Source organism: Echeneis naucrates, chromosome 16 (assembly GCF_900963305.1).
Source record: "Echeneis naucrates chromosome 16, fEcheNa1.1, whole genome shotgun sequence".
Taxonomy (NCBI): domain Eukaryota; kingdom Metazoa; phylum Chordata; class Actinopteri; order Carangiformes; family Echeneidae; genus Echeneis; species Echeneis naucrates.
This window is the reverse complement of record NC_042526.1, coordinates 13,967,662-14,111,840: the sequence shown is the minus strand read 5'-3', so window position 1 is coordinate 14,111,840 and position 144,179 is coordinate 13,967,662. Positions and strand designations below refer to the sequence as shown.

Sequence of the window (144,179 nt, the reverse complement as noted above, 5' to 3'; positions counted from 1 at the left end):
CTCAATGCGACCAGTGTGACTGATATAAAAAGAAGTAATTTTGACAAATTTTCACCATCTTCATCTTTTACTAAAATATTGAATAATATATCTGACATTACTATTTGAAATATTTGAAATATTTTGGGAAAGTATTTGACATCCGGTCTTTTTGCTAGATAAATATTATGCTTATAATGACCTAACTACATCCATTATTCTATTAAAAATAATGATTAATGGATGTAGAATTCTCCACAACATGAGTGGTGAGGTACAGAGAGATGAAATAACTGAATTCTGACTGACACGGCTCTCGAGGGTGAAAGCACTGCAGATTACAACGTGGTTAAAATTTCCAAATTACTCAAACTATGGATGAGTGGCAATTTAAGGAGTCAAGGGCACTCAAGAAAGGTGCAGTGTGGGAAGATTTGCTTGCTGCATACACTGTGTATGAAGCCTAACCTGAACTACAGTGTAATTAGAAGTTGAAATTCAGGTTGCTGTATTTACTGAATATTGCATATCAAGGCTGCTTTTCTCCAACATACAAAATCATTTTAGTCTTCTTGTTTAAACTTTACAAAGCTTATCCTTTATCTCCTTTTAAGCTATAGTAATGCAGTGAGTGCATTGCTTTTGTACCATGAAATGCAGAAAGAGAAAATGGAACAGCCGAGGGGGAAGAAGTATAGTTAAATCTGTAATTGGAGGCAATTTGATTCATTTAGCTGTGTTGGAGACAAGGAGTCCAAGGAGACAGTGCCTGGGGCTGTGTTTTTGTCATCTTCTTTTTGTATCAGTCAGAGTAATTCATGTCCTTAGGGGCCGGCTGTCAGTAGCAAGGCTCCATGAACACATTCCTTCTGATCCAGCCCATTATCGGCCCATTCAGCAGCACTGGAGCCTACTTACATGGGCCTCTCTCTGGGCTGACCTCCTGGGCCCTCGCCGGGGCCTGACTCAACACTCCCACTAATCCACACCTCAAAGACTACAAACACAAACTAAGATTAAAGTCTGGAGTCACAACCAGCCACACGGACATCACACAAGTATGCCCATAATCTACAGTGCACACATGCGTAGGGCTGGGCAATAAATTAATTTAATCGAGTCATCGAATTTGTAGTTATATATATATATATATATTTTATTTTTATTTTTTTTTTATGAAAATTGTTTTTCTTTCCAACTTGTAGTTTAGAGAATTTGACGTGATTCGCACAAGTGTAGTCGTGCAGTTGGGTTCACCATCTTGTCCAGTTACATTTGGCAACCCCACTTGGCCAAAACTGGTGTCGGACTTTTTAGACTTTGCCATTTTAACCTAAGGGGGGAAATTTGGTTTAAATACCAAAAGGCCAAATCAAAATATTCTGCAACTATGTAGACAGCAAACATGTTATATCACATCTCATCATAATTCCCTTATCATAATAGATCAGTTGTGATGCCATTTATGAATTCAGTCAGCAGAGACTTGATCTGCATTTTTTTTCTATGATAAAAACAAGAGAAAATTTTACACACTTGAGAACATGATGAAATTGTCTTTATCAGTGGGTAAGGTGATTTCACCTAAACCACTGTTATGTTCCTCTTGGCTGCAAATTGGAGGCATTTCTAAGAGTAAAGGTAACAAGCGTTGTGGTGGGAGCCACACCCTGTCTCAGCCCAATAAAAACCCCCACCCTTCTTATTACTGTTTTGGAACATCTCTATGTGGTTGGGTGCTTTTATGCCAATATGAAACATAATCACCAACTGCCATATACAAGTAGAGCAAGAGGTTTTCTTGTATGGGCGCCATCTTGCCCCAAGGGTCCAAACTATCCACAGGGGACTTTCCTGTTGCAGGCTGCCTCTATCAAACCCACATTTAATAGCATACGCACTGAAATGCACACCACTGCTGATGTTGTGCATTTTTATATGCTACTTTGGTTTGCCTACAGTAGAGAGGCACTGTACAATCAACCAAATCAAAACTACCACATTATTATAATTGCCTGAATGTGCACTAATTAAATTTTAACTGTGTCAATGTACCCAATACAGTCATAAAAATAAAGATGGCCTGTCTGTCCCCTTCCATGCACACTACATAAAACTTTAAAAACTATTCCACAAGGGGGGCACTTGAGCACAAAAAGGATGGCAGTAAGCTGATTTTCAAACCTTAGGAAGATATTGTAAAGTTGCATTGGCATAATATTCACATGTGCATACACTTCCAACGTTTTCAGTCCATATACCATTACCATGTATTAGTTGCAACTTATTATTTCCATGTTTAAGATTTACAAAATGGAGCATGGTGTTTTGACAACAATAAGCTTCAATCTTGCTTGAAACACTGTCCAGTGGTATCAGTTTCTATTTTGAAAATTTCCTTCATATATCTGTTTTTACTGCTCTGCACCGATAGTGGCAGTATATTGCATGAATTTGGGAGGGGGCTGGGGAAACACCACAGAGCATAGGCACTTTCCCGAATGCTAGTAAATCTAACCCTCCTAAAATCCACAGTGAAACACTAAGCCAAGTATGACATCACCCCTGCACAGACTCGTTTTATGATTTTTAACTTCGTTTACAAAAACCAGGGCTGGGCAGGCCACAGAGTCCAGTTTAAAAGTTAGTCACCACACTTAACGGCAAAAACTGGAGTCATTCACTCCAGATTGACTGGCGAATGGAGGAGGTGGTGGAGATTAGTTTTATTTTCTCATCATAGTTTGATGGAACAATGCAAAACACATGCAAAACATCTGCCGGAGTTTCAGTGAGTTTCAGTTGTGGTGGAGTTTTACCATTTTTACTACTCACCCAGAGTCAGACAAACTCATGGGTGCCTTTCATCTGTGTAGAGTTTTGAAGTTATTCTTGACATTAATTGTTGGCCTAGCTTTGCTCCACTAAAAGTCTCTATCAAATCAAGTACTCACTCCTTTAAACGCAAAAAATATACAACAAACTAAATATCAACATTACTATCAAACGCAAATAAGTTCTCAAACTCCAAGTTGATGTCTTTGCATTTATGTATTGTTAGACAGTCTAAAACCCAAAGAGTTCAATTTACAGTGATATCTAATCAACAGCAAATCTTCACTTTTAAAAGACAGTTTTACATTTAAGTTTGACTTAATCAATAGATTAATAAATTAATTGATCTGTGGGTGGACTGATGGATGAATCCATCAAACTTTTCAACCCATTACGTGAATAAAAGATGAATAAAATGTTCAACAAAAGATATTTCACCAACAAAGCGACTGAAACAGACTTCTATAACAACAGACCTCATAAATACATAATAAATTCACACATTTCAAATATAGAATCACATATCATGCTGAAATAAAAATGGTGAGAGCTTCTTTTCCCACATGTGAAAGGAAATGCTTCAGACATCCTTTTTTCTCCACCTTGGAATAAAGGCAAGAACATGCACTATAATGTAACAGTTTCTCAACTCAGACATCATTAAAAATAAATAGTGCTTTTGTTCCTAAGGACAATGTTTATCTTTGACTTGCACAATGATTTAGATTTTCTCCTAGATGGTACATTTTGTGGAGTACTTCCTGTTCTGTCAGGACCGTCAATAATTGTGTTACTATGCTCTGTGAGCCCCCCACCCCCCATTTCCCTGTTCAAGGATGCTCATTAGAAGACCAACAAGCTAATCTGGTGTTAGGGTCCTGATAACTGCCTTGCTTGGCGTCACTCTAGTAAATTGCCATGACTCCCTGTTAAAAGCCGGCAGTTGATAGCAGTATCAGGAGACAGGGCGCATTGGGGAGACAGAGTGTCCAGCTCCAAATGACCTCCCAAAATAGACAAGTGCCTCAAGACCAGGGGCCACAGGCACCTCCAGCCAAAGCAAAGGAGCTCAGACAAGACCAGCTAAGGAAGGATATTTCATCAGAGCCATTGCTGTTAATGGCATGCAGATATTCATGGGAGACAGCAGACACTAAGTGACCCCAACCCTCAGTATTTAGTCCTCCCTCTGAGAAGAGTCTTGCCACACCACAGACAGGTCAGACATGGAGTCGCCTGTACAGAGTAGGAGCCACTCATTACCACAGAACTGATAATGGCCAATCACTATCACTAACGTGTAAGGCCTGCTCTGTCCCTTTGTCTGTGGTAAGAGGACAAACACACCATGTAGCTCTCAGACCTGAGATACAGAAGAACTGTGGAGCTTTAAGAGAAAAACGTCCTCAGATATTTCCATATAATCATTACATATACAGTCAAAGTACCAGTCAAAGTTTGGACACACTTTGCCATTCAAATGAATTGTAAAGTGTGTCCAAACTTTTGACTGGAACTGTATATATGCATCAACATGTAGCTGAAATATTTTGGTAAGCTTCTTCAAGCAAACTGTGCAAAGCTGAGTTAGCAGCCATGTCCAAAAGAACATGTTGTTTTCATTATGTATCCTGTAATGTCTCTCTTCATACAGGGACAGGGTGATTTAAGCTCTGCTGGTGCAGCGGGGTCAGCTTTGTGACCTTGTCTATCCCCGGTGATGATTTCATTGTGCACAGAGGGCACACTTTCCATTCTGCCCAAGTACTACCTTGGTCTACATTCTCCCTCAAGAGTCGCTACTAAGAACTACTTGTTGAATTCTACACAGTAAGGCTAATTACAGTCCTTGATGCTCCACATCCACAACTGGGCCCCACAAAGTAAATCGATAAGAGAGCAGAACGGGAGGCATTGAAACATGGACTGAAAACAAGGGCACAGAGTGACGCGGCATGAGGGCAGAAGAGAATGATCCATGTCAGTCCCTTAAGCCTGAGAAGGAACACGCTATTGAGAGAGCCAAGAGCAGGTTTGAAAATTCCTGATGTACCTGTGGCTCACTTTAGCTCACATTACAAATAAGCAAAATTTAATGTTCCATGGCAAATGACACCCACAGCAGATCCACCAAGATTAAACTTTGCAGTGATGTAATTCCAACAACAAAGGACATGAATCTAAATTGAAGAGTCAAAGATAATTTTTCAAGATTAGACAGGAAAGAGCTTGTTACTTCTTCCTCTGTTAACCACACAAAGTAACATCACTCAGTGTTCCCAACAAGACCAAAACACTTCATATTAGGTGAATTCACCACATCTTTTGTAACTGTGCCCATTATGTAAAAAATATTGTCTGAATGCTAATTACCCTGTAATCTGGATTTAATAGGTTCAGAAACATGAACCCATTTGATAGAGTATACACTACCAGGATGGGAATAACGTTACAAAATGTTCCAACTCTCCGTTGACTCACAAAGATTCTTAAACTGTTTGTTGCTATGTGCTAAATTATTAGATGGGAAAACAACAGAAAGAGGAAATGCAGATTCTAAAACCTACTTGGTGTGATAAATAGTTTTGTTTTTTTTTTGGGGGGGGTGGGTGGGTTTTGGAGTCTGTACTGGGAAAAACAAAGTGTGGATTGCAGTCCTTTGTCTCCTGAACAAATCAGAGCTGTTGTAATGAGATAAAATATGCATAATTAGTTTTTGTTTTTAGTCAAAAACCAAGATGATCTGATATGATCCTGTAGTTTGAGGGGGTCAGTGATGCAAATCTATAGAAAATTAACTACAATATATAAATATTCAATTGTAAATGTGTAAGTTTTCTGCTTTCAAGACTTCTATTTCAAAGTTAGGTAAGGTTTCAGCGCATGAAACCATGGACAAAGTTATAAATACTATAGCTATTTAACACATTGAAAGTGGCAGTAAAGCATGTTGGCATGTATGAGCAAGGACTTGTCACTTTTATCTACAGATTTTGTATCCAGCTCTACAGCGCTTGTCACAGGAGCAGAAAGTTTGTCCTGATCAGCAAGTTGTCATTACTAGTGGTTTGGGAGATGAATCTCGATGCGTCCATTCAAACAGGCTCCCCTGACGCTGCCAACGAATTAAAATCAATTGGTTTGTCTCTTGTCTTTATTGCCCTCGGCAGCCTGTGAAAAATGGATCCTCTTAAGAGGTAACACAGTATCCATGTGGGGCATAAGACCAGAACATGACTAATGGAGCTCCAGTCTATATGCTAATGCTACATAACACAACACTAATACTGGCTGCATTAAGTTAGCCATGATACCAGGATGATATCATGTTTGCTGAAAGGAGAGCCAGTCAATGAAAAACGGATGATAGAACAAAATACCATCTTCATAATGCTCCACATCTCAAGACACAGCTGTAAGCGGCTGGGAAAGGAGCAGTGGTCATTAGGATTCTTAAAGGGTAAAGACTTCTAACTCTGATTTACTTGATCTCCTATCTTGGAGGAAACCGTGGATCGCCTGCCAGTCTGGCGCTCACAGACTCCCTGTGTGACCTCAGCAAGTAAGCCAGTTCACAATAGGTGGCCGAGCGTGGCCCACGTCTCTGGCGCTTCAGTCAAAGTCAGCCTGGAGAAGGGAAGGAAATCCTTGCAGAGAGCATAGCCGGAAAGAGTGTGACCATTTCAGTTTTCAGGTCTATCCTTAGAGGTCAAACTGAGCTTTTCCCCAGGGGCCCCCACACTCTCTCCTTCCCCTTAGCCCCCTCCTCCTCAAAGACATTCCTTTCTTTAAACCTTGCCTTCAAAACAGTTCAGATCCATCAACACCTGAATACTTTCCCCATGTACGGCTGTAACTTACTTATTAAGTTCTTACACAACCACAGAAAGCATAATAGAAAATGTTATTTCCAAAAATGAGACAAACATACATGAAGTTTATGAGATCTTGTGAGATGAATTTTTCAACAGGAGATGTCCTTTTGAAACAAGCATGAAAACAAATTTGATAAGGTGAAAACACATGATTACAATCATATTCATGCATGCATGTTTGGTGGAAGACAAACGACAGCCTAGAAAATACTTGAAATGGGTAACTGGATTAATCAGCAGCAGATATACAACACACTAACTTCTCAGTGAGGCGCTGCAGTAAACTTCACATTTCAATGGTCTTCTTGAGGCCAAGTCTGGAGCCACAAACCAAGGGTTTTCCCAATGTGTCACCCACTCGAGGGATATTAGTGTTTGTGCTACAGTGTCTCTCTGTCCTATAAACAATGTGTCTCTTGTGACAGTGAATCAGACACGGCCTGTCAGCTAGCCTCTCCGGCATCAGGCCTGCTTGGCAGAGATTGGCTGGGAGACTGCTGCAGAGCCATGCCATTTGTCATGCCGTATATTTACAGGCTGTGTCAGCATAGGGCGGGTGGAGCGAGACGTCTCCGCTCTGTGCCTGACTCCATGGACGCCAGGCCCAAAACCTCCCCTCATTCATCTGTTTACTTTCTAAATAGGCCTCTGTTTGGACTTACATCAGTGGGGAGAGAATATCTAAGAAAACGAGGAAGGAAATCTGTGGAAAACAAAGGAAAAGGAAAGAAACTCTCTGTGATAGAGACTGCCCCTCGCTGTTCCTGATTACGGCAGAGTTGCAGAGCGCTTGGCGCCATCAAAATCGGCCATCCAGGCAGCCGGGCAGACCAGACAGGGAGAGGAAGACTGGTAGTGACGCTTGCAAATACCAAGTAGAGGACTGTTAGGGAGCTCCTTCACTGTTTGTGTATTTTAGATGGCAGTTTTTGATTTTGTTAAGCAGGAGAAGAAAGATAGATGTATCACCACAGTTACTAGACTTGTTTTGTTCACAAATTATGCAACATAAAGTTACTTTTTGGAATCACATCAAGCGTTATACTGTTAGACATAAGAACTCAACCCAAGACTCCAAATCTCAAAATAAAGTGTAGATTGTGTGAGCTCTTACGTACTTGAAACGACTCCTAGTTCATTACTATCAGAAAACCAGTCAAGGATCTTCCAACACAAACTTTTATTTTCAGTTTTACTCTTTTCTTTTATTTTAAACTATGTCATAACACAATAACCAACCTGTTATTTTCATTAATTTAAGTTACACATGTCAGCTCTGGTTCTCATGCAAATTAGGTAGGTAGGCATTCAGTAACTTTGTGGCCATTATTAATCAGAATCTGGCCACATACTTTGTATTTGCCAGCTCTCTTCTCCAATGATGCAATTTTAGTGTTACATGACAACCGATGGGGAAATTTAAAGTAAACACAAGCCCTTGCTGAAATGGCAGAGACTGGCTTCTCTTTATGTAAAATCAATAACTGCAGAGACCATTCACAATTTTACCAGGCCTAAAGTCAATTGCGCGTTACTGATGGCCATGAAACTTGCACAGCACTCCAGGGCACACACTGCATGTCTCACCACAGCTGAAATTTTCCCAGTGTAATGCAAGGATGTCTTCTGAAAAACTGATCTAGTGAGCAAAAAGTGTGTGTGTGTGTGTGTGTGTGTGTATGTACTCAGCGTCTAAAGATATGTTGCATAAAAACCCACCATTTGGGTTCTCCTGGTGACAAGGGAGCATGAATCAATCTGTCCTCTGCCTGTCTTATGTATTGCTCTTTACAGTATGTTCAGAGTTACTTACTTTTTGAACTTTGACCATACCATAATTTAGTTGTGCAGGCACACAGTTTTGAAATACAATGGAAAACTATGATGAACTTCTCAGGTTCATTCACCTCAATTTTCAATACAAAGATAACTGAGTCAAATTGGACTATAAAACCTCTCTCTTATCTATGATTGTTAAAGGGTGGAAAAAACTGTGTGGATATGGATCACTGCAGAGCTAAGCAATCAATCTGGTATATAAAACAACATGAACAATTACTAAAATTAATGAACACGAGAATAAGGTTCTCATTTTTTTTCTTTCTATCATTTTGAAGAATTTTTGCATGCCTTTTAAATAGCTTTTATAGGTATTACTGATAGTGAAAAGCACTTCGAAAATTAATCTGTTTTAGCAATTTTAATCTGTTTTGTAAAAGATTTTTTTTCAGTCTCAACATCATAAAAAGATATTTAAGGATTAATTGAAATAAAGCACTTCCTAAAACTGTCTAAAATCATATTTCTTTTATGTTCAGTCAAACCAACAATGTCCTGTCTCTTGTGTCGCCAGAGCAGCTCTATCTAATCTCCATTAAAAAGAACAAGAACACCAAAAAACAACAGGTCTGGTTGGGGCTGAGGCCAGAGTGAAGAGAAAATCAGCAGTAAAGATTTGAAACAGGAAGAGTGTGGCGTCAGTAGTGGCGGGAGATAAGAGCACGGCGCTCCATACACAAACACAGGGTTTCTGTGGCTGAGTGACTCCCAGCTCGCCGGGCACCCTAACAGTAGGTGTCCTCTCCCCCTGGCTGGCTCCGGACCACAGCCCGTTCACCCAGCCTTGCACACAGCAGATCGAGGGGCCTGATACACCCTCGGTGACTCCAGGGGATTTTAAGGGGATTTGTGAGAGTCCAAAGGACTGACGGCCCCCCTTACACAGGCATCCCTGGGAAAAAAGCATGGGACTTCTCTCCCATGCTGCAGTTCAACCACCTCTGGTGGTAAAACATCATTACAGCCCAACTAATTAACAGCAAACCCTTCCTATTCATTTGTTTTTTCCTTCTATGTCCAGTTGAGAGAAGTACAAAATGAATACTGAGAGTCAAGTTGACACAAAACCCTTTTTCTCTAACAACTCAGTTGCTACATGTCCTTTTGCTGCAGCCAAAATGAAGAACCGAAATCATCTTGGTAGCACCATAAACAAAACTTAGCACAGCTGTCAGAAACAGCTGCTGCATTTACATACAGAAGCTGGATCACACACTCTTTTACCACAAAACCACTATCTGCTGGAAGCATGCTTCAAATATCCTCCCCTAGAAATCTCAACTGGGCCATCATTCAGCAGGGTTGTGTGTGTTATGACAGGGAGGTAGAGAGAGAAAAAAAGACAAACAACAGAACAGTCAGATGAACTTCTGCATCAGATGGAAACAGCCAAAAAGTGTAGAAGGACTAAACCACATTCTGTCTCTTTCTCAATTAATCTTGCTTGTGAAAAGAATTGGTCTTGTAGACAGAGGAAAGTTTCTGACTCCATCAGAGACAGAACTAAACTGCTATAGGTTTCTAACTTAACATGACAAAGGTTTTAGTAGACAGATAGTGTGTATGTGTGCGTGGATGAGGAGTGAGGCGTGAGGAAGCCTTTTGGCACAGGGCTGAAGGCTGAGAATCCTAGCCGGGTTAATAAAAGTAGCCCGTGGGGCACTGTTTTTCCAGGCACTCTCTGTGATGTTTGAATGTGAACTCAAACAAGCCTTCATTATGTGGCCATAGCCCTGGAGCCCCTGGTGCTGGGAGAGAGGCCCTGCCACTGACAGCCATGGCCTGCTGGCAGATGCAGATGCCTATTCCTCTGCTATGTCTCATTCTCTATGTCTATTCCCTGCCTCTGATCCCTTTCTCCACACTCCTCTTAGCCTCTAATCCTGAATTGCCTCTCCCTTTCCTCTCTAGCGCAATGCTTCCATGTCATTCCTTATACCTCTCTCTCTACCCTACCTTTCTTCTGTTGCCTCTCAGATTTTCTCTTTCCACAAATTTTTTCCAATAATTTTTGTTGAAGGACAGCATTTAAATTGGCCCTTGTGGGACCTGGAAGCCTCTAATCCGCCATCTTTGCCTGTGATTTCTGGTATGAATGTAACTTTTTACCATACAATGACAGCTGCCAGACGTACATGGAGAGCTGCCTCTGGAGACACCTTTTCATGCTTGGTGGTCCATAAAATGATGACCAATACAGTAACAACCAATTTTTCATAACCTACACTTGTCCATCATAGTCCAGAGTGGTACCTCACAGTCTCAAATTGAAACTTGTGAAAACAGCCATTATCGCTTAAAAACTACATTATCATTGGCTTGATGTGCGGCCACAGATGTTGTTTCAATGCAGCTTGAAGCAGAGCTGCTGGACAGAACCAGAACTATCATCTTTGCTTCTTTTAGAGAGCGTAACTCTCCAGGATCAGGAGTACGCCTCACAGAGCTCCATAAAATGGTTATATTTTGTGCCTTTTCTCAAAATTAGCCAGACAACTAACAGAAAGAAAGGGGAGAGATTTGTTTTTTGTTTGTAATTAGAACAAACTTCTCACCAAGATGTTGCAGTACACTGTTTCCCAAACCAGTGGTAAAAATAAGCCCTGCTCCTCTCTACAGCTACATACCTGCTCTGTCACTCAAGTTACATTCAGGCAGACGTCATAATGAGCCTTGATAATTAAAATTCTCTTGAGTGAAAAAGGCCAAGAATACACGTGGGTAAGGTATGAAAAAAAAAAAAAAAAGACAAGACTGACGGTGTGCTTCAGATGGAAGATACTACACAATGTCTAGAGAAACTTCTGCACATTGATCATGTATACCCACTACACTGGCTGTTTACTTTCAATAAAAAGATTGGACGTACTTTCATGGGAAAGCGTGTCCAGCCCTGACTAGTAGTGCATGTTCTGTCTATCATATTTACAAGTCATTTCAAACACTCAACTTGTGTGCAGTCACTGTTAGTTCCCTTTTCCAGATGATTCAAGATCTTTGTCACATGTGGTGCACCCAGAGTGAAATGTAAATGCGTAAAAAATTATCAAATAAAGTGTACAGAAGAAATACAATATGAATAACTATGAATATAAAATATGGAATACAAAATATAAAAAGGTACAATTTACATAAGGGAGGAGTGAGAATGGTGTGTGTTTGGAGGGAGGGGGGAGCAGGGGGTGGCGGAGTGGTTATTCAGGATGTATACTGTGGCCAACTCGCCCAATTTTAAGACAGCTCAACCATCCTGTCATCATCCCTGAGGTTATGCCCAATACTTCCTGTCTTCAGCACCACAGTCCTTTAATGTCTGTCTAGCCAGAGGCAGGGAAGCGATTGGGGCCTAATTCTCCAAATACCTCCACAGTATTTTAATATCTCTTCAGATAGACACTGAACTAGATCGCCTTCCTCCATCATGGCCGCAAGGATGAAACAGAGCAGAACTTTTAATTTGCAGAAATGCTGGAGCTGTGTGAGCTTTGATACCTTTTGAAGTGATGAGGCTGACAGGCATGGAAACACCATACGCTCTCCAGGAATTCATCAAGTGGTGTTGATAAGTCAGCATATTCTATCACTGAGTATCCTGGGAGTATCAGTGTCAAAGAACTCCCGCTGTTTTGGGTCTTGCATTGGGCTATTATGAGGAATCTTGCTGATCACTCCTGTGGTGAGCACTTGCGACAGGTCAGCTAAAATGGACGGTGAGAACCACACCAGAGTCTGGGCAATGTTAAGTCAACACCACTGAACAATTTGGCCTGTTGAGAGGTCAGCCATCCTCACTTCCCCATGACCTCTGACCCCTGATTTCTTGCCTCCAGGAGTTTGCTGTCGCTCTGCTCTACCTATCTGTCTGTCTGTGTCAGTCTTAGTACCACAACATCAACACTATGACTCTGGTCTTACGCTTTGTAGATAAATGAGCCAGGACAGAGGCCACAACAAAGACCTTAACATGCTCAAAGAAATAAGTTTTATTCTAATAAAAAATATCCATGTTTTGATGGGTTTTTTTTTCCTCAAGGATTTTTACTGTGGCTATTCTCAAGTTGAATTAGCCATTCAAAATGTGTTTTTTTCCCTTAGGTCAGGGCCAGGATGTCTGAAGCAGATTTCATTTCTTCATGAGGAGTAGGTGATTTCCTTGTGTATACAGAGACATGGCCCAGTTAGATAGCACTGTCTGCACAGGCTGGAGTCAGGGCTCCTCAGTCCACAGATAAGAGAGGGATGGTTTTGTGTGTGCATGCTCGTGTATGAGAAGAGTGAGAGAGTACTTACAGATCTTACATATCTGAGCAGCCCTCTGGGCAGGCCCTAACTGGGTTTTGTGAGACTAATGGTGATTGAAAACACAGAATAAGAATCCAGTATATCTGCAGACTGAACCTAACTTAATGAAACTTTCCACAGCCAACTTTTCCTTCTTTAGCTGCTGACTACACTGGGTGCTAGGTCAGCCTTGTTAAATGTCTATAGTGCAAATTAGGTAAAATGTCAATGTTGGGGGACTCCTTGGGTAGGAGCATGTCCAAAAAAAAAAAAAAAAAAAAACGTTAAATGGAATAATAATGAATTATTAATCTCTTTGGAAAACAGGCTATAAGATTAAAATGAACTGATAGTCAGTACAGCACAGTTGTATCAGAAACTCTGGATCAGTAGTCTGATTACATTGTCAATTAAGCATCTTGCTGAAAGGGTGAGCAGTAATCAATCAGCTGGATTCATTTTGATGGAGCATAAATCCAGCTCATTCTTAAGCAATGCACCTCCAGTTCATAATACCTCAAAGTGTCCTAATTCAGGAATACATGTAAATGCACTTTGCTGAAAGTGGCTGAGAGAGGGTTTTGGGACAGGCTGGTTAGGAGAGGTGGGGCTGTTGGGTCGGCAGTGTTGGACAGAGCAAAGACACTGTCGCCTATTGATCTGTCCTCCTGGCACCTCTGTGCAGACTGTTTTTGAGAGCAGGTCTGCTGACCCTTTCTTTGCAGAGCCAGGCAGATTTGAGTGGTGCCGCAACCCAGCGGCTGGGATGTGCAGTGAATACAGTCTGCACAGATAAACAGTGCCTTGTTTAGCTGCTTCTTTGCTGCTGCTGAGCCAGCTGATAACAGTGGCGGGAGGGCGGGCGGCACTTGGCGGCAGTGGACAAGGCCTGGGGAGTCAGACACTCTGGCAGCAACAAGCTCCCTTCCCACAACCCTCACTCCCCCTCCCAGTCTGCCTAATCTCACCTCTTTTCTTTTCTGTCTCTTTTTACAACAAAGGACCAGCCAGTTAATTTCCAAGGGAGAGTGAAAACTCAGCACGGTGAACAGAGTGCAATGGGAATCCAGGAGCCAGTTAATATGTACTGACATATTCATGCACCTATGCACTACTTCACATGCATGTTAACAGCGCACATTCACGTACCATATCTTTCTGACTCTCAAAACAACTGTTGCCCATTCTGTAAAAGACACACTGCAATGTAAGGCAAGATTTTACTGGGTTCTAATGTTTTGAAACTAACTGATCTAACTAACAGATGGAATAACATTCATTTTGGATGCATAAAGCATCTACGTCAGTGTCCAAAAAACAAAAGTTATTGTGTAGAGAAATCTGCAGCAGGCCCACAGCACACATGAGAAACATGGGAGTTGAAATGCTTTCCCTCTCAACACCATGAGCTGTCCTCTCATTGTGATGGCCTGGAACCAGGCTCTGCAGTAATTGCAGCAGTGTGGCATTGTGGGGAATACTTTGCATTCCTACTTTCACAAGGAAGTTTTTCTTCTTTCCCTCCCTCACACTGTAACCTGCCACAGATCAAACATGTCTCAAACAGTGTTGTTTCCATTGTTGCTCTGAGACAATGCGGGTGTGTTTGTTGGCGACAGAAGACTGAGTATCTTACGACAACAATGAATTCTGTATAGTGAATGGTGGAGAAGGTGATGGGTGTGTGTATGGCTGAGGTTTGCAATGGTGATAGTGGGATTATTCGGAGTCATGAGTGAGTAATCCAGAGGTATTAAAATGGTGGGGTGTGGTACATAAAATCTGTCAATGTTTGGAAAGCTTGTTTATAGTCCTGGCCCAAAATTTCAATTGAGTAAGTTTAACATTAGTATCTATAAAAGTAAAAAGTATAGTATCTCTTGAAATTGTGGTTTCTATTCTCCTTTTCCCCATCTACAACTTTCCTCCTACTACAATTTATCATCTCAGCCCTTAGAACCCTGCTGATAGCCCAAACATACCAGAGGATCAGCAATCAATAATGTGGGAATGTTTTGCCCAGACCACCCCCCCCCCCAAAACCATACACACACACACACAGACAGACACACACACCTCCCCACCCACACACACACTCAAGTTCAGAGGCCACATCTGCTTTTGATATCCTTGTCTCTGTACTGCAGAGTAACACAATCATGATCAAGTCTGCTTTCTGAAAGGACTGACACTTACAAATACTCACAAACAAGGAGTCATGCCAAGACCAACATAAACACACACACACACACACACATATATGTATATATATATATATATATATATATATATATATATATATATATATATATATATATATATATATATATATATATATATATATATATATATATATATATATGGCACACCAATGGAATGAAGGACAAGATGTTACAGTGATCCCTAGGCTCTGTGGACGTGTGCATATGCCTCAAGGACATCATGGAATCAATAACCAAACTGAGAGAAGATGTTTTATTACCAAAATTTATAGAAACTTTTTTAATGTAGTAGCAGTAGGGGAATACACAATATTCAGGATTTATCCACGATATACGTGGCCATTTTATCTGCCATTGATTTGTTTCCATAGTAAATATCAAGGAAAGAGCAATGACCAGATTTTGAAAGAGCTACATTACAATCAACCTCCCCTAATCCTCCCACAGAGTATTCTCTGATTGTTAGCTGATCGTATTTTTTTAAGCTCCTCCTCCCTTTCCTCCTAAGTATGGCTGCCATTATGACTTCAGACCACCTTAAATTTCACTTCTCGAATGGCTCTGATCATTCTGCAGTCCCACTTAGAAGTTATGAGCACACAATTTTTTTAAAGAACTTGAGGGACGATGCTTTCTGAAAAAACGTTGATAAAGCCAAATTATTTATTATGAAAGCTCTAATATAAAGCAAAATCCCTGAGTAGCTGTATGATAAAAATTTGTGATATGTAATGTCTATATAAACAACAGACACTGGCAAAAAACAAAGCTTAAAGCCTAGCATTACTTCCTCATGGTTGTATGCCTTTGCCAACTAGACATGTTGGTGGAACTATGGTCAAAATCTCCCTTTCTTGAGTTACATTGTTGAATAATAGTCAGAAATGTTTTTTTGCTGAATATTATGTCAGAGTGAAGTTGACCTTTGACCATTTGGATATAAAATGTCATCACTTCATTTTATCCTGGCAGACATTTGAGTTTAATTATGTGTAAGAATTTGGGAGTTATGGCTGAAAAGGTGTTTTGTGAGGTCACAGTGACCTCGACCGTTTTCCACCAAAATCTAGTTCATTCATCTTAGAGTCCAAGTGAATGTTTGGGCCAAAATTGAAGAAATTTTGAGAAATTCCCTGAAAGGTGGTTACAAGAGCTCACAGTCAAGAGGCCAAAAACTGTGACTTCTGAGGTCTTAACTACTCCAATCCTAGTTTATTCTTGAATCCCTGTGACCTTTGCACCAAATTTAAAAACATTCCCTCAATGTGTTATCGTGTTTACAAGAAGAGGACAGACGGACAGATGGACTACATTTTGCTGAGGCTTAAAAATTTGCAAAATCTTTGCCATCTTTCCTTAAAGAGCATTAAGGTGACCTAACATTTATGAGTTTTCCTCTTTACTATTACAATCTCATGTTGGCAATCCTTGGCTCTTTTTACAACATTGCCAGCTCAGACTAGCTCAGCTCTGCCAAGCACAAACACAGCACTGTTAGTTTATGGCATTCTCTGATTCTGTACAGCAAGCATTCCATTATAATTATCAGTGCAATTAGCTGATTCACAACATTTTAACACTGTGCCTCAACAACAACATAATTCAGACATCTCATCAGTCACAGTTTAAAGCCCTCTGTCTCAAAGGGAAATTATTCAGCATACTTGTGAACACTCTCCAGTGCTGCACTGCTGCCGCTAAAAAGTCATAATCTAGAGACTCATAAATTAAAGTGACTGGGTGCGTCACAACTTTCCATATTTCACATGACCCATTGGATTGTGTTTGTTGGGACAGGAACATATGGATTGTCAGTCAAGGTTGCTGGCTTTAGTTGGAGACTAATGCATGAAGAGAATGAGGCAATGTTTACCTGAAATGATGAAAAAACCAAGTTAAGTGAACAACTAAGTGCAACTAAGAAAGTCAGCTGGCTATCGTCATGACACTGCCCCTCCACAATCGCCTTGCCCACACTCAGTTACACAATACTAAAAATTTACATGAGCACAGATACTACTTTTTCCTTTTTTAGGTCAATCAAATAAATCCTCTAGTTGTTAGCACCAGTACATTGACGATTCAGGAAAAAAAAAAAATCTGCTTTTTGTTTAAAGCCTATATGTCCACTACCAACCAGGGTACTGGCCACAATTTATCCCAAGACAAAGCAAACAATGACCTGACCTTGATGGTGGGGATAAAGTGAACATGTCACCAGAGGATGGGTGATAACATTTGTGACCTATGATTCAGGCCAGCTCTGTGCCTGGCTGGCGCTCTGTTGGTGCCATTCTGTCTTCTGCATACCAGCTGATTGAATGATTCTTGTCTTTTTCTCACAGCAGATTGCAAACTGTCTAGCCATCCTTGAATACCCGCCCCCCCCAACTCCACCCATATCGCCACGCACGGCTGCACACTGTGAAGCAGTGAACTCTCCCAGTTCTATCTGCTTCATCAGACCCTGATGATAGTGTGGAGACTGGCGTCTGAGTTGGCCGATTGCCGTCAGGCGCTCTATGTTCATAAATAGAGATGTGCAAGAATGGAAAATTATCATGAAGCAGTTCTATTCTTCCCATTCAATCTGTATTGCTCATCATCTAAATATCATTAGCGCACACACATATGCACACAAACGCACACACACACACACACACTTGACCGATAGCTAATCCTTTTGTCTTTTGTAAGAGGAGGGAAAAAAAAAACAAACAAAAAAAAAAAACGTCAGCCTGCAGGACTTCACCACTAATTTTGATGTTTCTCAACACACAATACGTGCAGGAGAACATGCCTCCGTACGTGAATCTCTCTTCCTTACTTTCTTGTCAGTTGAAAGGTGACGTGATTGCAGTTCAGGGGTTGAGTGCTGTTCTGCTGTGCTGCTACTTCCTGTCGGCTGTAAGTCTACTGGTAGTCTGGTGATGGGGTCACCACACAGGACTTTGTATTCATAGAGCAGAACAAACAGACTTGATCTTGAGGCTCTAAATCCTCCCCCACTCCTCAGTCTCCTTCCGAATATTAGCGTCTACAGACCTAGTGACAATGCTCATGTTCACATAAAACGTGTGTGGACAGCTGCTGGGAAAAAAATAGACACTTTATTCTAGGGCTGAAACAATTCCTCGATTAATTCGAGTACCTTTATTACAAAAAATGAAGGAATTTCCTCTGCCTCGAGGAATCGTTAAAATTTTTACAGAGCATGTTATTTCACCCAGACTACAGGTGTCTCCTGTCACTCTCCATGTGCCAGCAAACACAAACAAATGCCCCAAAGTTGCTGTGCAGTACGGTGCACTACTAACAAGGTAATGAACCCTGATCTAAGTTTTTAGAAGCTGCCGAACAGAAAAGAATTGCCTTCAAGACAAGAGAAGTGAATATTAACTTTACCCTGTTAGTAGATCATCCTACCACACAGAAGCTTTTGGGCATTTGTTTGTGTTTGCTGGCACACGGAGAGTGACAAGAGACCTTCACACAATACAAAGTCATTGGAGAGTTCTTGATTGTTTTCCCCTCTGGTGTGGGGGGCTTAAATGCACTCTGTCTCTATGAAGGAGAGACGTGTGATGATAAAGATAAATGTTGATTGTCTAAATAAGGAAACCTATTTTCATTATTGAATGAAATGTTTCATTTTCTCATGTATATTTATAATTGCTGTTTAACTAAACAAAAATATGTTTTATCCGATTACTCAATCAATGGAATCTTAAGTAGAATACTCAATTACTAAAATATTCGATAGCAACAGCCATACTTTGTTCTCAAAACAAGTTTCACTACCTAATGAAAAGAGAGCAAAACTTAATGTGGATTTGTTGTGAAATACATCCACAGCAACACTCCAAGGTGAATCCTTAGCTCTTCCAACTCTGCTGCTGCTCTGATTGTAGACATGCTAAGCGGGGTCAGTAGAGACTCGCAGTAAATGGCCGTGTCGCCAGTGCTCTCTGTTGCCGAGTCGACTGACGAAATAATGAACCGCACAGGCTTGTTTGATTTCCTCTGGAGACAGCTCAGCAGGAGTCTGATCCACATACAGCCCTGGCTCCCACTAACCCAATCTGCTTCACCCCGTTCTTTCTCTGTCTCTCACTGAGAGACAGCATGTACGCAAGCCTTTTTAGGGTACATCTATTCACTGTGATTTATTGTAAATTAAAAAAGCTGGGAGCTCAGTTGCACAGCTAAAATGCCCTCTCTGACTGCCTGGCCCTGCTCCATATTGTCTGAGCTGGATTCCATTTCCTCTCATGTCCATTTCGTTGCTATTGTAGCAGACCAATAATTCACATAAAATTGTGTGTTTCCAAGGAAAGGTTAATTTAGCCCTGCAGTTTGCGGTGCATACTGATCATGCTAAAATTAAACAGCTGGCATGTATGAATATTTCATATGCCACAATATTATGTAGTTGTGCATATAGACTCAACTGCATGTGAAAGAGAAAATGGAGATTCTGGACAGACAGTAGTGGACTATGGCAGTAACTTGATTATAGGTTCAAGCTATTACAGTGCAAAATCCAGAGAGTGGTAAAGTCAGTCATGGGGGAGCACACAAAATCCAGTATTTTTCTGGGAAGCAGGAGGCTACTCTCATGCAGGCAGTCAGTGGTGATGTGTCTTGGCAGGCACAGATAGGGGCAGTGTAGTCATGGACCCAGTCATCATCATCTGGCTTCACATTCCTACCCTATCTGTGCAGTAAACTGGATCTCCTTCTCCCTCTTATCAGCTGTCAGGAATTTTCTATCAGAGGCCCTCTTTCTCTCTCTCCCTCACTATCTCTTTTGCTCTGTTATTCTGACTCCCTTGCTCTTTTTTCTCTCTTCCTGTCCCTTCCTTGAAGTTGCAGAGCTGACACAGAGCAGAAGTGGTTAATGTTCATTAAGATAAGGAAGAGATGTGAGGTGGCTCCTTGGACATGCTGGAACCCAAACAGCTCTGGTGCCTACTGCGCTACTGCGTCACCACAGTAGGAGGCCCTTTGCCCCCGGAATAAACACATAAACACATAAACACACACACACACACCCACACACATACACGAGTATGGCTAAGATTTTTCCTACTTCAGCCTTAACTACAGTGGGATAGTGGCTTTGTGTGGAGACTGGATCGTTGGGGCCTTAGTAATATCTACCAGGGAGCCTGTAATTACTCAGACAGTAGTGCTGCCATCAGGCCACACCCCCAGCACTCTGCAGCCCTGGCAGCCTGTAAACGTGTCAGTGGTAGGATGCCTTTCCTCTTCTCTTATACACTTTCTTACATACAACAGGTCGACTCACTCAAATGTTACAAAAGTTGGGAAGTGATCTTCAATGTCTTCAATGTCTACCCATTTATACTAGTGAATGACCAAATTTACCATCCTTTCTCTGATATTACAATGCAAAAACACACATGTAAATTAGTATCACTAGTATCACAATAAATCGTTTTCTTGTTCTTTAATGTGTTAATGCTAGATTTGTACTAATTTGACCATGGCATCCAAGTCATGCCAAGTAATTTTTTTCATTAATTGATTAATGCCATTAATTGAAAGTCCTCACTAACCATCTCCATCAGCGATACAAATGACTGAGAAATTCTAAAGTCAAAAGCCTATCATAAAAGAAGAAAAAAGAGATAAGTGTTAAAGATAACAGTGCTATGTGGGCAATTATCTTCCACACTATTTGTGGAGCAAGCAACATGCACATGATCATACACAGACAAACAGGAATGCTTTTCTCCTAACTTGCACACAATCTTGAATGTTAGCTATCTTACCATCGGTGTGGAGACTGGCAGACAAAAGTCTTTGAAATGTGATCTTTGTCTGAGCCAAATTCTGCCTTTTTCATTCCATTTGGATGATTATATCCAGAGCAACATCATTTTAACTTTGAGTGATTCCTTTTGACTTGCTATTTGTATCCATAGTAAAGAGTTCACCAACTTCGCACTCCTATGATTGCCAGATTGTTTAACTGTGTTGTAGACCCATTTAAGTGGAAAGTGATGGACGGATTTGTGCTGCTGCTACTCAATGCTTTTCAGATAACCCATCAACTAGCTGCAGAAATTGTGAGGTAATTTTAGTTCAGTTCAATACAATACATGGTGACATTACTAGAGTGATGTTGCATCTATCAAAAACAAAAGGCAAATGAACGGTGACAGTGAAATATTAGTCCATCCTACTTAAAGTCAATGTGCAATGTAAAAGGATGTGTACTGCTTAGATCATTCTGGACAAAGTGCACTCCTTTTTCTTTACATGAGTTGGCTCTTTCGTGGTCTAGGGAGAATTCAGATTGCAAGCCCTTTTGGTTTCTGAAACATTCATTTGGAGGCTAGCTCAGAACTGGTAACAAAGAGAGGCTCCACTTGGCCTTGTCAGGGTTTCAGCTATTTCAGTGGTCATCCGTATATCAAAAAAATCCTAAAAACAGACAAAGCCTCTTGAATATTTGCTTAAACTTTCAATGCCCCATAATCATGCCAGTAATGATAGCGTGCTTGCTTTGTCAAACACCAGGGGCTCTGTTCAAAACACATAGACACACACACACACACACACACACACACACACACACACACACACACACACACACACACACACACACACACACACACACACACACACACACACACACACACACACACACACACAGAGATGATGATGGATGTGGAAAAATTATAGGCAAAGCGCACTAAATCGCCTCCTAGTCATTTAAATACATAAAATACATAAACACCACATGACTATTTTGAAATCGTATTCAATTTCTATTATAACAATTTATCAGTAAAAGCACACAACATGGACTGTGAGTTGCCTGGGGCCGGAAAGATTCTCAGTTTGACTCAGTCAAAGTCAACTAGACAGTACGGCTGAAGCATTCAACACACTAATTTCATCCTTTATTAGTGTTAGGTATGACATATTGGTGTTTTCCTGCAAGTCATCAAGTGACTTTATAAAAGTGTTGAGTATTCTTTGTAATAAGAAACACCTGAATGTTACACAATCCAGATAGGCAAACAAATTTGACTTAATGGCAATGTAGTCCTGAGTGATTTTGCTGTGAGACATTGAAGGCTTGAATAAAAAGTTAAAATATCAAAGGCTTTGGTAAAAAACATCTACCCAGAGGGGATAATTGTAAAATTACCTAGAATGTGCCAGGCTGCTTGCCAGCTGACAAGCAGGTCAAGGAAACTGAACATATGCAGCTGAGAGAACATAGTTACATAAGAAGTCCAATAGCATTGTGATTCTTCATTAAAAAAAAAAAAAAAAATGGGGGGGGGGGGGGGGGGGGGGGGTTTATTGTACCAACACATTCTTGCATCTGTGTATAGCCACATACAAGCAAATTTAAATGCATTCATGTTCATTTCTTTGTTGTTTACTAAAGTGCAACAGAATAAATTGCAGTAACAAAAAAATAATAATAGTAATAACAAAAATCATACATGTCAAATGCTGGATCAAATCCTGATGTATGCATTTCCCCATCACCTCTGGCTTGTATACTGCAAGAGTCTGTAAGAGTCTGACATGTGCCGAGGCACTAATATGACAGCAATCTAAAACTTTACTTTTACATGGATTTCTAATTAAAGCACATCCTGTCACTACACCAAATGAGTGCAAATGAGAAAATAGAAACTTCTTTCCTGAATGCTCCACGAAGGGAATTAGAACTAACTTGTTCAAAAGGTCAAGGTTTGCATCAGGGGTACGATTGCAGGACAGAAGTCACATGACCCCCTCACTCACAATGTGTGCCTTTGACAGGTGAGCAAACACTTCACTCTATATTCTTCACAACATGCTGCAGCTTCTTGGGAGCTGATGTATTATCACCTGCCACAGAGCTGAAGGTGTTGTTGCTTTCAGAGGAACATTTCTCTCAAATCCAAAACTATCTTAGTGGTTATCTGTCTAATTAAGATTTCTAAATCCAAGCCCCCATCCTGCTTTGTGTAAGCAAGATCACATTAAAAAAAACAAAACAAAACAAAAACAGCAAAACACTTGATGAGTCAAGTGTTTAGCAATAGATAACCCTGTTCTGAAGGAATGAAAAAGCATTCCACTTGCTGCATAATAGATGGTTATCCATAACCTAAACTGTTTCCCACGCTACACCTGCATTTTCTAGTCAAGACAAACACAAAAGCAATCACATTGTTCTTGTCCAATTAGTAGCATCCTGTGTCAACCAGTTTTTTGTTTAAGCTTAATTTGTCAATGTTACTTACTTAACAGTATTTTTCTTTTTATGTAAAAATATTTACATTTTCTTTGCATTGTACAAGAAAGGAAATTCGTGAAGGACAGCTAAAAATTAGAAGTCTATAAAAAGCTTCATAACAGCACTACAAGAGCATTTGGGTTTCAAAGATATTAGTCATGATATGGTCATTTTAAATGAAATGCTTACAAACATTAGTGAGAACTATCCTTTAAATTCTTCCAATTTTCAGTACAGCATTAAATGAACATGCTCTCTGCCTGGTGGTTGAGTAAGAATATATATTCTATGTTAGCACATATAATCTGGATGCATATATTTGCTGGCTTTAGGTGGAATTTCATTTGAATGTAACAATTAAATGCTGGCTCAAGAGGTACATGATGCATAGCAAAAAATAAATTGAATGACAGCATATATATACACTAAAGAAAGGTGTCTGAGGGCAAATGCTTTGAATAATTTTATGCTTTGATTCAACCGAAGCAATAAAAGCAGAATAGAGATTCAGAAAAGCACATTTTAGATCTCAAGCACAATAGACATAGTGGATGGAAGTCATTTAGAGACCAAGGAAGCAGTCTGAAAGTCTTGTACTACCAGTCATTACTGCCTTGTTTTGTCCACAACCTTCAGCTGGCCAGGTACTCCCCCCCCCCCCCATCCTCCAAACCATCAGTCTCACCCACAATGCACCTGGAGCAAGGCCAGGGCTGCTGTTAATTTGGCCTCATTATTAAGTTAAATGCAGCACGGGCTGTGGTGCTAGAGCTAATGAGCAGTGCAGAGCTGACTGTGCTGTTCCCAGCGTCCTGTCCCAGCCATTAAAAAAATTAGTGTGTGGAAAATGAGTCAAGGGTTGTGGAGGCCTTAATTGAAGTCTTGAATGAAACTGTCTCTGATCTGAGCAAACCATCCACTGACTAGAAGTATCTCATCCCTCACTTTGAAACCAGCATAGCTGGGAGCAGAGTGTGCATTTGTAACAACAAAATAATTACGATTTAGGATGAACACTCAATGAGTCTCTACATAATGTACACTAGGAGTGGGAATCTTTTACTACCTCACGATTCGATTCCAATTTTTGGAGCTACGATTCGATTCAAATTCGATTTTCAATTCAAAACAATTTGATTCATAATGATTTCTGCTTCAATCTATAGGTGTGCAAAGGATCTTCATGATCTACTCCATGATACTCCATGATCTACTTTCTCCCCCCTCCAAGAATAAAAAGGAACGTATCTGTTGGGAAAATTCTCTGAGGGGGTCACTAAAAATGCATACCCCCCCACCAGTGAAGCGGCTGTTTGAGTGCTCAGTGCTAAGTCACTCACTGAGCTCAACCTAAAGCGATTGACTATCAGTAATTGGGGATAGTAGAAATTAAAAAGTTTACAGTGGATTTGATATTTCCATCAAGAATGTGGGACGTATGCGTTACCAAGACCCCTAACGCTTGTGTTTATGAACATGATGCTATCTGAACTGTGTGGGTGGCAGAGTTTCTGCTCAGAGGGAGCTGTGTGCTGAAAAGGAGGAAGGAAAGGTCATTGAAAAAATACATATGTGAGAGATAAATGGGGTACTCAGCCTATCGAAAGATAGTTAAACTAAGTGCTTTTTAAGAGCGGAAAAAATGCTGATTTGTATGGCATTAACTACACAAAGCTGTCCACTGCTTTGGACTAGGATCCCTCTTAAGTCATCGCAGAGACTGTCTATCATCTAGCCACTCAGTGAAGACTGTGAGAGAGCAGGAACTTTAGGAGTCCTTCGAATTCCCTGTTTAGATTACTTTGAGGCTTTTTGCTCTGCAGCCTTGCTAAATTGTCCAAACATGACCACACTGGCATTTGTTTGCACTTCATCCCAACACAGCTTATCCTGACCACACAGTGACAATGTTTTTTCTGGGAGACATTGGGGAGATAGCTGACCAAATCTTTGAAGCCAAATCAGCAGCTTACAGAGATCAACGAGAGGCTCCATTTCAATATTAAAAGAGAGATCAGTTCCCTGTTTAGGTTTGGCTGAACTCTGCTGGGAGAGAATAGCGTGAGGTTGGAGGAACATGGGGAGGCTGATAATGATGACAGTACGTCTGTGTAGTTTGCCGGTGTTTCTGACATCTCTGCTTAGATCTGTTGCAGGAGTTAGAGAGTGTAGTTAGTGAGCGGCATTCTAGTGGGTCCTCCATCCCTGAGGGCCGTGTACTGCAAACTCCTGTCATAGTATTGTCCCCCTGCAAGCCTACTTCTGCTGGAGAGCACTTAGCCATGTTTATAGCCGTACAGGTTCAAAGTGAGGCCAGCAGCACAATGGAGCAGGGCAAGTTGGCTGGAGTAGCACTGTGTGGGAAACACCATCACACATTGAGGAATCAAAACAAAGACACAGAAAGGGGAAAAACTCTGCATGGATTGAGGAAATTGCCATATTTTCCAGATTCTATTTTGCCACGATTCAATCCTGCAGAAAACATTTCCTTGACACAACAACATTAGTCAAAAGGTCCAGAGGCACAAAAACACACTTCAAGAAAAAATATAAAAAAATGACAACAGACATTTGACTCATGAGAACATGAGTTCAGTCAAAAACATCTTGCATTCAGCCAAAAACATTTTTTCGGCATATATAACGCCTCTCTTGCACAAAAGCTGGCCTCTCATTGGTGAAGGCCCTTTCTCTGTGAGCTATTGGCTGAGTGAATGGGCTAGAAAGTCCATCTATGGGACAGTGTTGTAAAAAATCATTACATCAATATGCCATGAAATTAGTGACTGATCATAACAGCTCTTACTTTATGTAAGAACAGATCTATGCATACCTGGTGTCAGTGTGGGTGAAAAGCAGACTCTAATGCCACATTAAAAGGGATAAAACTGGAGTTTGGATTTTAAGTAAATGTTTGGTTAGCACAGCTTCATCACATGTCTGGGATTTAACTAAATAGTGTGCTGACACTGACCATCACATACAATAAAAGCAGCCAATCTTCTCATGGTGGCCCTCTTACCCCAACAAGCCCCTATGACCTGTCCTTCAGCCACCCCCTCAAATGTTTTAATCCACCTAACCTTGTCAAAACCACCAGACCTCATTCAGAACAAGCAGATGACTCTCTGCACGCCAGTGGTCTCTATAAATAGAAATTTCATTGAGGAGCAGCAGACTGAATGGGAGGTATTGTAAACACATAGCCAGCCTAAAGCCTTACACAGGGCTAACCTGGGTAAGTGATGGAAAGTGACATGCTGCAGCTATGAAATATACAGTACAATAACAGACTGCTGCCACTGTACCACTATCCACTGTCCTTGATTTCCCTATAAAGGTTTTACCTCAAACTGCCCAAAACCTTCTTGCAAACAGCACACAAATTATTCTGTGGGTTAAAGAACAAAACAATGTGATTCATGTTTACTTCTGAAGTAGGAACATTGTCTCTAACAGGTTTCAACTTTCAAAACATTCACATAACCTCTTCAAACAATACCAATAAAATTTTATTTTTGTTGGAAGGCTCCCCCCACTCCCCCACCACCCCTCCAAAAAAAATTTTCAACATGCCATCCTTAACAAACCAAAACTCCACATCAGCCTGCGTTGGGCACAGACTCAGGCTGCCTGTGAGCTTAATTCACTAATCCTTAATTTAGTTTATTTTCCCCCATTTTATATATGAGCCAGTGTAACAAGCCCTTTCTGGCATAGGTTAAAAGTTTTGGCATGGGAATTACGTATTCCTCACAAGGGAAAAAGATTTAATGGCTGAATCAAAGGATTATTTTGTGAAAGAAATCATGCCATTCAGTGATGTCACAAGATTGTAAGTGCTTCTACACACCTTTGGTTGGTTTTCTTCTTAAAATCTTTGTAATACATAAACAGACTATAAGGAACGCTAGATAGTCGCCTATCAAACTACACAAAGAAAGAAACAGTGAGTGAGAGAGGGTGGTGGTGCTAGGGAGGTAGAACAATTTTTAAGCCACTCATTGGATTCACAATCCACAAGAAGATCCCAGCTAGGGGGCAGGGATTTTGAGGAGGAGAGATCAGTAGCCGGACTTAACTTAAAATGTCAAATGCTTTACTTTGACTTCATGGAAAAAAGACAGTTCAGAAGAGCCAACAGACCACATGCTACCAAGCATTTTTCCCTAGTTTCTTAAAAAAAGAGCCTTCGAGGCAACAGGTACAGACTGGCTCTTTCACCAAGCTTGAGCAAAACAACAAGGTGTTTCAGCCCTGAAGGCCAGTGATACCTGATCAAACTGCCACCAATTAGAGCATTAGGAGAAGTCATTTATTTTGCCAATGTTCAAGAAGGTGCTAAACTCCATGAACCATTCCTGTCTACCCCTGCTGAAATTTCATCCAGAACAGCCCTGGCCCCACACAGAGAAAGAGGGACACTGAGGGGCTAAGTGAGACAAGAGCCCTAGAGACCAGCCTCACCAGAGTAGACGCTGCCAGTCCAGGGGAAGGCAGTGCAGCGACAACATCCTTCATCATTCCTCCTCTCTCTCCTGTCCTCACAGCCCAGCTGGGGTACTGGGCACTACTAATTCACTGTCCTCCACAGCATAAAAAATGTGAACACTCAAGAAAATCAGTCATGGAGGGGCTACCAGACCAAAGGAGGTTGAAGGTGGTGACTGATGCCCTACTCTTTTTCAGCCAATGACCTAATGCAGGTAAAGAGTGTAGCTTGGTGCTAGACTGCTCCACTCTTTTCAGCCCCACACCCAGCTCTCCCCATTTAGATATTTGTTGAACCTCCTGCACTGAAACCACTGTCTGTACATGAACAGATTGGGTGTTGGGCTGCATACAAGTTTCCATGCATGGTAGGCAATGAAAGGAGAGTCCAATGAGCTTTGAGCCTACCCAATTCCACAACTATTACTGAAATGTTTTAAATAGCTAAAACAGCAAAAATTAAGCACAGCCATATGTGATCTAATTTAGCAGGTCTAATTGTCAGCTCGCAAATAAAATAAAACTCTAAATCGAGTCTTTTAATCACAAATCAACATTTATAAGTGGAAAGTGCCATTAGGGAATACTAAAAGAACAAAAAATACATGATGGAAAGACATACTCTGAGTGCACACAGGGTATCTGATAGTGTTTCGGTGAAACAGGAAATCCTCTGTTTGTACAGAGTCTCACCGGTGAGGTGTTTCCAGGTGCTGCTCAAGTGATTTTCTTTGATTTTGTCCCCTGAAGCTTGTCATCTGACACCTAAGCTTCCATGGGTTCACACAGCTCAAATTAATACATCATCCATTACAGTCAAAGCTTTAATCTCATTGGCTGACACATCAGCATGAAGACAGAAGAACAAAAAAAAAAAACAAAAAACAAAAAACAAAAAACAAAAACAAGAAATCTTACAAGAGGTTAAATATTTCCATCACTGAAACATCAACACCTTTTCTCTTTGTATCTGCTAGTGGTTTTTAATAAACATGCTGAAAGTGGTTGAACCTTTCTGATAAACAGCACCCTCTGGTGCTTAGCCTCTCAATTATCCATCTATCCATCTCTTTACAGCTCACACTGTTCAGAATCAATAGGATTGACGCCTAATCAAACATGCACTGGGTGAATATTTCAAGTCTCCAGTTCTTCACATAAATCTTCATTCAAATTTACACCCAAATGCCGGAATTAGTTAAATCAATGGATAACAAATCTTTTATTTATTTATTTATTTTTTAATCATGTAAAAGATTTTAAGTAATATATTTCTGTAAACCAACAAAACAAGTCTATCATAGAATAACCTACTTCTTGAGGAAGGCTGCTTGCAAGCTCTAACTAAAATAACACATACATGTTTTCTGATTTTGTCAGGACAAACAAAACAAAAACTTGCTTTGTCCTCCACAGCAAAAACTATCAATGTTGATTCTGGGAATAGCACAGGAAAAAACATGCAGAAAATGCAGACAGCCTGTTCTTTCAACATTGTCCAGAAAGAATTGTACCCTCTGAGTCATATGGACAGCAAAGCTGTATCATTATCAACCAATCGTATTAATTGCAACATCCAAATGCAAGAGCATAAATATCTGGACCACTGTAAATCTTTAGGACAGCCAATTTTTCTCCCCTTACAAGCCAGAAAAGACATTAGAGACATATGTCATATGGTTTATGCAAGAAAATGAAATGCACTTCCAAATGTATTCACTAACAATAAACCGATGGCCTCTTAACTTGGATATTATTGTTATGATAGTTTATGCCATTTTTTTATTATTTTTGCCTGCTTGAGTAAGATGATTTGGCATGAATCCCTGCAATTGAGAGTGGTGCTCCTGTATCAAGAGTCAATCTCAAACTGGGGAAGAGGATATTTCATCCTTTGCAAAGAGCTCCAACAATAACACCTCCCCACTGAAAGGAAATTCCTTTGCCTCCTCTGCTCTTGGCTAGAATACACAACTCTCTTAATCCTGTTCTGGTAATGAGGTCATTTCACAATATAATCCCACCCCCTTTTTTTGTTCCCCCCATTCTGACAAATTTAAATCTGGTATTACCTGACCAAATGCATGGGATTGATCTCTATCCTTAATAAGATACTCTGGTTATAACTATATGCATACATTTAAATGAGGAAATGGTCGATTTCAACATGAGAATCTTTGACATGCATGTTCAGTAGTGTTTCTCTTGCCAAGATCAAAGGCCTCCAGTGATGTGGGAGTAAATGAAGGGAGGTGGTACAGCACGAGTGGAACAGACAGGGATGTTTCTAAGTGCTGTATCCTGCCAAAACTAACCCTGATTACTTCTCTGAAACCATCCGATCACAGAAGTAGCTAGTCTGGTTTCAAGAGAAGGTGACAGTGTGTCGCAGTAGCACGTTACAAGTCAAAGGAAATTGGAGATAAACAGATAAAAGAATACAATCTCTGCTGGAAGTAGAAAAGCACAGGGGGCAGGAAATAAACCTGTATTTAAGCTGATTACCCTAGTGGTGTCCCAGCCCTTTTCAGCAGCCGTGCATAGCTCCGAATCACCACTAGCAATGTTGTTAATTAGAGATTTGCTAAGGGGAAAAAAGGCAGCCTTGTCAGACTTGCAGGAGTGTTAGTGATGGCTGGCTGGAGGGGGACATGCAGAGCTCTTAATTGGGTCTGTATGTTGTATCGGTGGCTGGCTGGAGCACTGGTGATGATTGCTGTGAGCAGGTGGCCGTGGTGACAGCTCCATGCAGGCCATCCCAGGCCAGCCTGTCCGTTCTTGTCAGGACCTGGAACACTGAGCAAACAGCTTCTGAGTCCTACATTCATTACGCCAAGTTGCCCACCCTGTTGCCTAGCAACACCCTTGTAGAACCATCCACAACACTTCCTCCCTGGTCCCACACTGTAAACCACAGTCATGTAGGACTGCCATCTCACAATCCAGCAATAGGCAGAAAGATGAATAAATTGCTACTTCTTGGTGGCCTCTCATTATACCATATACAGTGCATTAAACAAGCCATAATGCAACTTCTGCTGAAAATATCAAACAGTATTTCCGTTACAATTATCAAATGCTGTCTCCCAAAAAGTGTGTGGTTTGAAACCATCTAAACCTTTACTATGTTAGCTGCAGCAACAGAAAAGTGACACTGAGGACATAAGAGATTCACAACTCCCTCCCCTTGTATTGTAGGCACATGTGTGGATTATATTCAGGTAATGCCTCTGACATGCCACAGCTGGTCATACAAGACATTACAATCAGCACTTCAAACGCATGAGCACAGATGCAGACATGGACATTTGCTAGATTCCACATATGCAATTATTTATTTTTTTTTTTAAATGTTGAGTAATACAACTGCCTCAGGCAAACTGTAGATGGAAAACTTCGAATGCAGTACTGCCATGGGGCAGAATATTTCAAATACAGCCTATTTTTTCCCCTTTCAGTTACCAAATCGCTGGGAAGACAATCTTTTCTTTTTCTGTGGTAAGATTACTTTGTAGTCAGAGCAAGTTTCACTGGTCTGTGAAATTTTGATGAATGCTGAAAATGAAGTGCAAATGTATTAACCAAGTCAAGGTTTGCCTGTGCGGACTTTGGAGAAAGGCATGTGGTACAGTCCCTGAGCTGGAAAATGACAGGAAACAGTGCAATGACATCAGCTATGGCATAGTGCAAGGATTGTTTATTGAAATGGAGAAATCAATGGGCTTCTATCATGCCTTTAAAACATGAAGCACACGTCAAGGATTCAAAAGACATATTTAATGCAGCTACACGAGAAACTGGAGTAGAGTTGGAATTATATCAAAACCAACAACACCCTGCAATATGCAATGACTAATCTGGCAGTAATTGATGTTGTTTTCATTCCCGTCTTCTCAAAGGGTTATGACTTGCAACTAAAATGAAACTCAATTCAGTTTGTGCTATTCCTAGGATCTTAATTATTCAGGAGATCAAAAGATCAAGCATCATCATCATCAAATCATAGCCCCAGCCAGGAAACTCTCTTCATCCAGGAGAGATCATTTCCACGTTCTCTTAGCTGCTCCAGTTAGTGAAGGTGGACAGAGGATAAAACTCAGCCCTAGAGCCTCTTCACTGTGCCAAGAAGCCTGCATCACGTGAAAGCTAAAAACCCAAAGAGTGGCCATTTGTCACAGGCAGTTTGCACATCTGGAATTTTTCAGCTTGTGCACCCAGAATAGCAGACAAGATGGGCGGTGTTTGAAGAGTTCAGGCCCACACTCATGATGGTTGTTCAAAGTGAGTGGGGCTGGACCTACAACATTCACACACAGCTGTGCCTTCCCTGGGGTTGCACCTGGGCTGCGGGTGTTAGATCTCACTGTGGAAGTCTCAACAAATAAATGGTTTTGTCACTGTGTTCACACATTCCTTCGACCAGTGAGGCTGCTCCGCCTTATAACGACATTAGGCTGCCACTCTCTCAGCTGACTGCTGACATCACCTCATTACATACACAAGGAACAAATTGTTGCTCGAAACATAGCATCACTTAGACGGCATGGAAATGGACTATAGTTCAAATCATTTTCAAGGAACGTCTTAACTTTTTGGGATTTTTCTTTTATCAACAGCAGGGTTAGCTATTACTGCTAGTAACAATGATATTAAAGAAAGGTCACTGATGATACATTGGTCAATATTCATTTTCTTTCATACAAAAAAATGTCAAAGCCTTTTCATAATGTGAAATGTACTGAGCATTCAAAGTGAAAAACTGGAGATTACGCTTATGGACCAACTAGAGAAATGTGACACTGTTTTAAAACATATTTTTGTCATTTTGGTACTTCATTTTATCATTATTCAGCAGACATACATTGAGTGGCCTAATATTGACAGACGGGATCAGTTGGGATCTAGTTTTTGTTCTTAATTTAGCAAACAAACACCTAAATAAGCTGTAGAAGTACATAGATACCTTTATATCTTTTTTTTTTTATTGCATGCATCCCCAAATGCTAAACTATCTTTTTTGATATCACTATAGCCATGAGAATGTTTTCAAAAATTAAACCAACTAGAATTAAAATAGAAGCAGAGAACTTGGTGAATGAGAGTGAGTGTATTAGGAATAAAGGTGTGCCAGGTGTGTCCTGTGGTCTTTCTAACCCCCTAAGACCCCCTAACCCAAAAATTTTAAATGTGTAAAAATGCTCTGCTATGGAATGCAGGGAACTCCGAAGCTTCTGTCTGTATTTGTTTTAGATGAAATGACAATGACAGCTCAGTCTATCACCAAATACAACTGAACCTCCCGCCAAGAAAGCTAAGCCAAAAAGAGCATACATGTACCTGCAAGCAAATAAACTTAGCTAATTGCACATTACCACACACAGCTATGGGAGCCTCTGACTTTGTGTTATCATTTGACCTTTGTCCTTCACCTTAACACAACAGACTTCATTTTGTCCAGTGAAATACAACAATGGATTTTACACTGCTGCCATTTTTCACTTGTATGGTTGTGGTGAATAGGGTCGAAAAATTATTTTCTTTTTCTTTTCTTTCTTTTACACTTTGGTCCAAAGCACAACATTTTCCATGCAGGAATTTGGAAATATTTGAGACTCAAAAAGTTCAACACAAAAGTAAAAAAAAGTAAATAGACTACCTCATAACGAATCATTATGACTAGAATAAACAGCAGTGGTAAAAGTAAACAATGTGAATTCCCCTCTGGCTGGTCTGACATTACAAGGATGTTTAACTTATGGCACTGAGGAAGATGAACTATAGACCAATAGTCGAGACTCAGAAAAGTGAGAAAGTGAACAAGAGCGAAAGAGAGGAAACAGGAAAAATGAATTAATCACACCATAGTTGGTTGGCCTGGTTTGGTGGATGTAAATCTGAGTTTTTGTCAGTAATGAGACTAAGGCCAGTGGAACAGGATTGGTGCTTTGGAATGGACAATTATTTCACAAATTTGAGCTGTGACAGAAGCATACTCCGAAGCCCTGTCCCCAAACTCCCTACCACCATCCCTGACCAAACCACATCATATCAGGGCCCAAACTGTAATCTGAGGCATTCCCAGGTCGGCAACATAAGGAACACAACCTCAATCAACAGCCTTTTACTGTGGTTGCATTGGATTGCCTTACACCCAGAATCTGCCATAGCTTTTAGCCCTTTTCAGTTTTCCATGTGTCCAATGTACTTCTCAGAACCAGAACTTCACCACACTGTCACTCTGCTTTTTCACTTTTCTGGCATCCAAACATGTAGCACATCCTTTCTGATTTGACTGATTTTACTTTCTCATGGTTTTCTTCAAAAAAAGTTACATCCCTACAAGTAGACAGAAATCAAAAATGAACATTGGATAAATGTGCTCTTTTCAGATAGTCAATAAGATGGTAAAATAATAATGTGGGTCTCCTGGAGGTGTTGCAGATAACAAAATGCTGACATCAATAATGATCAGGTTAATCAGTTGGGCAAGGGAATGATGCTCGGCTTTCACTGTACATGCTTGCCACATGATGATGGCACCATAGCTACAGTGCGCATCTAGCTATACTCTTGCACACACACACAAACACATGGTGTTGATAGACAAAAACCACACCGTGGATCACACCATACTGCTGTATAATGTGGTGATTAACACTGGTATCAATCATCCTCTGTGATCCAGTCACAGTGTTCCCTCTGGGATTGAGCATTTCACTTCAGGCTGATTAGTGTGAGAGATTTTAATGTGCCAAGAACTAAAGCACATCAGACTGCTACTCTACATCCTCACTTGCATGTAGATGATTTCTACTGTTTGCAATGATTACATAACAGGAATTTCAACATTTCTTTTTCTTCTTGTAGTGTGTATACAAAACTATGATTATCTATAGCAATATTTTTAACCAGAAAATATGCATGTTGCTGCACATATGAATCTACACATTCACCACTAAATTGAGTGCCTATATTTTTCTATTTCATGTACGTGCAGAAGATTAGGCTGATTACAATGAATGTACTCCAATGCATTTGTCCAACTGCGTGTGCGTGCCAGTTTGCACGAACATGTGTGTGTGGGAGTACAGGACAGGAAATGTAAAGGTTGAGGTAGTTCCTTGGAAACAAAGGCTCCGGCATCTCCACATGAGCCCTTTCCTTTCATCGGCGCCCGAGGCTCATGTCCACATCACTGTAACGCTTGAGAGGGAACATCCTGGAGCTGCCACCCCCACCTTTCCCTTCACTTTCTACAGAGGGCCTGACCTATAGTGTATGACACTTGTGAAATTTTAGCTTTAAATAATGGTTCATATTTGTCACGCTAAAATTGCTTTCCAAGTCAAACTAGGGGCCTTGTTTCTGAACTGGAGACGAACACTGGGCATGATCTGGTTTACCTCACTTGTCATTGCAGGAGAGCCCACAATTTCCCAGTGTCTCAGTGTCAACCCAACAAACTCACCATCCTTTCACTGCTCTCTGACAGTCTCATCTCGCTGGGCCTCACCTCACAATCTGTATCATTATCTTCCTTCCATCCCTCTCTCTGCTTCTCTATCCTTCATCTCATCTCTATTTCCATGCTCTTGCTCTATTTTACTGCCCCAATTGAAAATTGAGTCATAACTTCCTGACGGCACTGTTCAAAGGTCAACACCCCTCCTCTCTCTCTTGTGTTCCCCGCCCCTATCCCTCCTTCCCTTTTGTGAGGCCCCTCATCTAACACGCCTAGTGCTGCATTCCACAGACAGTGGGAGCACTTTCCTATGCCATACATGCATAGAAGACCTCCACTCGTAGCGGCATGCAGAGTGACTGAGCCACAGCCTCAGCTGCCACTAGGCCTCAGCACTGGGCTCAAGCGCTGCCAAGGAGAGCTTTGATTGGGGAGAAATTGCAATGTAGCAGCAGCAGAAACTGTGTGATGACAAGAGAAAGCAACTGTCGCTCTCAAGAAGCAGAGTGATAACTGTTCAGTATTAGCCACCTCCAAGCTGCCGAAACCAGCTTCAAGTAAAGCCACAGTGGAGTCCCTCATGTCCGTGCTCAGATGTTGGCAGCTGTGATTGTGGGGTGCAAGCCTCAGAGAACCTTTTTGTCTGACCCCCAAATGTTTGAGGCCTCTACTACACTTAAATACAGCTCCAGTTTCAGCCCCCCAAGGTTCCCTACGTGTTTGGCTCCCTAAACATTCATATTTTTTGCACATGGCCACATGCCACAAGGTTACAAACGCGCAGTATTGTAATGAACGTCTATAATTATTCTATAAAGACCATCAGTTGTCTGCTTTTACACATTTGTGTTAAAGACAGAAATATTTCATTTACCTGTGTCAGAGGCTCCCTGGCCAACCGGCGCTGTTGTATGTTATCTGTGACTCGCTCTTCACTACACTGGGCAGCTGCTGTTACTCACTGGAAGTAGAGTAAAAAAAAAAAAAGAGGTATTCTTGATTTTAAACATCATAAAAACTACTGAGGAGCTTTATAAACACACATATAACCTTTGTTTTATTATACTTTGTGCTAACTGGAAAAACAAAAGTCATTTAGACTTTTAGTGTTGAGCCTTGAGACAAGCTTTAAAAAAACAAAAAAAAACAAAACAATGTTGCTGTCACAATGTGTGTGCAAGGATAATATGCATATCCACAGATGGGAATGGTCATTTAGGACATTCACATCTTGATAAACAGATATTGATAAAGTGCATTATCACAATTTCTGTTGCCCTCACGACAGAGCGACAGCATGTTCGTTTGTAATTCAAGTCCGGCAGACCAGGAGAGAGTCTGGTTTGAGAACCCTAAGGAAACTTCATATGTGTGAGCAGACACAGGTATGCCTCTCCTTTTGGCAGAGCCCCATTGTTCGTCTCCAGTAGTGCCTGGGTGCTGTGATTATCAGTGCACACATCTGGATGGACTTAGTCAAGGAATCCTATAAAGGACCTAATGGGCCCTTCTAACATTTTTTTGAAGACTGATTAAGAGCCTTTTCAGATCTTGTTCACATCAGTGAGTTCCACCTGTGATCTATTTAAGTTTTCACTAAAATTATTGTCTACTTTCCTCTACTTTCAATCGGATTTGGAGAACTTAAGGGGCGAGTGGCAAGCTCTGTAGGTAACATGTAAGTTAGCACTAAGCTTAGATACTGAATAAACACAGAGGACTACTCAGTCGCCGACAACATCAGCATGCATTGAAATCAAAGTTTCTGCACCCCGAAAATGATCTATAATTCCTGAACATACATGACATTTCTTTACATTGGACCAACAAATCTGGCTTTGAACGTTGTGCTCGGAACATAATGAAAAACTTGTGGATTTTATTTGTTACTTACTTTTGGTCTTGTTGACAATAAAATGAAAAACGGCTCTGTCCTAGCAATGCGCACTGACTTATTTCCACAGAGCTCACAGTCCGCCGAAGCAGCAACACATACCTCGGTTTTAAGGCCTATTTACCTTCCAGTAGTGTGACCCTTGCGTTTTATGAGGGAGACTAACACCATGAACTACATTTGCTACAAATTAGGCTTCCTACTGCCGTAAAGTTGGCACCTGCCACTTCAAACCTTTCTTTGGAAAGGAGGACGGCCATTGATAAGCGAGCAGGAGGATATTAATAATCTGTTTATTGGCTAAGCTAACACGCGCACACCTGGTCAGACTGCTGACGGCAAAGTGCTGCGTTCACCCCGAGGAGCTGAGCTGGTTTGTTCACAATGTTCCCATTCTGCCATTCATTTTAAGTAAATGGACGTTGTAAAACTAGGCCTTGTTGGAGGGATAATCCAACTTATTAACGTTCACATCAATGGAAGTTACCGCAGACTGCCTACGGGACCCCGCCAGGGTCAACTGTCCGCTAATGTGAATGCTGCCTTTTAGGTACTCGTCGTTAAGACCCAGTTTTGCTATAAAACAATCGTTAAAGTCAGATGTATTTTCAAATAAATTGCCTAAAGTTCTTTTAAATAATCAACCCCTGTGACACATTTAAACTACGACGTGAATATGTTGTATTTATTGTTTCAAGTATAAACTAACTTTCTTGAAACGGATATTTTAACACTTTCCCCGCCATTGATGAGATTTTCCAGCAATAGGTGGCACTGTGAATTACTACGGTACTCCCGGGTCCAAAAACGGGCAAAGAAGAAGCTCAAACCCACAAATAACTTTTATCCCGCAGAAACGGAGCATACGCCACAATTGCACTTTGTAATTGAAAACTCCGGCTCCCTGGAAGAAGAAGTATCAGATGTTCTAATGGAAACAGACTCGTACAATTTCATCTACAGTGTTTGTTTAGAAGAATTTAGAATCGACAGAGAAAGAGGAGATGAGGGAGACACACGGACACCGAGGTCAGGGTGCCAGTGTATGGGATAGGGTCACATCACATCATTATTGTTATTTTGTATAGAGAGTTACTATTTGTAAATTAGAAACAGTCAAACAGCTAAATAGCAAATCTGTTTTATTTCAAAAGGAAATGCGTGATTTTAAAAAAGTGATTTTTCTCAGTATTTTGTTCACAGTGTCGTTTTTTTCATGAAAATTACCAATATTCAAATGTCAATATCTCAAGAACGAATGAATTTAGAATAAATTTTATGTGTGTGTTTAAAAGCTGAAGCTCCGTTCTTCCTTTTGACGTATTCAGTGTTTGCATACTCCTGACACAACATTTTCAGTGAGCCTTCAAAGATTAGTGGATATGATCAAAAGTGCTGGCGGACAAAGTGTTAACAGCAGAGGATCTTCACAGTCAGACGTTGTCATCCATGGTTGTTGGTTAGTTTAGTCATCAGCTATTAAACCTCTGACAGTCGTCTTTCACCCACAGCCTAATTCTGACAAATAGGTATAAAATTTCCGACAGTGTATGAAGGCACTGAAACGCACCGGATATGACGGCACAGGCACAGGAACTGAACTTTAGCATTTAGCGCTGACTGAAGCATAACAGCTAAATCCAAAATAAAAGCGCTCGTTATCATCTGTATGACCGCTTTGGACGTTGAAATGGAGCAATAAGCAGGATTTATAAACACAGGTAACAGTCCCAACTGGGTGTTATTCTTGTATTGGCGGAGATGAATGATTTGATTAGTTTTCTCCCCTCAGTCTCTAGCTAGCAGGATAAAATAAGTCTTTTCATCATGCTTAAAATTGACGCAGTGTTGCTGTGAAACTTTAACGCCGTTCCGACATAAAGTCGTCTGTAGTTTTACACTTAGGTGCTTTAAAGCGGCCTGCATCTGAGAAACGGATCTGGGGCCTGTGCTGCGAAGCAGGGGTTGAGATTGTTCCCGTAACCTCGGGATTAACTCCGCGTTATTGGTCCTAACGCTGAGGTCCGCTCGCTGCCGGGATAATCACCATGGTAACTCGTGATGAATGATTAACCCGGCCTGGCACAGGTTAATTTAAGAGGATCAAAACCTGTCAAACTACTGACCAGTCAGATATCTGGAAAGACTGAGTCAAGAGTTCTGCAGGAGCCTGGAGGGAGCAAGAGACTTCATACAGTTCACAAAAAACTACAACGAGCAGTAGATATTGATATTAATCGACCAGTTCGTGTTGCTGTTTGATTACTTACAAACCGAGAACGCTCAATCAAAGTAAATCACAATTTATAGTTTGTTTGTTTTTTGCAGGTTGTGGAAAAATTAAGTACTGTGGACCTTCCTATAACCTCTGGAGAACTATAACACTAATTATTTAATCCAACTGGATTCCTATGGCCTTCTGGTGATCAGTGGACAAATACCACAACATTATGATGTCTTTGGTCCAAATTAATATCCACATTGTTAAATATTTCCATAAATAAGCATTTCAGTCATACTGTACAAGGCATGAACTGCATCAGTAAGAAACGTAATAATTATGGATTAACTTTTCCTTAGTCTGATTTTTAACTATTTAAAGTGACTAGCGCTTCATTTCTGTTCCTCTTGCGCAATGACCTTTTTAAATGAGATAATGGGTTGTTGCTGCAAGTGAATTTACCAACAGTTTGTTGTCATATCATATTAATACTTTATTCATTGGTCTGATGATGTTCCTTAAAATTAAAGCCTCTAACATAAATATAAATGTCAAAACAATATAGAACATTTATTAAGGGAAACAAAGTGAAACAAAAATTTGACATTCCATTCTGACTAATGATGTAGACCAACTTTTCAGTGCTGAGGAATGGTCTGACTGCAGCAGCACCAGTAAAGATGCACAGCCGCCTCCAGGAACTGAAGAAGGAAGAGGAGACACTCCTCAAAATCAAAGTGATGCTACAAGACCAACTGAACAGGTTGAAGGTTAGTGAGGATTCAGAAAGAGAGTTTACTGTACATTTTTGTTTTGCGCTTGGTTTCTGTATTTTTTTTTTGTTGTTGTGTTTGTTTCAGTTTGAAGAAGGGGCCTTAAAATCTATCATTAATGCTCAAACAGAGGAAGGAGCATCTCAACGCCTAACTCCAGAAACTGAGGTAAATGACTAAGCTGTGCCAGAGAGAACATCAGGATCAATGTGGTCACATTTTCATAGAATACATATTTTACACCATCATTTTTATACAGTATTTTTGCTACTTGATTATTTCACACTAGAGTAGGTTTATTTGTTCATTTTTAAATAATCAGACATTTTATCCAGTCCTACATTACACACTGCGTTTCCCAACTTTTGTGCTGGGGAAACTAGTCTGCTGGTCTGCATAACCTCTGATCATATTTATAGCCACACTGAAACCATGTTACTCAGACTGAGGTTAAGGCAGGAAATCAGTTAACATGCTTATGGCCCAGTTCATTACTTTTAAACCCTGCTCTGTACACTATGCAGAAAAGATTTTCATAGCCAAGTAATGTTTATCCAGCAGAAATGTTGCTTAGTTTGGTGTTTCTATCCTCTTACCCATAATTTTTAAAGTAAAGATCTTGCTAATATTTTATGAATGAGCTCTCAGTCCTCTTCTGTCCTCATGAATGCTTTTAAAGCTCTGTCCTACATACCTAGTTTGTGCTCATTAAGTTTTAATTTAAAAGTGTACATCAGTTATGTTTATTACTTAATTCCTTTGTTTCAGATTCATATTAACCTTGATGATGAGAGTGAGATCAATCAAACCAAACTGCGACTGAATGCCGCTGTAGATTATGATATGGAGCAGGAAGAGGAGGAGGAAGATGATGATGATGAAGAAGAAGAAGATGACGATGAAGGTGATGAAGAAGATGACCTTGAGCTTGGACTTGTGCCTGAGCAGGATGAGGAGGAAGATGATTACTGAGATACTCAGTGTTACATGAGGCTTCTATATTTGCACCACTGAAGATGAACCATGTGGTAATAGATGGCTGTTTGTTTCTTCACTTGTTTTGTAAGATCACATATGAAGATTAATTTATTTAGATGGAGTGAGTAGCAGTTGTAGTTTAATGGTGTGTGGTGCTAACAGTATCCTCCCCTTTGCCTGACTTAGGCCATGTCAGGATTTCAAACTATATTCTACTGTGTTTGAAATCTATGAATTCATGTGTCAAACTTTGTGAGAAATGTCTCACTGAAATGCAGTAAGGCAGTGTTATTAGGTGCTTCTAGCTTATTAGATATACTGTGCATTTTGAAGATAAAAAAATGAGCCGCAGTTCACAATCAGGCATTGAGGTGGGTCTGATAGTATGAAAATGTATGGCTGGGCCATATGAAAATATAGTGTGTATGCACAATGTAAGAATTGATTATTGTAAGCACAAAATAAAATGTTTTGCATAAGGTTCACCTGACAGATTTTTATCTTGTACACTTAGAGTGACCTCAAAATAAAGTTCCAGCTTTCCAGATGAACAAGTTGTAAAAATACCAAGAGCTAAAAAGAAAGTTCAACAGAAAATGGTAGATAGAGCTTCATTATAGATTAAATATAATACTATACATAAATCTAGTGATGGTGACACATGAGCAGGAGTCCAAACTTTCATAAGCAGAAACTCCAACTTCAAGTTTCTAATGTGTCTTGATAAGTATTTTAACCAGGCCAAAATGAACAGAAGTGGAACATGAATGTCAACATACCTTGTTAATGACTGGAGGGATGGATTTCATACCAGTGTTGCCACTTTTCCGAGCTCTGAAAGAACATCATTCCAGGTCCAGTGAGCAGTAAGCCACAACTATAGCATTAACATTACAAGGAACGATTGTCAGCTGTTTGTGCACAAACTTCTGAGGAGTGTTGATGATGCAAAGTTATTATTTTGAGCGCTTCACAATGTTTTTTTCCTGGTTTTGTTTTATTTCCTTTCACAAGGAACAAGAATCAATTGCAAGATGTATTGGCGAACCAAAAGATCCCTTGGACAGCTTGCTTTTCTCTGAAAACTTAGTTGCCTGAAATTGAGCCTTGAGGGACAGATAAAGTATTGAATTGAACGTGCATGTTGAACTCGTAACTTCAACATGACTAGAGAGTAGTGTTTAACAACAATCAGAGAATAGATCATGTTTCTCAATTAGAGGGAATACATACGTTAAATTGTCCCGATCTGACCCGGGAGAATGGGTAATGCAGTGCAAACACTTTCCACTTGCAAACCATTCAGCATTTTCCAAACATCTAAAACAATACAGTGAGCCTCACAATGAGGCCAGCTTTCACACTGACAGCAGGGACAGCTCTGGAGAAGGGTGGTGCTCCGACAGCCAATGTACAATAGAGACTCTACCAATAGATATATACAGCTTCCTAAATGCTCCGCTGTGCCAGGAGAGCTGCCGTTCACCCAGGGACTCAGCTCGCACCTGCTGCAAATGAGTTCTTCATAAGGTATGCTGGTAGTTTGGCGTCATTTTCTGTACATGTAGCCGTGCGAATCATATTTTAATGGGGCTGCATTAATACTCAAGAACTATTTAGAAATACAGTGCAGAAAGAAAACAGAAGGAAGGCGGTTATACAAAAACAGATGGTAAACATAAACAGGGATTACTAAAAAAAAAAAAAAAAATTTTGGCACCTCTGCACATTCAAGGATTTTTTTTTTATCAGATTTATGTTTAAGCTTTTATCAGTGACCAATACCAGTGAGTTATTGTTGTGCAGGGCAGACAGTTTTGCATTGTGCTATAAATCCTTTTCATAACAACCATTCCAACTTTATTCAGCTAGGACTGAAATTTTGTCCGATGCATTTGGAAAACTAGTTACAAAATGAATGAATCACTTGTCATGTGACTGTGTGCCGTAAATATATCAACCACTCTAACATTAACTTTGCTTACAGAGGTGAAACCATAGTTTGTATTGGATCTGTCTGCCTCAGCGAGATCAGCTTACACTCCATTGAGTTTGAAAAGGAGTATTTGGCTCTGCATAGGAACGTTGAACCCCCATACTGCATCACATCGGATGCTTCCAGAGTTTTTACTTTGATCACAATAATATTTTCTGGTATTCACTTAAATCTTTTTCAGGAAAGAGGCTGGTAAAGGGTTAGGGTGTGTTTTATTGTTTTCTGGGTACAACATCTTTGCTCCATATCAACCGTATTATTGTGACCATGTCTCGATGCTGACTGGATCTTGTCTATGTGCAGACATCATCGAGGGACTGGAACAGAACTAGACAGTGACTGTTCTGCAGGTTCAGGAGTACCATGATGCCCCACTGTGCACTCAATGTGTGCCATGTGTTTATGTTGGTGCTGTGTCTGTCTGCGGCTGAGGACTTCGACTGGACAAAGAACAACCACGGCTCCTTCTATTATGGCACTTTTCCAGCTGGTACATGCAACTTTCTCTTTCCTGCAACAGATGCAGCAGATTTGAATTAATATTGTTCAGGGCCAGTCAGAGCTTAATGGATGTTACCAATGTTGTCTTATGAGGATTTTCGTGGGGTGCCGGCAGTTCAGCCTATCAGACAGAAGGAGCCTGGGACAAAGATGGAAAAGGACTGAGCATCTGGGATGTGTTCAGCCATAAGAAAGGCAAAATCCTAAAAAATGACACTGGGGATTCTTCCTGTGAGGGTTACTACAGAGTCAAGGTGGTCTGATCAGGTGTGTTGTGACATATCTAACAACCAGTGAGAGGCAAGAGGAAATCTAAATATTTCACTCTATTGTGTGTGTGGTGCACAGGATGATGTGTCTTTAATGAAGGAGCTGAGGCTAAACCACTATCGCTTCTCTATCTCCTGGCCGAGACTAATCCCCACTGGCATAAAGTGTGAGTAACTGCTGCTGTCTGAAGCCCTTTTAAGCCGGAATGTATACATGCGCACACCCACACATGCTACTGACTCTATTTCTAAACTGATGAATCTAAACATTTATCCACACTGTGTCACCGCTTCCAGCTGACCATATCAACGAGAAAGGAATACAGTACTATGATGAACTGATTGACCATCTGCTGGAGAATAAGATCACACCCATCGTCACTCTGTATCACTGGGATCTTCCCCAGGTCAGTCCACAGTACTGATGATGCCCAGACATACTTTACAGAACGGCCCTCGCTACCTTGGTTGTTTAACTCTGCTTTTTTAGGTTCTACAGGAAAAATATGGCGGATGGCAGAATATAAGCATGGTCAACCATTTCAATGAATTTGCCAACCTGTGCTTTGAAAGATTTGGCAATCGAATCAAGTATTGGATCACATTCAACAATCCATGGGTAGGTTCATCATTATTACCCACCTTGTAACATGTAAATATACTTAAAATAAAATCGAGCAACTCTAAATTCAACATTATAACACTGATTCTCCCAACCACAGTCTGTGGCAGTTGAGGGTTATGAGACTGGAGAGCATGCACCTGGACTGAGACTGAGAGGAGCAGGAGCATACAAGGCTGCGCACCACATGATTAAGGTACGACTATGCAAAGGTATTCAATAAACGACTCAAAGGACTGAGCAATCCATGACTATTCTAAGCCTAAGTATTTTTTTTGTTTTTTTTTTTCATAGGCCCATGCTAAAGTTTGGCACACATATGATACACAATGGAGGGGAAAACAAAAAGGTAAAGAAGACACACTGACTTGATTTAATATTTGCCTGTATTTGTTTGTTTCATCGTTGAGAGCGGCTGTTCACATCTACAGGGCTGGTTGGCATCTCTCTGTCCAGCGACTGGGGAGAGCCGGTGGACATCAGCAACCAGAAAGACATTGAAGCAGCTGAGAGATATGTCCAATTTTACCTGGGCTGGTTTGCCACACCCATCTTTCACGGAGACTACCCTCAAGTCATGAAAGACTTCATTGGTAGGTTGAATTGCAAGCAATCATCGACTATTATTAGTTGGCAGGAAACTAAATAGCCACTGCTTGTGATTGGGTGCGCAGGAAGGAAGAGTGTCCAGCAGGGCCTGGGGACATCTCGACTGCCCGCATTTTCCCCCCAAGAGAAGAGCTACATTAAAGGGACCTGCGACTTCCTTGGTATTGGCCATTTCACCACCCGCTACATCACCCAAAAGAACAATCCATCAGGCCGCAGCACCAGCAGTTACTTTGCTGACCGTGACCTGGCTGAGCTGGTTGACCCACGATGGCCTGACCCTGGATCAGAGTGGCTCTACTCAGTGCCTTGGGGTTTCAGGCGTCTGCTCAATTTTGTTAAGGTGACTCCTGGAGCATAGTGAACAGTAAATGAGAACGGTAATGATTGTGGCACACTTTAAAAATGACTCACGTGTAATTCAATGCACATTATTTTGATTTTTTTCCCTATTTAGACTCAGTATGGAAACCCAGTGATTTATGTGACTGAGAATGGAGTCTCTGAGAAAATGTTATGCACAGAGCTGTGTGATGACTGGAGGATACAATATTACAAAGACTACATCAATGAGATGCTGAAAGGTGAATGAACACATTTGACAAAATTAAAATTAAGGTTGTTCCTTCGTCCAGAGAAAAGGGAAATAATGTCTTTTAATTTAATTTTCCCTGTGGTGTCACGCAGCTATTAAAGATGGAGTCAATGTGAAGGGCTACACTGCATGGTCCCTGCTGGACAAGTTTGAGTGGGATGAAGGCTACTCTGAGAGGTTTGGCTTGTACTATGTCGACTTCAGGAATAAAAACAAGCCCCGCTATCCCAAAGCTTCTGTGCAGTTTTACAAACGCATCATCATGTCCAATGGATTTCCCAATCAGAGAGAGGTGAGAGCTGTCACTGCTTCCCTTAATCCTTCTCTTTCCGGAGAACTTCATATAAACAAATTTCTTTTCTTAGTTTCTAATATTTAGGTTGATTTGTTTATGGTCTGCTACTGTATGCAACAGACATATTCCTGCGATAATGTTTTGCATCATAAACCCTCACAGGTTGAGAACTGGAGGAGAAAGTCAGTTGAGACCTGTTCCTCCAGCAATCAGCTCCTTGCAGCAGGTTAGTCCATCGCCAACTTCCCTGGCTTTGTTTACCAGAGACCAGAGGTAATTAACTAGCTGGGGTAAACAAATAAAGATTCCACCCTCAAGATAAAAAACCTTACCAAAAAGCCAAAGGAATTCACTGCGATAGATCTATAATTATAATTTGACTTGTGTCGCTGATCTTCGAGCACCTCCGAAAACATTTGCAAATTATTAGTTAATTAACACTACAAATATAAAAAATAACATATAAATCCCCAACAGGATATCTGAGAAATCTTCTTTGTTTGCCCCTCCAGCTAGAAGAAAATCCAAGGAACATGCAGAAATGCCAAAGGTTTGGCCAGTGCATGATGAAGTTTAAACTTTATGGTATAGTTCCTCCATTAATATATTTTGGTTGTAAGGTAATTGTGTGGTATTAAAAGTGACTAACAGAGTGGTGGCCCCTGCAGTTAAACACTAATGCATGCATTTGAATTGCTTCGAAATAGTGTGTGACTACATCAGTTACCTGAACTTTTCTATTTGTCAGCAGCTTTGACCAAAACTTAGTAAATATGTGCCTGATCAGTGGATTTCTTTTCCTAAAGCACGACTGTAACTTTTACCAGAAAACACAACACTAATGAAAGCATCCAAGGAAAGAATTTTGAGGGTTTTTTTTTTGTTACTATTACTATCTGGCTGTGAAGCTTATGCTTTCTGAATCAGTTCTCAAAGGGTTAAACTGCCATTAATCAACTCTGAGTAATTTCTCTTTTTCTATTAGAGGAACAGCGGAGTACTGCTGCCAATATTCTAAGACTTATACATGGTAAGGAATCCCTCATGCTCACTATAAATCAGATAAAGGATGATTTAAGAAAGAAAGAAATATTAACCCTTTGAGTGCTGTGCTTGAGCATCATTATTTGCTTCATGAGCAGTGTCTGAATGTTACAATAATTCAAGTGAGTTGCTAATGTGTGTGCGTGTGTATGTGTGCTTTGCAGACCCTTTGACCAGCCACATGGAGATGGTAACTGAGATCGTTGTTCCTACTGTGTGCACCCTCTCGATCTTACTCAGTGCCATCTTCCTTATGTTCCTGCTGCGGAGGCGGAACTAGCGAGTGTGCAGGTTTACAATAAGATCAAACTGCAAACACACAAACACTCAGATTGTAAGTGCATAGTTTCCTTAATGGATCATGTGTGAACATAAATACATTATTTAAAATGAATTTAATGGATGGCAGTAAATTTGATTTACAGTGTTTGCTGTAAAGCCATTGGTTGAGCCTGTAATAAAGAATGTAGTACTAGATACCCGAACTGTGTGAGAAGCCCCATGACAAGTTGGATTTTCTAATTAAAATATGGCTGTGGAATATTACCATTGCAAACTGACTTAAACAAGACTTTTGCAGATTTTTTTCTGCTGGTAACTTGTTCAAACTAGAAAAATAAGCATCTCTGTCATAAGCTCTGTGGAATAGAAAAACTCAGCAAAACAACATTATATGAGAACCGAGATAAGGTAAGGGTCATAGAACATACATACAGAGAACTGAATAGAAAATATTTCTGAAGACTAGAGTGTACATCTAAAACATGTTGAATACTAATAACAATTAACAACGCCTTTTTGTGCAGTTTTGCCTAATGTTAATTCAGGGAAAGTTGACAAGACTGCAGGACACCATGGTGGAGAAGAAGGCTGGTTCCTCACTGTCCCCGTTCACGGTTTCATTACAGTAATCTAAAAGACAGAACAAAAGGAAAATAAAGTTGTGGTGTCCTAGAGTAGTTACTACAGGGAAATATATGGCAGTGTGCAGAAAGATCACCTGTTTCAAAGATGACATGGTCAACCAGCGGTCTGTCACTGAGCTGTAGGGACGTCCGGACCTCACGGGGACCATGGCCACTGGATACCTCAACTCCCCATGAAAGTGGGTGCTCTCTGGAACATTATGACACAAAGTCCTCTGTTATCATGTTGTAGGCAGCTCTAAAACACACATTAGCTGATCACAAGAAGGCACCTTGAAATAAATAAATTAATTTACTAGTTTGCATCAAAACGTAAATGAAGAGACAAATTCCACAATTTCATTTACGAATTTCCTTGAAGGTATTCACATGTAAACGGTTTGATGCCTTACTTCTGGTAGAAATGGCTGATCAGTGTTGGTTTGATTTGGAGTTTGAATTCATGTTCCTCATCATGGGGGTGTGTTTTGTAGTGCTGCAAACACAATCTATGAGAGAGGAAAGTAAAAGAGATATTCAACTGCAATATTATTAATAGAAACTATTAGTGAGCTCATACATGACAGGAAATAGCCGACTTCATTTACTGTGTGAGGAGGAACATCCGGTCGTAGGGCAAAGCCAGAAATGTGCTGCAGGTCACTATTATTTCCAGCAGATGGTGCAGTTTTCTCAGGCGGATCACTTGCTCCTGTAGATCAACCTCCGTACTCAGGTAGTAACACTATAGAATAAATAACTCAAACTCAACACTTTAAAAGTCATTGGACAATAGCTTTAAGCAAAATAGTCTTAAGCTTACCAAATGGTTTAGGGTTGTCAATTCTTCACCTGATGAAAAAAATAAAGAATTGTATTACAACGAAAAATCTTACTTAATTGATTCATATGCAGTGAAGTAATTATTATTTTAAAAAAACAAAGGAGTAATAGATAGATTCAGAATGCTAAATGAGAAGTTACCAATGAGATAGTTAATGTAATCCTTTCTAATCTTGTCCAGGCCCATCTCTAGCAGCATGCGGAGAGGGATGACACCTGTGAGAGACATATGATCGATCTGCTGGTGGTAGGACTTTAGAATGAGCTTGCTGAGAGAGCTACTGCTGTCTCTGTGAATCTGGGCGAGGTGACACAAAATAAAGCAAAAAAGCGAAAAAAGAAAGAAAAGAAGAAAAAAAAAAAATCATACACAATCTTCAATCCTTTCTCATTTTTTAAATGTGTTCAGAAGCTGCATGTTCCATACCCAGGGTTTGATGTCTCCATATCGCAGCGCTTCGATGACCAATCTTAGACAGTCTCCAATATCTTGATATGAAGTTACACCTTGATTGAAAAAAAAAAATGGAGGAAAATTATTTCCACTGCTTGTTACATCAAACGAAATGGCGATGAAGAAAAAAAGGACTCACTCTTCCTCATGCGAACCCACAACTGTTCCACAAAATCCAAATCACCTCGTTCCAAGAGAGTGTTGAAAATAGGAGTGTCTGTTTCAGATTTCAGCCTTGTGTTCTTTGGGGAAAGAAGGGGAGAAAATATTAAGAAGCTGGGAATCTCCATATATCTCTTGTATCATGTCTTGCTTTTAACATGACCATACCTCAACTGTTTGTGCAGCCCGATCCTGCTGTGTCTTTGCAGTGCTCTGAAGCTCTAAAGGAAGAGTTAAAAAGGAAAATGATTTTCTGAACTATTTATTAGTGGCGAATCCTATGAGGGTGTGTTTTTTTTTTTTTTTTTTTTTTTTTTTTATTAGACACAACAGAGACCTTCTAGGTAGGCCTTGGTAAGATTTACAGCTGACATGCTTTCCAAAGGTTCCATCCATTCAGTCTCACCAGTTCTCAAACCATCAGCAAGAATCTGAAATAAGAAGAATCTGACATATTTACATGTTCATATGTGTAATGATACTCAGGGTTAATCCTTTCAGATTACTGTGAGATACAAACCTGCAGAAACTCAAGTTCCCTGTACATCTCAAACATAGGGCTTCTCATATCTCCACTGGCAACTTTAATATTCTGCATGTGAACACATATAAACAAGCATGAATCATTGTTTGGTCAGAATAATACACCGTGCAGTCTCTGACTGAATAATTGCACTATGATCATGGCTCAAGATGTCCATCCATCCATCTTCATCCGCTTATCTGGGGTCAGGTCACGGGGGGCTCAAGATGTGCTTGTGCATTTTTATTTAGCAGCTTACCAGTGTAGCTGTAGAAGACAGGGGTGGGGTCTCCAGGACACTTTCCACATGACTCCATTTGAAATCTACTGTCACTGAACTCTGTGACTCAATCATGGTGTTTTCGACAACAGTGGAGCCAAACAAGTTGAACCTGGCATTGCCTTTGATCACCATCTGGAAACACAGGCCGATGGTAAGTGATGGAATATTCACTCAAACTGATTTAAATGAGAGGAAACTGCTTCACTTACCGAGGATGGGTGATGCCTTTTCTTGTGCTCTTGCTTAAGGCCATCTAAGGTTAGGAGAGATCTTTTGTCCACTGTTGAGCCTAGCAACATTCAGGTTAGGATAAAACAACATTTCAACATTTCATACAATTCACACTGGAATTAATTGTATTTAATATTTGCTTTGCTGATAATGTTTGAAGAGTAGTTTATAACTTTTAGTTACATTGATTATTATGTTTATTGAATCTTTCTTTTGGCTGAATGGCACTGGGTAAATGTTCTGTTTGAAATGGAAAACACTGTTGAAAAAATAAAAAGCGAGTGGATAAGTTAAAGAGCTATGATACCTTTGCAAGTAACGGAGTATAATTTTACACCAGATAATTTATTGCCCATGCAGACCGTTTCAGCCCCAAACCAGGTTGTTCTAGCAGGATCAGACATGTCACATCGCACCCAGAGAGGGAGTAAATCAGGGTTGTTGTCCACAGCTGACACATTAGGATTCTGAGATAATGTGTACCAAGACAGAATCTGCCTAGAAAAGTGGAATGAAAATACGTCATTTTGATCTGTCAGCTAGACTTTAGTAGACTCGCTGGCGTTCCATGCAAACTAGCCTTCTTTGCATACCTTGCTTTCATGATTGTGAGCGGCTGCGGCCCCAGCTCTGTTTGGAGTACATTGGCACTTTCATCTTCAGTTTCATCATCAACACAGTTTGAATACTCATCTATTTGGTGATCATCAGGTTCAATTACTTTTGGAACCTTGTGAGATGCAGAAATAAAAACATGGTCAAATGGGGAACAGTGGGTGGTTCAGGATCTGTAATAGGATGAGAAGCAAACTGAAACACAGAGCTAGCTGAGTGCAATGGTTCTATCTCAGCTATTAAACCGAATGTACACAATCCCATACCAACATGACCAGGCCAGTATATCCTAAAAAACTGGTGTTGTATCAGGAGAACCATTCACCATGGAACCACAGATTTGCAAGTGACGTCCAACTTTTTTTTGGTCACATATTACACTAGGATGCTCATCAAGGGCTTACGGATACACTGGTGATATTTAATGGGTGACAGCATTAACATTACTCACAGCTTTTTCACAGATGAAGACTGGCTGGTTGCCACAGTACATATTCACCACAGCAATTCTGTCTCCATCCATCTTTGTTATTTGAATGTCCTCCTGAAATCCAGTGAATACGGTATCAGCATTAGAAGTTCAACTAAGATTAAATTCCTTTGTGGATTACTCTGCAGAATCATTTTTGACGAATATTGAATCTCTTTATCAAACCTCAGAGTGAAACATTTCCACCGCAACATGCTTGAGCACAAATTAACGTTATTAAAAATCTTGCTTGAGCCGACCAAAGTGGAAACCCCCGAAAATATCGATTAAAGTGGACAATGTCAGAAACAGAACAAGCCGTTTGTTGCATCGCAGCTTTCAAACAGCCGCTCTGCTGTGCTGTTGACGGCTAAATCGGAAGGATAAAGGAACAATTACCTCATGTTTGTATGTATTGTTGCTCTCCTCATCCTGAAGACATCTGTGGCGCAACACAGCGGAAAATATTCAGGCAATCATTAATGTCATTCGTTTCTAGTTTTTGTTATCATGAACTTTGCCTTGAGTTAGCCTAAGACGTTATACATCCAAAACTCACCGAAGAAGATTTAAAAACCCCTTGGCGTCAGATATCACCTTTGAGCCCATCGAACACTTCTACAGTAGATCTGCAGCTACAGAGACAATAATGTGGACAAAAGAAAAGAAGTGAACAGAGTTAAATTAAAGAGATTAAACTTCGTACTGGCACTGTTGGTGTTTTGAGAGTCGCGCGCTCGCTTGGATGCAGACGTCATGAGGTCACGGGTCACCATTCTGTTCTCACAGGTTTTATTAAATAAATTATGAAGGAGAAGCATGAATGATATAAATAAATAAATGAATTATATAGATATAAAAAATATGAAAAAAGAAAAATATAAGCAAAATAATGTCACCGAGAAAGTAGATCGGTCTTCGCCGACATGGAGTAAAGAAATAGTACCGGCTAAAATATTCAACTTCAATCAAAACTGTTATAAAGTCTGAAAGTTTTTTCTGACTATGGCATCTTGTCTTTTTTTTTTTGTTTGTTTTTTTACATTGACTTGATTTTTTACAGTGTGTTTTTCCTGGGTTAGAAAAAGAATAGCAGAAATAACGCTCCGGGCGGAAGTGCTACACTCCGAGGCGGATGCATAAAACATTCAAGGTGATTCACCAACTTCCTTTTTACTGTGGCCGCCATACCGTGAGGAGCGTGGTTCCCGGCGAGCCGAAAATTACTTCCCGAAAATGGTGAGAAAATATACTTGCAGTGCGGTTATCCTTCAGCATAACCTGCGTTTGTTGTCCACCGGCAAGCATTCAATGGGTATTGCTGTTACTTTATCATTTTGAAAGGATACATTTCTGTTTATCGGGGCAGTGAGCTGGAAAGCGCCCGGCTAGCAGAGCTAACACGAGGAGCCATTTTGGACGAGCAGCTACGTTTCAGCAGTAACACGTGTGACTGTCGCTTCGGTGGCACATCGGCAACACTCAACTCAGAATTAACCCTCATTGGAGCTGTAGTTCGTTTTATTGCATGGAGCCTACTTATAATATGGGTATTTGTATCCTGTTAACTCGGTTACCGGCGTTTACGGCTAGTGAATGGTAAGAAGATGCTGGCTAAGTCACGTTAGCATAATCCCGTGAAAGTAAGGCCAACAGCAGCGGCCTGATCTGAGGCTTTTCTCTGAGGAAGCAAGTTTTTAAATGAAGCTACTAAACAACTTCAGTCAATTCTAATAAACCCGACGACGTTGTGATTTATAATGTATAACCTGCATCGCGTTTCGGCACACAGAATTTAAACATTAGGTTGGCACATGTCCGTAGGCATAATGGTGTAGTTCCAAAATATGTCTGTACTTGAGCAGCTATTGCTTCTTCCAAGATATGCATCTCTTAGAACTCACATTATTTTGATGTCTGAACTTTTCTAATCTCTTCGCAGGCCTGTGCCCGACCCTTGATCTCGGTTTATTCCGAGAAAGGCGAATCCTCAGGCAAAAATGTTGTCATGCCTGCTGTGTTCAAGGCTCCAATTCGCCCCGATGTTGTAAACTTTGTGCACACCAACATGCGCAAGAACAGCCGCCAGCCTTATGCTGTTAGTGAATTGGCAGGTGAGTGTGTATGTCAATTATGAACTGCCATGCTCAGTCCTTCACCTCAGTTTACAACAGTTTGAATGTGATGTTCCGGCTCATTGAGTAAAAATGTCATGACCACTTCCTTAATATTTATTTCTGGGATGTGTGATTGTGTTTTTCAGGCCACCAGACCAGCGCAGAGTCCTGGGGCACAGGAAGAGCTGTGGCCCGTATCCCTCGTGTGAGAGGAGGAGGTACTCACCGCTCTGGCCAAGGTGCCTTTGGAAATGTATCCTTTCAACCAGACTTTAGAAGTTTTACATGATCCTTTTTTTAAATATCGTTTTATGTGCCGCAACAAGGGTTAAATAAAATTTGCTGTGATGGTGTAATTTGCGTCTTACTCTGTGACCAGTGACAGAATGCCTGCTGTCATATGCTGGCGCAGATGGCTGATGAACATTGAGTCTGAGCAGATAGTTGGTACTTAGGTATTTTGGTTACCCGGTGAGTTGTCAAACTTCTTTGACTCTGCTCTAGATGTGTCGTGGGGGTCGCATGTTTGCCCCAACTAAAACCTGGCGCCGCTGGCACCGCAGGATCAACACAACCCAGAAGCGCTATGCCATCTGTTCTGCTCTCGCAGCCTCTGCCATTCCTGCACTTGTGATGTCCAAAGGTGAGATAATTAACATCCAAATCGGGTCATCAAAATATTTGTAAAAGAGTTGGAGCAAATCTCAAAAGGGTGGTTTACTTGCCTTGATGGTGTAATTTGCGTCTGACCTAGTGAACAGTGACAGTTGCCTGCTGTCTTTAAGCTGTCACATGGTAATGATGTGTGTTAAATTCTGAGCAAGTTTTTGTAACACTTAAGTCAGAAAATCATGAAAAGTCTGTGTGGATATCCAAGGTTGATTATGGTTGTGTGCTAGGACACCGCATTGAGGAAATCCCTGAGGTCCCTCTGGTGGTTGATGACAAAGTTGAGGGCTACAAGAAGACTAAGGAGGCAGTGCTCCTGCTGAAGAAGCTCAAGGCCTGGAATGACATCAAGAAGGTAATTTCATTCAGACAATGGGTTTAAGGATTTGGAGTTTCATCATGTTTGGCCAGTGTCAGATTGTTTTTGTTTTTTGCTAATTGTTTTTATGCATTGATTTCACTTGTCAACACAAGTGGAGTATCGGGGAGATGAGCATTTGCATCTTTTGGGTGTAAAGCCAAATATTCTGTTCTCAGGTCTACGCCTCTCAGCGCATGCGTGCTGGTAAGGGTAAAATGAGGAACCGTCGCAGGATCCAACGCAGAGGGCCGTGCATCATCTACAACCAAGATGCTGGTGTCACCAAAGCCTTCAGAAATATTCCTGGTGGGTTTTTCAACAATGTGCAATAATTGTGCCTGGTTTTTGAACCATTAACTGAACATTCAGTTTAAAAATGCATTATATTAACTATGTAGCCTATTTGTAGCAAGTGCCTGAAATAAAGGATGGGGCTATTATGTGGCTGTCAAATTAGGTTTCATCTTTAAGAATATTATCTTGCATCATTGTCATATTTTGACCTGGCTAAATCTATAATTACACATTACCTCAGATTACTAATGCTGTCTTGTGCAGGCATCACGCTGCAGAACGTGAACAAGCTGAACCTCCTGAGGCTCGCCCCTGGTGGTCATGTTGGACGCTTCTGCATCTGGACTGAGAGCGCTTTCCGCAAGCTGGATGAGCTGTATGGCACCTGGCGTAAATCTGCCTCACTGAAGGTCGACTACAAGTGAGTATTTTAGGAGCATGCCTCTGAAATACAAGTGACATGTAATGATCATATTACAGTGATGAGCTTCCACTTCATGGTCCGTGTTTTTGAAACCATGTGATATTTCACGAAGTTCTGAGTTTAAGCATCACAAGGCTGTTTAGTTTCCTGCGCCACTTTAAAAAGAAAAAACATGAGCTTGATTCTTAATGCTTCCTATTTCAGCCTGCCAATGCACAAGATGACCAACACAGACCTGAGCAGGATTCTGAAGAGTGAGGAGATCCAGAAAGCACTTCGTGCACCTACGTAAGCACTGATATGTTGAAGTTTTAAACCTGTTTTGCTAGCAACTATGATGATGTTCCACTTCAGGTCCGTGTTTCTGAACCCTGATTATATGGAAGTCCTGAGCAACACAGCAATCTTTACCAACATTGTAATTTCGCATTTCATGTGGCTTAAACTGGGTTATGTTTTAATCACAGTAAGAAGATCAACCGCAGAGTACTGAAGAAGAATCCTCTGAAGAACTTGAGGATAATGCTCAAACTCAACCCTTATGCTAAGACGGCAAGACGTAATGCCATCCTTAAGCATGACCCAACGGTAAGAACTTCATGCAAGAAATTCATGCTAGGAGCCAAAAATGCAGACTTCATGGATGTGATTTTTGAAAATGTATCTGGTCTTTCTGTAGATCAAGGCTAAAATGCTGAAGCCCAAGAAGAAGCCTGGAAAGAAGGGAGCATCAGCCAAACCCAAGGCATAAATTTATACATGGACTGTTCAGTGACAATAAAACAGTGGTTTCAAATTCATGAGTCAGACACGTCATTCAAAACTTTAATTCACAAGACTTTTGTGCATAAGCTAACAAAGACTTAGTTGCTGGTACTGAAACAACTGGTTAGAAAGGAAAGCCAAGCACAAGTTGAGCAGCATTTTTCATGAATAAATTAGATCATTAGAAAAGATGGCTTTTCAGGCAGGCCTGCAACATAGCCCGAGGAATTGCTCAACGCAGCATTAATATAACTTGGCATGTAGGTTTGCACGCTATAACTACCAATGGCACAATGTTTTCTCAGTGCTCGGTATCATACAAATCCAGTCAGAAAGTTGGAATCTGCAGTTTGATGAACAGATCTCACATTGCATTACTGTGGGTGGGTGTCACAGGCTGATTGAGTCCAATGGTGTTGCACAACCAGGCAGCAAAGTCAACCTGCTCTGCCTCTGACTGTTTGATGAAAGGATGCACCTGGAGGAGCAGACTGGTGTGAGCTCACTTCAGCGGAGGAAACCTATTACATGAGATGGTTTTTATTTTTCCTGAAGTATGCTTACTCACCATCAGCTGTTTGAGGTCTGCCCTCTCTGCGGGATTCTTAATCAAACTAAAGGAGAGGAACAAACACTGGAGTTTCACTTTACGCCACTAGATGGCACAAAATGAGATTATGTACATATTTAATGTTTCCTCATACCATTTATTCACAAAGTCTTGAAATTCAGAGCTAAACATCCCAGGTAGCTTTGGTGGAGGCTGGAAATCAACAATCAGCAGTAAGTTATGATTGAAATCTAAGTGACACAGTCTTAAGAAATGAATGTAGACTAAGATTCACATCTGTGTGAAGCACTCACCTCATTTACTATGTAATCAAGCAGTTCAAAGATAGCCATTGGTGGTCTGCTGTCTGGCCCGTATGCTGCAGGGGGAGATTTTAATCTCAGTCATCTGCACTAAATATCGCTCACAGCTAATTCTAAAAAAACAATGCAGTAAGTTGTTTTTTCATATATACTATTAGTTTTCAGTAGAGTTCACAATACAAATAATTAAAAGTGTGTACCAGGCTAATCACAGACTTACAGCTGCCTGGTCGCCCTGGCGGCCGCGGCTTTGGGGAGGACTCACTGGAGCCAGCTTCCCCTTCTACTGCAAAACCAAAAATCTGCTCCAGTTCTCGAGCGTCAGGCGGCGGGATAGGGAAGCGTCCTATGGCCATTTCAACCAGGGACAGACCCATACTCCAGATGTCCGACTGGACAGAGTAGTGGGTGCCCTGTAAACGCTCTGGCTGCACAACAAACAAACAATTATACAATTACTCCTGCAATTAATATTTTGTAATGTCATCAGTAAAAGTCCAAATCACTACTTATGTTGTCAGTATTAGGTTCCAAGTCCAAGTTTGAGCAAACAGTCAAATGATGCTCGTATGCATTACAAAAAAAAAAAAGTTTGTTTTCCACATCCATGGCCCCTGTGTTCATACAAATAATTCGAATGGGGCTGTACTTTTAATCAGGTCAGTGGTATAATTTGTATAGCGATTGTAGCTTGTGTCTATTTGTTGCTGCAGTGAAAACTAGAATGATATATGAACTACTTGATATGAAACAAAGGCATGAAGTTAATCCCAGCAGATTGGGGAGTCATCGAAATTGAAAAAATCATAATGAACCTCTGAAGATTCTTGTGTGATCTGAGCTGAGCAGGACGAGAGACGTGCCTCCATTTATTTAACTTACAGACATATAGGAGCGAGTACCCACAAAGGAGTTGGCCATGGAGTCTATGAGCTGTCCGCTCACACCAAAGTCACACAGCTTGATCTCGCCACGGGAATTCACAAGGATGTTGGAGGGCTTGACATCTGAGAGAGGAGCGTGCAATATTGAGGAGAGCACAGTAGGCATGTGGTCAGCGTGGAACAGCAGGTAGCCTCTCCACACATTCAAACACAGCACAACAAGTATGTACTCCACAGATTTTAAATAAAGCAAAGCCCGATACTCCGTCTGACGTTATTTAGACCATTATGTCATGTTCGTCTCCCAACAATGGTGAGGGGCCCACACGGGAACTGGAAGAGACCGGTATGAGTCATTTTGCTGGCTGATTGTTACAAGATCTTTCAATGAGGTGATAAACAAAACCAACTGAGCAAAAAAATCCTCTAAAGCTAATACCAGGCTTAATTGAGCTGACTTAATTACACCAAGTGAAACACTATTGTGTTCAGGCAGACGTAAACACCCCATTTAGGCAAAGAATACCACGGTGTCAGTACTCGTGCATCAAGGCCCCACACATGACATTTAATTGTATTTTTTTGTGACCTACTTTAGAACATTTGTAACTTACCCCTGTGCATGATCTTGTGTTTCTCTCTCAGGTAGGAGAGCCCTTTAATGACCTGGAAAGACAAATACTGCATATCAGCATAGTGAAGACAGAGTACATATGCAGAAGTGAAAAAATCCACTTATCGATCCAAAAACAACACAATAACAATGTGAGAGCCAGAGAGTGGGAGAGGTGTTGGAGCTACCCACAGCGATGCTGACTTTGCCAAGGATCTGCTCTGGGATCTTGCCTGCTTTCTTCAGCGACTGGTCCAGGGAGCCACCGTCCTGCAGCCAGCAGAGAAGGCAGATACAGATAAGCATCCGCTGAGGCGGCGCTTTGGAATTCAAAAGATCATTTTTCAAAACTGCAACCAAATTAGCTTCTTTGCGCGCCACAATGTGTAACTTGGAAGAAACAAAGGCCGAACACCCTGCAGTCTGTAAAGCAGCCGTACCATGTGCTCCATGCAGATGCTGATTTCTCCATCACTATAGAAAGCTCCATAGAAGCCAACAATGTAGGGTGAATTACACTCATGCAGCACCTGCAGCTCCCTGATTATCTGGTTCCGGATAGCTGGTTTGATTTCCAGGTGGATCAGCTGGAACAAAAGAGGATTTCATTTATGATCTCACATGTTGAGTGATAAAATCCTTGGAGGAATGAGAGCACGCTTTGATTAGACACAGCAACTGCATTTTAGGAAGGACAGTACATAAACGCAGACATCGTAAATGGAAATGTCAAACTGTATCTCTTATATTTTGGATTCATTCGCCCCAGTGACCTGTATTTCATGATGTTCACAAAATGCTAGCAAAAAACTAAAAACAAAAAACAAAAAAACCCCAACCTGAATCTATTTTCACTGGGTAATGATGCCTGGCTGTCTGACACACTGGGGAAGAAAACTCTATTCACAGTTATGTAATACCAGGATAGACTTCTCTACTAGATGCAGTTTGGCTTTCTGTGAGCAAAACAATCTTTTTTTTTTCCCCCACAATGTCTCGACTAAAGCCAGCTGAGTCCTTACCTTCCTCGCCATAATCAGACCTGAGGGTCGGTGGGAGACCTTGAAGACGACGCCGCCGTTGCCTGCACCCAGCTCACAGATCTTCTCAAAGTCATCGTCCTTCAGCTCTCCCACCTTCTGCTTCTGTGTGAGAAAGGCCTCCAAGCGTTTACGCTGCTGCTCATCCAACTCGAGCTCTTCTAGTTTCTTCTGCAGCGCCTCCAAGTTTGTTCTTAACAAGAGTAGAATAAAGGAGGAATTTGACTGATTGGTGTATAAGATAAAAGCTTCATGCATTCATTTAGGCATAGCAGATTCTCTTTACTGGATGTACCGACTGTCCCCTCCAGAGAAATGAAATAATAAATAGTGCCTACAGATCTACGGCCCCTGCTACGCGAGCGGATCTTCAGAGAAAAGACAGAGCTTGGTGTGTGAGCTGCTGTGACAACCACCCAAGGAGCCAGCGGGAAGACAAAGAAGGTCGCGTTTCAAAGTTCCTTCACAAATCCCAATGTAGTACTTCCTCCGAGCGCTGTGGCTGCTTCCACGGCACCGTTGTCATAGTTACGCATTTCCTTGACTGGTCAGTTGTAGAGCACTCACCTGATGCTCTTTGAACCCTCCCTCTCCTCCCACTGCTCTGTATCAAGACACTGCAACATAAAGACGGCGTTTTTGAGCAGATTATATCAAACCAAGAGTCCGTTAGGTGTTTCAGGTGATCAGATGGTCTTAGTGCAAAAAATTTATTTTCTTCACAACAATCCAAAAGGAAAAAATTTGCATCATATAAAAAAAAAAAAACCCATCCTCAACTGCTGAGATGTTGTAATTTTCTCAAGTTTGAGTGCTTGTGTTCCATATTTGCATGATATCACCATGCATTTGTCTGGTGATAATAAAATGATTCTCATCAAGTGTGGTGTGTAATTATGTTTTGTTTTGTGTTTTTTCTCCCAATCTTCACACTTCATCAGGATTCAGTGAAGAGCAGCTAGAGCAGAGCGGTGTGCTGCTCTCTCTGCTGCTTCATCTCTCAGCAAAGAGAGGGTTAAGTGGTTTTATTTTCGACAACAGGCCTGCATATCCATGGAGACGAGGTGCTGAGTTGGGGCTGGCTGTGGGCGGCGTGGGCGTTTTGTCGACAGGAGCTGGAGGTGGAGGAGGCTGGAGATACTGAGCAGAGGAACAGCCTGAAAGACACTCCACGCATTATGTGGGGGTGAATACAGTTGCCAGCTAGTCCTCCCCCCTGCTTAAGTGCAAGAGGAAGTGAGCGCAACGATGGCCTTTTGTGCCTCCATCAACACTATGTTCAAGGACAACTAACAGAAATTGAATCCAAGAGAAGAACTATTTCTGCAGCTTTTTATAAAGTGCCAGAAAGAAAATAGCACCACTGTTATATAAATGACATTGGTTAGAATCAGGTTTGGGTCCAGGACTATTTCTTGCACCATATTTGTGTCATTATTTTTGCCCAGTATGACATTTCTACTAAAATAGACATGGTAAATTTCAAATGAAAGCAATTAAACTTTATCAACTAAAGACCACACCTGCAGTGGACACACTGCTTTTCTAATGCACAAAATATTGTAACCTCCCTCTTCTTTCATTGTGAACCTGATGAAGAAATGTTGATCCTTTTTTATCTACTCTGTCTACACCTGAGTGTAGCAAACAAATAGCAACTCCTTTGTGTGAGACCAGAATACAGCAAGTGCTACAGTACGCTCTCGTCTGTACCGAAGAAAAATCTGTACCATAGAGTGTGGTTGTTGTTGCTCTGAGGTTTAGTCACTATTTTCACAGATTAACATGTACACCTCTTTTCTTCTGGAGTTGCAGTTGTAGTCACCTGTGAGAGTGAACATCATGTATAATCAATGAAGCCTCTAAAGCCGGGATACAATTAGACTCCATGACTTAATTCCCTCTCCCCTCAAAGGGATTAAAAGCAGATACTTTCAGTCTGGATTTGATTTCCTAGCAGGATTTTATCCAAATCACTCAGCCCGGTAGCAGATAGCTTGAACAGGTCTATTCAGAACGGGTTGTTTTTATTTGTTCTCAGATCTCCTCTGATAATATTACATGCTTGGCTGGCATTATGTGGTCCACTCACCACAGTTCTCCCACCGCTGCCAGCCATTTCATGCTGAGGAAGCATTTGGCTGACTGGACTCACGATATCTTCCAAACAGAGTGGAATGGTTTCAGTCTTCGATTGCATTAAGCTCATCTACATCCAGTAAACAGCGCCCATGCTGCTAGTGCAAGCATTAAACCTCCTGTGTGCTGATCCAAATTATTTATATGTGGCTGTTATGAAACATGAGCTCTCCCCTTTCTGTTCAAAACCACTGGTTGCTTTGGTAACAACTGTAATACTGATATTGCTATATGAGACCAAATATCATCTGAAAGTATTCCAATATAATTTTCTTATGCATATTGTATGAGAGATTCTCTATAACAGCAGCAACAGTAAACAGCCATTCACAAATTATAGGATCTTTGAGAAATAAAAATAGTTGTTATCTCCGTCTGATTCAGTTAAAAAACACAGTGCTAAATATTAAAACAGTGGCCTAAACAGAAATGGCATTGTGATCTTAAATTTGCCAAATTATAGTTTGAACCAGCAACACTTTTAATTCAAAAGGATTTCATTTTCAGGTGAAATACTTGTTTGTTTGAGTCTGACACTCTTTTTGAAATGGCCGTGAAAAGGTTAGCTTTTCTATAGTATTTATTTAAATTCAGTCACCCCTTACACGGGACAGGACAGCAGGCTTTTATGTTGATCTTGATTTGTTTCACTTTCCAGAGGTGTGGGTTATTGAGAAGTCTAAATAGTGTTGTAAAGTTATATGATATAGAGGACGCTTTAGATGCATTGCTCTGATGCAAAAAAAAAAAAAGAAAGAAAGAAAGAAAGAAATTAATTGGGAAATGAGACTTCAGACCCAATTGGTATAAACTTTAATTTCGCAACAGTTGATACCGTGAATATACTTTTTTAATAAATGAATACTACATTCATGATGGTTTTAATTTTAATAATAATTTTAATAGTAATACCTTCACAATATTCTGATTGGCCTCATCGGTATGAATGGCATGAATAAATTAGAAGACATGGTTGTCAATATCTGAGGCTAATGGATTGGATGTGGATGTATAATGAAATAAAATATTAAAAACACGTTCATCATTAGATGAATAGCATTTCACTTGTAACGCTGTAACTGCTGTGTAAACGTAAAACTTTTCACTCGCCTTTTTATGGCAAGAGTGACTGACCGTCAGGCTTTTCTCTCAGCAGGATGTCAGTCTGAATGTACAGGTGCACAACGCAGCAGCATTACTGGAAATACAGACAGACATACAAACTGATAGCAAGAAGGATTCCTCCACAGCTGAGATACCGAATGTATAAATCAGCGCTGATTGTTGCTTCATCCCGACATGCTGCTTCTTGGCCGAGTGCAGCCGGCCAAACAGCAGCAGGAATGTGCTCTGTGCTTGCCAAACACATCACGTCATCGTCACCAATTTTCACCCAACAAAGACAACATGGAATTTCTCTGTTATTATTAAATGTAAGCATATTGATTAGAAAGGGAGCTCTCTCGTCATTTGAAATCTAAAAATGTAAAATGTTTAATCAATGTCAGTTCACGTTGAATATCACCTGCCATTGAAGCAAAGCAGATTGAAACGTCTGTGTAATCCACTCAGTAACCTAACCCTAAACCCCCAGTAAGTTATTTGCCACGCAATTTTCCAAAATAAACTTTTTAAATTGCCACAGTTCTAGTCCTTTAAATGATTATTGCATTTCACGGCCACTCAAGAAAACACTTTAGATTCATTGGAAAGAACTGTTGGCCACACACCAGTGAATGTATGCTAAAATGCTAACCCTGAGTCTGCAATTTTAATACAACCTTAAACCCCAAATTAATTTTCCTACTTGAATTTAGTCCATTGATTTTTTTTCCCCCACAAAACATAACAGCAAAGACCTTCAGATATACAATCTAACAATGACACAATGAAGTGTTCCACCTCTACCACACATCAGTAAAAGCAGCCATGACAGCACTGACATGTTACGTAACTCTCAACTCTTCTGATCCAGCATGTTTGCTGGACTGACTGGCTTTTTCTCCGTGAACTGTGAGCTCGAGCAGTGTCACAACAGTTGAATGTCTCCATTACAGCGCCTTGTCAAACGTTGATGGCAAAACTTCTCGAACATACAGAATTATCGTTCTCTACGCTGCCTCCACGCAAAGGTTGATCTCTGGAAAGATGGAGTGGCCTGTTCTCTCAACGATGCAACGGAGAGATGCCTGGTTTAATATGGGAAGTACTCTAACAAAATACATTGATGACAATGTCCCAAGGCTTTGGCATGAGAAAGCTGCAAAAATAACTTGAAATAATAAAAATTCAACCAGCCAAAGGACTCTCTAACAATGAGTGAAAATGCATTGGCAGAGAAACAATAAATGTTGTTTAAAAAGAAAATATACCAAAGATTGGTTGGTTTTATCTGACAAATATTAGGATTAGCTGGGTTTGTCTCTTTCATGCAATAAATACAAAAACACGGATTGGCTTGAATTTTTGGCTGCTAGTCAGCATTGAAAATATTAGCAGTATTATAGATGAGTTGAATATAACAAAATTATTTATAAACTACTATATAATATTTGGAGAAGCCAACTTATCTAATGTGAGTTTTCTGTGGTTTATTTTCTGTATTTCTTCTTCTTTCTTTTTTGTGTTTTTTTTTTTTTTTTGTTTGTTTGTTTTGTTTTGTGGTCTGGACATGCAGTCTGACAGAAGAAGCTTGAAGATGTCGGCTTGGGCTCAGATCTACTTTCAGACATTTCAGTTTGATTCATTGATTAACTGAAATAAAAAAAAAGACAGATGAAAGTCATTTTTGTCTTATTAACACTGATTCATGAAATCTCAGCTGTGACCCCGAGAACCATTCAAGGAATGAAAATCAAGCCAATGTAGTAATTCACAACAATGGCAACGATCATTAGTTGCAGCACACAAACACACACAGACCTGAGGAGTTGGCCTTCACACCCTCCTCACCAGCAGTGTGAACATCAGAGGTGGATGCATGCTGTCACTCACTCAGTGGCTCCGCTGCCGTTGATTGTGTTTCCATCTGGGATCGGGTTGAGTTGGATGGGCTCGGGCTTCCTTCTCTTCTGCATGTTTCACACAGGCGGTCGGGACGGAGGAACAGGGGCTCCGGTGTGGGACGCAGGCTGAATGAGACTGCGGGCGGTGCTGTCATGAGCTGCACTGATTTTCTTCTCAATGATGGGTGGATGTGAATGATCAGGCTGAGGAAACGTCACAGACACAATATTTACTCTGGGCTTCCGGACGGCATGGCAGCGCTCCCTCTGCTGGTCACGGCTGGTATCACACCCCGGAAACCAAAGGCACCATGCAGGAGGAGGAGCCTAACTTCATCAGGATTTTATGAATTAATGTTTCCAACTTTTAGACTTTGAACTTATAAGTAAAATAAAGTAAAGACATAGTGCATACTGGGAAATAGTTTAAAGTTACCCACATGGGACAGTATGGTGTTACAGTGGTTAGTATTCCCGATGTGTTTCCTCCAGCTTCCCCCCACGGCCCAAAGACAGGCCTGAGCGGTAGTGTGAATGGTTGTTTATCTCCGTTTGTCTCTATGTGTAATACACTGGAGACCTGTCCAGCGTGCACCTCCCCTCATCCAGTGTCAGCTGGGATTAAATTTAGCCTGATGGATAAGAGGTAATGGGTTACACATCGGAAACCAAACTTATTTATATATTCTACTGAAAACCTCCCATGCGTGTAAGTGAAAATCTTAAACACACACCACGGTAACTCTAAATGACCCTGCCCCTCGTTACCCCTCATGTTTAATTCCCTCCCTCGTAAACCGGTAGTTCTCATTGTGTTTACATAAAGGGAGAAAGCTGTGGGGTGGCACGGTGCGGTGTTCAGCCAACAGCAACCATCAAGACAGATATAAACAAAAGACCTGAGCTAAGGCAGACTGGCTGCTGGGACTACCAGTTCAGTTCCTGGTTGGCTCGTGCACCATCAAATGTCTTTAACTGCTCTGTCAGTTGTCACCTGGCTTACAGCCAGCAGTGTAAGCATTTCTTTTTGGTTTTTCGTATGTTTAGTAGTCACTTTCCCTGAACAGTTTGCTGACTGAAGGGGTGACGAGGTTAAGGCCAAACAAAAGCCTGAAGCTTTTGCTTTGGTCTGAGATGCTGATGGCTGGTGGGACATCTAGTGGCAGTAACAGTTGCATGCAGGACTTTTAATGGTTGCCATGCAGTTGTGTTAAGAAATTTGCAGTGCGAACACTGTTTGTTTCTGATTTACTGTCTAGCTATAGATATTTAGTCCACATTCAACTAAATGTAACTCATGGCATTTCTATTTAAATAACATTCTTCTATCTTTAAAAAAAATTGCCTAGTTGGGCCTTTTGGGGTTGTTGCAGTTCCACCAAAGATGTTAAGTAGAGTTACATTTATACAACCTTTCCTCAGAAGCCAAAATAAATATAGAAAAGGTATATAGAGCAACTTTATTCGTTTATCTATCCAACCTTCATTATTTACGCCAGACAATAAATTAACTAATCCACCAAATGACCAAACTTCATTTAAAAAAAAAAAAAACAACTGTAATGTGGAGCTTAAACAGTGATGCATTAGCGTCACGACTCACCTTGTACAATACTAAACAGAGTATTTTCATGCTATTTAATTATCTTTTACATTTATTCAAGGCAAATACTTGAAACTGTGTATCAAGATTTTCAACTAATGTAATGAACATTGTGGCTGTGTAGTCAGGCAGAAAGACAGGTCATAGGTCATAGGTCTATTTCAGACCAACGTTTCAATCACTAGCTTGATGCTTGGCAGTGTGCTGTGTTTTGCCTGCGTTGTAAAATTTCAGCATTAAAAATAGCTTGCTGTAGTACACATCTACCACAGATATCCATAGTTACAAATATATAATTAGTGGAGGATTAGGTGCATGAAAAGGGGTTGCATTGGTAAACTACTCCAAATTCAACTCACTTAACTCACTTTATTCAGACTCTCTCATCTCACCATTACATTCAAATATTTCACAGTGATGCATTTACCCGTTCTGATAATCCATCCTGAAATGTATTATGTCAATGACAGTTTTTCAGGAAAATCCCCTTTTTACTGGCCGAACATGATATATTCAAGAGCCAAAGCTACTTTTGGAAAAAATTAATACTACAAGTCATGAAAATGAGAGATTAATTATTATGCTAATAGGGTAAGTACTTCTAATGCATGAAACAAATCTGAACGTGTTCAAAAGCCACTTCATTCAGATGGAATACATTAAAGATCAGTGGATATTAAACTGAAACCATAACTCAGTGTTTGGAAACCGACCACCAGCCTTGCAACTGAAGATAGCACTTTAAAATCATTTTACCACTTTAGGTTATCAACAGCCTCTCAGACATCCAGTGAAAGTTTCTGATTACTCCAGTGAGTAACCAGATTTCATCCGCAGCCCCCCTTTAAACATTTGTTATCTTTTATCATTACTGTTGACACTCTCTGTGCCTGACAATTAAAATAGGCTATTGATTATTCATTCTTTATTGTACGAGGAGTATGAGTCTTTTCACCAGTGCTCAGATTTGTATTCCAAAAATTCCAGTTTGTCTCCAATGATTTAATTATGACAAATACATTGTTGGCTTTAACAGCTTTTTTTTTTTTTTTTCAAAACTCGTAACAATTTTTTTTTCCTAAATTAATAGAAAAATTCTAAACAAAAACTCAGACATATTAGCAATGTAGACTTTCACCTTTTAAAGAGGAACCCAACACCTTCCCTGACAAATGATGTGCCAGCTGTCAGCCTCACCGTATGATGTGGATTAGATACTAAGAAGAACTTTAGACTGGATGCCATTTTTGCAATCTGCTCTGAAGTCTGTACGCATTGTCTTGACAGACACAAGGCCACCGAGTCGTGCCTGGTTTACCAAGAGCATCTTGCTGTCAAAATCGTCTTTTTCTTCATAAACCAGGACTGACAGAGAGGAAAGATCGGCCATGTCCTATCTTGAGCCCATGGACGGGAACCGTGTGAATTCTAAGTTGCTTTTGACAAATTGGTTTTCAGTCACACAAGCATATCAGACCTGACTACAATCCTGGTCTCCCACATGAACCATAAAACCATCTACTCAGAGGGTTTGCTCCCTGCAGGCCCTGATCAACTTGTTGAAAGATGATTATTGGGGTAGGACCAAGAAGAGAAACACAAAATTCTGCCCCAAAAAACAATGAAGTAAAAATCATGGCAAGTAAATAAAAGTGGGGAGAGAAGCAACACATTTGACATTTGTGAGAATTTCAAAGGTGTTAAAGAAGTGAAAGGGAAAATCTTTTACTCTCTGCTTCTCTCGGTCATGGTGCAGTTTATGTGTTATGTGTGACTAATTTGCCTGGAGTTTTTAGTAGAGAAACAAACTGCAGAATTTTTTTTTATTGAAAGCTGAGTATTTATCAACACAACAGCAGGATCCTTTTTTAAATCCAGAGTCAGTGCCTCTAAAATTACTATAGTTCGTCAGAAAGAGAGTACAGTTACTAATAAAAAAAAAACCTTCGACAGAGCCCTGGGGATTACTCAGAGCGTATGATGCAAACAAAAGTACTTGCCTTCTTTGTGATACAAAGGCAGCAGAAACTCGTCTGAAGCTCTCTGTATCTGAATGTCACATGATGTAGATTTGTACTCCCTCTCTATTAGATGGTGGCGTGCAGCTCTGTTACCTTGGCCCCTTCCCCAGACGTGCTCATGTCCTTTCCTCAGACCTGCCTTTTTCTGACGGTCCACCAGATGTCCTCACACTTTGTCCCCTTTGACTCTCCACCAGCCTACACGTGCTTTCACTTCTTAACAACCCTGCAGTCCCCGGAGCCCTCCCCACCTGCACCCCATCCTCCACTCAGCCTTGCACTGTATATTGACTTCCTTTGTTCCTTGTCATGTTTGACTCCCATGTGTATCATAGTCAGGTTCCCGGTTTCTGTCAGCTTTATGTGCGGTTTGACATATTCCATGTTTGCTGGACTTTAGAAGCCTGAGTGAATTGGTTTGAACTCTCTTCTCTGGTTTTGGACAGATCCACAATATCAGGTAATAAGTCAAGACTGCATCTACTGAGTAAGACAAAGTTTTAATAACTAAACTAACTGCAACACAGTAAACCTGTGACTTTAGGTGGGCCTGGTCTGTAATCCTTATAGAAATTTCTAAAGGACTGAAAGATTAAATTCAAAGGTGTCAGTGACCTCACAGAACAAAATTTATGAACCCAATATCACAGGAACACCAAATTTGGCCCTGGTCAGTATGAACTGTTGAGATTTTGGTCCTGATAGGTTGAAGTCACTGCGTGGCATCAGGAGCACTTTTCAGTACATCCAGTTCACACAAATTGTGAACACTGTATATGACTTTGGATGAACAGTAATATCATCAGAAATTAGTCGGGGTGGCGGAGGAATACAAACAGTATTTCTCTGAATGTCTGAAGAGAAAAAAGTTAATTGGACAAGCAAACAACTGACAAATGTCTGCGGAGCTGACAAATTTGGTTCCTGTCAAGGAAAACGGAGAAATTAAGCTGTCATCGCAAAGACCTGCAACCTGCAGCCCTGACACTGTGAAATGAAACTCTCTTTACTGCGCTATCCAGACATCACTGTCCCATGAGTAAAAGGCAGACAAGACAGAAAAGGAACAAACTCAAATGCACTGATGCAGGACAAGCCACAGTGCTGGAACACCAGAATGGGCCATGTCTTATTTGATGCTGTGGATTTGTTGCCTCATCCACCACCACTTTGTTTAGGGAATTGGGGATTTGTGGTCAGGGATTATGGCAGCCCACAAAGGCAGTTTCTGAAGCAACCGATAACAGCAGTCAGTTGCTCTTACTGAAAGGAAAGACCAGTCATTGCAGTCCCAAACATATAAATCTGTCAAAGGACTAAAAGAAATGTAAGCACAAGATGGAACAGTTAGAGTATGACAAGACAAGTTCTGCAAAATACATAATTTATGGCCAAATTATTAGCTTTCCATATAATGGTTGCTTCTGGTTGGCACAATAGTAGGTTCTGGGTTTGATTACCGAGCCTGGGCTCTTTCAGTGTGGCTTTTGCATGCTCTTCCTGTGCCTGGATGGGATGGGATCCCTCTCTGAGCTCTGCCCCCCTCCCAGCCAAAGCTTAGGCTTAGGTTAACTGGTGACTCTAAATGTCTGTGCCCCTGAATGGTGGTATGATGGACGAGCAGTATAGATAATTGTTTATTTTCAGTTGCAGTGTAGGAGGAGCTCACCTTGACCATATGGATGCACTTTTCCAGTCTTCTCCAACGTATCTAGAATATATTTTTTAAGCTAAGATGAAAAACAAATCTTGTGAGGTCGTGGCGACTTTCGACCTTTCACTACCGAAATCAAATCATCTTATCCTCATTCAAATATTTTCTTATTATTGCCATCCAAAAGTTTGTTTTCAAATGTGAAGGATTGGCCTCAATCTGAAAAGAATTAAACTGCTGAAAAAAAAATAATTAAATAAATAAACAAAACTTGCAAGATCTTTGACCACTAAATTCCAATCTGTTGAGGCTTGGGTGAATATTTGAATATAAATAATGTTGGAACATCATGCCTCCAGTCATGAATATCATCAGCATGAAAGCATAAAAAACATAGAGATAATCCTGTAATATTGAGCTTTTTTTTTTCCAAGTGAAGACTCTCCATAAAGGTCACTGGGAACCAAGGACCAGTTAAGAGACACACCAGTTGACCATCCTGCTGACAGGCTGGACAAAGACTTTCTGCAGAAGGAACCCATTGCCTGTCCATGGAGATACTGTTTTCATTCTTATTTACTTTGCCTGCAGGAACATGAAGCTTGTTGTAGATAATCCATCACAGTCAACATTTGGCTTTTTCTGTTTTTGATCATTTGTATCACGTTATACTAAAGTCGCGAGGACACAATCCAGAGTGCTGTGTCGAAGGATATTCCAATATGTGATTTTTTTTTCTTTTTCGCATAAATGAAGATCAAGAAAACAGAAAACATGAATGAGAGGAGCTTGTGAACAGAAAAAGTTACATCTGCCAAATTCTTATGCTCCTTTTCTCGCCAGTCGGGCTGAATTAATAGTCTCCAGTGTATTTGTTTGACAAAGAAAGTAATAAAAAATAAAAAATAAAAATGATACAGTGGCATAATTTACTGTGGTGATTATTAGTATTAATATTTGCAGCATGTTCAACAAAATTCAGGCTGAAGTTCAGAAAGTGTCATCATCGTCTGCCTGAGGATGAGGAAATCAATCAAAAAGCTGGTGACTAGCCAAACAATCATCATTATTGCTTCAAATCGTAAATATAAGGCAAAAAAAAAAAAAACCGAGCTGTGGCATCAAACATTTTCCAGACTGCAGGAGAAATCATTTCTTTCAAACACCTGACTTGTCCCTTTTTTGGAATCTAAGATGTCCGCTCTTTGTCAAAATTGTATCTTGCAGCTATGCATCTAATTAAGTGGTGCTAATGAGTTGCCGGAAAGACTCCTTGGAGTGTATTATCCATTATCATCTAAGAGTACTCAACTATTGTTTAGCTTGAGCCTACCAACCAGCAAGTGTGAGTTTTTCTATGTTTTTTTTTTTCTTAGCTTTTTTCATGCGTGCCCTAACCCATTACCTTTTTAGCCCAGCGCTAACTGCATGGACTTTCTGGTCCTCCTCCCGTGTAGCTCACTTTCCACAGAGTCTCTAGGCTTTCTGTGATCAGTCATTAGTCAACCTCCTGCCTGACCTGCAGCATCAGTCTGTCTGTTTTTGAACAATCGCCTGAATTCTGAAGGAAAACCTGATACTCCTGGATCTGTTTTTTTTTTTTTTTTTTTGTCTGGTTCCAAGGAGATCTGAGGTCTGAGGTGTGCAGCCTTGCAGAAAAATACAGGAAGTAATTATAATAATCACATGTTCATGGGCAATTTACCCACTTTCACCTCACATGGTTGTGCATGCTGGAGTCAGGTGTGGGAGGCAGAGATAAACCTCCATGCCACTGGGAGGAGGGCACTCGTCCCAAATACACGCAAACCAATAAAGTAAAATTCCCACAGACCCTTTAAAGAGCTGAGGTGCTGCAGGAGGGCTGTGGCGGTGGGCTTGGTGTGAATGTGTGTTGTTGGTCTGGGATGGACGTCTGGCCGGGTGGGGGCAGAGTTTGGGGGAGGGGGTGGTGCAGTGTCGGCGTCCATGACGTCAGCAGAGTTTAAAGTGGGCCGCGCTTCAGCCGGCGAGGGAGAGGAGGCGGAGGAGGGAGGAGGCAGAGATCAGTGCCACGCTACCTGTCTGCTGAGCTGCCCGGGCTGTCTACACAACAACAACAACAACAACAACAACAACAACAACAAAACAAACAAAGCAGAAAACGCCGATCTGAACTCTCAAAGAAAACTAGCAGCTCCGGCCGACCTGCGTTTTGACTTTGAGCGCTGCGTCGCGGAGGCGCTGAATTATGTTTTGCTCTGGGCGATAACTTTAAAGCTCAAAAAGCTCAAGTCTCCAGCCGGGTGAGTTCAAATGCTTTTCTAAGACCCCCCCCCCCTCAAAAAAAAAGGCTTGATTTGAATCGGCAGAGGATACTAATGATGCCGCAGCATGCATCAATACTATCGACAGTATCTGTGGCAATAAAGAGCTTTGCAGGTGTTTGTTTCAATAGAAGCAAAAAAAAAAAAAAAAAAAAAGAGAGAGAGAATAGTGTTATTGTTGTGTTTGTGTAGTAGAAGCGGGCCGCAGTAACTTGATGGCATTTTTGGAAAAGCTCTGCTCGATGTGACAAATTGGGCTTTCTATTTAATTAGGCTATTGGCGAGTCTGTCCCGTGGAAATGTGCGTGCTGTGCCAAAGAAAAGGGCTGTATCATCTGGAGAGTTTCACACTCTGTATCATGTCCGTTGTATTGTTTGTGTTGTTGTTGTTGTTGTTGTTGTTGTTGTTGTTGTTGTTGTTGTTAACATGGCGCGGAGCCTACATGTTCTGCCAGGAAAACTCTTAGATTGAAGACACCTATTTGATTTAAAAGCCCCGAATGCAGTGAATACTAATGACTGAGAGGCGGGCTGCAGTTGGTTTGATCACCTTCCGTGTGAATTTGGATCATTTCCAATGCCCCTGAAAAATGGTTATCTTGTTTTCCATAAGTTTGGGCTTTTATTTCTGTCTCCTACTAACCATCCCATTCGACATCATTATTGTTTTAGGCACGGTCCGTTCAAATCCAATGTCACAGTGTCTTTCCCGGTCTTCCATTCCTTCCTCGAAATGTTTAAGGCAATGTTTTGTCCTTTTTAAAGTCAAGGATGATGCGTAAATCCAGCATTTGCAAAATTTGATTCAGGATCGAAGAAAGATCACATTCATTATGTTATGTCCCATTGGAGCCACTAGATGACAACAGAGTGCAAGCTAAAGCAGCTGATTAAACATGCATTAGTCTCTTAGTCAATGAGCATATCTGCACCATGGTTTAATAATGAAACTGCTGTTACTGCTGTTGATTTCCTTTGTGGAAACACAAACAGACCACGAAGCCCTTTAATAAAATCATATTTTTTTATTTTATTTTTATTTATTTTTTTAGCAAATCACTGGCAGATGCATTAGGTGCACCCGGTCTCGCCCTCACATTGCCATTTGGAACGAATAGCCTTGCAGTAGCTACTCTTGTTTTGCCCTGTTGGGGCTGCATACATTGTCGCCACTGCTCTGCATGGGTCCTCTTCATTACAGCAATTTCTCATCAAGCCATTCATAATAAATGCACCTTGTCACAACAGCAGATTAGGTCTTATTTTGAGCTCGAAACTGACAGTTTGAGCAGGCTGAGACAACATGTTCTCTTAAAAAAAAATAAATAAATAAAGGGGGGGGGGGGTAAAAAAAAAAAGAAAATGTTGTGTCTTACCTGAATGTCTTTACATATTTGAGTATATAAAAGCTTGGCATAATCAGTTTTGCTTTTATTTCTTTCTTCAGATTACAACACAAACACATTCATTTGCATTCCCAAATGAATAATTCTTATCTAACTTTCTTGGTCGCTTTGTAGTTAGACGGTCAGTTTCATGATCAAAACTCTTTAAATGAGGCACCAAACAAAGCCAGCTGTGACTTTGGTCTGGTGTGACCCTTCAGAATAACACATAAACTCGACTAGCATCTGTCACGTTTCCATTTTCCTTTGCTAATGACTTCTTTGTCCCTGTAATTCAAGCCAGTTAAAAGATTACAAATGGTATTTCTCAAAAAAAACCAAAAACAAAACATGCCTTATTTGTCAGCATCAATTTCATATAGTGAGTCTTTGAATGTGTGTTAAATCAGCTGATAAAGTCAAAATCACCAAATTAGGATATGTTTTAATCTAATTTGTGTGTGTGCATGCGTTAGGATTTATATAAAATTGTGTTGACATTGTTTTGTTTAAGGTACCCACATTTTGTTGGTTTAGTTTGTTTTTTATACTCTCTCTCTCACACACACACACAGTTGGAAGTACCGTAATGTAACATTTTTCATTGAGCTTTAAAATAAATTTCCCCTCCGATAAGGTGGCTGTTCATTAAATAATGTAATCTGTAGTTTGCTGTTGATGTTGTGTACAATCTGGTGGTCCTCCAGGGCATGTGCTGGTTCAAGCTGTGATTTCATACAACTTTTTTTAAAGTCGCCTTGCTGCCAGAAAACAAATTGACACACGGTTCAGCTCGAGTGGTTTCAGCTCTCAGTGAGGCCAAAGACGACATTTACCTCTAAGATGCCATCTAAACTTATATTCTCTAATGAAAAGGAAGCAGGTCCATCTTTGTTTCATTTCTTGAGCTGAGTGTGCTGCTCCAGAGGGCTGACAGCTTTCTCACTTCACAAGGACACACTTTATTGGCAAAGCGGGGAAAATAGCTTTCCATAGTAGAAATTTGATTGCACATTCCGAAGGTAAATTAGAGATAATATTTGAGATAAGAGTGTAAGTACAATTTACTTTTCTGTTTGATTAAGATGGCGCACTAATTAATTCTTTACATTTTCAATAAATGCAATTAAGCCCTGATAAGTCGCTGGCTTGATCCTACACGACGCATCGTCTCATAATTACTCGTGAATGAAAAGATTTGGAAACCCTCATCGGTATGTACGCGGAAAAGATGTTTTTCCTTCACAGGTCAGATACGTAATGTGTAATAGTAGTGTGTATAGAAGAGTTGGTAGCAGTAAAGAGGAACAAATTATGATAGTCGGCTTGTCCCTTTGACACTGATTTTGAGCAGTACGTGTCAACACCAAGTGGACTGTAATATTCAAAGGCAGTTTCAACTGGAGCTTGTTACTTTTGAGCGCTATTCTGTCAGAGCCCCTCAAAAGTAGCAGCTGCAATGACCTTTATTCTGCAAATTAAGCTGTTTTTGCTTCCTGTTGACTGATAGATCTTATTATTTCAGCAAAAGTGCATCGAGCATTGAACAAATACCCTGGAGCCAGAGAAACTACATTAACACAAGTTAATGAAAGATTCGGAGGCAGGACCTGGATTTTTCTTTACTTTTGAAAACTGTGGCATTTACATTTTTCACATGTACAGAGAGGGATTCACGTGTTAGTGCTGTCGTGTGCTATTTAACTCCAAGCTGCAAAGTTTAAATATTTTTTTGAAATGTGTTTTCTCATGGCCATACAACAACAAAGTTAGTTTGTTAAGTGCAACGTGCTACTAAAGACTGAGGAACACAAAGATTTTGCTCCTGCAACAACACAGCTGGCATTGAGAAATCAGGATAACTGCAATTTAGATTCTGCTTCAGTTACGTTAGCTGTCCCAAAGGTCCGAACAAGTCTGGACCTTATTTTTCTTGCATACATATAATTTAATAATTAGACAATGGACGGCATTGATGTTGATCAGCCAACAGTCTGCAGGGGAATACATCGCTTCTGCCTGATATTCAGCCAGCCTGTTAAGCAAGCAGCAGAAACGATGAGCTGAGGCAGATTTCAGATACAGGGGCTACAGTGCAGAGCTGTGTTAATCCCCCCTCCCTCAGGTGCAACCACTCCTGGGCAGAAACGCCACAGACCACAGCTTACCACTGATGCTTGGCTGCTCTCTGATTAATGCACTCATCAGTTCTTTTTTTTTTTTTTTTTTGTTTTGTTTTAACGATAACTGCATCCCTTGTGGGAATCTGGTGACTTTTTGCAAATACTGCTGATGCATCTGCTTACACCTGCCACTTTTTTTTTTTCCTTCCATATCTTGTAAAAAGGCTGCCGCCACGAAGCCCGAGTCTTTTGACATGACGAGGTTGTTAGTGACAGTGCAGGGAAACACACATCACATTTTCCACTGTAGATATACAGGATGTACACGAGCGGTGATAAGATCTCAGCATGTTAGGATGTTTTGTGTTTCGTCGATAACGTGAGTATTCATCATTGCGCCTTAGACAGCAAAAATCCTCTCTTTATCTCAGGCGTATGCTATTTACAGATAGTTTATCCACTGCTTTAAATTTGGAGATGAACTGGATTACATTACTGTAGAGTTTAGAAAGTATTTAATCATTTATTTTTAATTTTATTTATTTAATTTATTATGTAAACATCTCACATTTTGACTAATCTTTCTCTCAAAGAATTACAACATGGCCCTCTCAGAAAAATGCAAAAATTTAATGTGTAATGTGAATTTGACAGTATCCAGAGGCACACTAAAATGTTGGAGAACATCGGTGAAAAAGGATGTGATTCTATTAAAGAAAAAAGATGATCATCATTCATGTATCAAAGAATGAGACAATTTTAATTCAAAAGATTCAAACAAAACACTTTCTCTGTGCAAACAGAAGCGAAACAAACTCAAATATTTCCACACATCCCAAAAATTCGCACGGGTCTCAAATTCTTTTTGACACTTGAAACAATATTTAATCAGAAATGCGCTACCAAGAGAAAGTCTTGCTGTGTGAGCGCTGAAGGGAAAAGGAATTTGGAAAAGTCTGGAGTTTAACACCAGCATTTAACAACCCTGTAATTATCATGAAACATTGACCTGAGCATGGCTTGCTTGAGGCCTCTGGATTGTTACGTAGGTGTTTCAGTAAGTGTCTCAGCCAGTCGTGTACATCTCTGAAGGCTAGCTGACATGGTAATTATTATTCACATTCCATTTTATACAGGAATTCTCCAAGATGATCGATGAGGGATGATCATCATTCTGACAAAAGCAGACGGGGAAAAGTTGTGGTCATGCCACATTTCACTGCCTATGTGTGATTGATGATATAAGTGGACAAATGATTCACTGAGCTCAACTGTCCATTAATGGTGTGATGCCTATCAGAGTGTGATACTTTGCCTCTGGCAGCTTTCGGGGGGACCTCATCTTAGAATTTTTTTTCCCCCCATCTGTTTCTGTGTGTGCCTCACTGTCTTTTTCTCCGTATGTATGTGTCGGTGTGTTTTTTCTGGGTGTATAACTACAATCACAGTCCAGCAGATTTCCACGGAAGTGTGATTTGATTCAGACACTGAAATACTTTTCTATATACACTGAGCTCTGCTGCTACATTGCATGAAGGCTTAACACATGATATATCACTGCCACGTCCCCATCACATGTAGCTGTGCTGCTCCTGTTTGGTAAATGCTGCAGATGCATCTCCTCAGCTCTTCTGATCAGTTCTCGCGAGCAAACTCTGGACCGTTTCCAGCGTCTGGTGATGGATCTTTGTGTTATCAGCGAGGCACTTTGAGCCCTATAACATAAAGCCTCTGTGCTTATTCAGCACCCAGGTACCTTACTTGTGATCAATGGCCAGCAGTCAGGACAGTGAATGGAGCACAGATTGAACCACATCTGGGATTTGGATGCTGAATAACTGCCTACTCAACAGGGGTGACTCATGAATAATGCACCAGCCAGCAGAGTCCCATCTCCGTTGGCCTCTCACAGGCGATGCTTTCACACTCAGGCATGTCCAGAGACCAGAAGGTCAGGGCACAAATACTTGGCACTCCTAGAATCAGCAGCAGGCAGTCCTACCTGGCACGGCCATGAGAGAGTGAAGAGAATAATGGAGTAGAGGCTGAACGGGAAGCAAGTAAAGATTGTAAGTGTGCAGAGGAAATGTGGCAATATTACAGCAATGTTCGGTTTTTATTTAGCACGGAGCAGTGTATGCTGAGAAGGCGGAGAAAAAAATGCAATCAAGCATGTTTGTGATGTTTTTCTAGCATTTAGGTTATGGATAGAAAGCAGGACAGGACAGACTGACATGACAGAAAACATTTCCAAAGGACTCATAGTAAGTAGAAGATGATAATATAGTTTGCATTCTGTTGGCTAATAACTGTGCAGCATGTTTTAAGGCGTACTTTATTTATTTGTACATGTTGCATTACTTTGTGATATTTACACCATTGTGATGCATGACACTATTACATGCTTGCATTACAGTACAGAGAAATAGAGCTCTAACAATGTGAGCCTCTAATGATGCAGGTGATTTATAATAAATGCATTGTTTCTTCAGCCCGCCAGTCATATTCATGATTGTCCTAATGACTGGACAAGCCGACTCCTCATAAGTTTTACTGGCGCAATGTGCATTTTGGGTTTTCATTGTCTATCCCATCAGCACTGCAAACAGGCTTTTCTTGTGTTCAGCAGACATGCTAAACACAGCCACACACACTCTCTTTTGTTCAGTGTTTTTTTTTTTTTTTTTTTTTTAATGCATTCAGTCTAAGTGGGCGTATTTTGCTCAAGTGGATTCAAGGACATTTAAAAGGCCACGGTGGCAAAAATTGGGCATACATCTTTAATGCAAATCCAGCTGATGGAGCTCTCATTTCACCAAATTGGGATCACCTGGTTGCACGATGGCCAGGCTGAACATGCTGCAGCAGATTTAATAATAATGATGGTAAGTCATTTCTCTTTCAGTCATTGAATAGTGATCTAGAAGGTTAATGTGCTATACTAACAGAGGGAGTAAACCATTGATCTGGAGAGGGATGTGGGAGATGTGGCTTTTAGTGGAACATAAAGAATTCATTCTTTATTTTAATTGGTCATTCTCATAAAAGACAAAAATCCACTTAAAGATACAGACATTCTTCTTGCCGCAGATCCCACAGCGTATTTCGGGCGGAAATATGATTCTTTTTGTGGCTAATTAAATCTCTTGAAGTGGCAGTCTGGTCTGGACCCTAAGTTTGGCAAACACAGCTAAACTAAACTTCTTAACTTCATCTCAACAAACTACTACACTAAAATGCTGCATATATACATCCGTATCAATAATCTAATAATATCATCATAAAGTAATTAATCAGTCACGTGAGCTGTTTTTTTTTTTTTTGTTTTTTTTTTTAATCTGGTGCTTTAGGAACATGTACGTACAAGATGCAGGACAAGGTGTGAAAACTCGTTCCGTGACTGCAGTAGATACAGATATCAATGTATCACAGTATATGTTTTCCTAAGTGTATGCTGAATGTGTAGTTGAGCTCCCTTATTTCACCGTCACTGTGATATCTCAGAGGATCGGCTGCACAGAAAGCAAGGTTCATCCAGGCGCAGTCCCCTCCCACCCCCACTACCCCTTCTCTTGTCTGCTTCACACACCGCTTATTCTGCGACATTTAGGATGAGTTTCTCACTGCTTGACTTCTCACATCTTGGACACTGACACAAAATAAATGAAGACACAAAGAAGACACAAGGTTCAGAGTTGGAAGGGGTTGGTGGCTGAGGTGTGAAACTATTGGGGTGTAAAATTGCCCTGGCAGCTGTGTTGTTGTTTCAGCATTTCATGGCGAGCTGCTGCGTCCCTACTTGCCTGCTCAGTGCCTTCTTTTGTCCACCTTTTTTCATTTGTTTTTCCTGTCCGCACCGTTCCTGGGCCGAGCTTGCCGTGGCTCTGAAGTAGCTGTATATGTATAAAATACAGCGATAACCCTCCAGTCTACTCAATATGCACAATTGTGTGATTGTGCTTCCTTGACCAGAGAGCTGCAAGAGTAATACAGTGGTCTGGGTTTGTTATCCACTAAAAGTGATCCTGGTGGGAGAGAGCAGAAGGTTCAACAGGCCAATATTCACACTTTAATTTGTCCTAAGACATCCAACTGTTCTGCAGCGACTGCCATTACTCGCCATCAGTCACAGGGTGGCTAATTGTCTGTGTGGGGAAGTGGAGCCTTACTGGTGCGAGGAGGTGTTTGACTGGTTCTTTGCACTGGTGGCAGCAGGAGGCCGGAGCAAGGCTGTGGAGAGAGGACAGATGTAGCGCACAGGAAACTGCAACACAATTTGCTGTCGATATGATGCCTAAGGTTCGTTATAAGAAGCGTGCGGTGAAATGTGATTATTCTAAGCAGCAGGCTGAGTTATGTGACATCCGGCACATTGTTATTTAGGTTCATTAAGTGGTGTTGTTTCGCTTATTAGTTTTCTTACGGAAGACGTGGGCCTAAAGCTGGTAATTGGTGACATGCTCCAGACTATTGATACTGATCCTCTCGTAAGAATGGGAATCTAAATCCAATTAGTTACAAAAAATAAAGATTTGACAGAAGGTAAAAATTGGGTAAAGATCATATATTCTCTGTTCTATTATCTATATTTGATGATCATATTTACTCGTATTAGTTTCAAATTGTCTGCTCTTTCTTTGAACCGCTTCTGAACAGATGGCTCGAACAGCTCCACTGCTCTCTTCCCTTGTGTGTCTGATTCAACATTCAAAAAGCTAACGTTAGACTAGATTAGTTCCTCTGATGTCCATGAGGCTATTTCTCATTATTGCCTGTGGTTGAGAGTGGGTGGACTCCTGCCTGGGAGCACATACGACTGTTTGTCTGCATTGACAGACTGCAGAAAGTCTTTGTGCCCAGAGTGGAAGAAGTAAAAGTAGGGGGAGAGCCTCCCTCCAATGGGCTGTGTCTGGTGTTGGCCTGCCCTGCGGTAAGGCAAGGTTATTCAGATAAAAGATGGTGTTGAGATTAGTGAGCCCTGCCCGAGCATGTGGACATCCAGCATGCCGCACTGCGTGATTTATGAGAGTCGTGATATCAGCGGTGGCCACATGAATAAACCATGTGGCCAGAATTAAGCTCCTGTTAAACGGCACACAGCGTTTTCCCAGGTGCCTCAATTGTCAAGTGGGAATCATCGTCATGGTTGCTGCTGTATTCCAGCACTTTCAGCATGAGAAAAACTTGTTGATTGAGGTCTCTCCAAATCAGGGATGATAACCATAACTTAGCAGAGCTGTCTGCCGAGGACTGGCCAGTGAAGTTCAGTGATGGTGTGAAGAGTCACCTGAAAAATACAGCGCAACCAACGCGAGAGGCTTCGTTTGTGCCTCATTTGATGGTATTTAGAAAGTACCTTTCTTTTAAAACATGGTTTTGCTGAAAATAATTGTTCACTTTTTCATCTTAATGAATAAAATTTGGCAGTTAGATTTCTGTTGATTTATTTGATCTTGTTATGATACGTGTTATTCGTCTAATTAGTGTGTCCGCTTGATTTATTTTTGATCTGAAGTAAGAAAAGACAGCCAAGATGTGACTGAAGACATAAGTAACGTTAGTGATTATGTGTGAATGTAAAAACAATTCCACTATCATTTGTAGTATGTATCCACTGCACTCAAATATTTCTATATAGTCCGTGTTCTTTAATACACAGAGTTGGGCAAGTTACTTTAAAAAAGTAATTAGTGACAGTTTCTAATAACTCCTCCCAAAAAGTAACTGAATTAGTTACTTTTAACTGAATTAACTGAATTAGTTACTTTTAGTTATTAAAAATTATAAAAGTAACTATTGTGTTACTTTGAAGTAAATGTTTAAATGCTCAGATGTGTCTGAATGTGGAACACACCCCCAACCAACGGAACTTAAAATCCATGTGTGTGTTCAACAATAAAATGTTTAAGTAACTTTGAAATACTTGACACTAACACGGAGAGGCTCTTCTGTCAGGCATAATGTGCATTTCACCATTCCATTTGTTCCTTTCATTTCTTGGAGGGAAAAGTAATGGCTATACTTCCATTTAGAGAAGGCTACTTTTGGATTATTTGGGCTCGCCATTCCTGTTTCTCGTTGACTGACTCACTTGTGTGTCCGACTCTGCATGCTTGAATGTGAATTTCTGTAAACACTCGCCCACCTCGACCTCTGATTGGCTCACCATGAAATTTGACTCTACCTCAGCCAATTATCATCATTTATGTGATTGTCTCATGCCCACTAGCCAAAGGAGAAGAAGTAAAAACAGTCTTTTCCTTTCGGCTCAGATCTGGTTGGTCTGATGGAAAAAAAAAAAAAAGACTAGTTCAGTTATAGTGAAGCATTTTTTGGCAGTAACCGTAACGGCATTATATAGATGGGAATAGTAATCAAGATCAAGATAGATTACTCATCACTGAAAAAAGTAAAGCCGTTATTCCCATCACTGTAAATAATAAGGTGCTGGAGTGGTTGAATAAATCTTTTCTCTGTATTCTTTTGGGAGACTTACATATTGAATGCATATTGGAATATCTTGTGCATGTTAATAATATGAATATTGCACGTCTGTTTTCAGTCCCTGCTGTCAATCTTCACTCTTCACTCAGCTCCGAGAATCACATGCCGCAGCCCAGATTTGAAGCAGGAAGGAATTTCATTCTGTCCTGCATAAAAAAAATCTCAGGACAATTCGTCCTGTGTCCTCTGTGTCAATGAGTTGGAACACTAATATTCATAAGCATAACTAAGCAGTGAAATAGAGTGTCTGGTCTGAGATTGTGAGATTGCAAGATTGTGAAGGTAATCCTTAGTGGGATCATGTCAAGAAAGCATAATGAAACATAAAGAACCCGGGAGAACAGTTTCACTGAAATCAGATGTGGATCAAGACATTGTTGCCTTGGCGGCACTTCATGCTATCAGCATTACTAAAATTCCAATAAATGTAACGCCAAACAAGCTCTCAGGTTTATGACTTCAATTCACTTGATGTCTAACTCAAGTTTTAGGACTCTTTTAAATTGGCATCTGTGTAAAAAGAGGAATAAAACTATACTACAAAACACAATAGATTCTATGGTGACATTTAGAGTAAAGGAGCAAGAACAACTCAGAATTTAAGTCCATAAAGTTTACTGGTGTCATGAGCCAAATGTGCCTGTGCTCTGAGTTATGTATTATTTAATATGCATTTTCCTCAATGTTTGTTTTGACTTGTTAGGTATAAGCAGTGTTTTACTCCTCTGAGCTAATTTGTTTTACAAGTAGATTGTGTGTTATTGTTGATTTGAAATCTTGTTCTGTAAGGTAACAGGCAGTGATTATCGGCATCTTTTATCCTTGTTTCGTGTAATTGAAACATTTCCTCTTGAATATTAATTGCAAGTTCAAATATGCTGGAATTAAGTATAACATTACACCTTGATCTGACTAAAGTACACTACTTGTTCAAATTTGACATTTATTTTCCACTGTTATCAATAATAATATGCTTCCTGGAAAACAAAACCTAGGAACAAATTCGGATTCAGTTTTATGTTTTTTTGTTTTTTTTTTTCCCCCACCAGCATGTTCATTAACATGTCATCCTGGCACTCTAACATTTGGGTGTCTGATCGGCACCAGGGGAGACGGTGACCATGATGCACCACATCATGGTCGCTCTAATGAGGGCCATCTCCTAATGACTCACGGCCGCCGGCAGCAGACAGGGGTGGTCAGTAGCTGGGCTTATCTCACTGGCACTCCGTGCTGCGTGGTTACACCTGTAACCTTTAAATCACTCCAAATTATGTTGCTCTGGGATTCTTTTAGCGGTGATTACAAAACACATTGAGTGGCTGGAGGAATTCTCATAAAAGTTGTACACCAGCCCTCAGCTTGAATTTAGAGGAAGGGATAATGGGCTGATTGTACAATGGCATGTTACACACAGGAGCCCCCAACTGATCAGGCATTCTCCGTGCTGCTCTGGAAGAGATTGCAATACCAAGCGATGTTTCCGTTGACTGGTTTCCATTATGTAAATGTAAATTAACACAAGAAGAACTGAGCATTATGATGAATGAAGACGTGGAGCAGTAAGATGAACCCGAAAATCAGCTGGAATCCATCAGTGGGAGGTGAACTCGTGACTCGTGCCAGTCAGTCATGTATGCTGAATATCATTCATGGGCGAAGGCAGGAACGGATCAGCCAGAGGACCGGGTGGTTAATTGCATTGCGCATTGAAGCCACTTTGCTTTAATCATGGAGATGTCTCTGCTGACATGCAGTACAGGGGACACAGATATCCCCGTGTGGTTTAATGCCTCTGTGTCTGCAGGCAGGTGCTCCATGTTAACGATGGTGTGTCCATGTCAGAAGTCATTATCCTCCTGCAGAATAAGAATAATACACTTTAGATATATATAGGCGCCTTTCTGGACACTTGAGGGCACCTTACAAAACACGATAATAAAATCGAGCCATAGATAAAATGCAATCAATTGGCAAATACAGATACAAAAAGCATTAAAATAACCAAACAGAGAAGTAAAATGGTAAGTCATTCCAAACCCATTTACACACAAACTGATTAAAGGGAGTAGGCTTGTCTGAAAAGGTGCGTTCTGAGGTGAGATTTGAAGGACGTGAGAGAGGTGGAGTATGTCCTGAGGCAGAGGGGGGCGAGGGGCTAAAGGCTCTTGACCCCACGGCGGTTAAGTGAGCAGGTTGGAGCGTGAGCTGGGTGGAGGAGGACGACCGGAGGGCACTGCTGGGTATTTTAGTATGTAGGAGCTCAATAAGGTACCAAGGAGCGTGGTTATTGATGGCCTTGAAGGTGAGGAGCAGAATCTTATAAACAATGCGATATTCGATTGGAAGCCAGTGGAGTTTCAGTAGGACAGGTGTAATGTGACTGGTAGAGGGCGTTCTGGTATATTTATACCCTTCACGTTAACTATACAATCTGTTGCTTGGACTTTGTAGTTCCATCTCGAGTTGTTTGAGCAGTTTGTTGGCAGGTTGGATGCAGCAGCACACTGAGAGGATTTCCAAGTGTGTATAATCAGAACAACAGAGAAATGACTTTAGGGTCAACACAGAACCTGGAGAAAATTTAGGGGGGCACAAAGTAAATGTGTTTAAAGAGCAAAAGAAAACAAAAGAGTTGTATTGGACGCGAGCAGATGCTGTGAAGAGGCATCCAGGTTAGACCAAAAGTCATCTGACGCGTGTGCGTGTGTGTGTGTGCGTGCGTGTGTGTGTGTGCGCGCGTGTGTGTGTGTGTGTGATCTTTGTTCTCATATGCTGTACAAAAGAATGAACGGAAGTTCACTTGGACTCTGTGTACCATTCTAAAGTGGATTACCTTTCACAAATCAAATGTTAAAATCCACACTAAAGGAAATGCCAAATCTATTCAGGCATAAGAAAGACGTCTTGTCCTTGACATTCAGATTTTAAAGTCTCCAGGCTGTTGGTGCAACATGCTGTGCTGCAGACCAATATCGGCAGTAAGAGAAAAGCTCTAACTAGGTACGATCCAGCACCAGATGTCATTGTGACTGCGGACGAGTGACTACCTGGACAGAAGATTAGATTATTTTTCTCTCGTACCTGTTTGATGACATTGAGGAATGCACATGTCCTGCTGATATGGGGCTTGCAAATCCCAACAGATCAAGAAATAAAAGTAAAATAAAAAAGAAAAAGACTTGTTAGTTTAAAATCAATAGCTCTTTTTAAATTTTCATCAAACATAGGTCTCCTAATGCCCTCCTAGGAACAGACATAGCGGTTCCACCCAGCTACAATAATTCTCCACTGTCTCAGTGTCCACACAGCTTGGTCCAATCAATAGTTCACATGCTAAATAAAAATGTTGAATAATGTATTTAGCTAGCTAACAAAAGATGATGTGGTTTTTTGTTTTGTTTTGTTTTGTTTTGCCCTTGTTTACATCTTTATTTGGGCTTCAGGTGATAAAGGGCAGAAGAATCTCAAACCTGCCCTCTGACCTTCAAGAGGAATCGTGAAGAGCGGTGTAGTGAGCGAGATGATCAGCACATCAATGTCCTCTTCCCACCTGCATTATCATCGCTGTAACCCATGTGTAGACTTTGTTAATGAATACAGATAATGTGATCCCGTCACATTGTGGACAAGCCACTCGTCATGTTTGAAGTGTGAACAGAGTTCATTGCGTTGACCCTCTTGAGTTAATGTAGGCTTTTATTCCTGTGGGTAACTTTAGTGTGCCTGTGGATACCAGGTAGGAGGGACATTGGAAAATGGAATGAAAACTGTGTGGTCGGATGTGGAGGCTGCGAAGAGTAAATTGGCCTTTCAAGAGAGGCTCTTGTGAACTATACCCCTGTTGAGGTCCTTGATCCCTTAAGAAATTTATGAGTTTGTGTGCACACAAGTGTGCCAGAGCAAGCAGGCAAGCCTATGTCTTCTGTGTGTCATCATAAGCTCATTATTTTTCTTCTCTCCCATAGATCTGCGACCTGCCATCACCTCTCCCAGCAAGTGTGTGTGTCTGAGCACAGCGGCACTTCTGTCACTTTGTGCTTCCAGGGCTCCCTCAGCATCTGCAAAAAAACACCCAGGGACCACAGGCTGTAAGATTAGGTGAGTTTAAGGCCACGTGCCTCCGGCTATTAGATCTGTCAGTGTCTCTTTCTTCAAGGGCTCTGTAACACTTCCTTCACTTGCAGCCATTACCCTGACAGCTGCTAAAGCCCCCGATTCACTTGATCTTGCCACATATTCAGATTAATCCTAATTTTATCACCTTTCTGTTGCTCTTGCCACAGGCTTGTGGCTAAGACTGTCTGAGGTTTGACAAATGTGACATGACAAGTTATGATGTATCCCACTTGTCTAGAACCATTTGGAGAGATGACTGTGGTCTAATCACAGGAGCAATAAAAGCTTTCTAGTCAATCAAGCGGGATCCCTGTAGTATTTAACAGGATTGGTTCAAAGAGGGTCCAGTCCTGAATATGAAAGCAGCCGTAGCCTGTAACACGTGTGTTTCTTGATTAATCATCCTGTTAAGGAAATGAACATGACTTTAACCTCTGCCTGTGCAGACGAACTGCTACTTAAAGGAAGTGGAGGCCTGATTGATTTTCTTTCACATGTGAGTGAACTACACGCAGCTATCAATGTGGAAGATTAGCTGAACATGTGAATGCCGGTGTTATTGGATACAGTCACTCAGAAATATCGAACTCATCTTCTCTAACGCCCCGCAGAACATGCAGAACACACACATAAGCTAATGAATACAAGCATACACATTATCTCTGTCTCTCTATCTGTGCATATGATCGCCACAAACTGAGACACAAAGACAACTTTTTTTTTCATTTTTTATTTTTTTTTGCATTGATTCTCATGTGTTTGTTTTCGCCTCTCAAAGGGCCACATTGTGTTCAGCGTCCTGAGACAGATCAACATAAATAAAATACAGCTGTTACAGCCGAGGAATCACATAATGCTGTGTGTCGCTCATGGCGGCTCTACCTTTGCTATGTCCACTGATCCTATGTGCTGTTGCTCTGTCTGTGTGTGTTATGAAATAACCTTCTGCTCTAAACTAATTAACATCTCTGTCACTGCCGCACAAAGCCTTGATCTCTGTTACTGCTCGCAGAGCATGCCGGTTTTGAAGGTCTTACTGAAGGAGACATACGCCGGAGCAAACACTTAAAAGAGCAGTGGCACGTGTTTTGACAATCCAAGCCTGCAAAGAAAGCACTTTAAGAAACCAGCTTGACATTTTGGGAAATGCAACAAAAACTACCTATGAGTGTGTCCAACTGTGTGTGCAGACAGAAAGTGGAGCATATCTCTGACTTGCATCATTCGTGTGAATTTCACTGCCGGGTGTTCTGTGCAGTTTGAGTTTATTTGCCCCAAACATCTCATGTACCAACCTGTCAGAGGTTAGCTGTAAGATACTAATACATATACACACTAACCGTACGTGTTGGATTGTGTCTCCACAAATTTGTGTACTGCTCAGCTTTTTGGCTGATCCCTGAACTCATCATGAACTTCTGCTCCCTTTGTCATTTATCTCCAGTCTGTGTCCTTCTTCCCCTCGTCTGTTCCCATTTATAGTATCACGCTGATTCATGAAGTTATGGGATGTCTGCAGAGACTCTGCTCAAGTTGAACCATTTCCACCTCACATGGTTGAAGCCCTCTCTGTTTATGCGGCCCCTAACCCTAATTTGTGCCGATTTACTGTCTGTGTATGTAGCGTGTATAATTTAGACTGATCACATGGCTAAGCTTACTATTTAAATGCCTGAGCCTTCGAGGTGCTAGTAGAAGGCCATTTTATTTATTTTTTTTTATCACAGCACAGAGTCACACCAGCTTCCCTGCCTCTATCTTTGTGCTAAGTTATAGCAGCTATCCAGCTGCTGACTGCAGCATCATACTTGCTGCACAGGCATGAAAATGCTGTGCTGCTGATCGAAGACAGGGATAGACAGTTAGTAAGTGTATTTCCCCAAAATGTTTAGCTGTTTCTTTGAATGCTATGATTTCCAAGAACAAATATTTTAAAGCCCTACATGGATCCTATATTTGAACACCCCTTTCTTAATTTATTTGCCTCCTCTCCCAGAGTGAAGAATGGGGTCATCTGTTGCCCTGCTGGCCCTGCTCGGCCTCACCACTTGTGTAAGGAGCCTGAACCCGGATGACCCCAATGTCTGCAGCCACTGGGAGAGGTGAGCGTGTATTGTCTGGTGTTGACCACAGTGCATCGAATTTTCGATTTGAAAGAGTAGTAATCTGAGAGAACCAGCTCCCACGGCTGATGCTGTCAATCCTGGAACTTTTTTCACTGCAACAGCTGCAGCCGTTTTCCGCTAAAGTTTCAGATCTATTCTCAAAGTCCATACATGAGTATCGATCTGAGACGGCTGAAGTCGCCAGGCTCAGAGAAACCGGAGAAGTTGCAGCTTCAAATGAAATGCGCAAGCAAATTGATCAGTGTGCTCTCGTTCCAATCAATCATGACAGCCATAGGGCCTGAATAATTATCAGTTGTGCCGGCTGGTGTCACTTTTGAGAAATAAGCAGGAATAATTTCCAACCTCATTGCAAAGGGGTGGAAAGACGTCGGTGAAGATATATTATCTGGATTATCACTTGACCAAGGTTAGGGTACTTAAGGATTGTGGCATCAAAATGAATTCCCTAAGTGGGCTGTCTTCATGGCTTTGTGGTCCTCTGGTATCCTCAGATTACTGCTGAGGACATGCTGCATATATCACACATGAGACCCACCTAAAAGCTCCTTTCATGTCTGATTTCAAATGTTCTTGTTTCTTTTGTTTTGTTTTGTTTTGGTTTTTTTTTACCTTGGCAAAATTATATTCCTTGCCATGTTCAACTTGATTACAGCTGGTGAATTCAAATCCTTGTTTAACTCAAAATGACAACTCAATATTATAACAAAGGATAGCTCATGATCTAAAAGCTAAATGCCTCAGGGATCATCAGGAGTATTGACCTTTGAATTATTCATCTGCTACTTGTTATTACATAAAGTATAACAACATAATGTTTGGCCAAAGTGGAGAAGTTAATTGGTAAAAGCAGTTTAATAGAGGGGTTGGTGTCTGAAGGGTCTATATTAAATAGCAATTTTGTGAAATATTGAAGAGTGTAACTGTTATTTAAATGAAATGTTCTGTGAACTCCAGGGAAATTGCTTATGATGAAATTGCCCAAAATAAATTCTTTATGCTGAAATTTAGTCAAGTACACAACTTAAACCAATTAATTAACTTAGTTTTAGGAGTTTTCTCGGGAAGTTAAAATAGACTGTTTCTCCGAGCAGGGAAAACACAGAAACACTACTTGTTGTCCATGTTTCTCTGTCTTTTAGCTACGCTGTGACCGTGCAGGAGTCCTACGCTCACCCATTTGATCAGATTTATTACACCAGATGCACGGACATTCTCAACTGGTTTAAATGCACAAGGCACAGGTACGTTTCTCCTTGTTTGTCCTCACATTCATTTCATCAGAACCAAGTCTTGGTGGGCCACAATGAATGTCCATTTCAATGTTGCTGACAGTGAAGTAATCAGAGCCTGGGTGTGACTGTAATCATGTTATAGTAAATGATTTAATTACTCCATTAAGGTTTATAGTGGGCATCCAACTAAATAAGTGCATAGAGAATCATGTCTTAAATGCTGACTTTAATGTATGAGTGTTTTATATAAAATGCTACTGGCCTCTAGCTCTTATCCTCCTGTTTTACTCTATAAACTTCCTCAGAACAACAAGCTATTATGAATTGCTTTGTTGGACTATCTGTGTTTTGCTGCCCTTCAGGAAGGGTCAAAGTTTCACGTCATGCACTTTTCTCAATGCGTCTGTTGTTCCAGGATCAGCTATAAGACGGCTTATCGGCGGGGAGTGAGGACCATGTATAGGCGCCGCTCACAGTGTTGCCCTGGTTACTTTGAGAGTGGAGACTTGTGTGTCCGTGAGTGTTTTTTATTTATTTTTTTTGGTTTGTTTTTTTACATCCTTTGTCCTCACTGATGACATTTAGAGAGAAGGAGTAAATATTAGAACTGATACTTACTGTGGCTGATGTGCAGATAGAGCTACAACTCTTTGGCAGGCCACCGCCGCCCCTTTCCCCACCGATTGTCGCCCCCACTTTAGTTTGATCCTCTTTATCTTGAACAGCCAACCACTACCTCCGCTGTTAGCATCCATGTGAATTTTGTCATTCAATGATAGCGCTTGATTTAAATCGGAGGAAAAGCACTTTAGACCATAGCCCCTGTACTCTGGCTGCAAGAGCAATTTAATACAAGTTGTGTCACAATGAGAAAAATTAACAAGCCAAAAGGATGCAGGGTACAGACTGTAGGTACAGCAACCGCCATAAAACCACCCTGGAGTTCAATAATATAAAACGAGCAGAAGCGGTGAAAATTGAGATTGGAGCAATATGCTAGTAACAATCATTCACTGTCATTTTTATAGCTTCATAAATAGCCATCAATTTCTATTTTTAGCGACTCACATCAAACTGAATATTTTTGCACGTCGGCCAAAGAAAGATACATATAGCTTGTGAAAGCTACGTTTTTGATATTTTCTCCTCACCTAATGTGTTCTTCCCTTTATATATAAATAAATAAATACGATTAGGACCACACTTGTACATCTCCCTACATCTTCAGCTGCATAAGGGACATACTGATACGGTGATTGAAAAGTTGTGCGGGCTTGCACTTGCCCTTGTCTGAGCTTTCCCAGCCTCAGGGCAGGAGTGCACTGGGAAGCCTGCAAACCAGCCAAGAATAAAAGCTGGTATGATAATCTAGGGCTCTGAAGGCGTTTGATCAATAATGCATCCATTAACCAGTTTTTAGGTCATTAATAGTCTTTTTAAGGAGTTAACCAGGTGAATCTCTGAATCAAGGAGGCTCCAGTATACGAAAAATATTTTTTATTTTGATATTATGTAAGCCAGAGAGAGAAAACTCACCAGTTTCACTCTCCCCTTTAACCCTCTTTCAGGTGAAGTAGTGAGACTGAGTTGATAGGGGCCGAGAGGGCAGCTTTGCTTTCTGCTGCCTGTGCGAACTGTTCCACCCCTTTTAATCCTAGCACTCTCACTACCAGGATTAAGAGATTTGTTCTCCCAGAGCTGTTTTGCATGCAGTGACAAAAGGGTGCCCCCCTTTGTTAGAGTAAATCGACCCAAAATGTACCCAGTTTGTCTATTTCTGGGCCCTTTTTGTTTACCGAATGTGAAATATCCCCTCCCCTTGTGTATTGTTAGTTTAGTTTTCATGAAGCCTGAAAATGTTTGAAGAGTGTTTGCCTTTTAATCCTGCCTGTGTTTTCTTTTTGTCTTTTTTATATTATTTATTTATTTATTTATTTATTTTTTAAGTGGCACCACATCAGCACTCACATTAACTCCAATGGGAAGTGGCTAAATGAATCATGGGGATATGCAGACCTTGAATGAACCATAATGATCCCGCAAATAAGCAGAAAGAGAATACCTCCGACAAAATCACCAGAATAATCTTTAAGGATGTGTTTCTTTATGTCATTTCCTTCTGCATTTGGATGTGATAACTTCATTTTTCCACAGCTCTCCAGTGTAAGTTGTAAGTTCGATCTATTTCTCATTAATTAGTGGTTGAAGTTTGTGACCAGAATTTATTAATTCTGTGACCTTTTATCTGTCGTAAATCATTACTTTAATCTGTAACTAGCCCATATAGAGGATGTGAGGAACTAATTTCCCTCCTAATAAGCGTGATTATTACAGTTGAGAAAGAGGAGAGGAGCTCACTAATGACAACAGTAGTTGTAATATCTTCACAAGCTGACAGCCTCTTCGGGGGCATGAGTTCCTCATTTTACAGAGTATTTAGGCCAGATGACTTCTGCGTGTCTCCTGCTCGTCCAGTGCTGCCAGATGGTTTTGAATATGTCGGGGGCAGAATTAGTTGGGTTGTGATAAAGTTTCAGGCCGCAATATGCTGGCACATTTGAGTTTTGATGAACTGGGAGATGATGAGATTTTCAGAAAGGAAGACCGAACCTTTGATTTCTTTTCCCACTTTGGCTTTGTTGCTTTTTTTCTTCTTTTTTTTTTCCCATGCTTCAAAGATATAGTTTTAAAATAAATCATCACTGTGCTACATAGAAGCATGTGGAAGAAGCTCCAGAGGAAATTGTTTGATATGTTCTGTGGGCATCCGTCTTAGATTGATTTAACCGTCAACTACGTCATATTGTTCCCAAAGTTTTACTTTTGTTCTACAAAACAGTCTAAATACACATATTGTAAACAGAAGCTTTTCCAAAACACAGTCAGACCAGAGGCTCCACGACTCTATTTATTCATACATTTTAAAAGACTCTAGTTTGACTGGGTAAGAATATTAAATTTATTAACACTGCATGACAATCACCAATTAGCTACATTGTTCCCTGTTCTGATAACACCTCTGCATAATGAGTTAGATTAGTCTTTTATCTAGATGAAAGACTCAATTTTCCAACAGATTCCTTAGACATGAGTTAAGCAGAGTGATTCATGGATTTCAATTAAAATGAAAGACCTACCTCCTACTTTATTATGCCATCCCTTCAGTACCCCGGTTCAGATCTCAGGAGAAGGTTGCGCTTTATCCTTACTCCCATATTCAAAACTTCATTTCCATATTTCTTTTTTTTCCCTGAAGGATGTGACACATTTGCATTTCCCTGTTCTCGCTGATCAGAATTTGATGATTGAAACTAAATGAAATCAACTCATCATGGTGACATTGAATTTGTCTCCGCTTCTCTTTGAATACTCTGCACACTGTGGACTCATTGATTGGAGGTAGTCGATCTCACACCTTCGTCAGCACAAATGGAGCTCTTCCTCTTTTCTTTTCTTTTTTTTTTTTTGCTGGCTAACGGCAATTAGACAGTTTCTTGCCAGACTACTGATGCTCAGAAATCAGCCCTGAATTATCTTTCAATCTCTGGTTTACCATTTTTGCCATGGGAGCATTTCTGAGATTAGCTTGTGGGTGTTTGGGATTCACTCCTCTTCTTCCACGCTGGCTGCATCTCTCCTGCTGGCAGTGAATCCTAATCGAAGCCTGATTGAGTGATAATCTATAGTAGCAGTGTTCTGGCCTGCAGCCAACTCCCGCTGACCTCTCCGCCTGCCGGATGAGTACCATGGTGTTGCACACAGAGCTGCAAAATCAGCCAGAGCTTTTTTTTTTTTTTTTTTAATAATAGCAATAAAAAAACGTGTGTCCCGTTTTTCTACTTTTTATTGTAAAACATTAGGAACTAGGATTTTTTTTTTATTTTTTTTTGGATGGTCTAATCAGTCAGCAGGATGGACTGTCTGTTCTTCTGCCCTTGGATTATGTATCATCCCTCCACAGGCCACTGCCTGATTCCCATCAGGCAGGGTTTCTCTCCTGTTGTACTGGCCTGAGTGCCTCCTTCCCCAGATAACAGCCTGTCTGTTTTATACCTGCAGGGCAGATGACCTTGCCACAGATATATTTATGCTAAGTGTCTATTTTTGTGATAGGTTTCCATCTTAGGTCCTCATTTAAAAAAAAAAAAAACAAAATCCTCGTTGTTCACTTTATTATCTAGCTGCACCAAACTTCCAGCTCATGTGAACACACTCCCAGGAATACTAATGCCGACTCAATCAATTGGGTGCCGTGTTGCTCAATATGAATGATCAAGAAAACTGCACACTTAGTAAACACTGCAGTGCTTGGACCTGCTACATTAAAGCATCACCATATGACAAAGCACTAGCTGATCAAATTAGAAGGGATTTACGGCTTGTTCCTTCACGGCTCAGCCAGCTGATAACAGCTCATAGTGGAAAGTAAAGCTATGTGATGAACCAAGATGTTGACCAAGAACTCAATCTCGTAAGAAATCATTTAGTCCAGTGCCAAGCAGCGAAGATGGATGTTGAATATGAGTTCCATGGTGAAGATGTAGTCCCTTGATAATATTACAGAGATATTGAGGGTCCAATTTTGTAGGGCTTTTTCTTTCAGCTGTTATCTTAGTGGTTTTCGTTATGCTGTTTATTGGCAGTTTAATGATGTTTTACAGTCTGTTTCTTTGTGCTAACACCAAAGTATATACTCCACTGATGAAGGAACATCTGTGTGTGTGTCTCAGCTCTGTGCACAGAGGAGTGTGTCCATGGTCGCTGTGTCTCTCCCGATACATGCCAGTGTGAGCCTGGATGGGGCGGTCTGGATTGCTCCAGTGGTGAGTGCACTTCACTTCTAAATGCAAAATCAGTCACTTAGACTCATTTAATCCTAAAAGGCATTCACAGCCAGATAGTCCATAAGACTTTGCTGTGAATCTGTTTTTGCCTCAATATTCGTCTATCTCAAAGCTGCTCAGCTTTGTATCCTCTCTTCTTAGCAAACACAGCCAATGGAACAGGTAAGTCACAATGAATTCATTCTCATTTGCTGGAAGTGGAAGTGATTTGCTTGATGAATATAATGGATGGATGGATGTTTGCATCCCCCCTGTGTCTATGGAGTTCTCTGTTATGGTCTTTATCATGATTAGACTGGTGCCTATGACTTGTTCAGTGGAAAGATGAATTAATGTTATGCTGAAACAAACCATTGCAGTGGCTTTTCTGTTTTCTGGGGTGACTCCAGCTTCCAGTGCTGGATGGGGGACCGAGTTAAGCATATCCAGCCTGCAATCAGCTAAATGCTGAGCGTCACTGAGGCCAGACAAAGAGGAAAGAACCTGTTTAAGCCTTTTGCCGTATGTGTGTCCACAGGGAAATGATGAATGCGGGTGCAGCCAGTCAGGACAGAGATAACACCTTTCTGAGCCCAAATCCTTCAACAGTCTGCTCCCTGTGCTGTTTAGTTGTTGCTATCAATTGCGTATTTAAGAATGAGTAACGGGTGCAAAAATCAAATCAGTAGTGTTATTGTATAGATCTATGGGTTTTCATTAGCAAGAGAGCCATTCAACTGATTAGCAACTGTGTGTAAATCAGTTGCTCTCTCTGCGGCGCCAGTCCATTGGAGCTGGATTCATGGGCTCAAATGACAAGCTGAGCTGTTTACTTCCGCTGCTCACTCCTACAGACTGGTGAGGGTCCAACGGGGAGGAATGTGAGGTTCAGGCCCCGCATGGACTCTTGTCCCACTCTTGGTTGGTTAGGAGTGCAGTCGTGTGTGCCTTTCAGCCTGCAGGTGCTGGGCTAATCCACCTTATTAAAACAGACTTGATGATTGAGACAGAGGCATTATTCATAACTTTAGATTTCCATACCAGGCATGATTCCAGGCTTTTTCATTTATGAGCTTTCATCTGTAGAAATGAGGAATGCGTGCCAATTTTTAAATTAAATCTGCCCTCTTTTTCCTTCGTGTAAATGGTTCAGCATGCTTTTCTTTTCTTTTCTTTTTTTTTTTTTTGTCTTTCACTGTAAATTTTACTTTCAGCCAGCATGGACAGGTGATTTGAGATTTACTCGACCTCATGTTAACGGATGTAGCCTTCATATTTTTGCTGAGCACACCTACACAGTCAATGCCATGGTTTATTTGCTGCTTTTTTGCCGCCATATTGTTTGGGTCAATCCATCTATGAAAGAAGCCAATTCCATGGTATGATAGCTGGTGAGAAGGCAGGATGGGCTGCTCACATGATGAATAGTATGTGAATATGATTTAGAGAAAAAAAAAAAAAGTGTGTCACCAAGGCTTGGAGATGAAGAGCTGTGGTGGGATGCTGAGCAGCCTAAAGCTGAAGTGACAGTCCTTCAGCCAGTGATCTGGAGCTGGATCAAAGGCTTGGACCTCATTTCTGGAGCAGCACCCACCAGGAAGCAGTTTTGTATATGGGTCAGGTGGTGAAAATAAAGAGTCGGGGTGTTTGTGGCCAAAGAAGAGAAGGAGATTAGGTGGGAGAGATTCAGCAAGTTGTTTTGGGAGGGGCAGTAAAGGCGAGGGAAAGATACTGCGTGTCTTTCCCCCGCTGGTGTCCACCTGCTGTAGCCAGAGAACATTTCATCCCTTTGTCCAGCCTGAGGCGACCGTCCCACTGAGACCGGCCCTATCTTGTGACCTGCCTGGAGTCCTGTAGTGTTTCCTCAAGGACACACCAGTAGATGTGACGCACAGATAAAACACAACAAAAAGGGATGTTTGCTGCTGACTGTTGTCTGGCTCGATCTCTGTCACATGTGGATTTGGAGCATTGAGAGTTGAGGCTGTAATGGCTAATGATTAATTGCTGCTGTTGGTATATGTGATTACTCCAATTGTGTGATTAAACAAATTGTGTTTGTGGTACGTGGGCTTAAACAAGTTTCTCCAATTGTCTCCAATGAAATTCTTTCTTTCTTTTTTTTTTCCAAACAGCTCGGGGCTCTTAAGAGTGTTGTGACATGTACCTGTTAATGTTTATTTTTTGTCTGTTTTTCCTTATTCTGCGTGCGTTTTCTGTCACTTTACCTTCTGCTTAGTTTTATTAAAATGCACTGAGCTTGTGTCCTCTGTGCCACTGTTTCTATTTTGTTTTGTCAGTAGAATTTGTCTTTAAAAACAGCATTGTTCTCTGCAGGATTTGTACCGTGTCAAAAAAAAAAAAAAAAAAAGGCCTTAATGATGAAAAACTATTGGGCACAATAAAACACAGATGGCAACAATTGTTGTTGCACAATTCAGATAGATGGAGCTCTCCTTATCGGGCTGAACAGCATGTCTTTAGTCTCCTGAAGTAGCAGCGGTGGTGTGTTCTGGCAAACTAGTGATATTACTGGTTGCAGTTTGCAAAAAAATTGTTACTCCAAAGAGAACAACACGATATGAGATGAAATGGGAAATCAAATCACTGTAGAATGTGAAGAATTTATAGGATGAAACCGATGTATATATATTTTTTGAGAATCTAATGAGTTTTTTGGGGTTTAAAAATAGACTTTACTTTTCTGCAGAGAAGTGCCACAGTCCTTTTACCTTCGTATCTGTGTATTTTCCAGCAGATGCGTTTTAAACCTGCTTGATGAGTCTGTCACCCAGAGCCACTATATACTACAATAATAACAGCTTTCAAATAATGATAGCGAGAAAGACAGATGTATGTACAACGTGTATTTAACTATGACTGCCATCACCTGTTAAATATTATGTGCATCGAAGCAGTATCATTGATTTCATGTGCCTCAGTTGGATAATGACAAGGTGCTCAGGGAAAAGGAACGTGCTTAAATACTCTTTGGAGGTTTGATTTTTACATTTACGTCTGTCTGCCTTCTTGGAGTTTCCTTCTCCTCATTGGGTGGAAATGTTCGACCACTTTTGCAAAGATTCTATAAATCAATGCTACCGAGATGCATATCTGAAAAGTCCAAGGAGTAGTTTAGCTTTGTTAACTACAAACCATCTTCTATGTTCTAAGAAGATATCTATCACACTTAATGGTCAAAGCTAATGTGGTTGGTCAGCCGTGGTCCACGAGGTAGCACATTCCTCCCTAATGTATTCAAACAGGAGGGCAGTCAGCGCTGTGGGTGCTGCACACATGGTTAATTGATGAATGTAGCCTATGAACGCTTGTTCACTTTACATAATGGCAGCTACATGCTACTTATTTATTGTTAATTATCAACTAAAACAACAGCATTAAAGACTATTAAGGGTGTGAATCAGTTATTGGCTTCATCGGTGTTTTTAACCTAGTATGTTGAGCCATGCAGCAGTGTGCGAGAGTAACTAGACCAAAAGCGTGTTTTCATTTTGGTTTGATAAACACCCTTGTGAAAAGTCCCTCAGGCACCCATCGGTATGTGCACATTATTCCCAGAATTGCATCTGAGCCATATGGTTCCTCTCGAATCCCACAGCAGCAAGACATTGACATGCAATGCTGCCAAAGACCAGGAGACTGTGAATTGCAGTGAAAGCGACGGAAATATTCACACAGATTTACCCTCACTAAACGCATCACTCCAAATGTCTCTCTACTTTCTCTCCAAACTTCCCTCCCCATTAATTCTTTTAAGAGTTTTTTTTTTTTTTCCGATTTAACAGAGCTCAGTATTTTTGTGTGTCTCAATGTACGTGTATCAATGTGCATGTGCCTGCCTCAGTGTGAAAGCGCCACGTCACCTTTCTGTGGGATTTGATGTTCAGGTTTTAAAAAAGTCTAAATCAATTGAATTCCTCATTATACAAACATGGTAAGAGACATTTTGGGAGAATGATAAATATTCTAGCTGGACCACTCTGAAGGGGGTTCCTGGCTGCTTGTAGCAGTTGATGCCAACTGCCCTATTCGTTTTGATAGATCAAAGTGCCTGGGCAACCAGATTTCTCCAGGGGACAGAAGATTGACCGATCTATAGAACCTCATGGAGCACACTTAACTGCTCTATATGTGTGTCCATGAAGCCCTCTTGCTTTGACAGCATGTTTTTTCCACAGTACACTGAGCTCCTGGGGAGTGTTGCAGCCAGTTTATGTACTGCCAAATATGTGACAGTATTATTTATTTCTCCAAAGCACAGTTCATTTCTGACTCCATATCACAGTGAAAAGGAGCTAGCGGAAGCAGCTTTGCTTAGTTTCAAACCTACCTCAGTTATCACATATTTGCACTGTTGATGCTGAAGACAGCTGTGCATTAATACACACATATTGATGAAACAAGAAATGACAAAAACTTTTTTTTTTTTTTTTAAATGGCTTATCAGATGCCAATATAATGCACAGTGGCTTATGATACTCTGACCTATTGTGTGTTTTGGTGGTGTTGATGAACTGAAAAAAAAACAAAACAAAGTAAAACAAGCAGGAATGTTACAATATTTGCGTTGGACTGATCATTCGCTGAACATTAATTGGCGAGGTGCTTGGTTAGGTGCTTGTGTTATGATCCTATATTTTTATATATATATATATATATATATATATATATATATATACGGTTTGTTTTTAGCTGTTGCTGTTTTCCTCTGTCCTGGCATCCCCACTGCACCATCAGATTGGCCTCATTCATATTAATGAGCAAAGTGCTTTTTTAGGGCAGGGTCGCAGTTTGGCTGACGCCGTCTTCATTACTAACTAAGAACTGGTTGCACGTTCAAAATAGTTTTTATTAAATATTCATAGACAGCAAGACATAATTCTTATATAACTGTATGAGCCAACTATACAATATAATCTGAATACATTGAATTGTTGAAAAACTAATACTGTTCAATAATGCAAACTGGGTAGATTTTAAATTATACTTCTTAATGGAAACAGTACATCTCGAGCATTATGTCAAAGATGTCCGACTAACTTATCAAATAGTGTTGGTTCGGCCAGCCTAATAAGATGTTTATTCTTATTTTAAACTACAAATACACTAACTCTGACACACACACACACACACATTTCCTCTTGTTTGCATGTATCATAATCATTCATCCGTCCATTCCCAGGTCACGGCATATATAGTAATAAATTAGAAGAAAAAAATTATGTCAATTACAATTTTAGCGTTCACTTTGGACTAGTGGATGTTTTTGTGGCTGGATTCACACTTATGTTGCATCTGGCAACCACACAGTTCGCATCTGGCAGATGGAGTCGTGCGGTTCTGTCCATCAACAATAGTTGATGGCGAGGCTCCAACAAATGTAGCAATAGTCAGGAGCAAAGTCAGAAAAGAAGAATAAACTTGTAAACCCAAACGTTAACAATCAATGATTCAAAACACAGAATAAATTAGTTATGGAAATGTTGCACAGAATTACCAGTTTCACCTCAAGGATGCCCATGGTGAGAAAATATTTACTTAAAATCTTTTTAGTTTAACTTTGGCCTTGCCAACTTTTTATCATTTTTTTGTTTTTGAGCTGGCAGAACTAATCATGTGACAGTGTTGATTTCTTTGATTGGATTGCAATAAAGATATTGCCTAGCAGCTGAATTACTAATGAAACAAAATGTACTTATCAATATGTGAACTAGTCACTCTGTAGAACCTGCGAAGGATTTTGCACCCAAACTGTCTAATAAATTCATAAACAGCTGCTGCAGTGCGTTGGTTATCTGCAGTTTAGACACAGGCAGTGCTGTTGGCTGCTGAGCAGAACAGACTGGCCCATGTGGGTGAGGATGTCACTGCTCAGTCTCTGACAGAGATGCTTCAGGATGAATCTTGGACAGTGTTGCCCCTCAAATCTTTCCCTGTATGTCTCTCATGTGACTTATGTGCAGCGTAAATCACTGTGCCCAGACCTCAACAGAGTGATGGCAAGTCCACCAAATGAATTGTAGTGCACCCACTGTGGCTGGGAGCCCTCTTTACTGCTGACAACACACACACACACACACACATGCACGCTCACTCTTACACACACACAAATGCTGATCATGAACTAAATACGATTAAAATATTCTTCCTGAAAGCAACCAACACAATCTTTTGAAGAGGTTTTTGCATTAGCATCATGCATCAGCGGGTTTGACATACACACACACACACACACACACACACACACACACACACACACACACACACACACACACACACACACACACACACACACACACACACACACTTATCTGTAACATTTTCTGTACATATAAGCTTCATTGGCCCAGTATGCAGATTGACTTTGCCCAGCTCTGAAGATTTTTTTGTACCATCCCATTAAGCAGGATTTATTGTTCCCCAAGAACTCACTGCTCCATTACCTTTGGGAGAATGCCTAAGTGTGTGTGTGTGTGTGTGTGTGTGTGTGTGTGTGTGTGTGTGTGTGTGTGTGTGTGTGTGTGTGTGTGTGTGAGAGTGAGTGAGCGAGTGAGCGAGTGAGCCACCTTCCATGCATATAAACCAATGCATATCATGGCATATCGTGGTGATGGTTGTATGATACAACCTCCAGTCCCGCTGGTCATTATCACTATGATGTTTGTCATTAGTCAGTGAAAGAGGAGTAAGAGCTCCGGGAAGTCACTAGCCCGCTCTGAGACTGTGCATAGATGTCTTGATTTAATAAGGACATTAAAATCCTTATCTCTTGTCCTTAAGAGAAGGTCAGTGTGTCCAAAATAGCTGAAATGCTATGATAACAGTTTAGAGAGATAAGATATCTCCTGAATACTAACATGGAATAAAGCCGTTTTAGGCTCATTTCACAGTCCATAAGTCACACTTGATTTTGTGGTCTGTTGTCAGTTTTATGGAGTTTGTTTCCATACATTGAATTGATTTTTTTTACTGACCATTGCTTTTGATGACATTTTATACAGTTCAGTGTGTGGCGGACTTATTATCACAGACCTGATCTAGTTTGTCACGGTGTTTTGTTTTGTATTTCTGCCCAAGGGTGCCAGATCTTCTCCATTAAGCCCGCAGTGTCACATTTTATTCTCTGTTTTGACTGGTGCACATCCTTTCAAAGCAAAGCTGAGTCTTCTTGTGGAGAAGCTTTTACAGGACTAAAGAGGTAGATCTACTCAGCATAATATGATGAAAGATAACAATTTGAAATTGCCTGAAAGAATATAATTTAATTAACTTTTTTTCTCCTTCTCACCTCACTTATCATCCGACTCAGTGCATATGCAGTGATTCAATACAAGTAAAAAAAAAAACCATATATATAGTTTTATTTTGTAGCATTTTTTCTAATTGTTACAATACCCTAAAATCATCCAATTATTCACAATTTTGAAAAAAGTGCAGTGGAAAAAAGACAGAATATATTTTAGAAATATATTCTTTCGCTTATAATATCTTGTTAATCCATTCAAGACCCTCAGTGTGACCTTATGATCCCTTGTGGGGGTCCTGAATCCCAGATTGGGGCTGAGGCTATACACATGAAAAATCTAATATTGTATTTTCTTTGCTAAATATTTGTCATAGACACCCATTGTATCTCTTGGGACCTTGGGTTTGTGATCATTGTAGTAAGAATAATAGCCTGAGGTGTAACTCTATTCTTAGGGATCATCACACTCATTTGGGTGCTGTGTTGCAGCGTCCTTGGTTCGCTTTGGTAGTGGGAGCGTATTAGCAGTCTTTCTTGGATCTTCTGGTGCACCTGCAATCTCCTGATGTTTAACCCTGGACTTCATTGGAGTGTTGCAGTGATTACAGGCCGTCCTGAGGGACATCGATTGTCCTGCTCCTCCCAGGCAAGCCCCACACAATGCTGACGAATGAACTCGTGGCCCTGCCAAGTCCAATTAACTGTCAGTGCCGCATCGACGAGCTCCTCCGTTTGTTGAGAGTGAAGAAAAACAAACTTTTAATCAAATTTGCCTCCAGGCCCTAGGGTATTTGGGCTTCTGCTTTGCATTCCACTGTGATCTGCCTCGCCTGCAGTTGTGCCACCCTCTCAGAAGGTTATATTGCATGTTGTTTGTGTGAGATAACACAATGCTGTGCACCTTGCTTAAATGGCAGTGCTATCTTTCCACTGTCTGTGACTGATGAATCATCTCGCTCCAGCATCTTAATATTATACAACCACAGAAGACTAGGAAGTTAGGTCAACTCATGCAAAATTCATTCACCCACATGGGTATTGTTTTATATTAAACACAAAACTTTGGTGTGTGAAATACACTTGCAGCAGAATATTGTGTGTTTTGGTTGTGAGTTTACTGCATTTTGTCACTGCAACATGCCCCCCCCCCCCCCCCCCAGGCCTGAGTGCACGTCAGTGTCTTAAATGTCTGTAAGCACCTTTGACTAGCTGATCAATAAAAGCTTAGGTTACAATCTAGCAGAATAGTGTATGTGTATACACACACATAAATGCATTTATTTATTTTCAAAAAACATTACCATCCCCACAAACACCCTCCACTAATTCTACCAAGGTCAAGGTCAAGATAAACAACTCCCCTCTTCCTTGATTAGAGTACTGCAGACATTAAAAGCCCAGAAATTCAATTAAATTGGTGGCTTTTGCCACAGAAGAATTGCAAAAAGGACAGAATGCAAAAAGACACTATCGCAGAGCTACGTGGAACACACTAAGTGGAACAAAGAGATGTAGCCTGGGATCCAAACGTTGACAAAAGGGCATCTGAATGATAACAATCAAAGGAAATTTTAGAGGAAATTTAATCATTACCAGACACAAAGACGCATTCATAAGAATCCAATCTTTGTCGTACAGAAACAGATCCAAAATTAGAGCCACCCCCCGCCCAAAAACAAACAAACAAGCAAACCAAGAAAAAAATAAATAAAAAATCAAGGTCAATTGAATGGGAGCAGCCAAGCATGTGTCACTGGCCAATAAGATGTTAGGTCTGAGCAGAAAAAACAGACACATAGGAGTTCATGGTGTCCTGTTGCACTTCATTAAGACCTTTCAATTCAGATTAGGTGGAGAAAAGTCAGAAAATGCTGACTTACTTGCTCAGGAACCTGAATCCTCAGAGCAACCAATCCCCCCTGGGAAATTTGAGTTACAAAGAAACTTGACACCATGTGATTATCTCAGCCTCACACTTTAAACATTAGCTTGGATTATGATTCGGGGAGTCACTTTCATTCCAGGCGATGGTATACTGTAGTATGAATGACAAAATCGCCCTCCGCCACGGAACAAAAAGAGGGTTAAGGTCCATGGATCAATATCACTGGTTCTTGCCTTGACTCTGAAATAAGGTTTTGGATGGAAATTTTTGTTTGCTTCTATTTATCCTTAAGCTAGACAACATGAGTTTAATCAAAATTGACCAGTGATTAAATCCCTTGTTATGCTTCCTTTAAATATTTGAATTACTGCTCCTCCGCTCATAGACTAGATTCAGGATTTATGCTCCACGCTGTCTGGAGCTGGAACCTCCTGCTCTTCCCAGATGGCTCAGTTCATTTCTAAGCTGCCTGTTTAATGTAACTACAGTATCCTTTTCTCTCACCCTCTCCCTGTCACTCACACACTCTTTCCTTTCTGCCTCTGTCTGTCTCGCTCTCACACACACGATCCTCCCTAAATTGCTGTTGTATACTTTTCACTTCTCTTTGACTTTGAGAATCGAGGGGAATAATTCATGGGCCTAGTGAGTTTCAGAGACTGGGAGAACAACACTGCTTTCACAGCCAGCAGTTCATTTGAGAAGAACTCTGGGTTTTTTTTTTTTTTTGCGGGGTAGAAGTCTCCAAAGGGCCCAGATTATCCTGGAGAGATGATGGTATAGAGGAAAACGCCTTAATCTACAGTTTTTTTTGTTTTTAATCAAAGGCTGGAGATGTTTTCCTCTTTCATATTGTTCCAGCTATCTCTCCATGCCGCACTGATGCTTTTGACTCTTAATCGTGCATAACGTACTGCTGTGGATTTCATACTTACATCGTTCACAATATTTTCCAAACTCCACTGCTAATTTGTGGTGTTATTTTATGCTCTGCTATTCCACGCATTGCCAGCTTTCAAATAAATATCAATGAATTCAGCAAATGTCTTTTTTTTGAAAGTTAAAGTGAAACTCTCCTGGTCTTTCTTTTAGCTTCTCTCTTGGCACTTTAGATCACTTAAATGCACCAAAGAACACTTTATGATCGCAATAACAACTTGATGGAGGCCAGTGGAAATGCTTGCCTCCTAACATCCCTCACACAACATAGTACAGCGCGGCAGGCTGTTGGCATTACTGGTGGTCAGGCAGGTAGAAACTCCCTCCACGATTTATGGCTTAATGATGAGCATTTGCATAATGTGAGATCATTAAAAAGCAATTATCCTCATGTTTGTGTTCGTGTATGTGATCCTGTATTGTTGGGATTAATTTGGAAGGTGGATGGGCGTCCTGATGCACTGTCTTCACACTAAATCGTGTTTGTTTACAGTGAGGGACGCAGCCATACGATGTGACAGGTTGGATGTGTAAAATTGTTGGTTTGAGTCAACAATTGACGAGGGCTGTTTGCTTACACAGCGCTCCACGGAGAGAAAACAGTCAAAGGCACACAAACAGAAGAAAATAATAACCTGCCCTGAATTTGCATTCATACATCTCCGTGTTGAGTGATGGGTTTTAGTGCTCTTTGACTCCAGCTGTATTATTTCCCCACAGAGATACCGGTTCAGGTAATTCAAATAATCAAATGGGTGAAAAAAATGACTGAAATTGTGAAACTGTAAATGTTTTCTAAGTGACTGGTTTGTTTTTAGTCATCCACATGAAAATATAACTTTTGAACGCAAGAATGGAAAAACCTGACTATTAAATCTGTCATTTTTCTCAGTAAGCTCATTTCTTCAGTCATTAATTCGGGTTCTTTCATTGTTGCAACATAGATTTGAACTTCTCAGAGACTTCCCATTTTTCTGGAAATAATTTTTACTTCGAAAAAAAAAAAACAAAAAAAAAAACGACACCTTTTTTTTTTTTTTTTCCTTGCATAAATTCATGGTGAACAATACTGGATGAACCTCGGGTCCAGGACACATTTATTTTATTTTTGGGGGTGTTAAGCCTTTGTCTCACCTCTCTACCCCCAGAGCCTACAGGTCCTGGGCACATTGTTAGTAATTAACTGCATGGAACCAAACAAAACAGATATTTCACGTTTAATCTTTCGCAACAATATTGTCAGTGAAATTGTGTCAACAATGATTTTGAACTCGATGGAGATTTTTGATCTTTACAACCACAAAACACAAATCACACGCACACAAAAAAAGGCAATTTTACCAAAATTGTTTGGAGCAGTGTTTGATTCATAATAGAATATTTCAATTAAATTCAAAATAGAATAGTTATTCCACCAAGAAAAACCATTTCACTGCAATTAGTGTGTCATGATTTTTTTTTTTTTTTTTAGTTGAGCCATAACTGCGGTTAAATTGCTCACTTTGACAGTCGCCTTTCAACCCAAGAAAGAGTTGAGAATTTGGTTCTTTTTTTTTTTTTTTTTACCGGTGAGAAAATGGCAGGTGGTTGCTAATCTGTGGGTAATTTATGCTGAGGGACATGCTCAGGTAAAAACATGCCATGGCAGATACTCTAACTGTAGTAACGCACATAAAAGTCTTCTTTCTATTATTTAGATTGTCGTCAAAGGGAAATCTTTCTGTTGTGCAATGCTGAATTTAATGTGGCGTGTGCCACTCCTGGCCTGGCAGGATGACATGTTGTCTGTACACTGTGGCATGCTGTGCGACCACAGATTTTTGTGGTGTTCAGTGAGGTGCCAAACAAACATCCTTTTTTAAAAAAAAAAAAAAAAAAAAAACCTGCTATTTTCTGGCACATACATGGATAATTGATGTCACCTCAATGTTACAACAGGCTGGTTTATAAAGTCTCTTTCAAGCTCGCACCCCCTGATAGCAAGTCCTACATTCACCTGTGAGCCTGTTTGTTTGCTGTGTTTTGAAGAGAAGTAAACTTTCATGTTTCACGTTGGACCCTCCACATACAGTTAATTTGACAATAAGTGGTCATCTGTAAATGGACTGGGCTGGATTTTCTGTGTGTCTGGAGCTGAAGTCATCCTGTGCACTTTGAGCTGCAGTCATCTGAACCATGCGCAGAAACTGAACAGCTTTCTCTGGGTAACAGCGTTATTTATTAAGACCACTCATGCAAATCAAGTCAGCAACAGCTCTCTAATGAGGATACCTGAAACACAATAGACCCTCACAGTGCAGCCAGGCACTCCAAATGAAATCAAGTGCAGGGGAAAGAGTGCACTGCGATATCACTAGTTTAGTTCAGCACACCAGAGACTGTGTGTTGAAGCACTGCAATGTCGCCAGGTTTGGTTCGTCATGTCTTGATTTTGATGTTTCAGTTCACTTTCTGTTTCATCTGGCAGCCTTGGGAATCTCTATTTTCATTCATTTCATCCTCTGACATTTCAGAAATAGTTATTATGAAATGGAGCACCTGTCTTTTGAAAAGCGTTGTGTTGCTTCTCATTGCATCCATTCTACGTATGACAAAATAAGATGTCAGGCTTCTAAAGATCAGAGGATTTGCCTTCTTTATAGATATGGTTCGACCATTACATTTACCTCAAGACATGCAATGGCAATGAGGGTGCGTTCATCTTAAGGCACATAAGTATTGACAAAGCATGTATTTCAAATGTAACATTAATCATGCGTGAAGGGTCCCCCTCCGTTTACTGGATTATTGGTTCATAATAATCGACAATATGATATGTAAGAATGGTTTATTGTTGTAGGGCGGTGAGCTGGGGTTAATACTATCTGCTTCATTTGTTCTATGTGATATATCATACAGCATTAATAATATATATGATGTATTTTTTAAAGTGACCTGTAAGTGCAGCATTGATGTAAGAACAATAAAAGTACAATCTTCGCCTTTGAAATATATTACAGAAATATAAAGTGCTATTAAATATAAGTTCTCAGGAAAGGCTTAGTTATTTTCCCCCATTATTTGTGAGTACAGAGAGGCTGCAGCACCACGCCATAAAATATGGCCCTGAGGATTCTTTGACTTTCTCATGGTGTTGCTGGGAATGCCCCTACTGACATTATAGGAATGTCCATCAGTCCTCCACTTTTTGGCCACACCCCTTCACATCGACTTCTGTTGCCCCATGGCACACTCTACTTCATCCTAATTAGAATTAATAATTGAAAATAGGAAATCAATGTGTGCAAATTAAGTGGGGTATCAGTTGTTTTTTTATCAGGTTGACATTGTTGTGTTTGTTTGGTTGTTTTTTTTGTTGTTGTTGTTGTTGTCGTTTTTTTTTTTAGGCGACCTGTCTGCCTCGTGACTGTTGTGTCTTATGTCCGTGTTGGCTTTATTTATACTCCAGTCGCTGTGTATTGGTGTGTACTGTAGATAAATGTCCACCTCAGCCGCGATTGCTTTTGTGTTGTTGTCCTGTGGCGAGAGAGCAAAAGCCTTGTTTTGTGTGGGACAGGGTGAGGGATAAATTATTAATTGGAAAGAGCAGTGGGCTGTGTAACAATTTGCTCATCCAGAAGCATGAGCCGTGTCAGGTTCTGTTGAACAAGTGACTGGTTTACTGCACTGAAGAGAAAGCATTTTTTACAGCCTGCTTTTATATCAGCTCAACACAGCCAGCTTTATTAGAAGGAGAGGCCGTTCTTTTAAGTAGCATCACTCTTAAGTGCTTGTTTAGAATAAAGCACGAATTGACCTGGTCTTGTCTGCCTAAGTCAACCATTAGCATTGGTAACCCTGTTAGAGCTGCGCAGCAGGGGAGACAGCTGGCACCTGCAGGGCCCGTATTGATCCAAGTTCACATCCTTAAGAGAACTTAAACAAATGATCAGATCCTACATGGGATAAACAACAAGGCCAGACTTTTTAATCAGTAATGCATGGATTTAAAAGAATCAAGTTATTTACTCATTAGTTCTGAGGCTCCAAATAGGCAACCGTCAGATCTTGTTGCTTTTTATCTCACTGCAATGTGGAATCGGGAGGAGGACATGGTGCTTTAAAGTGACCGTCTCTGCTGAGCGTCTCTGTTGTGTTGTGCTCTTGGTCCTTTGCTGCTTTCACCCCTCCAGGGGAAATATGAACGCACAGTGGCTCGGCTAAGATGAATGAGGGCAGGACAAACGGCACGCCCAACAACAAAAGCTGCAGTATGCTGTTATTCCAATTCAGCAGAACTGCCCCCATGACTATTGGCACTGTTTTCTGTGTATTTAGAAATTCATTTGTCAAGCTCACAGGTATGTATGTAACTGTTCTTGTCTTGTCGGGTTTTCCTGAAGACTAATAAATAACGGTGTAATAGGTGTCAGCAAAACATGGTGGGGGCAGTGGGGACTGTTTTGTCGGATAGGAGCAGCTTTTGCAGCCACGGGTTTAACAACACTGCGAGACATTTGTCACTCATTGCAAATTTACCACTTTGCACAACAATCATCACTTTCCCTCTAGACCCTGGTACCAGTCCTGCATGCTTTTCACTCTATTAGTCTGCATCATTGAGTCAGAGAGCTGTGATGAATAGCTAGATGTCGAGTTGTTCTTTTATTCAATAACTCCCCTAACAAATAGCTCACGCTGAATGAAGAGCAGACTATTGCATGCGCTTGTGTCAGCTAAATTGTGGACAGAAATGTTTCATTGATCCTTTAAAAATGATCATTTAAATGTTTAAAATCGCTAAAGAAAGCCTGTCTCCTCATTCCATTTTGAAAGAGTGACTTGTCAGTATCAAATCTGTTCACGTAGTGTAATTTGGAAATTCTGAGCTGTCAGGGGGAGAAAAAACAAAGCACTAAGTAAGCAGTGCAAACTGTGAATCAGACTATATGAAATTCAGAGGTGCACTCTTCTCATGACGCAATGAAGGAGACCCGTCAAGACAATGAGTCACGCTGCTTTGCTTCGCCACAAGCTCTGCCCGAGAGTAAGAAAGAATTAAAAGGCTCTCAGGAGTCAGAGAATTTCCCTTCTAATGTCTTGTCTGAGTTAAGTTATTCCTCAAGTGTCAACAGTGTGTGTTAATAATCGTTATGTGACAGTGAGAGGCTCAGACGGTGGGGAGTGGAGTCAGGCTACGAGCCAAATTTTCCAAAAGCAATGATGTGGTTTTTCCAAGTTCGAGCTGGCAGAGCGTCTGCAACAGCCATGTTGACTGGCATTACTACAAGTCCAGCTGCGATTCTAATTGAAGTTTGCTTTCGCCATGTGACCAGCTGAATAAATTAAAAATAAAAACAAAATCTCATTTGAATGGAGAAAGACGTACTCTGTGTTTGAAGAGCTTGACTCAGGCCCCCAATTTCAATTTGGTTATGAGAAGCTTACTGCAGCTTTCCATGGTACAGGCTCCCCCTTCCACACAACAGTGACAAACATTTTGCTGAAGAGGCCAAGTTCAGGAGAACTTCCAAATGCAGTCAGCTGCTGAAAGCTGTTTGGTTTTAATCCTGTTGAGCCAGCCCGTGATCATGCAGACACTGGAGCACACTTCAAAGCTCAGCTGCACCGCGATGGCTCACTCAGCCCATTCTTTGGACATCACCTCCAGAAGTTTGCTATCTGTCGGTACTCCTCAACGTGATTGGGTTTTGTTCCATCCAGGGGGATTAGCACCTTGGGATTGGAATGTTCTCTGTGCGTGAGGTTAACCACAGTCTAAGTGTTATGCGTTATGAGCTCTGAGAGTCCAGTGTATGTGTCCTCTGTTAGGCTCGCTGACCCAGGCCAGATTAGTTAATGGGCTGGAGAGCACTTCTCTAGTTTCCAACTTATACGGAATCCACGGCCGACACACCGCAACCAACAGGGCCCTCGTCACATTGGACAATTTACCTGTGCTCTCTGGAAGCTGAAACCTTCATGCTACATGCTATTTTCCTGTGCTGCTATTTTCTGTTTTTGCCCGCAGCTCATCATGAACTCTGACTCCTTAATCACAGTTAAATACTGCCAGTGCTGGGAAGTGAGAGACCACTGGGTAGAGTTTGAGAACCTCTGTGTACGAGAGAGACAGCGAGATAATGGGCTTTGCTCTCAATGTGCTGAGGCCTCTAACTGCAAGCTAAAGAAGGTTTAAAACTTCAAATGGTAACATTTTCTGAGCTCCTAAGCATCAGAAAACTCTGCAAATTAAGCGTTGGATAGATTTTGGTTTATTCCTCTTTCTCTTTGCCGCTCTTGGCATTTTCTTTTTTTCTTTTTTTTTTTTTTTCATTTTACTGACATCACATTTTGAGTTACACATGTAAGAATATAAAATGCACTATGTATTAATGTGGTGAAGGTTTGAGGCTGAAACCAGAAATGATGGCAGTTGTAGTGCAGTGCCTGTTTTTTCTGCTGTGCTGAGGGAAAAGCGTTGAGCCGAGGGAGCTCTGGAGAGTACTTATAGACTGCTAAACCAAGTTGCAGCTAAACTGGCCATTCATTACGTCGGCTGCCCGCGCACACCTCAGATTTAATGTGCCTGGGTCGTTTGCGTGGCTGAAGCTCAGCCATCAGGGAATTCATTCACGCCACAGTGGAGGCCAGGAGCAAATTAGATCAAATCAATGTGAACCCCGTAATGTGGCCCCTAGTCTGTCTGACCATAGAAGTAATACTACACTTGTCTGGTGTTTCGGGACCCCCTTCAGAGCAGACCTGTCCGACTCGAGGAGAGGCTGATCATCCGCCTGCTGTTTACATGGAAAAACAGGCTTCAGTGCTGACCACGAAACAGGGCTCATTAGGCTTCTGCTCTGGCAGATGAGAGCTCTGGCAAAGTGAGCAGGCAGGCAGAGGTCATAGTGTCTTTACATTTACAGCTAGCCTGCGATGATGTGAGAATCAATAAGTGGAATATTCGCCTTCCTGGTTGTTCTGCTGGTCAGAATCTCTAAATGGGATTTTATGTGAGGCAGTACAGCTACGTCGCTGCTGCAGATGTTGAGGGATATAAGGCTATACCAATCACTTAAATCACCCTGGCGATAGTGAAGACAGCCTAAAACCCCAGCTGAGTGATCGTTTCTCACATAAAAGCTGGTTGTTCATTTAACCCTGAAGATTGGCTATTTGCTTGCAGTCTTCGGGGCATAATGAGTTTTCCTAAACAGACCCATCCCTTGAAGAGTGTGGAAATTGCGTGTTTTACATCTTTCCCTGAGGTACCACTTAGTAATGTTGCAGAACTATTTACATTAACCCACATAAAGTGGCTTGGCATTATAACTTAATCAGTTTTCTCTTGTGCCAATATTACAATACAGCTGGGAAGAGTAATTTTGTTGCTCATTCTTCCTGATGGATGACACCTCTTGGGTATTTGCACAGTCGTCACGGAAGATGAACGCTGTCTCATCCAGGTGTTATTCCATCAAATTGAAACTTGCTGCACTATTACTCCAAGTTCATTATAATTCCTCAGTTAAAAATAGATTTCGAAAAATTTGGAAAAGGAATGCTTATGAACAGAGGATTGAAAGTTTTACTGCTTTCAGTTCCTTATTTTTTTTTTATGGACTGTTTTGACAGCTCACTGCAGAAGTTGCGCTTGCAAAAAGGTGTTAAAATACATACAAGTACCAAACTGTTATACATAAAAAAAAATAAATAAATAAATAAATAAATAATTCCCTCAATCCTGTGCTCTTACTCTTTGCGTCCTCTTTTGGTCTTTCCTTTCGTCCCAGAGAGGTGCGAACAGCTTGCACATTTGCGTCCCATTTTACAGATTCATTTTAAGGGTGTTATTAAGACCTTTCTCTATGATGTTTAAGGTATGTCAAAAGTGTGGTAGATTTTATTTCTCCTGCAATTTCAGAGCTCCCCAGCCCCTACACTGGCAAAGCAGAGTTTTAGCTAGGGAGGGAAAGTACCAGGAATCTTGTTGACGCGCATTGAATCTGCATAAATATTGTTGCTATCCCTGAATCTCATGATGCACCGCAGTGTGCATTGAATAGGCCGCGACAGAGAGATCGCACAGCTTAACACACGCTTAAGTCTGAGTGGAAATAATCATTAGTCACTTGATCAGAAACTTCAAACCACCTTGTTCTGAAAACCTGATGCCTTTTCTCGGTCGACTTTGACATAAGGCTGATATTTTTGGGGCTTTGGGCTGTCGGTTGGAAATAAATGTAGCTGAAATTTGCATGCGTGTTTAACTTTGTTAAAGTTAATGATTTGATGTTTTCGTTTGTTTTTATGCACACACAAAAAAAAAAAAAAAAAAAAAACCTCCATTGATTTTCGGAAATAAACTGCAGCTGGCAAAACAAAATGCAGCTGCCAGCCTTCAAGCTGTGCTTAGCCAATTCTAAGCTAATTATGACAAAGTTAGCTAGCATTAGCTGGTGAGTATGCAGCAAATGAATTGTTGAAAAATCAACAACAAACAGACTTAAACGGATCTAAAATAGGAGTAAATATTGACTTTTTAGATGACCAGAAAAAGGATTCCATTTGTTGCTAAAATTTAGATGCAGGGAGAGGGATCTGTGTTTCTCTCTAGTGGTCAAAACTGATAATTACATGCAGTTTTAATGGCGAGAAAAGAGCTTTGAATTGCAAGCAATCGTGCTTTTAGCGTTTAGTGTTTTTCTTTTGGAAGATTAAGGTACAGCAAAGACACTTGTTCAAGTTTAAAACATGCAGTAATCTCTATGAAGTCATTTTAATCATCTGACACATAGCACAAGCACAAAGATGGGCTTTGTTGACAGCTCACTGATATATTTTAAAAGATGAACTATTCTAATTATAGTAATCATTAAATATTCTCTCCCCTTTTAGTTCTGTTTAGGTCTGCATGTGGATTTTTCAACAGCTCATTTGCTGCATACTCACCAGCTAATGCTAGCTAACTTTGTCATAATTGGCTGACTATCGACTAAGCACAGCTTGAAGGCTGGCAGCTGATTTCTGTTTTTCCAGCTGCAGTTTATTTCCTAAATCTATTGGGGTTTATTTTGTGTAAAAGCAAACAAACACATCACAGCATTAACTTTAACAAAGTTCAGCATGCATGCAAATTACAGCAAAATATTTTGGAACTGGAACTGGATTATGATTATATTTATTAATAATTATAATAATAGCAAAAAACAACAGCAGCAGCAATAATAGTAACAATAATAATATTAATAAGTTAACTTGATAAGGCAGCCTTTTATAGTACGAGATTGCATTTATAATGCATCGTATTTTTCTACATATATTTTTTGTGTCTTGTCCAGGAAACCAACAGATTGGTTACAGTTTTGCAAGGTTCAAATTGACAGCAGATGAATTTTGCTTCTGCAGCATTGCTGGCTTTATATCTGTTTCACAGCAGCTTTGCACATACCAGAGTAGTGCTAGGGAATGTGCAACAGAGGCTCAGAGGTCACACACAGTCTCATTTTGATACGTGGCTCAGGGCTTTGCTGTGTGAAGTTTCCAGTTCTTCTTCAGACTGTGTGCCTGATGGATAAAAGCCTGTGGAGTGTGTTACCCTGTAACTCTGGACAGGAGTCAAAACGACAAATGAATAATAAAGATGAAGCTCAGATGATACTCAGGTTTTATGATTATTGTTATTTCTGACATTAGTGTCAGTGTCGGTATTGTTGTTGTCACTGTGATTTTACATTGACAATATTGTTATCCATTTGGTGGTACTTTTTGACTGAGGTACCATACTGTGTCTGCCCATTTATTCATAATTTTAAAAAAGTGAAATTATTGAAACTTTAACTTTTATTATATTGTATTCAATATCTTTGGCTGCACATACACAAATGTAAGAACCAAGTAATCAGGAAAATGTGAGAAAATAAACACAATACCGTTGATAACTGATTTTATTGAATTGATAAAAATTATGGTTATTAATGGCGTAAGCTGAAGATGAATGTCAGTATCATCAAGTTGAGGCAGCACTGTAAATAATGGATTCTCACATGTAAGGACATAGTATATGCGTAAGTGGATTAGTTGAAATATTATTTCAGGTAAATAAATACTGGTACAAATATTGAGTTTTTTCACCCTGCCCTGCCTGATGCCTCTTTCCTCTGTGCCGGCAGGGTGTGAGAGCGACTACTGGGGACCTCACTGCAGTAATCGGTGCCAGTGCCAAAACGGGGCAAAGTGTAACCCCATCACAGGTGCCTGTGTCTGCACCGATGGCTACCAGGGATGGCGTTGTGAGGAGCCCTGTGAGTATGGTTACTACGGAAAGGCGTGCCAACTACCCTGCCAGTGTCTCAATAGTGCCACCTGCAACCACGAGACAGGAGAGTGCATCTGTGCTCCAGGGTACACAGGAGCTTTGTGAGTAGCGCAAACACGTCGACTCCTTCCAACACTTGCAACACGTCCATTAAAAAATGTCAATGTGCGGCTTGTTGTTTGCTGATGCAAAGAACTGCAGGCAGACACAGGTTACGTTTCGGACATGTCTGACTCCTGACTTTTGACTGCTGACAGCTGTGGAGAGCGCTGCCCCTCCGGGAGTCACGGGCCTCAATGTGAGCAGCGCTGCCCCTGTCAGAATGGAGGGACATGCCACCACATCACTGGGGATTGTTCCTGCCCTGCTGGGTGGACGGTGGGTCTCGTGTTAGTCAAAGGTGGGAGGGAAGTGTGGGACAAAGGCCAAAGAAAAGAAAAGGGCTGATTTTAATGGAGAAAAGAAAAATGGTTTGGTCTGCAATATAGTCTTTACTGACGCACAAAGAGTGACACGTCAAGAACTTGAACCTTAGGATCAAGATGCCATGTTCATTTATATATAAAAAAGTGGGATCATCTGCTCCCTGCAAGAAGTTCCGAGCGGGGAATATATCCTTTCTGAAAGTGTAGTCCATGAAGTAAAAGCAAATCAAGCGAATATTGCCACCCACAGTTAGATTCATAAACCCTTTGGGCATGTTTCAGCATATCCTTGGAAACTATTGGTTTGCATTTGAATTGATCAGATGGGAATGTTTGCTTTTGGCTGAATTACAAACCTGAATGGAAATTAATACATTTTAACACGTTTAGTTTTGCTGAAAAGAATTCCTGTTGACAGATTTGCATGAACACCCACAATGAGATGATTTTAAAGGGACAAATGCTGCTATGTAAATAGTGATAATGTTTTAAGAAGTACTTATATAACTAAATTTGGCTATTAGTAATGTCTCTGAAAAAGTAACCTCTTCATTAATATGAGCTTTTTGGAGATGATATGTGAAAACGAGGAATATTGTTTTGAACAGTATTGTCTGTTCAGATTTAGTTTAGGATTCCTTGAGCACAATAACTGCAGTCCAAACAAGTTTATTCTCAGGTACATCAGTTGTAGTGAAGTGTAGTCATTAGTTTTTATGCTTTATTGTGTATTTTTAAGGGCTCAGTTTGTGCCCAGCCGTGTCCCCTTGGCAAGTACGGCATCAACTGCAGTAAAGACTGTTCCTGTCGTAACGGCGGACTGTGTGATCACGTCACGGGCCAGTGCCAGTGTGCGGCCGGTTTCAGTGGACGCAGGTAAACAGCTGAGACCCCCGGAACATAACCACTCAATTACTGTGCACAAAAGGCTTTTGTGAAGTATGCTGTACAAACTTTTGTACTGCTACTTTGAAAATAGGTCAGACAACGGCATCATTAATTGATACTAGTATTTAATGCCAAGGGATGGCTTCATACCCACAGTAACACATTTCACTCATTCATTGACTTATTCTCTTTGTTGACTTCCAAATAAGGCACAAACCTGCGTGTTGCTTTCTAAAAGTGAAGGGAATTGTTAGAATAATCCCACGCTCAGGAGGAATGAGCATTTATAAATGCCTATTACACCATTTTTGAAGGTGGCTTGGAAGCTTTTAATAGGGGTGTCTATGTTTAATTAACATTGTACCTCATGCTGGCCAGCAAGACTTCATGTCTTCAACCTACATCCGCCTCCAATCCCAGCCTGTCCATTGATCTCACCATGGGCTACATGCAGTTTGGATTCTGCTCATTAATTATAAGTAATGGGCTTATATTAAGGTCTCATTCAAATCCACAGATCTTTTTAGTTCCCCATGCTTGCCACAGCAGCTCAGATCAGCCTGGGTTTATTAGTTCAGCTAAAGCAATTGTCTCTTGGATGGAAACACTTCCTCGACAGGACTTTTTCTTTACTTTATTATTTTGCAAAATTGCCCTCATTCATTTTGTCAGTGGCAGGTGAATTAACCTGCCAGCAATAATCTGAGATTGCGTTAACTCCCACCCTGTCTTTTCTAGTACAATAATACTATTGTCCCTTGATAAAGCTAGTCTTGGTATAATTCAAATGTAAAATATTATTCAGCCGTTTTATAATGTAATTGAGCAATTTGTAATAGCTTTGTTAGACCCCTGAGATTGATGCTCCACCATTACTGGACGGTTAAGTCAGTATACTTAAGTAATCTACTCAGGACTTCATGTGGAGAAACTCCTCAGTAAAACTTCTATGGTCAATTTTTGTCCTCTTCCTGTTGAGAAACTGTACGGATATTTGATTGTATAAGCCTTGGAGCCATGTTATGCTTTGTCTAACCTCCATCCAAAAAGCTTTAGTTTATTGTGTAGTGAAAATCGTGATGTTTTAGAAGCCAAACCAAAGAAAAGTTTAAGATTTTCTAGATAATAAAATACAATAATTCTATATTATGAATATCTTGAAAATTTGTGTTCAAGATTGCTATAGATACATTATATAATCTAAACATTCGTCACTCCTTTAATTTTATGTATTTATTTACATATTTAGTGCATTTTTTTTTCCCTTTTTCTTTAACCTTTTTATTATCTTAATTTACTGCTATATGTCTTGGCTTGAATTTGTTTAGGTGTCAGGACGACTGCCCGGTGGGCACCTTTGGTCCACAGTGTAACCAGCGGTGTGAGTGTCAGAATGGAGCCAAGTGTCACCACATCAATGGAGCCTGCCTGTGCGAAACGGGGTTTAAAGGGCCTAATTGCCAGGAGAGATTCTGTCCCCCAGGTCTCTATGGCCTAATCTGTGACAAGTACTGTCCCTGTAATACCACCAACACAGTGAGGTAAGTGAACATCAGTTCAAGGCCACACACAGAGGCCAAGCTGCCTATAGCTTCCCCGTGAAGCCCCATATGACTGAAGGCTTGAACTCCAACTCAATTTTGCCTCATTTAAGCTCCAAGCCAGGACTCATTCTGAAGTCTGGACACCTCTTAGTCGTGTCATCCAGTTAGCTTTTAATCACAACCTTTGCTTCATTCATAATTTCTCAGCTGCATTCATAGTTAATGCAATGTTAATGGTCTGATTCCGGCTGAAGTTGGGCCCTGACCACCGCAGTCATTACAGGGAGAAGGAGAGGAGGGATACCCCACGTCTCTGAAACGACCACGTAGATACATTGATGAATGAATTGCTGTTGGCGCTGACTTCGCACTTTGACCCTGCTCAGGAATGAAGTGTTGATACACTCAGAGCTGCAACTTCATTTCTCTCTTTTTCTTCTTTCTTTCTTGCTGTTGTCTCATGTTTCTCTCTCATTATGTTGTAGCTGCCACCCACTTTCTGGTGAGTGCACCTGCTCTGCAGGATGGACTGGGCTTTACTGTAATGAGACCTGCCCGCCTGGATACTATGGAGAGGGATGCGTGCTGCCTTGCAGCTGCACCAATGGAGCTGACTGCCATCCAGTCACAGGTGCCTGTATATGTGCCCCTGGGTTCATGGTAAGTGCCCTGTGCCTTTATGGTTATGTAGTGGCTGCTATCATGTTTATGTTTTATTCTCAGTAACATTAATTCTTAATTTACTGCTATATGTTCCCATTACATCTAAATTTTAGCTGCCAATATTTACTTTAGAATAGTGAAGAAATGATGATAGTATCTATTTAACTTCGTATGAAATGACAGAGGAAGATAAAATTAAAAAGCACTATATTTTTCCTTAAATTGCCACACCTTTGTGTTTAAAGTCTAGTTTAAAGACTGCAGTAATTAGGGTCAACCAGTAATACAATTTTAAAACTATTGCAGACTTTTTGCCCTCGTAACCTTGTTCTTTCTGATCTTTATTCTAACAAAAAGAATCAACAGATTTACTGATAATCATATAAGGTGATTGCAGCAAGGGTATCTCAAACCGCAAGTTCATCTTCCTACAGTATGAACTTTACCTGAGGTTGTAGCCTTGATTTATATTTCATGTTATTTGTGGCCCTTGTAAAATGATTGCTTCAGTGTGGCCGTAATGTCCTGGACACAGGCCCAGTATTACTTTAAAAGGTTTTTGTACATAGGCAGGCAGACGCAAGGTGAGTCATTTTATTATTGCCTCATTATGAATGTGCTCGATTGCACCACAAGAAATTCCTTGCTAAATGTGCAGGCATTAATAATTAGTTGTGCGTATCTCACAAATGCACTTGATATGGCTTAACTTGCAGCATTGCAAGACAATCTGAGAGCAAGCTTTGATGTGTATGTTCATAGAACAACTGGGAGAAAATTGAATGTTTGACCTATATAGACGTTGTTTCTGTTTTTGGTCGTTTTTCTGCAGCCATATTGTCCCCCTTTTACAACTGTCAAATTAGTTGGGTAACTTCAATCAGTTCTCCCATTGTGTTTCCTGTCTCGCAATCTGAAGTTACACAGCAACTGAGACCGAGAGGGTACATTTCTGCCAACATTACATTTCAGTGGAAATTGCCTGTGTCTTACAGCGGGCCACTGTGGTGTATTGAGCTACCGAGCAGGGCCGCAGACTGTGTCTTAATTTGCTCCACCTGTTCTCTTTGGCGGCTGCTGGGAAGGGCTGCCAGATCCATTAAACAGACCTAGAGGGCAGGAGCTGGATAGAAAAGGAGGCAGTCAGATGGGAACAGACACGCCTCATATGGAGGATTGGTGTGTGCGTGTGTGTGTGTGTGTGTGTGTGTGTGTGTGTGTGGGAGAGAGAGAGAGAGAGAGGGAGAGAAAGGTGGTGAGCAATTGCGGTTTGCTTTTTTTAAATTCTCTTAACAAAGCTGCTTCAGTGCGAGACAGATGGTTTGTTAGAAAAGGTAGAGCTACGATTGTCTTGAGTGTGTAACTTTTGGTCATATGCATGACATATGATCCTTATCACACAGTGGGATTTTAAAATGAGGCTAATGATGGAGCTGAGGATATGATTGGTGGCAAAGTCATTTCTCCAGGGGGCAGCTGATAGGACTAAGCCTCCCCGCTGCATCTTTGTTCTAGAGTCCCATCTGGGGGCGAACTAAGCAAAGTGTTGGAGCAGACTGAGCTCCTGTACGCTTGATTTAGCTCTAGTAATTGGACATGCTCTTTCTGACTGGGACAAAGTGATTACATGTTACCTATTCAGGCCTTGTCCCTTGCAATCTGCAGCATGTACTCATAGAAAAATGTCTCCCCAAAGTCTACACTTTATCGAGATTCTATTGACACTGCAGCATTTGAAATATGAAAGCATTAGAAATGGCTTCCACTCTGCATTTGTAGGTGGTGAAAACAAATCATTTTCTCATCTCTCAGGGTTTTCGAGCCTCATCAAAAGGTTCAGTGGTTCATTTTCTGTCTTGCGGCATGAATTTTAAACTGCAGTCACTCATCCAGCAGTTAGATGAAATGTTAAGGAGTAAGACTGATTGGTAATTAGTGCTGCCATTTGCATCTAGTCTCAGTGGGTACCAAGCTGATCAATGTCATGTCAGTGAGAGGCTTTCTGGCAGGAAAAAAAAACAAACAAACAAAAAACCCCTCTTCAATAACGCTAAGATACTAATAGGTATGAATTTGGTGCCTTGGGATGACTTGGTTGCTTCGCGGCGCTTAGGTCTGGTTGCTGCTTCCATTGACTGTGTAGTTATGTAAGGTTCTCCTCCTCTCATGCGATGGACTGACAGCCCGTGTATTAATAATGATTCTCCACATTCAGACTTCCATTCTTCACACCTCAGAAGGAATATGAATCAGTCGACTAATGAGTGAGCCGTCTTTTCCCTCTTGAGAGCAGGCCAGCCGTTGCTCTCTGCACCTTGAGGGTTAAACCAAGTGGAATCTGATGCAGCCGTGGATGCAACAAAATCCACGTGGTCGTTTGTGGCTGCATGACGTTTTATCCATGAGTCCAGTCGGCAGTAAATTGCTTCTGCTCTGAAGAGAGGCTAACCCCCCCCCCCCCCCCCCCCTCCCCCGCCCCCAGTGGGTTGAACTTCTCTCCACGCTTAACAACTGTAACTGAACTGCTATTGTTAGCAGTCTTGAAGCTGTCATTTTCGGTAGAACAAAGGTTATCGCAACCGATTGATAAAAATTTCATTCACAGACAGGCGCTTTTATGTGGTGTACAGGGAGGAGAGATGTTTTAAGATGTGTGTCCTGCCCCTGGCGTCCACTGGCACATCTCCTCCTGCCTCCTGTTTAAACTGAGTTCAAAATGATAATGAGAGCAGTGAGCAGCCAGCAGTCCACCAGTGCTCTGGTGAGCAAAGCGAGAGCCTCTCAGGACTCTTCTGGGTCACTAATTGGAACTCTAAATCATCATGTCACCTGTCACTCAAGGCAGGATTTCGAAGTGAAGGTGTGGGGATCCATAGGCTGGCTGTGATCTCAAGCTTAGGGAAGGACGAGACCAGTGGAGGAGGGTTGTGCTCTGCTTTTAAACCAGAGAAATTTTAATGACCCAGTGCTGCAGAGGACAGGGAAGGAATACTTCATGTTCTTTACCAGATAGTTCCTTCTAATGTCATAGTGGGAGACTTAAAGGCTTGACCAGCATGGCTACTGATATCCCACTGTTTTGCTTGTTATTAGTAGACTTAGAGTTGGCTGTAGTCTCTTAGAAAACGTCTTGGGGATCTAGTTTTTTTTCCTGAACATCCGCTTCAGTTATTCGGTGGGTTCTTCCATGCCAAGTATTCGTCTTTCGTGCGCTCATCACCAACTGGTTGGAGTGGCCAATTGGAGGACATGATCCGCAAAGACCATCAGCTGTGTCTTATGGGATGTAGGGACAAAATGGAGGTTTGGTCTCTGGTCTTCGACTTTTTAGAGGAGACTTGTAGAGCCCTGCATTACTCTACAGTGGGGATTGGTCACTCTAGGTGGTCTTTCTCATTATGTCTATAAAACCCATATATTTTCAGCAGCCTATAACCACATTTTAAAGCATAAATTATTGTGTGAAGGACAGATTTGATAGCAGCTTGATTGACGATGGATGGATAAAGAGCAGGTTCACCATTTTAATACTTTTCTCTGAGACCCCCCACTAGAGCTGAAAGTGGAGCGAGAGAGCAACCAAGAGAGAATGAAAGAGCAGTGGAGCAATGGGGTGAAACAGAGCTGCAAAAAGGGGAGGCATGGTAGGCAGAAGGTGCTGTCAGAATGCACATATAGACCAGATAATTGGAAGCTATGAGGCAATAGCTTGGGGCAATCAAGAGCGGTCCTTCTTCTTGAACTTCAGTATCATAAATCCATTCAGTTTTACTGTTAATTTTCTCCTTCGTCTGAATACAGATATCACTGGTCTGAAAAAAAAAAAAAAACTGCCGTAGAGAAATGCTTTCTGTCTGTTTCTGCTCCGACTATATTATTCTTATTTTAAGGCTGCCACAGTCAGCGTTTATTCCCTTTCTTTGACTCACAAACTTGCATCCCGTCTACCACAGGGTGAGGACTGTGCCACAGTGTGTCCTCCTGGTCTATATGGACCAAGCTGTTTGTCCACATGCTCCTGCCATAATCATGCATCCTGCTCTCCTGTCGATGGCTCCTGCATCTGCAGGGAAGGTAAAGAAAAGCTGAATGTGGTAGCTGTTCAGAGCACTGAGCAAGATAGCTGCACTGACCAAAGATGACTGAAACTGAAGAGACAGATTTTTACATTTCTCACATTTCTTGTGGGCTGTACTTGAAAATGTAAAACTAATGACGTGTTTACCTGCTGTGTCACACACAACCGTCAGATTGTCTCCTTCATGCCACATGATCTGTTCTCTCTGTGCTACGTTCGGTTTTCCCGTATTATTTAATTTATGTTATTAAGGGGTTGACGTTGTTGTACATTTACATGCAATGATTCCTTAACATTTAAGTTTGTATCTCTTTAAAATGAAACCATATCGACTTGAGATCTGTCATCTTATCATGATATTGGTCAAGTTCTGAATCATCTTTACTTGTCAGATTATTTTATCAGGAGGATTTTAGATTCCAAGTACAGGTGAAGGATATACAATTCTCCCATGATAATTGTAACAACAAAAATATACCATAGTGGACTAAGACTTTAGAGTCGTGGTAGCTGCTCTTTTTGTTTATACTTTGTCCAGAGAACCAAAGACTAACTCATATTATTTTCCCATGTCTGCATACTCACATTTCGTAATGACACAAGCTAAAGCTGTGGCCAGTTGAAATTGCAGGTAAAAAAAAAAAAAAAAAAAAAAAATATTTGGTCAAAAATGATTGCAGGATTTTTGACCTGATGGTTATTCTGAAGAAAAGGTCGAGGTCTAATTAAAGTTACTGCTCTTCACCCCGAGGGAAACAGGAATGTTTGTACCGACCACACAAATGACTTTTTTCAGACATTTCACTCACAGCCACAAATGTCAACCTCATGGTGGTGTCGGGGGAAAAATCAGGGTACCACCAAAGTCAGTCGGCCACCAGACTGTAAAAACTTGTATCTTGTTCCAGCCAGTACCTAATGAGATCTTCAGTCTAAACCAAAGCGATGGGCTATCTAACAGATGTTACAACCTGGCTCATAAGGCCTTGACAATAGCCAGAGACAAGTGACTTCAACAGCCAAAGAGAAACATCTTATTTAACAACCCTAGTGTATGTAAATGCATAATACGAAACACAGTAATCTAGTAATGGAGTGTGAATGCACAATCAGCAGTGTACGATGTGAATGATTTAGGGAATTTGTGCAGTTGTTGTAAATACAAGAAAACAAAGTACAAAGAGAGAACTAATAAAGTACTACTATAATACATTCTAACTAACAGCCGCCTTCAGGGAAGGTGAGAGAGGGACTACATTTAGCAGCCAGATCTTTTAAAGGCTCAGTTAAAACCAATTGGCAAAACAAGGAAAGGGGTGGTCACATGTTGTTGCCATTTCTAGATCATTCCATAGCTACAAATAATCATGATTTTAGCAAAAATTAAATAATTTCTTCCTTTCATAATCCATTAATAATTTCACTTCAGTCGACCTCTCACGTTTATGCTGAGGTTTCAAGCCATAGGCTGGGAATCAGAGCACTATGTGTTTAATTTGGTTATCTCTATCATTATGTGTAAAACAGTTATATGTAAATACATCCATAACTTTTGGTTTCTTTAAATGTCCGATGTGTGTCTGTTGTTTCTTATGCCAGGATGGCAGGGAGTGGACTGCTCCATCCTCTGCTCAAGTGGCACATGGGGTCTGGGCTGTAATCAAACATGCTTATGTAGCAACAGTGCTGCCTGTGATCCAATGGATGGCACCTGCACATGTTCTCCAGGATGGAGGGGCGAGCACTGTGATGAGTCCTGCCCTGTGAGTCTCCCCTCTGACTGAGAGGGTGCTGCAATAAAACATTTGGCTTTGACTTTTCAGAGCACCGTACGACCTCTAGTGTCTCATTGTGCCCTTGTGCCACGTGTTGAAACCGTGTATTTTTTATCATTGGCAGGATGACACCTATGGGTTGGAGTGCCGTGAGCGCTGTGACTGCATTCACGCTGATGGCTGCGACCCCGTGAGTGGCTACTGCCGCTGCTACCCTGGCTGGACAGGTTAGGATCATTTCCTCTAGAGAATAACCAGAACAAGCTGGCATCAGGAATATTAAACTCTGAGCTCTGAAGTGTCTTTAATTATTCTCATGAAGCGAAAATTAAAAACATCAGATCCCAGTCAGGTGCAATTTAAGAAAATGGAAAAACTGTGCTGGGGCATTTATGGTTTGTGTTTTACGATGTTTACAGCATGCCTAAACAGAGTTTGTTGATTAAATGTTCAAATTTGTTTTGCCACTAAGCTGACGCAGTGTGTGAGTGAGAGATATTGAGAATTGAGCCCTAAATTCATTCTGCTGGCTGACACACTGGATGCTGATATGCAATCATGCTTATATTACATCCATTATTGGTTACACAACGTCTGAAGTGGCTCACCAGATAATTATTTGGAGATCAAATCATTGGCCCAGAAAGTCCTCATGAGTTTTGAACACAGCCTATAATATTTTAATCTTTGTTTCTGGCTCTGTTAATAATTTGAAGTTGCAGGTTGTTGTGAAATCTCAATGATCTGACTGCCATATTTATACATCAGAAGATTCGTTCTCTCTCAGGCTGTCTGTTTGAACTCCGATTCCCTCTCGATGCAAGTTCTCAGCTTTATATGAACATATGTCTGCTCTTTGTTTCTTGTCATTTCTAACATTTGCTTACAGGGCAAGAGCAGTAGGAGGTAGGAAAGTGTGAATGTCACAGCAAGGGTGAGGATCATTATTCTCAAAAACGAAGCATTGCATCTGAATGTCAAATATGGGGGGCTACCAAAGGACCTGGTCTCTGAGCCTGGGTGGAGAGGTGCAGTCAGGGAGGGAATAGATTCAGCAGGAAAGGTCAAGCCTGTGAGCTCTCAGCAGCCCACTCCATTCAGCCTCCTGAGCTTAGGGCATTTATTCTGGTGAAAAAAAAAAAAAAAAAAAAAGTGGGTTTTATTATCTGCAAGAACAGTGCCAGCAAAACGGTCCTCTCATGCTCTGAATCCTGCACAGGTCGGGACCATCTGTCAGCCTTAATTGAGTCACTGGGGTGCTTGGCTGGGGGCGGCCTGTAGCCCAGTGGGCCACACAAACACACATACATACATACTTCAATTGCCAAAGCTTGACAATGGACTCTCTGTAGGGAAGAGCACCTAGAGAGAGGACAATGTGGGATTCGTCACAGGCCGAAGTCAGGGATGGAGAGGAAAAAAAAAAAAAAAAAAACACGGCTATTTCCAGAAACACTATAGCTATTTTTTGTCATGAACACTGTCACATCAGCCCCACAGTTGGCATGCCATCCTGCTCTGCTGTCAACCTCCTGTTTGTTTTTACTGTGAAGCTTCATGAACTGTCAAGAAGCTTGTCCCTCTTGTTGTGTGCGGGTAAGTGGCCCACACAGTTATTACTGGACTGTTGCAAGCATGACATCAGCTAACTAAGATTTAAAAAAGTGCAGTTTTGAATATCAGACACTTGATGCTGTGGCTCCATACTATGTATTGATAGGACTTCACCTTATATTTCAGAGGAGATTTTAGTTCATGTCGAAGAGCTGTTAAGGTGAGTGTGTGTTTACATGCACTGAGAGAAAAGGAGTTAAAGATGGGAGAGAGAGGTTTGCTTTGCTCTGCTCGCTCTACAAATTGGGTAGTGAGACCTCTGGCACTTCTCAGCAAAAAGCCTCCTTTGAAGCGTCTTCAGTTCTGGCTTCTCTCACTCTTTCTTCTTCTCCCTCGCTCGGCATCCAAAGCCCCTCTGTTTGTCACCATTAGACTGAAAAGTGTGATGCTCTGTCCGCATTCATTTTCTGTCAGTAAAGGCAGTCACTGTTTTTTCTGCCTGGCCTAGCAAAACCTCAAACACACTTGCACAATCCTTGCCCTCCTTTTGATCTCCATGGCTGGGCTTCTGACTAAATCACTGCTACCAAGCCCCGTGCTCATCAGCACTAACATTTCCTTTCCATTACTGCTTCATTCCAACCCCAAGGCGCCCTGGTTACTGTATAACATCGGTCCCCAGAGTTTAGTCCAGGTTTAATTCAAAGGTACTGCACTAATACGGCTTTAATGGCCACACCATTCTCAGATTGTCTCATTCAAAGGAAATTTCAGATGAGGCTCAGAACTAAGGGCTGGCACTTGAAAGGTTGGAGAGTTTGTGGGCATGTGTATGTGTGCGCGCAATTGTCTCTATGTTTTGCAGTGAAATATTTTCTTTTATGAACTTGCATGTGGGAACAGTGCCGTGCATGTGACTTTTTGAAAGCATGGGTATGGCTGAGGAAAAAAATGTGCAGCTCTGAAGAATGTGCTAATGCATTCACAGCACACAGCGCAAGCTCGGTATGGATGCAGTGTTTTGCGTTAGTCGGTTGGAGCTGCACCAAATAAACAGTGACACTTCCAGACTGTGCTCTTGTAGCCTGAATACTTCCCTTCGGCTCTGTACACTAACCCGGCTCTGCTGAAAGAGAATGGGAGACAAGCTCGGCCTCTCCGGAGACCCAACCCTGTTAATCAACACAGTGCACTGGCAGGGAGCCCCAGTCAGATCAAAAATAAAATACATTTGGAAAGGAGGAAAAAAAGTCTGAAAGGATGGGCTGAACTAAAAAAAAAAAGACACACACACACACTCAAAACTGCAGTTTCTTCATTCAGTTCAAAAATCAATTGAGGGTCCATGCTGGGTGAAAAACCCTCCACACATCTGTTGTAATCAGGCATTGTGGATGCTTCCCTTTGATGGTGTGTTTCTACAGAAAGCTGGCTGCTTACAATATTACGACACCTCCATCTTTGCCCTCTTAGTGCCCTCTTTGCTGAATCCTCCTCATTGTATATGTCTGCAGGAATCCATTGTGATAACGTGTGCCCACAAGGCTTCTGGGGACCCAACTGTTCAGTCAACTGCTCCTGTCAAAATGGAGGATCCTGCTCTCCAGAGGATGGCACGTGTGTGTGTGCACCTGGATACAGGGGGACCTCTTGCAAACGAAGTGAGTTTCCCCGTCTTTCTCCCAGCGAACACCTCTCCGTCCAAGCTTTAGGAAATGCAGGCAGTAACAAACTGCATCGCCGGCCTGACCTTCCTTTGATCTCTGAAGAATTGTTGAAGGGGGGAGCCAGCAGAGGAGAAGAAGTTCGGACTGCTTGAGTGTAAACCCTTCATCACTGCTATCACTTAATCACAGCGTCTCTGCCCCATACAGACACCACCACCACACACACAGACACACACACACACACACACACACACACACAAACACTCTTGCACATACTTCACCCCCTACCCTGTCCTCAACAACTAACTCTCAGTGGGAGTCTCCCAGTCCTCACCCAAGGCTCATCAGAGGGCGTGCTCACTGGGAGTGCGAGCTCTGGTTTGTGAATGGGGTCTGTCTGAAGCTGCTCTCAAGTGATGAGCTCACTGATTGGGACTGAAATTCACAGTCACAAACCGGTAAACATCAATTTGAGTGGAATGTAAGCGAGTGGCTGGAAGGAGCTTATGTGCGTGTACATGCATGCGTGTGTGTGAATGTGTGTGTGAGAGGGAGAGGCAAACTGGAAATGATTACTCCTCCAAATTCAATGTTTAAACTGATAATTTCCATGTCAGTTGAAAACCTCATAACCACAGATTTGCAGTTTTTCCTGTTGAAACTTTAATTGAAGGATTACACGCTTCTCTGCACCTCCAGATGATGATAAAGGTGAATCACACCTGCTGCTTTAAATAAAATAAAAACCCAAGGGTAAACTTACCATTGTATGGTTGTTGAACAACAACCCAGGGTGTTTTTGTCAGATCTTAATAGGTTTCTATTTTTGTAAACCCCGATCGTCTCCCGAGAATAGTGATATTGGAGTATGAATCACAAATCACTGTGTGCAAAAAGAAACATAACATGGATATTTAATGCGCTTGCTGTACTGAAATGAAAATATCTTTTTAATATAAACTGCAGCCTCTTATCACAGTTGCACAGTGAAGAATCTTTGTATAAAATGTTTGTATAATTTTCCCTATAGCACCTTTTGAATGTCTCTTTATGATTTGCATTCTTTCAAAGGAACCCACATTATTACTGCCCAGTTGTGTGTTGAACTTCTCTCAAGATATTACATAAAACAGAATTTCATGATTCTCTTAACTCATTTATTACTCTATATCTGGCAACAGATGAATTGGGAGAGACTACAATAATGTCAGACTTTCCTGCTTTTCCCTTCCTTTTGCTGTCTGTCATCTCTCCGTCTTTAATTCTTGACCGCCTTGATTTTTCTTTTCTCCCTTGATCATTCTCGTCATGTCCTGTTTCATTGTTCTATACCTGTTGTTCCTGCCAACATTATTGGCTCATTGGTTCTCTTCTCCTGCCGCACTTTGCTGGCTGCAGTCTGTTCTCCAGGTTTCTACGGGCACCGCTGCAGCCAGTCGTGTCCACAGTGTGTCCAGAGCACCGGGCCGTGCCATCATATCACAGGCCACTGTGAGTGCCGGTTGGGCTTCTCTGGCTCACTTTGCAACCTAGGCAAGTAGCTTTCTGTGCCTCCTTGACATTTCCCTACTGTTTCACCAACCCTCAAACTCATTCACTGTGAAGTTTTGGTCTCTTCTGCTGGAAAATGTTACAGTACGGTTTACATCTGAAAATGTCTTGGCATTTTACTCCATTTTAAATCCAAAAAAAGTTGTATTTAAATTGTTATAAGGCATTCAGTAAAAGGATGGCTGGCTATAAAGATGGCATTGAGTATGAAAAGGAAAATAGTTCAACACACATTCAAGATTCTATCATTCTAAAAGTTCTCATGTACTTAAACCTATAACATCTTATAATATTTACATGTCAGTAAAGCTTCTCTGGCATAAAAGTTTGTGAGGGTTACTTACAGTCTTTCCTCCTGTATTCCCTGGCTCTAATAAGATCAACTGATGACCTGCTGCTTCTACCTCTGGCATGTTAGCCTTGAGACTTGAAATGATGGCTATTATCAGTGCAACCCAGACCTGAGAGGAGAAAAAAAAAAAAAAAAAAACAACCTTCAACAGGAGCCTGAATATTGCAGAGTCCCACTTTTGAGACAAAGGATACATCAAGTAAATGCCTCTGTCTCTGTTCCTAACTCTGCAAAGGGAGATGCATGTAAATTGCTTTTCGCAAATACAAAGAAACAAAGAGACAACACGTGTGCACATCTGTCGTTCTGGTTAAATTTAATTTCAAGGCAACCAGGCAAACTTTTCTTTGTGAATTGCCCTTGTGATGCTGCATAGCAAGATGCTGACAGAAAAGCCTGCAGTTCCCCTCCTTATATTTCAGCCTCAGACATCTTTGATTAGGATGTTACAAAAAAACACATATTTTCAGCACATACATACCTTCATTCATTTTATTAACTGCTTATCTGTCAGGGTTGCGACAGTTTGCCGGAGCCAATCCCAGTTAACGTTCCAGGGTGTGAGCCATTATACATTTTAAATAGAATATGTTTTGACAAGCAAGTCTTGGTATTGTAATGTGGGGTCTTGACATTGTGTAAATGAATCACTACGAGTAACACAAGTTTCTTTAATTATGCTGCCTGCACTCTTGATGTGACCCAGGAATATGAGAGAATTTAAAAATTTTTAACTTATACATAGAATTACAATATCACTGACTTGTAAAATATGTTTGTAACAAAGAGAAAAATAGTAGACAAAAAAATTATATAAAGTATTGCAGGTTTTTTTGTTTTTGTTTTTTTTTTTTTGTCATCACTCATCTACTCAATAACTAAACTGTATTCAAGGGTAGAAATATTCATGAGGAAGTTTATATATAAATAAACGATATAAGCAATGGTGAACAAATAACAGAATTTATTAATGTATTTGTCAGAAAGTTAACCTTTTCATGTGAGACATCCATGCTTGGTTGATGATGTATAACTTTGTAATGAACGGCATTATAGCTAAACAAATCTTTCTTCCTACTAATTAAAAAAAATGCGTTAATAGGAGACGTTATAATTCACAAATACTATAAGTAAATATGCAGTTTAAAACTTCTGTACAGTTAAATAAATCCACATGATAGAGAGTCACAACCTCATCATTTTTCTATATACATCATATAAATACATATTATACATGTAAGTTTTTGTTTACCACTAAAAATGCAAGCTAGTTTAACATTATCAGATATATTATCATATATCTGAACATCTGTGTGACCAAAAGTGGTGTATTTGCCTTGTCAGCGGTTCCCTGCCGCTTATAGAGTGCAAAGATAAAAAAATTCTGCTCTTCATCATTGCTTTGAGGAACGATACCTATAATGTACTGTAGAATTTGCATCTAATTTACCTTTTTTATATAAATTACAGGAAGGCAGAGGGAATTTCTGAATTCTCTTTCATGGCTTTGAGCAATGTCTTACAAATAAAAGTTTAATAGGTTAGTAGAAGGAAAAGAAATAACGAGTGCAGTCCTAATTTGTCTGGGCTGTAATCATTGGTGAGCAAGCGCTGGGCTGCGAGGGACAAAGGTGGCCAACAAAATGCACGTTCTCCTTTTGTTGAGCCCCACTGCCGTCCTCACTTGTCCTCTGTCCAGAACAAACTCCCAGCCTAATGAAGCTTTCCTGGTGTGTAGGGACTTGAATCCCCAGAAGATGCAGTATGGGGGAGCCAGCCTCATGGCCTAATGACAACCTGCTTGAAGGAGCTTGAAAGAGTTATGATGAAGAGGGGAAAGCCAGAGGAAATGTAATCATTAAAATCACCCCACATGAAAATGAGTTAGACCCATGTCTTTCACAGCCAGCCACCTTATCTGATATGTCTAACACTGGACTATTCGCTATATACGAAACCTTTGATGTGTCCGCTGGCACCATAGCTCCCTCATCCTAATAGTTAGATACACCTTCGTTCATTTTGTCCCATGGTCCAACAAGAAAATACAATGGAGGTTTCATTGGAAATGACATATTTTATTGAAGAGTGCCAGAGAGCATTGAAATATTAATTTCATAAAAAATGTATAAAGTGGTCTGTGTACATGGTCTATTTTAATTCTGTGGCACATCACTCTTTCCTCTCTAGTGAATGGAAATGGGGCAGTTGTTTCACTGGAGGCACTGATTGACTCCTCCTTTTGTCTAAACAGATCATTTCATGTCCTCTAAAACAATAATATTATCCATTAGAGAAAAATGTTTGCACAACGAGTTTGTTTGCATAAATGAGCTCAATGAAATATGTCTAAGTTTGATGTCATGATGTTAATGGATTTTACTCGTCTTTGTGTGTAAGTGACATAATGCAGATCAGTGTTTTGTGGTCAAGCAATGTGATGTGTGTGTGTGTTGCAGTTTGTCCCAGTGGCAGATACGGGAGGGCCTGTGCTGAAATCTGCCTCTGCACCAACAACGGCACCTGCAACCACATGGATGGCTCCTGCCAATGCTTCCCTGGCTGGATAGGAGAGGACTGCTCTCAGGGTAGGGCTTCTCTGCTTTGCCCCGTGTTTAATTTGATCATTTTCTCCCTCTCATTGTCTGTTGCACTCATTATTTCTCTTTTTCACTTACCTTCATACACATTTATCATTTTTGTGGCCCCACCTTCCAAGAAATAGTCTGAGCCCCAGCTGATGTAAAACACATAGCTTGCCTAAATGATTGTTGTAATACATTATGCTCTTTGATTTACAGCACTGTAGGCCAAAGATCATTAGCAAAGCTTTGAGCTGTCATGCAGTGTGAAATTGATGCCTGGTGTTTCATTCCATTAACTACTTAAAGCAAAAATAACTTATAATCAGATAGATGTTATATTAGCAGTGCATAACTGGGCTTCTTCAACCCGGCACCAACGTCTGCTCATATGATACAAATGATGGGCTTGTGGAGGGCAAAGATCACTCTTGATTTCTCCTCAACAAGTGCTGTGGAATACTCATGTGTTTATACGGGCATCTGTGAGTGTGTGCTCATGAGCTTGACTGTGTCTCTGGCGTCTGCAGCCTGTCCCTCTGGGCAATGGGGCCCTGATTGTCTCAACTCGTGTAACTGTCACAATGGAGCCCAGTGCAGTGCCTACGATGGGGAGTGCAGGTGCAGCCCCGGCTGGACCGGACTCTACTGCACACAGCGTGAGTCTCTTGCATTGAGTTGGTAGACGCACACTGTCATCTACTGGCAGCCCATCAGAACTGCAGCAGAAGACAAACGAGAATCACAGCCTTTATGACAGAGACCATTGAGCAACTGGATTATACTAGGCTCTTATTTGTTTATAAAGAGACCAGAATCAAAACACAACTCGCTTCATTATTTTGCTTATTATACATTCCAGTCATTCGCGCAGGAATAATGCACACCATCAACATCCGTCCGCTAATTTGAATTCCATTATATGTCACCCAAGGCTGTGTAGGTTCTTTGCTTGGTGCGATGATCTTGCTTTTGTGGAAATGACATTTGTGTGAACATTTCCTTTCCTTAGATCGCACAGCGATTCTTACTGTTGCCTCGTTCATTTTGCCCACCTGTATGTTATGTTCACAGGATAAATGCATTTTCTGCTGAAGCAGGAAATGTTTCATTTCCGTTCATTCTCATTGTCCCTTATTGAGCATGCTGCAGGGATATTGAAGGGTATTGATTTTCCTTTTCCCTTGCAATATGACCTTGACTCTATACATTTTCTTTCCCCTTTCTTTTCATTTTTCCACCCCCCACCCCTGCGCTTTATCCGTCTCTGTTGCAGGTTGTCCTTCAGGGTTCTACGGCAGGGACTGCTCTGAAGTGTGCCGCTGTCAAAATGGCGCAGACTGTGACCACATCACTGGCCAGTGTGCTTGCCGAACAGGCTTCATTGGGACGAGCTGCGAGCAGAGTTGAGTAGGCCCACCTCATTTTAGCACTGAGCAAAAATTACCCTGTGGAGTGTGATTATGTGTATGTATACTATAAACACTTTGGCTCCCACTCTCTAAGTGCTTTAATTTTGATGGATGTAGTAATGCACCTCTCTCCGATGCAGAGTGTCCTGCTGGCACATTTGGATATGGCTGCCAGCAGCTGTGTGAGTGCCTGAACAATGCAACCTGTGACTATGTGACAGGAACATGCTACTGTAGCCCTGGGTATAAAGGCATCCGTTGTGATCAGGGTGAGAAGTGATCAGGATGATCGAGGCTCTCTGCTGTGCTATCACTCAGACATGCTCGTATACGCGGCGTTTGGACAACGCAATTTCTGTTTTTCCTCTGCAGCATCTCTGATGATGGAGGAGTTGAACCCTTACACCAAGATTAGCCCAGCACGAGGCTCGGAGCGTGGGTCAGCGGGTGCTGTGATGGGCATCATCTTTCTACTCCTCATCATTATGGCCATGCTCAGTCTGTTTGTGTGGTACAGACAGAGGCAGAGGGACAAAGGCCATGAGATCCAGCCTAGTGTATCCTACACTCAGGCAATGCATATCAACAACACTGACTATTCCCTGTCTGGTGAGTTATTTTCTCATAAAACGTTTGCTCCCTAAATAAATGTCAGTCAAGCATACGTGTTTAAATGTCTTTCAGTGCTGTGAAGATAGTAAGAGCAGAGTGGGAAACATGCACATTTAGTTTGAAATCTTCTAAACCTCTTGTTTGAATCCTCAGAGTGCGGCAGCACTGTTGCAATGAGGACCAGTGCAGCAGAGGTCAATCAGAGCCAGAGCAGCAGCAGCAGTGGCCAGTGCTTCTCCAACCCCAGTTACCACACGGTGGCCCAGTGTAATGTTGTCTCAACCATTTCCAGCAACTTGGACGGCACCCTGACTCTCAAAGTATGAACGCTTTCCATAAAACACAATTTCCCAATAATATACTGCAGCGAGCAACATTAAACCCAACACTTCCTTTCACAGTCCAGCACCCTGAAAAGCAGAAATGGTTCTGAGTGGAGAGCCTACTGCAACCTCAATGATCTAGGTCAGTTTCTGTCTCTTTTATCATAAAATCCCCCATTCAGCCTGAATTTAGACTCTATAAAATGGTCACTTCAAGGGCAAAAATACATGTCATTAGTGCAGACCCTTCATTGGCACCCGTCTGGACGTAGCTACCCCACTGTGAATGAAGATGAATCAGGGGTGTCTTGTTAAGACATAACCTTTGCTCTGATTTTAATAAGATATGCAGGCCATACAGAGAAATCAGTGCAGCTGGGGTGAATGGGGGTCACTCGGAGCTCATTAGTCCACTTTCACTTCCCCCAGCTGCACATTTCTCTGTCATGGCTCGCACTGGGTCAAGCAGTGCACTCCTTGTCTATGGATTATAAAGTGATTTAATAATACTTATTTGTCCGGTTTGCAATCGACACTCTTTAGCAATAATCTGGTTAGTATTTAGATGCGGGATGGAAGCATTTAATGAGTAGTTTATCACATGCTGCAATTTATATTTATTAATCCATCTGTCAATGTTTATAACTCCATTAAATATATTATCTATAAATATGTATTCAAAAGAGAATATCAAACTGTCGATAACTGTGCATTGTAATGTATTAAAAACAAACTATTTAATTTCAATATAGTGTTATTCCAATATCATATATTAAATACACAAATCTTGCAAACCAAAATAGATTGTAGATATTGTGCCACTTGTATGAAATCCATGCTTGTGTACTCATTACAGGCTCTTAACTGCTAAGCAGCACGAAACCATCTAAATATATATGACTTGGCTTTGCTATGCTCGAGCTAAAAGTCAGCTATCTTGATCTCACGTTCCCATTTGTGTTGAAGCACACAGGCCATCATTCATAATGACAAGTTCCTCTCACACAAAGGTCGATCATGTTTATCCCAATGCACTGAAGGCTGTTTTACTCCATTAGACTGATGCAGTGTCAAACATATTCAAATTCCATCCACAAAGCTTTGTTATTTGGAAAATATCTTACCATAACTATAGTTGATTATATAAGCTTGTAGACCGTGGCGATATAATAGAAGGCACATGAAACATTCAGTGTCTCACATTCAACTTCCTTTGATCCAATAACATTAGATATATTACATTGTACCTTAATGAGATGTTTCCTGTCGGCCATCCCACTTTGGGGTAATGCAAATGTGATATTTGGCTTTCATGTTTTCTCATTTGTTACAGATGTTCAGCAGGGGGAGACACAGACGCAGAGAGGGTCGAAAAAAGGTAAATAAATAATCGAAGCAGCAGTGCCTATGCGCTGCATGTGTGTGTGCAGACAGACACTGCACGTGGACTCCTGTTTAGCTTCACCACCACCACCAATATTACAAAATCTTTTTATGCTCAACAGCCCATGTATCAGTTTCCCCATTGGATTTCTGTTCCCCTCTGTGGCTCCCCTCATGTGACCTGAAACCCCATATCCTTAAATTCTGCATGATTTATTTGAAAACTCTCTGCACTTTGGACAGGATCATGGTGGGCTGAGGTTTTGTTCCAACGGTAATTGCTCTCTATGGCTCAGTGCCTGATACGTCATTTTGTCTCCCACACTGTGCAGCCAGTGGTGAATGTGAGGGACCCAGGGGTGTGAGGAGTGGTCTGAAGGAGCTTTGCTGTGGTCTCTAATGAGGCCTCTTATCAGGCTGATGAGACTGTTATGGATGAGATGAGCGCTCCGCTTTCTCCCCTTTGCACTCTGATTACTATATACCACTATTAGTCACATGTCAGAGACAAAGAAGTACAACTTCTTCAGAATGACAGTAATTTTTATTGCCATTCTCCAGGCTACACTGAGGTCCGTAGAAATTTTTGTTGGAATAGCAGAGCAAAACTACTGCTATAGGTAAGTGACAGTCTCTCCATTTCCATCTGATACTGAACGTTTCCTTGTCTCTTAGCTGCTGCAGATTCCATCAAAGCCTCCATGTGCAGCAACAGCTCCTGCTCCCTGAATAGTGAGAATCCATATGCCACCATTAGAGACCCACCAGGGTTGGCTTGCAAGCATACAGAGAGCAGTTACGTGGAGATGAAGTCCCCCTCCCACCGTGAAGTGCCCTTTGGAGGCACTGCCACCCTCCTGGGCAGTGTAAGCAGGAATGTCTATGATGTTGGTGAGTGCGTCGTTGCTCTAATGTGTGGAGCTCAGCAGGGTCCTGCAGCTTATGGCCTCTCTGGTCATGTTCCCTGCTGTGAGCCCGTACAGACTTTGTAAGGCTTGATAAGAGGAAATGTGAGCTGCCTCTCTATTGCACGCACCTCTCATTTCTCCCCTTCTCCTCAGTCTGTGCTTGCCACCTTTCTCTCTCATTGACTTTCATGTACATTTCCTAATTTTTCATTCCTTCTTTCCCAAACTGTCACAGAGCCAACCGTGAACGTCCTCCAGGGACCCAATGGAATGGCCACCGGTTTCTCCCAAAGCCCCTATGATCTTCCCCGCAGCCACATCCCCAGCCACTATGACATACTGCCCATGCGTCACAGCCCCACACACACACCCTCACCACCCCCAGAAAGCCCCAGCTCCCTGCTCTAGAGGGTTCACCTACCACCTGGCCCTGATAGCGAGCCGGCATCTGGGCAACATTCAGCCAACTTTCAGCCAACAGCCTTCCCTCTGTCTCTGTATGTGTTTGATTTAGATACTGAGATGATGAGATGAAGGGACAGCCACAGCTCCTCTGGACTCCGCTCTCTTTGGCTCCCTCACTCACAATCTTTCTGTGGCCCCTAAGGAGGGAGGGGAGGAAAGAGTGTCCCACACACCAGCGACCATTCGTCCATTTTATTTTCTGAAAGAACTGATCGCTCAAACTGCTGCCTGACGTCTTTATGGACCTGCTGAATTGGAACAGAATGGTTCCAGACAGCGCTAAAGGCAGCATACGTGGATTGTTTTGGAGAAATTATTTACAGGGAGCGATGCTACACTCACGCTAATTTTTAACCCCTGGTGTAAGTTTACTGTTAACAGGCAGCCAGTTGTTTATAATCACCCCAAAACAGTGATAACGACATGATTTCCCATGAAGGAAAGAAGACACAGCAATCTTGACCACGTCAAAGCGAACAAAGACGTATTACACCGCTGTGACCGAGTTTGTGGTTCGTCACCTAGCTGAGAATAAACCATGTTGGATTAGGCATGGACAAGTAAAAAACATATTGTAATGGTCTTTTTCTCACTTTTACTCAGTAATGATCACACAGTTCATATTAATGTGACCTCTATCTGTAACTTTTCCTTTTAGGTTACAGTCTAAACAAGGTCCAGGGTATTTGGAGATGTATTCCGGCCACCAGTGTTCATGCCCTTGTTACATAAGTGAGTTACAAACACACAGTAGGCCTAAAGTTAGGATTTTTACCCCGCACTGACGACGTGATGAACTCTTGTGTTGTTTTCTATGTGAAAGCATTTTAGTTTACTTTTTTTTTTTAAATTCTGGGTGTTATGAAGGGATTACTTTAATCCTTTTTGTTTTGTATTTATTCAGATAATTGCTTTATTTATTAATTTATATTAGTGATGGTGAATTTTTATCAATGTGACACTAGAATAAAAAAAAAGATGAGCATGGTCAGATAATGGATACCCACTGATGTAGATAACACACAATTTATCTTGTGAGATGATCAGTGTCATTTTGTGAACCGTTTTTTGAAGTTGCTTAGGATGTCCTTTCTTTCTCTGTCAGACTGTAAATTAAAATAAGGTTTCGTCTGATCAACTCTAGTCCCACGAATACCCTGTGCGGTATTCACAAAGGGAACTGTATGTAAAAAGTCCATTTAAAAAATGTTTTATGTTGTATCAGGCTAATTAACTTATTTACTGAAGATGATTTATTAATTCACAACGTGAATTCCATTTCACCCTCCGTAGAAGCAATAACATGTTGACAATCGATGCCCGGACAGCGTTTCATTAGTAATGGACATTATCTTCAACCATCTTTGACCTGTGTGGTGACAGTGGATCATATTTTATGTGGCTGAGTTTCCTCTGAGGAACATTTTTCCAGTTGCTGTCATATCAATGCTGCTTGTTGGTTTTGGTACATAAATTTCAAATTAAAAGCCTATTCTATCATCAGAAACTGGTTTCATTCAGGTCAATACATCTGATGGCTAGGAGATGAATTTAGTGAATTTACTGCTTATGTCAAGTGTTAGACAGCGCACATCTCTCTTCATCTGCAGCTCTGATTATTGAAATGTCATGGCAATGAATGTTGATAAGGCTGTTGCTTGTGAATGAAGAATTCCACTTTCACAAATAAGAAATGTTATTTGAGTCTGAAGGAGTGCTTGCAATCTCTGACAAACCTCTGGCTGAATTACCAAGCCACTCAGTGTTTTGATTCTGGAGTTTATGGTTTAAAAAAAAAAAATCATGGCCACACATCATTCTTTGAAAAAAATAAAAAAAAATAAATAAAAATAAAGATTGAAGAATAATTACACACTGTCAAGGAACTCTCGTTTTAAAGGACTTTTAAAGGAGGCCATTGCGCCATTCCACCTCTGTACCGCTCTTGAACGTCACTTTATTATTATTCATGTATTTTGTTCTGACATTAAGACACTTACTTCACTACTTACTTTCAGAGTAAAAACATTCCTGTGTTACTGGTGATGCTAGTCCAGCTGCTTGATGTGTTCAGAGGTTTAATTACAGTTATCATGAGCAACTGTGTTAATGTTAAACAAGGAACCCACACGCAGTCAAGACAATTCAAAGGCGGAGTTTACAAACTGAAAGTGCAGGCGTTACAATGTTTTCTGTTAATAAATATTGCACTAGTATTGTACTAATATTGCATTGTACATTTTGTTGATTTAGAATGTAGAATATTCAGTTTGTGTTGTAAATAATTGAATAAAAGACAGCACGGAGGCGTAGTGGTTAGCGCTAGCGTCACACAATAAGAAGGTCACGGGTTCGGTTCCCGGCCTGTGGGGGGTCTGGTCTCTGTGGAGGGGTCTGGTCTGGTCTTTAAACTCTGGATCGGTCTGGTCTCTGGGAGGTCTGGTCTAGTCTCTAGTCTCTGGGGGTCTCTGTGGAGGGGTCCGGTCTAGTCTCTAGTCTCTGGAGGGGTCCGGTCTCTGCAGGGGTCTGGTTAAGTCTCTAGTCTCTGGGGGTCTCTGTGGAGGGGTCCGGTCTAGTCTCTCGTCTCCAATTTGGGTCCGTCTGTGTGGAGGACACACTAAGTCACATTCATCCATCTACCGCTTTTCCGTGCTGCAGTCCAGTACATCATGTCCCAATTAATGCTTGGCTGGTCGCCATTCCTTGCTGTGGCCCAGTCCATCACTCCTTAGCAATTAACCTACACATGTTCAGGTGCCCCCACGGGGAATCGAACCACACCCTTCTTATTGTGGGGCGAGAGCGCGAACCACAGACAAACATCAAGTTACCAATAAACCTAGACGCTTCGGCTCCACCGGGAACTGAACCCACACCTTCTTATTGTGTGCCTTGAGCCACCATGCAGCTCAAGGCACACGGCAGAAAACTGGTAGCAACGTCAATCTATTTTTTTCAGAGACATGCTGCCTCACCTTCACACTGCGATGTGCTTTACTTCCCAACATGACAAACTGCTCGTTTTTGTAGAGATTAGATGATGAAAGGTTTGAAACAAACACAAAATAGGCTCAGCGATGGGGCACTATATTGAAATGTATGTTGATACTTGTGGCACATGAGACATACTGTGCTACAACACCTGCTTATCCAAACAGCTCCACTTTAGGGGATCAGGAAAGAGGCAGAACACTGGAGTCTGAATTTCTGCTTCCTATCCAGCAGGAGTCAGTCAGAAAACGTTATTATATAGACACAATAAGCACCATCTGAAACTGTGGGGGTCTGCTGGTTGTGCTGTGTGTTACCTCCAGCTGATTAATTGACAGTAAACTGTTATCAAACTTAAACTTAGCTAAGAAAGCGGCCTCTTTTCTCTTTCCCTAAACCGTTCAGATGATTCTGTTGCTCCGCTAATCTAGTTAAACGATTAGCAATGTCCTCTAGCTCTGTTTCTCTTCCTCCTCTCCTCTCCTGTGTGCTCCATGTCTAGTTCCTCCTCAGCCTCCCTTTATGAGAGTACTTCTTGTCATAGATGCAGGATGACAGCAAAAATGGAGGCGAGGATCAGTGAGTTAGAGTCGCGGCTCTGCACCTTACCTAGCCCAGCTTATGCTAGTGTAGCCGGCGCGGGCAGCCAAGAGTTTCCTACCCCCAGCAGTCCGGTTCACCACCGACCAGTTCACATTTCCAACAGGTTGGTGAGCCATTCGGCAACGCTGGTGCCAACAGTTCAAATGCATGCAACTTATGTATCATATGCCAAGTGAAGCAAAGAAGCCGAGTGAAGCAGAGTTCGAACGCCATGCTTTATCAGCCATTACGGCAGCTACGTCGACACACTGGTTCCAATAAACAAAATTAAAGAAAAATTTGAAAAGAGATTTGTTGAGTCAGTAAAAAGATCCGAACTTCCCTGTGAAGGACAAGTGGCCTGTCCCCGCCCTCACCCGGAGTGAGCTGGGATTGGCTCCAGCACCCCCATGATCCGGAAACAGAAAAGCGGTAGAAGATGAATGGATGGGTAATTGAATAAACTGTTGAATTTAGAGTTCCATCAAATTGATTTGTTTAAGTTTTAAATACTGCTACAACAAAGAATTGTATCACGATAGTTACTTTCCCTGGTCAGTTGTTACTCAACTGTCATTTACCCATTCAGTTACTTGAAAGGACTAATTAGTAACTTTAGGGTAAAATGACCAACACTGGTGAGGACACAGCCTAAGAAATACATTAGATGTCAAGAAGTCAAACTAGAAGTTTAAAAAAAAATCAGGATGAAGCTGTGAAATCCAATTACAGTGACAGAGTTTTGGTTTCTTCTTTGTGATAAAGACCAGGTTTCTGGAAGTCTGCAAGTGATGGACATGCTGCTCAGCTGGCAGCCAACAAGCCCTGAGTGATGCCCCATTGAAAAGAAACACACCCAGTAAGTCAAGGAGCTAATGGACCAAACACAAGTGAACACTTCGGAGAGAGCTGAGATGAGAAAAGTACGTGAGAAGACAAGTTCAAATTCAAGGTGAGGCATCAAGGTGAGGCCTCAGGAGAGATTTAGGCTTTGGTGTAGTTTGTTGAATGTCCTCGTAATGATCAAAAAATTTACATGATTTGTTGCAGCTCAGAGGGGAAAGTAAGCTAAATATAGCCCCAATGCAGAGATTTAATGTAATTGCTAAACATTAGTTTGGAGGCTGGGCGGATGTGAAAAGTTAAAAGTTTTCAAACTGTGAAAATCTGATGTTTTCCAGCATGACGTTTTCCTTTAAAAGGGAAAATCACAAATCGTTTTCAAATGCAGGTATGATTATTGCTGAGGAGCTGGGGCTGGATTTCAGCTGAATCACTGTGACAGGAAGAGGAAATGTTGTTGATTTTCTACATCTTGCTTGAATTCAAACTATATCAAATAATTTTGAGCAACATTTTCTTGAATATTATCTTATTGAGCCCTCATCTTTCCTCATACCATCTCATCTAATTTGGTATCAGGCTGTTTTTCATATTTAAACACAATATTATTTCAGGAATATAATAAATAATGACAGAATGAAAAAAAAAAAAACAAGCAATACCTTCCATCACCCTTATTTTGTGTGCGTGGGGGGGAGATGTTTGTTCAACAGTCTTAATATTTTCACTTGCACTCAGACAATGAAAGTTGTACAATTGAAAACCTTTGTTTAAGTGTTTGCTAGTTTAATGAAGATATGCTGTGCATAAACATATGATAATTGTAACAGTGTATGAGTTCTATGCTATCCATACTGTTTCTCGGTGGACTATTTAGTATTTAAGTGCTGCATTGGGAAAAAAAGAACTGTGGGCACTTACTGATGCAGGCCTCAGGCATAATACATTCTGCTGCAGTCAGCCTGTCAACCACAACTTTCAGCCAAAGCTGTTTTTCACAGACCCTGCCAGTGAAAAGAGGCTATACCTCTAACTGATCTGACAGAGTTACACCTTTGGTTTATTCTCAGGAGAGGATACTGACCACACTGCTGCTGCTGGATCATCTGTCGCTTTTACTCGAGTTTGACATCGGCTGCTTAGAGCCTGGGTGGTAGATTTATGTGTGGTGAGCAGAATTTGAAAAGATGTCTAAAAAAAAAAAAAACAGCCTCTGACTCACTTATTAAGTGAGTCAGAGGCTCAAAGATGAGCTTTGTGTTTGTCATAGTGAATGGTTTAAGGAATTGTGAGGATCCATTCAGCCCAGAGCATTTCACTGAGCTGTTTGTAATGGATCATCAGTTTTAAGTCCTGTCAGGCATTTTCACTTTTTGTTGATAGCTGCTCCTAAATTCGGATCAAAATATACTCAACACTGTAAACCAAGTAGGCCAACAAAGTCAACAACAAACTGTGGAACTCTGGAGAACTCTGACTTTGGACGGTTATTTCCAGATTAATCACAACTCAAGATTTTGCAGCTTTTTTTTTTGTTTTGTTTGTTTGTTTCTTTGTAAGAAAAGCTTTGATTGAAAATTGATAATTAGCTTTTAAATCATTTTAGGTCAGCCTGTTGAAGATAGGAAAAATCATTTGGCCAAATGCTGAAGCAGATCCCCTTTAAAAAAAAATCTGGGCCAGCTCCATCTTGAATAAGGATTTCTTTGTGGCCATCTAGCCCACATCCATAACAGATCGACCTAAGATGTGACCAAGTGGTGATCAATAGTGTCAAAGGTGTCGTTTTTTTCTTTAGTCCTATGATCTCAGTCAATGTTGTCTGTATGGCGTGTTTCACATGAACACTGTAGTTCTCCTCCTCACCAGCAGGAGGCAGACAGCTGGCGGTCAGAGCGGGGCTGAAAAACAAACCGGTGATCAGTCAAGGCCGTTTAAAACGTGGAAGTTGTTATGTGATCAAGATCTCGCCCTTTGTGATAAATAATATATATGATTATTTGATGTAGGCGCTTTTACCGCAGGCCGGCTGTCGTGTGGTTCCATGGTGTAATGGTTAGCACTCTGGACTCTGAATCCAGCGATCCGAGTTCAAATCTCGGTGGGACCTGCTCTTCTTTTCTCAGTTTGCAACTACATGCTGTTTTCGGATAAGTACGTCAGTAAAAATCTATATTGCTAATTATGACAGAGTATGACGCGTGTAATACCCCTGTGGTGGGCAATTGTTAAAGAAGCAATGGTAAAACTGGTAAAAGGTACATTGAGGTTTATTGTCAAAAACCTAGATTTTGTGAACTGGCTCAAGTTCACAAAAAACAAAAAAAAGCCCTTCATGGGTCATGTATTTTTCATTGATCAATCAAATTACTTCCACCATTGGCACTTCTCAGGTAAAATGAGTGTCAGGTCATAAAATATTTCCTTCATGAGTTTGACAGAATTGAGTAGAGCGATGGCTGCTACAGCGAATGCAGATACATATCAAATAGTTAAAGTGATCTTTGAGACTGTTGTAAGTTTGTTTATTATTTATATATTCAGACCACGCTGATTAGCTACT

General features: G+C 41.0%; 6 protein-coding genes and 5 non-coding genes across 12 annotated transcripts; 9 read left to right on the top strand and 2 right to left on the bottom strand.

Moving 5' to 3' along the window:
* Positions 1-38,738: 38,738 nt before the first annotated feature.
* snapc5 (small nuclear RNA activating complex, polypeptide 5) lies at positions 38,739-41,605 on the top strand. Its single transcript, XM_029523464.1, has 4 exons — positions 38,739-38,877; positions 40,020-40,147; positions 40,238-40,318; positions 40,919-41,605. Exons 2-4 carry the CDS (start codon positions 40,058-40,060, stop codon positions 41,120-41,122), a joined length of 375 nt encoding a protein of 124 aa, XP_029379324.1. The 5' UTR covers positions 38,739-38,877; positions 40,020-40,057; the 3' UTR covers positions 41,123-41,605.
* A 1,911-nt stretch (positions 41,606-43,516) lies between these two features.
* lctlb (lactase-like b) lies at positions 43,517-47,339 on the top strand. The gene is made up of 13 exons (XM_029523562.1): positions 43,517-43,614; positions 43,719-43,879; positions 43,974-44,061; positions 44,192-44,301; positions 44,385-44,513; positions 44,617-44,712; positions 44,811-44,865; positions 44,948-45,109; positions 45,191-45,468; positions 45,583-45,709; positions 45,813-46,012; positions 46,178-46,241; positions 47,224-47,339. The coding sequence occupies exons 1-13, from the start codon at positions 43,527-43,529 to the stop codon at positions 47,337-47,339; spliced, it is 1,674 nt and encodes a 557-aa protein (XP_029379422.1). The 5' UTR covers positions 43,517-43,526.
* A 103-nt stretch (positions 47,340-47,442) lies between these two features.
* On the bottom strand, positions 47,443-52,243 carry zwilch (zwilch kinetochore protein). 2 transcript variants are annotated; one of them, XM_029523453.1, is made up of 18 exons: positions 52,104-52,243; positions 51,944-51,986; positions 51,527-51,619; positions 51,054-51,190; positions 50,768-50,958; positions 50,439-50,518; positions 50,206-50,361; positions 49,944-50,015; positions 49,761-49,854; positions 49,592-49,644; positions 49,401-49,503; positions 49,235-49,314; positions 48,949-49,105; positions 48,788-48,816; positions 48,573-48,709; positions 48,378-48,473; positions 48,060-48,175; positions 47,443-47,971 (listed from the first exon to the last, which is right to left on the bottom strand). In XM_029523453.1, the coding sequence occupies exons 1-18, from the start codon at positions 52,151-52,153 to the stop codon at positions 47,883-47,885; spliced, it is 1,776 nt and encodes a 591-aa protein (XP_029379313.1). In that variant the 5' UTR covers positions 52,154-52,243; the 3' UTR covers positions 47,443-47,882. The 2 variants fall into 2 exon arrangements, with proteins under 2 accessions (XP_029379313.1, XP_029379314.1); XM_029523454.1 differs by lacking the exons at positions 51,944-51,986; positions 52,104-52,243 and adding an exon at positions 51,731-51,741.
* Positions 52,244-52,711: 468 nt separating this feature from the next.
* On the top strand, positions 52,712-56,209 carry rpl4 (ribosomal protein L4). The gene is made up of 10 exons (XM_029523152.1): positions 52,712-52,783; positions 53,487-53,658; positions 53,808-53,914; positions 54,166-54,304; positions 54,561-54,685; positions 54,868-54,997; positions 55,250-55,406; positions 55,614-55,697; positions 55,877-55,997; positions 56,089-56,209. The coding sequence occupies exons 1-10, from the start codon at positions 52,781-52,783 to the stop codon at positions 56,158-56,160; spliced, it is 1,110 nt and encodes a 369-aa protein (XP_029379012.1). The 5' UTR covers positions 52,712-52,780; the 3' UTR covers positions 56,161-56,209.
* Positions 54,002-54,100, top strand: LOC115057088 (small nucleolar RNA SNORD16). Its single transcript, XR_003841891.1, has one exon. It is a non-coding gene; the product is annotated as a small nucleolar RNA SNORD16 (small nucleolar RNA).
* LOC115057091 (small nucleolar RNA SNORD16) lies at positions 54,384-54,483 on the top strand. Its single transcript, XR_003841893.1, has one exon. It is a non-coding gene; the product is annotated as a small nucleolar RNA SNORD16 (small nucleolar RNA).
* Positions 55,460-55,531, top strand: LOC115057086 (small nucleolar RNA SNORD18). The gene has a single exon (XR_003841889.1). It is a non-coding gene; the product is annotated as a small nucleolar RNA SNORD18 (small nucleolar RNA).
* On the top strand, positions 55,739-55,805 carry LOC115057087 (small nucleolar RNA SNORD18). Its single transcript, XR_003841890.1, has one exon. It is a non-coding gene; the product is annotated as a small nucleolar RNA SNORD18 (small nucleolar RNA).
* Positions 56,210-56,290: 81 nt separating the features above from the next.
* Positions 56,291-64,845, bottom strand: map2k1 (mitogen-activated protein kinase kinase 1). Its single transcript, XM_029523207.1, has 11 exons — positions 64,718-64,845; positions 59,567-59,777; positions 58,985-59,131; positions 58,737-58,814; positions 58,546-58,597; positions 57,930-58,054; positions 57,268-57,475; positions 57,039-57,103; positions 56,879-56,937; positions 56,743-56,788; positions 56,291-56,652 (listed from the first exon to the last, which is right to left on the bottom strand). The coding sequence occupies exons 1-11, from the start codon at positions 64,798-64,800 to the stop codon at positions 56,539-56,541; spliced, it is 1,188 nt and encodes a 395-aa protein (XP_029379067.1). The 5' UTR covers positions 64,801-64,845; the 3' UTR covers positions 56,291-56,538.
* Positions 64,846-88,447: 23,602 nt separating this feature from the next.
* megf11 (multiple EGF-like-domains 11) lies at positions 88,448-137,143 on the top strand. Its single transcript, XM_029522461.1, is given in 24 exon segments — positions 88,448-88,545; positions 89,712-89,813; positions 90,220-90,320; positions 94,535-94,627; positions 114,873-115,119; positions 115,276-115,396; positions 116,183-116,319; positions 117,660-117,872; positions 118,361-118,535; positions 122,492-122,612; positions 124,216-124,379; positions 124,516-124,618; positions 127,460-127,606; positions 129,011-129,145; positions 131,975-132,103; positions 132,628-132,756; positions 133,374-133,502; positions 133,650-133,778; positions 133,882-134,118; positions 134,314-134,449; positions 134,540-134,586; positions 135,778-135,822; positions 136,503-136,718; positions 136,971-137,143. Coding segments are annotated over 24 exon segments (3,327 nt in total).
* A 6,511-nt stretch (positions 137,144-143,654) lies between these two features.
* Positions 143,655-143,726, top strand: trnaq-cug (transfer RNA glutamine (anticodon CUG)). Its single transcript has one exon. It is a non-coding gene; the product is annotated as a tRNA-Gln (tRNA).
* The last annotated feature ends 453 nt before the right edge of the window (positions 143,727-144,179 follow it).

Excerpts from the sequence above, each read along its gene's own strand:
- lctlb (XM_029523562.1), top strand. The coding sequence starts at position 43,527 with ATGTTGGTGCTGTGTCTGTCTGCGGCTGAGGACTTCGACTGGACAAAG. Across the intron at positions 44,514-44,616 it reads TCACATTCAACAATCCATGG|TCTGTGGCAGTTGAGGGTTA; the intron begins GTAGGTTCATCA and ends TCCCAACCACAG. Across the intron at positions 45,110-45,190 it reads AGTCATGAAAGACTTCATTG|GAAGGAAGAGTGTCCAGCAG; the intron begins GTAGGTTGAATT and ends TTGGGTGCGCAG.
- rpl4 (XM_029523152.1), top strand. Across the intron at positions 53,915-54,165 it reads GCCAAGGTGCCTTTGGAAAT|ATGTGTCGTGGGGGTCGCAT; the intron begins GTATCCTTTCAA and ends ACTCTGCTCTAG. Across the intron at positions 55,998-56,088 it reads TCCTTAAGCATGACCCAACG|ATCAAGGCTAAAATGCTGAA; the intron begins GTAAGAACTTCA and ends GTCTTTCTGTAG.
- zwilch (XM_029523453.1), bottom strand. The coding sequence starts at position 52,153 with ATGGGCTCAAAGGTGATATCTGACGCCAAGGGGTTTTTAAATCTTCTT. Across the intron at positions 50,362-50,438 it reads AAAGGCATCACCCATCCTCG|ATGGTGATCAAAGGCAATGC; the intron begins GTAAGTGAAGCA and ends CTGTGTTTCCAG. Across the intron at positions 50,016-50,205 it reads TGTCTTCTACAGCTACACTG|AATATTAAAGTTGCCAGTGG; the intron begins GTAAGCTGCTAA and ends GTTCACATGCAG.
- map2k1 (XM_029523207.1), bottom strand. The coding sequence starts at position 64,800 with ATGCAGAAGAGAAGGAAGCCCGAGCCCATCCAACTCAACCCGATCCCA. Across the intron at positions 58,598-58,736 it reads TTGGCAAAGTCAGCATCGCT|GTCATTAAAGGGCTCTCCTA; the intron begins GTGGGTAGCTCC and ends TTGTCTTTCCAG. Across the intron at positions 56,653-56,742 it reads CAGACCTCAAACAGCTGATG|GTGCATCCTTTCATCAAACA; the intron begins GTGAGTAAGCAT and ends CTGCTCCTCCAG.
- snapc5 (XM_029523464.1), top strand. The coding sequence starts at position 40,058 with ATGCACAGCCGCCTCCAGGAACTGAAGAAGGAAGAGGAGACACTCCTC. Across the intron at positions 40,148-40,237 it reads ACCAACTGAACAGGTTGAAG|TTTGAAGAAGGGGCCTTAAA; the intron begins GTTAGTGAGGAT and ends TGTTTGTTTCAG. Across the intron at positions 40,319-40,918 it reads GCCTAACTCCAGAAACTGAG|ATTCATATTAACCTTGATGA; the intron begins GTAAATGACTAA and ends CCTTTGTTTCAG.